Below are 144179 nucleotides of genomic sequence, written 5' to 3'. Positions count from 1 at the left end.
GATTTTCAAAATGGTTTTCAAAAGGTTTTTGGAAATAAGTAAAGGAGGATGCAGAGGGTACGATCAGCCAGAGCCAGTAAGTAGACCCCAAAATACCATACAAGTTATTTGATTATGTGATATGTTAGAACAGCATGCTAGTACTAGGCTAGGGATCTTCAAGATTTGCATGATAGAGTTGCCTGATTATGTGATGTCCACTAGCCTAGGGTTTTCCTTATATGAGATATTCAGCTTTCCTCTAGGAGTGAGGATTGAGCGCTCGCCGTGTGTGTGTTTATAGTTAGAGTGTTGTGATGATACTTGAGACAAATATGGGTATGTGTGGAAGGTAGTATGGGCCCGTACTACTGAAAGCACAGGACCCATACGCGTATCAAGGAAGTCACAACTCTCTAGGGTATCAGTTATGAGATAGTTCCCCGGGCGGGTATGTGATGTGTCTAGGGGTTTTGTTGGTGTGTTGCAGTATGGCGATTACGAGACGTTTCGGGGCAGGATCCGGTTCGGGATCGGGATCAGGAGAGGGTGGTCAGGATGGACCAGTACCACCCAAGGTCATTGGACAGATGAGTACGGATGAGTTGGATGCCAAGATTCGCGAGATCCTGCATGATGAGGTTGCTGCCATGTTCAGGGCTGAGTTGCCAGAGATGTTTGGGTCGATCAAGACCGCCATGGTTGAGTATTTTGATGAGCGCTATGCAGCTCTTGCAGAGACGGCAGCCGCGGCAGCCGCATCGGCAGGGGGGGAGCCAGTCGGGGCTTTCAGTATCGGGACTTCGATAATACGAAGCCCCTACCTTTGATGGAGTTTAGGATCCTATCACTGCTATGAGATGGTTGTCAGACGTGGAGGGTTGTTTCTTCACGTGTTCATGCCCTGCGAATCAGAGGGTGAGGTGTGCTCTGAACCTTTTGAGGCTCGGGGCGAAGGATTGGTGGAGGTTGACTACAGGAACTTATTCTGATGCGCAGCGGGCTGCGGTTACTTGGGATCAGTTTCGGGAGATGTTTTGCACTCGTTATGTTCCACGGGTTGAGAGAGAGAGGTCGGCTCAGGAGTTCCTGGAGCTGAAGCAGGATTCAGAGTTGGTGACGGAGATCACCAGGATGTTCACTGAGAGGGTGATGTATTCTTGGAAGTGTAGAAGAGAAGGAAGGAGAGAAGGTGCAAAGGAGAAGAAGGAGATCCAGAAACTAGCTTCCATTTGCTACTTCATCTGGTAATAAAGCCTCTACCTTGTTTATTTTCCTAGTAGATCTTCATATATGCTTGTTTTGCCACTTTTGGGACATTTCAAGGTCCAAACTCGAGATTGGAGCCCCCTTAGGGTAGTGAACTATAGATCTGGACATCATTGAGCTCCAGGAGCTCAAAGTAGCTACCTTTATGCAAAGCAAGGCATTTTTCCAAACCCTAGGTTCCCATTTCTAGCTTATTTTGGTGTTTTAGCTTCATACCTCTATGCATGTACGTAAAGTTGGCAAATTTACGTGTTATGTCAGTCCTAGAAGCTCAGATCTATGAATTTGATGCACCGGAATCGATTAGAATCAACTGTATAGTGAAGACATGCATAGGACTCGACGAGTCGTTCATTGGACTCGGCGAGTAGGAGTGCAAACTCCCGATTTCTCCGATTTGAGAGTTGCGAGTTGAATCAGTGAGTGGAAGAGGACTCAGTGAGTTAGAACAAGGATCTGAAAGTAGAAGGACTCGACGAGTCTACGCCCCGACTCGGCGAGTCGAGTCGCGAGTTAGAGAATTGTGAGTTAGGGAACTCGGCGAGTCCATAGTAGGACTCGGCGAGTAGAGTCAACCTGGAAGTTGACTCTGACCAGGACTTTGACTTTGACCAGGGGTAAATTGGCCATTTACTCCATGAGGAATCATCAGTTGATTCAGAATGTTATGTGATTGTAGCCGGGGAGTCGCCGGAGCAGCGGACAGGGATTTCTCACTCGGGATATCAGCAGCCAGTTATACGAGGTGAGTTCTCCTTCAGTAGGAACGGGTCTACGGCACCAAGGCCGGCTCGTAGTGTGATATGATAGTAGCTGAGTGTGGGCGGGGCCCGTATCCTATCCTAGCAGAGCGTGGGCGAGGCCCGTATCTCATAGTAGTAGTTAAATATGATGTATGAGCAGTAGATTAGCTTTACATGTTGTCTGTGTGATACTTGTATGTTGGGTTTAGTAGTTGAGTGTGGGCGAGGCCCGTACCTCATCATAGTCGAGTGTGGGCGAGGCCCGTATCTCGAAGTAGCTGAGCATGGGCGAGGCCCGTACCTCAGAGATAGTGGAGTGTCGGCGAGGCTCGTATCTCCTAGACAGTGGAGTATGGGCGAGGCCCGTATCTCCTAGATAGAGGAGTGTGAGCGGGACCCGTGTCTCCCAGTTAGTGGAGTGTGGGCGAGGCCCGTATCTCCACAAGTGTGGGCGAGGCCCGTATCTCCTAGTTGCATGCTATGTGGTAGATTGGGGAGACTCACTAAGCTTTGTGCTTACTGTTTTCAGTTTTGGTTTCAGGTACTTCCACTAGCACTGGGAAGGGCTCGGGATGATCGCATGGCACACACCACAGTCTTCAGCCTGGGAGCTAGACTATGATATTTGGATATGAGATTTGATTTGAGACAGATACTATGATGTTTATGATACATGATTATGATTGTACTTATGATTTTGGATGGTTGATGGCTTTAATAATGTTTTGAAAACGAAATTTTTGGGTTGTATTTTTGGGATGTTACAAATTTACATTGAAAATGAAAATATTACAAGACATTTAGGAGTTCTTCTTGTTTGTCGCTTCTGTTTAGTCGTTTCTTGTCGTCGAAGTATTTCCATGTGCCGACGTTTTAAAACATTTTTTTTGTTGTAATAGTATGTGTTCTTGGGATTTCGCTTCGATTTCCGCCATATGATTCGTTTTCCCGTCACTTTCCTTCGCATGTTTTGCCGTGCGCTTCGTCTTGTCACATCCTATCGGTCGTCGAGAAGGAGAGATCTCTTCAATGTCGTCCGAAATTTCATCCGTATTGTCATTAAGGTCAATGTGATTCATTGGAAACGTTGGCCGAACTCAAATTTCGTGACCTCTTAGATTGCACTTCCGACGACGTTGGATAATGATTCCAATTAAATATTCAAATTATGAATTAATTGATCTAGTGATTTCTTATCAATGATCATGTAAACTAATCTTGCCTATAATGAATATCTAATACTTTCTTACATATTCAAGTTAACAATTATATCATCTAACTCTAGGATTTGGTCAATCACTAGTTCTAACAATTTATTGTCATAAAGTAATTAGGATACAAGTTCATATAGTGAGATTGGTCATCTAAACTACAATAAATTTAGTAGTAGATAATAAAAATTGAAACTTTACTATATAAGGTAAACGATCAATCATACACAATAAATAATCAAACCTTATACATCCATCTAACAAATCAAACCATAGTATTTAGGAATCATGTACATTTAAGCAGAAATAACAGGGTTTTAGCCCATATGCTCTATTGAAAAATAGAAAACAATCATAATAGTACTGCTAAACATGATGTCTAAGACAAACCGAATGATTAAATAACGTTTCTAAGCTTCGATATTCAAAACGATGCTTCAATCGTGTTTTTCAGCCTTCAAATCGACCCACAAGGATTATGGACGACTTTATCTAGCATGCATAATCCTAATTTCAATCTCCATACCCAACACTTAAGTTATACAATGTCTTTATTATATAATAAACAATTAAACATAATATAAAAGAGAGAACTAGAACGAACTCCCCTTAGATATGTGGTGGCGAGATTCAATGATTTTTGTGGGTTGCTTGTCGATATAATGCTTGAATCTTTCGGATAAAATTTTCTGGCAATTGAACATCATTGATAACATTGGACTCTTGGTAGTAGAATTTGGCCTACAATTTCTTAACACACGAAGTGTGAATGGATCTGGAGTATAGTCGGGACGTGAATAAGTGAACGTTGCATCGCACATCTTCAATTTTTGGTAATGTCTATAGCGATGAAAATGATAGCCATGACACATGTTTGCAAGGCCCGCATCCTGAACTTCAGAAAATTATATTTTTGAATCGCTAACCGAAATTGACGTGGAACAATATGGATCCGTCATTTTCCGGTCTCCCGTATACGCTCTCTCCTAGTAAAAAGGTAATTATTCATGACATGCTCCTTGAATTCTCTATGTCGAAAATCCACCTCACACTTAAACTTTTGTCATTCCTCTTGTTCTCTTATTCTAATTGATGTTGCTACTGTGCTCCTGAATATGGCAGCGGTGGTCGATACGATTGAACAATGGGAACTTCTGGAATCTATATAGTGGTTCGCATCGTGTCATCCTTCTCGTCGCGTCATGATTTTTGCATAGCTACATCACTTTTTTTCTGGATTTTTCAACCTCTTCATTGGGTTGATCGGTTTTTGACGGTTCTTTAGAGTCTTCAGGAATCATAGGCTAGAATGTAGCACCGCTTCTGGTGGTTGTTACCTTTACTTGTTCTTGTGGCCTTTCCATGGCATTGCTCGGGAACAACTTCGAAATGTTTTGTAGGAATAATTGAGAGAGATGACCGATTTGTTTTACGGTGTTTATGATCGAAGCTTGTTGAATCCTTAAAGTGACATCGGTGTCATTGTGTCGCTTCTCACTATTGCTTTATTGTATTGTTTTCTTTATTGTATTCTTCACACTTTTGCTTCCTGTCCATATTGTTTTTATCTTTCACAAGTAGCACACTCCAACTCTCTTATTCCCATTCTCATTTAAACCACAATCCTTTGTAAGAATGGGACCACTATAATTTTCGAAACCCTCTTGCATATTGTGGATCGTTGCATTTATCTTTTCACATCTTGACACATATTATCGAGCTTTGCATTAAGAGCCGCTAGATCATTTGAACTATCCTCTATTTCTCAATTTCTAATCTTTTTCGAGTGCCATTGGTGTGAGTGATGAGCAAATTCTTTTATTATTTCTCTTCCTGCCTCGGGGGTCTTCTTCGTAAGAGATCCTTACGAGTCTACAAGTAATTGAGTGCACCCATTTATAATGATAGATGACATTTTATGCATCTTTTAGGGTAATTTTTATTAAAATTTAGCATCATATTTTACACATTTGCAAGTCATTAGTTTAAATAATGTTTAGTTCATGTTTATCGTCAGAATTACCGTACTGCTCATGTTTTTATGCTGTTTACAGGTATTTCGAGTAGGGCGGTACTTTAGGAGCAGCTTTGGATGCATATTTGGAGCTTAAAGGAGCTAAAAAACCTGAGGAAGTTGGGTTGGATTCACTAAGACTGAAGTTTTTGCGTCCGAACTGTGAAATTTTATCACTTCTGCGATTGCATAAACTGGTCGAGGTTTTCTAGGGTCGAAAAATATCAGTCTGAGAAAAAAGTCAAAAAATGTGATTGCATTTTCCTATTTCTGCGATCACATTTGTCTATTGAGGATCCAAAAAGTTCATAAATAGTAGTGTACTTCATTAAACGGTAAATCAGGAAAATTTGGGCAAAAGTGCGATCGCATTTTTGCATATATGTGTGACACCCGGTTTTTCGTAACATGTGTTATTTTATGAAATATAAATATTATGAAAGCGATAGGTGAGATAAACCCTAGAAAGGGTTAATTTTTTAGAAATGTTAATTATTAAAATATTTGTGAAGAATATTGTAGTTCCTGTGATGACGATTCCGTGGATATAAAATTTGCTGAAAACGACGTCCGTATGAGAAAGTTATGGCTATTTGAAGTTGAGATGAAAGTAGGATGATATTATGAGAAATTTAACGGAAGTCAAGTCAAAGGTCAAACTTTGACCACCACGACGTGAATCATGATTGTCACGACGTGAAATTTGACTCTCACGACGTGAGCAAGTGATTCTCAGGACGTGAGATGCGATGAGTCGACGAGACACGTGGCGGGAGAGTGCAACGCGTGGCAGGACCATGTCTGGACACTGCTCACGACATAAGAGCTTGCAGACTATAAAAATGAGTGTTTAAGGTACTTCTAGTTCTAAGGGAAAGGGCCCGACTTGATGGTGCAACATGCACTCTCCAGTATTTTCACACTTATTGTCTTGAATACTCTATTCTTTTGGAAAATGAACTTATGTAATGGAATTTTGGAAAGACAAATATGGTTGAGATTTCTAATTATTAAATGAAAAATTTTATTTGAATTTTTGGGTTGTTACACCGATTCCGGTCCGGTTCCGATTATGGTTTTAAATCTCATCCCAAGTCTTCAAAGGTTGTATTCCTAACATCCTATGATTGTCACAATCTTTCTAGTTAATGTATTTGGATCCTCTTGGTGGTTTTGTTAAAATGGACTAAAAATAAACTCGTTATTTTAAAGTCTTCCGTTTTCTGTTTATAAATTATTTTATAAAAATATCATTTTTAGTTCCCCAAAACCCATCAAAAGTCGCGATGCAAAGCCACAAAGAGCCCAAACCCTTTATCGTGGGCATTGAGCCCTATATACGAACACTAACTTCTAGGATTGGTCATTTCCTACGACCTTCTTAATCAGTGAACCCTAATTCAAAAACGCCAGCCTCCGTTGCCTTGTTCCTTTAAATATTTTTTATTTTGGAGGTTCTTGAAGAAGAAGCAAGCTCCTTGGTGCCTAGTAAAGAAAGATATAGAGCTTTCCTACATTCTAGTTACATCCTCAAGCTCTATAAGTGACCAAGTCTCAAGCTTTATGGTTCTAAGTTGCTAGATTGACCATTTTAAATGTATTTGGTCCCATTTTTTTGATTTCTATGGAGTTTTGAGAACTCTGGGTGCTAAAGGTTACTCTTGAGTGTTCTTTGGACATTATTAAGTGAAATGAGTGTGTGTTTACCTATCCTTTTAAGCCATACATCAATATTTGTCCATTTTTTCCACTTTAGATCTAGGTTTTGTGAAAAGTATGTTTGAGGCATGCAAATGGATAAAGTTGGAAACCTTAGCCATTAAGACTATATTTTGAAGTCTTCTTGAAAAGACGAGCCTTGGTCTTAAGGGGTTAAGTTCTTAATCGAAATGGATTATGCCTTGAAAAGAGTTATACGCCAAAGGAAGTTTCACACCGCTAATATGGAGCTGAGGCCGTAACTATTTTGTCGCCTAGTGACCGCGACGCGACCATGATCTGGGCCGTGGTGTGATTGTCTGTTGACCGTTGACTTTTTGAACAGTTTGACTTTCGGTCAAAATATGGTGGATTTGAGTAGTTGACTGTGGACTGGTCTCGGATTGGTATTAGGTAGTTTGTGCTACCTGTTTTGTTGCATAGACTGCTGTTGAGGTTTGGCTGCTCGACTCATGTGAGTTTTCTCACTATACTATGTGTGACATTATATGTCCTTTGCATGATAGGATATATATATATATATATATACACACACACACACACACACACACATTTTAGTTTATGATTATACAAGTAGACTATATTAGTCTTTTGTATGTATGTTGATTACTTGATTGTATTATACTTGTATGAGTCATGTTTGAGGGGTTGATGGTGGAATGATGTTGGGATGTGAACCTAGATACCTACTATTGATGATGGAATGCACGAGGCTGGAGTCAACTATTGATGAAGGAACAATGCTAGGATATGATTGTTGATGATGGAATAATGTGAGGATGTGACTCAATTGTTAATGATGGAACAACGCTAGGTTATGAGTCAGGTGGAATGAAACGAGGTTTTGAACCATTATTTGTGTGCATTTTATGTGTATTGAAGTACGTGGTATCTTGGGAAACTCACTAAGCTTTACGTTTATGTTATTAAGTTAAATGATTTCCAGAAGTGATAGGGAAGAGCACAACATTAATGTACAATTGCATCCGTGTTGTTATTGCTTTTAAGACTTTCGTTGATGTCACGATCCTATATGATTTAATACTATGTTTTTTGGAAACTATGTTCTATCTTTTAAGAAAAAGGGTTTTATAATACTTTGAAAGAATCGTTTCAAATGTGTAATTATTTTATTTTAAAATAAAATTTTAGTTTGAAATTGGGACGTTACAAGTTGATATCATAGCCTTAATTTGAGGGATTTGGAATGACGTGAGCGTGAGTCTGAACTCAAACTAAGGGCTGAAAGATTTTTATAAAATGATTTTGAAAAGAGAACCTTTCTATAAATAAAATCTTAAAATTAGTTGGATTGGGAACATGAACTCGACCTTATTGCATGCTCTTGTTTAATTCTTGCTTTGAGACTAGGAACATCGTTCTTGATCTAACTTAAGTTTATAAAAAGAGGAAGATAAAAAACGTTCAATCAGTCAGATCTCATAAAGGAAAGTGATTTCCAATATACTCATATTGCATGTATGTTATTTATGTAGTTGATAGAAATGCATGCTAGATTGTAGGCTGAAGGATATGTCTAGGAACTGCACGTTAGAATTTCCTGATTTGTAGGGATGCCTTATTGACTAATGTGTTTCTTTCTATGTGCTTTGTGGAATCTATGTTAATATCATTGCAACGTTAAGTGAATGCTATAAGACTGTACACAATTAGGATTAGATAGCCTTAGAGATTTTTGATTCGGTCTTATTGTCTTTTCATGTTTAATTAGGGACTTAGGGTAGGGGGAGTCTATTTGAATGTCTATCTCCTCCTTGATTATGTACCACTATGCATTCATAAGGCGACACAATGACAATAACAGAAAATTCTTTTGGTATGTGAGTAGAAGAGGAATCCTAGAGAGAGTCTACAGAGATTAGTGTTATATATATATGGTTAGATATGTGCATGTTTGATAAAAGGTCTAGTGGATTGGTAAGGGGTAACTTAGGAACTTTGGGACACTCTTTGTAACAAGTATGGATAGGTGTGTAAAGTAGTGTGGGCCTATACTACCAGAAGCACAAAATACATACTTTGATCGAGGAAGTATCACAAGGGTACTAAGGGGCTTGTAGGTGATACATATATATATATATATATATATATATATATATATATATATATAGTACAAGGTAGCACTATGTATTGTAGTAATCTATTTCATTCTATATCTGCGGTATGGATGCGACTAGGCAGGGTGAGAGCAGTTGAGGTTCGGCTTTGAGTGATACATACCTACACGATTTGGTGGATTCTTTGGTCTCGAGGGTTGTGCTTGGGTTGTTTCCATAGATTCTCTCTAGGATCAAGGAGGAATTGATCGCCAGGGCTAGTCCTGAGGATTCAAATGCCCTAGATGAGTCGGAAAAAGGCCTTTAGGCCATCACGTGTAACATATTAAATTATATAAACTACAAGTTCATTAGTTTCAATCAGAATTTATCTAATTCAAATTTATGATAATAAAAAACAAAACTGCAACATTCAAGTTTCTGATAAACCTAATTTAACAATCTGATAATCTGATTTCTAATAAACATTAAACATAATCTAATAATTTGATAAATTATAATCTGATTTCTGATTCAACATTGATTCATATTTCAACATTTACCTAAAAATCACACTTTGCACGCCGTTGATTTTGATTTCTGAATCGCTAAACGTAAATCAAAAAGGTGGTTGTCGAATTTTCTTGGGAGTCTTCACTCCTTCAGCCTCATTTTGTTTCTAATTTCGGGTTGGGCCAGCCTATGTAAGTGTATAATATAGACAATTTGGGGCCTAAAAAATTAGGCCCTAGTTTGCCCCTACTCAAATTCGGCCCAATTGATCGCCATGTCTTATGATAGATACATAACCATCGGTAGGGTTGAACCACCAAAGGATTAGGCCATGATGTATCGTGACTTTTCAACTTTCCATCCTCTTATGTTTGAGGGAGTGAAGGACCAGATAGTTAGTGTGCATTCAATAACGGAAATGGAGAGTGCCTTCCGGGAGGGTTTTTTCCATGAAGAGGCAAAGGATGTTTTGAACCTTCTATGTGGAGGAGCAAAGGATTGATGGGGTCAGATTATTCATACCATTTCTTCGGTCAAGCAAGAGGCCACATCATAAGATTTCACAAGGCGATTTAGGTAAGAGTATGTATATCGAGTAGAGCTAGAGGCAATGTTAGTGTATGATATACCAGTAGACTAGATTAGTCTTTTATATGTATGTTGATTTGATTGCTTGATTATATGGTACTTATACTTGTCATTTTAGGGATTAATTGTGGAACGATGTTAGGATGTAAACCTAGATACATACTGTTGATGACGGAATAGCATAAGGCTGTGAGTTGTTGTTGATGACAGAACAACGTTGGGATGTGATTTGATTGTTGATGACAAAAGGAAGAGAGGTTGTGACTCAACTGTAGATGAAGGAACAAATCTAGGTTGCGAGTCGGGTGGAACGACACAAGGTCGTGAGCCATTAGTTGTATGTTGTATATGTGTTAAAGTATGTGGTATCTTTGGGAACTCACTAAGATTCAGGCTTGCGTTTTTAAGTTAAATATTTTTCAGGTTGTTCAGATGTGGGATGAAAGGATGCAGCGTGATTGCACAATCGTATTAGTGTTATTATTGTTTAGGAGACTTCCAGTAATATCACGATCATACTCTAATTTAATACTATGTTTTTGGAAACTAAGTTTTATCATTTAAGTAAAAGGGCTTTTAATAATTATTTGGAAGAATGGTTTTGAATGTATAATTACTTTCTTTTAAAAGAAAATTTTAGTTTGAAATTTATAACGTTAACAAACGCATTCGTTATATCCTTGAAATATTTTTATTTAATTTTTAAAATATAAATAATTATAATATTTAATTAATAAAAAATATTAAATTAAATTCAATAATTCGGTTTGATTTTGTCCGAACTTCATTAAATCATAACTCAAAGCATAAATCTTTTTTTTGGTAACGAAAAATATCATTAAAGGTAGACAATTAGAAAGTAACTAAATCGCGATAGAAAAACTGAACATAAAAATCAAACGAAAAAGAAGCAAAAAGAAACAAAAACAGTTACAAAGATAAATGAGACCATCCGTCATACTTTCCACGACAACGGAGAGAAGAGAAAGAAAGAAGAGAGAGAAGAAGAAATGTGTGAGAGAAGAAAAATCATATTCGTCGTTTACCTTCGTCGTCGGCATCATGAAGGAGCACGAGCACTGCCGACCACAAATGGTCCGGATAGTGTGCACACCAGATTTCCGTGGTCACATAGACCACGATGGGCTTCGTCAAATGCATACCAAACGTTTTGAGTAAAAGGTGAGCAAATCCATTTTGTCTAGTCACCACAGCCATTTTTTACTCCTATTTGTATACCATGAGTACGAGCTAGCAATAATCGCACCCATTATCGATTTTAATTTGGTTTGATTTTTGATTTCTTCAGTTCAAAACCAAATAAAGACCACCCATATTTATTGAAGACTTTTTTCGATCAAATAAAGTTGTTAAAAATCAAACAAAAATTATTATGGGAGCTTTTTTGTAATTTTCATTACAAAGCCTTTTATGTCACTTTGTGTGTATATTTTCAAATTCTCTACGTAAAACATCATCATATTTCTTTATATATTTTATATTGTTTATCTTATTAATGGTATATAAATATATAAATAAGTACCGTAAGATCCATAAATAAAGTTTGTGAGAGGCATAATATTATTCAAAAAAAAATTATTTTTGGACTTTTTCTGTTTATACATAAACTTTTTTTTATTTTAAAAAAATTTTCAGAAGTTTTTTACTTTTTTATGTTCCGTTTAGCAGATTTATTTGAAAATTTCCAAATATAATTTTTTTTTTCCAAATAAGTTTAACTTTTTATTGCCATCTTATTAAAGTAAATATTTAGGAAACTAGACGGTTTGAAAAGAAAAATATTTTATAGACATAAAATTAATGGCCGTTTTTTTCTTCATTTAGTGACCTATAACATAGATTGGGTTTTCTAGTATTTCCTTTAAAATAAAATTATTGTAATTAAAATATTTAAGTCAAAGCTATAGATATAAGAATTGTTTTTGAGAGACCATACAAGTTAGCTAAATAAATAAGAATATACATAAAATATTCTTTTTTGTTTTAAACACAATATAATTTATTGATGAAATATAAAATAGTAAATATAAAAGTCGATAATTATCTAAATAAGACCTTTTAATTTGCAAAGCTTTAGAGTATAATAAATTAACAAAATCGATTTTTGTTTTTAATTTTACAACTAAATATGACAACTTAATTTGGTGTACCTGAATTGGATTTTTTTTGACAATTTTACAAATAAATTTCGAACTTGTTAATTTTTTTGCTTCTAAAAAAAGAAAAAGAAAAAAAATAAGAATTTGAATGAAGGAAGGGTACATTGGGAATTTGTGTAGTTTCTCTCTTTCACTCTGACAATGAGTAAATAAATAATATATATCATTAAGACATCATTGCTCTTTCCATGTCGTGGGCCCAATCCAACCCAGCGCTTGATGTTGTCTTTCCTATGAACAAGGGTCCCACCTCTCCTGCGCCAAACTTATATTAACTCCAATCCACAACGTGGCCAATTTACAGCCGCAAGATTAAACCGCCATTCTGGGCCGTTGGATGTTTCATCCATCTTTTCAACTCGGTTTGAGTTATGTCAAAAAGAAAAAAAAAATTATGTTTCAATTGCAAGCATATTTTATGTGGATTTTGTCACTGTTATTTTGTTGTTCTATTATTAAATAATATTATATTTATATTTTGTTGTTCTATTATTAAATAATATTTAATTCGTTTTTATTACATATATGATTTGTTGACATATGTATAAAAATACAGTATTTTATTTTATGGTTTGAATCATTTGAATTTGTATTTTTTTTAAATTTATTTAACTATCATATCTATTATAGTTTAAAAAAGACATTAATTAAAGAATAATATTTTATAAAAAGAAATATTATTATGTACGATTCATTTTTTTAATAAAAAATAATATTGTATAGGAATCATTTCTTTTGATTAAAGAGTAATGTCAAACAAAACATACCATATTATTGTTTAACATGAAGAAAAAAAACATTATTTACTTTGAGCCTATCAAAACTGTGACACAATTTTAATATAAATGTAAATAAAACCTTATTTTAAACACAAAAACTTATATATTACATTTTTTCCTATTTAAACTCACATTTTTTCAATCCATACAATAACTATTGTATTAATATTTTGTCATATTAAAAAAACAGTATATATATATATATATATATATATATATATATATATATATATATATATATATATATATATATATATATATATATATAATAAAAAACGAACACATTTTGACATTTTCATAAAAAAATATTTTAATAGACACAAAATAAATATATAATTTTTTCCGTAATTATACTATGATATTTTGAGCTTTTCTTTTTTAAAACATTTTCCCTTAGTCAAAACATATAAAAGCAAACATTATTGTTTACATGGTTTTTGTACGAAAGTACAAATAGAATTATAACAAATATGATTGTAACTATAAGGCTACTCGTAGTGAGCAACGCCCACTCTCGTTGTTATGCCTAATAACACCTAATAACACCAATGAACACCGCCCCCTCCTATGTTATTCCATGTTAAAGGCATCCCCGTTGCTTCTCGTTACCATCATAACATCTCTTAACGCCATTTCCTTCTTTTTCTCCTAGTAACGTGTGTGGGGCGTTCCCCACACCCACCACTCTAAATAAAGTGGTAATTAAAAAAAGAAATGAAAATCATAAATACAACATCATTTATTGTGATTCCATAAAGTCTATTCTAGAAGTGGGTGATTGTTTTCCATAATATCTATCCATTTTGATATTTTACTAGTTAACCTTCAATTAAAATTTAAAATGTACGTAAAAATAATATATTTTTGGTCATTATTTATTTTAAGAATACGTTTTTATATTATAAAAAATGAACTTCAACTTTAAATAATTATTGTTTATGAAATATTTTATTAAAATAAAAAATGATAATAAATATCTTTTTAAGTTACAATATATTCGAACGAAGTATCAATTTTCTTTTAGAAATCTTACATAAATTAATAGTAGTATTGATTTTAAAAGCGAAATTAATTACTAATTTTATGTTTGTGGTGCTTACACGTGAAGTTGACAGCGAGTGAGATCAGTTTAAGTCTCTTGAAGGGAAAGAGTTGGCATCGACGATTAAATCGTTGTATCTGCTCTCATTATTTGAGCTATCAGACTGGGTGGGCGCAATTCTCGGATCCTTCGCTTGCGCTGACATACCTGAAATTATCGGGTTTCCCCTGGGCCAAACATTCATTCTTTATACTAGGGGTGAACATTTGGACCCGTAGACCAGACCCGACCGGTGTACCTGTTCGGACTAGACCTTTTATTGGACCCTAGGGCCAGTTCTCGGTTCTAGTATTTGATCAAAACCGGTATGGTCCAACCGATTCCAGGTAAGAATGGGTTTTGGACCTGATTTATAAAAAAATGTTTCAAATATATTTTCTAATTATCCATATCATATTGACGGTTTGATCGAATACGGAATACCTATTGCATCATTTATCGGTTTCTCTCATAACATGTATGTACGACGACGACGAATTAAAAAGACATACATTCCGTGAAATTCTTTAAGCAATCATATTCCATTCGTTTTAAGTCGGATTGACATTTGGTTTTATCCAACGTGTAATTTAGAATTTGTAGATGAATTTACACTATAATTTTGCTGTTTTTGTTATCATATTCAATGAGTTACAATCCTTTAAAGTTGGGATATCAAAGCTGAAATATTTAAGTTTTTCAGCAAGAAATTTAAATTTTGTATTTTGTGAAATTCTTTAAATCAGAATATCTCATTATTTTTAAGTCGGATTGACATACGATTTGTTGCAACGTGTAATTTAGAGTTTGTAGATGAATTTAGAGTATAATTTTGATGTTTTTGGTGTTACATTCAATGCGTTACAATCCTTCAAAGTTGGGATATCAAAGCTGAAATATTTCAGCTTTTCAGTTATTAGTTTAGACTATAATTCTGAATTTTATGTATCTTTGACAGATAAATCATATGAAATGGATCTTGGTAGAGTACCAGAAAATTTTAACTTCAAAATTGTAACAGATATGGTGAAGTTCCTTGAAAAAATCAAGACAAAAGCAGAGCTTGTTTCGACTACATGAAAACCTTTGGTAAATCTTTTTATGCGGGAAGTCTTAGATGTGGACATATATCTAAGAAAGTGGTCAACCAAACTAATGTTTCTCAAAATGGTAAAGGACATGAAGACGAAATCAGATAAGTATTGGGGTGCCTACAACAAGATGAACGATTTTATGTACTTTGCTGTTTTGCTTGATCCTACCACTAAATCACTTTTTTGTTACATGCATTTGTAAAAATGATTGGGTACATGGAATCGTCATTGACCCCTATGGGCGTAGACATAAAACCATGTCAAATGGTCCGAGAGGTTGAGAATAGGATACAAACCTATTCATTTTTATGAGTTGTATCATATCAATCAAACCCAAAAACGTATTCATTTTAACTAGTTGTAACGTATCAAACCCAACTACATAATCGTTTTAACAAGTTGTAACGTATCAAACCTAACAACATATTCGTTTAACGAGTTGTATCAAACCCAAAAATGCATTTTAACACTTGTACAGTATGCAAGTAAAGTTGTACCGGTCCAACCGTGTAAAAAAACCGGAAAAACCATACCTGAACTTGGACTCGGTAAGTCTCATCTGGTCTGGTCCATGGTCCACAATATTCTCCAAAATTGGTCTTGTCCAAAAACCAGTTTGGTCCGATCCAAATACTCCCCCATACTTTAGACTCTTTCTTCAACTTGCCAAAAGAATTTAAAAACAAAATCTTGGTCTTATTATGGACTTCAAATGAAAAATATCATAGTTTTTGTTTGTGTTATGTTAAAATATAAAGGTATACACAAAAATGACTATCAAGAAATGAAGCTTTATTATGAATATAACCAAATTTTAAGATTTGTGAAATGATTATTAAATTTGAAATTTAAAAACAATATTTTTGTTTACTAATCAATTTTGTATCAACGGTAAAATCTAGAGACGAGACATAAAGGGATGTGAAACATGATATTTTAGACTAAAACACATTTCGACTAATATTTCGTATACTTTAGACAGTCTTAAATTTTGGAATAATATGCCTGGCTGGTTTTTGATGATCTTTTCTTCATATGAGTTTTTGATGATAATATATATGTGTATCAACCCTCGTATGAAGTATCTGAAACGTTCATTTTAAATAGTTTTTTTTAACAGTAAAACGAAATTCACGATTTAAATCATTTAAGTACAACTTGTGGAAAATGGTCACAAACGACCATTCCTTAACATTCAAAATATATAAAGTGTCAAGGTGTACCATGTTGACCAAGAGATAATGTTAAAATAAATATCCTTAAATACATCTTAATTTCAAATAAAACATCTTTTAAATGTACAAATGTTAGTTCCATCTTTGGTCTTCAAAGAATCTTAATATTAACATTTATAAAAATACGCATGTGAGGCTTGGTAAGCCTAGTGAGCATTATCAACATTGGAAATTTTTTATATTTGCAAATTTTATATACAATTCAAAAACCCTTACAAGGTTTTTCCAAACAAAAAAAACTAAAGTTGTAATAACAATTCAAAAAAAGGAAAATAAGGAAACACTACTAAAACATCATTAAGATTTAATAAGACCAAATCAACAACTTTAAGGCAAATACAATGAACAACTGTTCTAATTTCCAAAATCCAATTCAATTTTAAAGTTCATAATATCTCACAACGATGGGACTGAGCCCTTTTTTGAATAACACATAACACATTAAACACCAAAATGCTCCACACATTAAGAACATGTAACCATCACAAATGAACCAGAAAAAGGGTAGCAAACCCAACATGCAAGTGAAGGCCATCTATAATGCATTCACAAAACCCACTAGCTAAGTATTATACTTTTGTTTTTGGGTATCCAAGTCATAATTTGTCACACAAGACTCAAAACCATCATAAAGTGGACACACATTATCATAATCAAAACTCAATTCAAAATAAGTAGAATTCTCCCCAATTTAAAACTCTATTATGAAACGATTTCATGAAATCATCATGTATTACATATAACATTCCACATAGATATTTGCACATAATAGATCATATAAATCAAAAGGCTCAAAAATACAATTAAGTATTAACAGGATTTGTTTTTATAGGTAATGAACTCACCTTAGTAGTTGTAGATCCTCTGTTTGACTTCCAAGGATGTTTAGATGCTTAATTTTCAGTTAAAGACCAACATTAACTAAAAGACCAACTTTAACTAAGTAATTAATTACTAATTAAGTTCTTAATTACCTAAATTAGTATTATTAAACTTAAATACCTCATTTGATCATTTAGAAAATATCTTTAAGTTTATAAAAAAGTAAAGGAAGCAACTATAACATAACATATTAAAAATGAAAAAAGTTACAAAAATGTAAACATTTCATAAAATCAGATGTTGTGTAAATTTGCACTTGCAAATCACACGACCATGTAATTTAGAATCCATGAAGCAATTCTCTGAGTGTGAGTTTATCCAATACTCAAAATCTCCAATTTTTCTAAGTACTCATGAGTACTGTAACAACCATTGCAATGTCTAATCTGTAGACAATCTATAATCAATTCATGACAATCTTCATTCACTACTTATTTCGTAAAGTATGAGCGACTGTGGAGTTTCGATTAATCAAATAATTCAGGAAGTAAAACATGCAAATTGATACACAAGAATAAATAATTGACAAAGGAAGTAAACAAACTGATAAATAATCTCTATTATTCAATCACCAAAATCAATTATATTTATTCCGTTACAAGTTTCAAACTAATCATCTAACTACAAAACTAATATCATCTCTCAAACCAATGATCCTAGCATGTTGATTGTGTAACACTCTAAATTTTCAAACAAAATTTTTCATTTTTAAAACCTCATAAAACACAATCTCATTTTCTCTAAAACCCAAATGTATAAGTTGTTCAAAACACAAGACAACAAAATGTTTGACAATATCCCAGAATCCTCAAAACATAATCTCAAGCTGGTGTGTACAATCAAGCCGACGCCTTCCCGCGATCCTGAGAGGTACCTGAAACACATTTCACACAATACTGTAAGCACGAAGCTTAGTGAGTTCCCCAAAATACCACACACAAATAATTAGCCTCTCATGGCTATATCTCAATAAGGACCCTTCGGTCATGTGTCTCAGTGAAGACCCTCCGGTCTCACAGCTCGGGTCGGACCCTCCAGTCCGGTATCTCAGTGAAGACCCTCCGGTCTCACAACTCGGTGTGGACCCTCCGATCCTAACTCAATAAGGCACAGAATAATATACAACATTAATCACAAAGACAAAATGCATGATATCAAATAACTCAGAATAAGCACATAAGACCCTCCGGTCAGTAAATCAAATAAGACCCTCCGGTCAATAACTCAAATAAGACCCTCCGGTCACACAGTATTACCACTCAGGTAAGTATAGTGAGAAGACTCACATCGTACGTAGGCAAGTAGGTCTCGTACTCAACGATCGGTATAGACTTCGCCTACATATCATAATCATCTCTAATTAACACTTTATAACAACAACTCTAAAGATGTTAAGCTAACCCCTTTTCTAACTCTCGGAAAGGGTGAAAGACCATTTTACCCCTCCATGGTCTCTATAATCCATAACTTGACCAAACCCTAAAAGTCAACGGAAGTCAACACTCGAGTCAACAATCCATGTTGAACCAACTCGTCGAGTGCATCTATGCGACTCGTCGAGTTCCTTCGTTTCTCTGAAAAATCGGGAAATCCAACTCAACTCGTCGAGTTCATAACGCGTCCAGACTATCGGGGAAAACCCTAACCAACTCGTCGAGTCCCTTCAGTCCATTCTCTCATTCAGATGTTTTTAAGCAGAACTAAGGCCCCATACTCTAGATCTAGCCTCCCAAGGCTGAAATAACATGTAAAGCTGCAAGCTTTACGTTCATGCATGACATCTAGGGCTAAGTTGCCAAACCAAAGCTCAACAAGGTTTTAATGCATGAAACTTGGCCAAAGCTTGATAAAGCTTGAATCTTTAGGCCAAAGGGACCTAATATCGTCTAGATCTGAAGTCTCATCTTCAAGGCATGCCCAAACAACTAAGGGACTCATAGAGAAGATAGAAATGGCCATAAACTCCCTAATAGAGACATCTAACACACAGGTGGTCAAGGTAATAGCTTTTTACCTCCAAATGGCAGCTAACACTGAGAGAATACTGGATCCAAGGGCTCTTTCTCGTTCCAAGCCTTTTGATCCTCAAAATCCTTCCAAGAATGCACTAAAACACAAACTTTTAGCCCCCCCTCTCTCTCTCTCTCTCACACACACACAGAGATGATAATAGCTCGATTAGGGTTTCTCTCAGCGTGTTATGGTGGTGAGGGAGGCGGGGTAAAGGACATAAGGTCGTTTAAATAGGGTGAAAACCCTGAAAATTAGGGTTTTCACACTCAGCTCTTACTCGTCGAGTCGGGTCCCCCCAACTCGTCGAGTAGACTCTAAAAATCACGCAACCATTTCAATCTCTACTCGGTGAGTTGGGGCCTCCAACTCGTCGAGTTTTCCTGAAAAAATGAATATAATTTAATTTAATATTATACCTGAGAGTCGGGATGTTACAATTCTCCCCCACTAGAATCAGACTTCGCCGTCGAAGTCATCCCCTAGAATCAACTCTAGGTACTGCTCATGCATCTCGTACTCCGGCTCCCAAGTCCACTCAGACCCCTTCCGATGATGTCACTGAACCTGAACCAAGGGCACCTCTTTATTCCTCAAGACCTTCACCTTCTTATCCAAAATCACCACCGGCTTCTCAATGTAGTTCAGGCGATCATCAACCTGAATGTCCTCTAAAGGGACCAATGCCGTCTCGTCGGCTACACACTTCCTCAACTGGGACACATGGAAGGTGTTATGAATCTGGCTCAACTCTGCAGACAACTCTAACCAATAAGCTACCTTACTCACTCGATCGATCACTCTGAAAGGACTGATGTATCTAGGGCCTAAATTGCCCCGCTTCCTGAATCAGATCACCCTTTTCCATGGGGATACCTTTAGGAGGACAAAATCTACGACCTGAAACTCTAGCTCTGAACGTTGCCGGTCTGCGTAACTCTTATGACGACTTTGGGCCGTCAGTAACCTCTGTCTGACTTGCTGGATCTACTCTGTCGTCTTAAGCACTATCTCAGTGCTCCCCATCACTCTCTGCCCTACCTCTCCCCAACAGATGGGATTCCGACACCTCCTCCCGTATAAAAGCTCAAAGGGAGGCATACCGATACTGGAGTGATGACTGTTGTTGTATGAAAACTCAGCCAAGGGCAAGTAAGTTTCCCAACTTCCACCTAAGTCCATAACACATGCACGTAGCATGTCCTCGAGCGTCTGAATCGTCCGCTCGCTCTGCCCGTCTGTCTGTGGGTGATAAGCGGTGTTGAAATGCAACCGGGTACCCAACTCCTCATGAAATTTATTCCAGAACCTGGAAGTAAAACGCACATCTCGATCTGACACTATCGATGTTGGCACCCTATGTTGTGCCACCACCTCTCGAACGTAGATCTCGTCCAATTTCTCCACAGAAGAGCTCTAACTTATAGCCAGGAAGTGAGCACTCTTCGTCAACCGATCTACAATCACCCATATCGCATTGAAACCTCGCGCAATCCTCAGTAACTTGGTAATAAAATCCATGGAGATCTGTTCCCACTTCCACAGGGGAATCTGCAAAGGCTGCAACTGGCCATGGGGATGCTGGTGCTCTGCCTTGACCTGACGACATGTCAAGCATCTTTCGACTATCCATGCCACATCTCTCTTCATACAGGGCCACCAATAATCCATTTTCAAGTCCAAATACATCTTGGTGGCCCCCGGATGGATCGAGAATCTCGACCTATGGGCCTCCTCCATCAAAATACGTCGAAATCCACCCGTATATGGCACCCATATCCGCCCACGGAATGTCATAAGCCCCGACTATCAGTCTCAAACTCAGAAATCTGCCCGATCACCCGCTCTCTCTTACGGTTCTCTGGTCTCATGGCCAACACTTGGGCCTCTCGGATGGTATCTAAGACTGGAGTCATCACCATCATCCTCATACACACATCTCAGATCGGAGCACTCGCTGCCCTACGACTCAGGGTATTGACTACCACATTAGCCTTGCCGGGGTGATACAAAATCTCACAATCATAGTCTTCCACTACATCCAACCACCTCCTCTGTTTCATATTCAAGTTGGGCTGATCCATAAGGTACTTCAGGCTCTTATGGTCCGTGTATATGGTACATCGGACACCATAGAGATAGTGGCGCCAAATCTTGAGGGCGAACACCACCACCCCCAACTCCAAATCATGAGTGGGATACCTCGTCTTATGAGGCTTCAGCTACCTCGACGCATATGCTATCATGTGTCCCCTATGCATCAACACGGCACCCATCCCCGATATAGATGCATCACAGTAGACTACGAAGTCCTCCACTCCCTACGGAAAGGCTAACACTAGAGCTTCGCACAATATCTGGCGAAGAGTCTCGAATGAAGCCTACTGCTCGGACCCCCAGACAAAGGTAACACCCTTCCTGGTCAATCTGGTGAGAGGAACGACAATCTTGGAGAAATCTCTTATAAACCTCCGATAGTAACTGTCACACCCTCAAACCGGAACGGCGGAAACGTTCGGGGGCGGAGCACGTCATGTTTAGCATCACAACCAATGAATAATAAGAAACATAGCAACACAACCAATACAGTGGATACATAAAAATGTTTACATCAGTTTGAAATCTTGTTTTAGGTACATAAAAACTATGTAAAGTAATAACGTAAGACTCTTATTGCTCCAGCTTCTCAAATTCCAGCATGTACCTGTCTACTGATTTCCTGAGAATACAAGCAGTTTTGAAAGAATATCAGCATAAAGCTGGTGAGTTCATAAGCATTTAGTTTTTGTGGAAAATGTTTCTTTGATCCTTTTTGAAAAGTGTTCCTCAAGAAAATCCTATATTTTCTTATGAAAAGCAGTGTTGTAAGAGTGTCTATTAGTAGAAGATAAATCATCAGTTTTAGAAATGCCAGTGATATCCTGGGAAAATCCCATATTTTCCCTAAAAACAAGTTATCCGTCCTAGAGGTAGAGATGTAAGTTTAGTAATCCCTGATTACTATCAGTGTATATATGAAGGTAGTTTTATTACTAAAAATAAAACAAATGAAAGGTAGAGTCCGTAAACCAAAGTTAGTTTATACTTATTTGCGAGTCGTATAACCATACTTGATATGACATAGAGACCTTTATAACGTTCTTCAGGCGTTAAGTTAAATGACATTTGTCCACCACAGGCATGCCTGCCTAAATGTAGCTAGCAGTTCTGGTGTGGGATTGTCAGTCTCGAATAGATCTATTCACAAATCTCACACACTCCCTCCAGGAGACTCTGGTTATACTATGATAGGATTTAGTTTCGTACACTAAAGGGTACAGTTTTGAAGTAGAGCCTCACAATTCTGTATAATCTAGTTTACTAGCGAGAAAACAGTATAAAACAGTAATTATTCTTGAATAAATGTACTTTATACTTCTGAGAAAAACATATAACATAAACTAAATCGGCCATAGTTTATATATATTCATCCATGAAATCTGATTTGGTAGAAACTGCCTAGAGGGTTATCCCAAACTATACCCATTATAGTTTACTAGTGTTGTTATGGAAAATGTTTTGTAAAACCTTTCTGGAAGCTATGAAATTAGATTTCCAATAAAAAGTTTCCCTTGTGCTCAACATATTAAAAAAAGATAAAATATCCGAATTTGTTATTAAACGTAGAAATCGTTGAATTGTATTAATAAGTTTAAAACTTAATAAAATACTTTGAGTTTGGCTTGTATTCCCCCTGAAAACATTAAAAACACGGAAAATGTAGGGGTATGAACTCACCTGTAGTGAGTGGTTCTGACGTGTGGTTGGAAGAGGAGTGCAGAGTGTCAGGTGTATCCTTGAGCACACAATGATCCTAATAGACACATATAGACATGTATGTGTATGAATTTAGTGTATAGACGACTAAATAAGAAGGGTAACACCCTTATTGGCTAGGAAACTCTAAGATTTATGGAATACAATCACATATGATTGCGTAACTAGGGTATATGGCCACCCTATAGAGTTTACAGTCAAAGAGGTATGACCATTGGAGTTCACGGTCCAAGCGTTCACGGTCTTGGAGTTCACGGTGCAAGTGTTCACGGTCTTAGTGTTTACGGTCATGGAGTTCACGGTCTAATGACCTTATGGTCATAAGTTTTACGGTCCATGGGTTTACGATTCCATGGGTTTACGGCCCATGAATATACGGTCATTGAAGGGTGTACGATCTAAGGAGATACACTAGACCGTAAACTCATCAATCTTGTACAAATGATGGTTTTCAAGGGTTTCATTCAAAGGCATCGGATTCTAGGGACCATGCTTAGCCTTTGGAAGGGTAAAGGCTATAAGAACACCCTTTATAAGGGTTTACGGTCTATGAAGATTCATAGGACCGTAAACTCTTTTGTTCAAGCAAAGAGTGATGATCTTGAGTCCAAAATGAAGGATTTTAACTCGGTTTTATGAAGGGGAAGATGATACTTACGGTTTTTGAAGGCATAGAAGGTGTTTTCCGTCCAAAACACAACCGTGTTCTTGAAGATCTTGGAGGAACCCGATGAAGGTAGAGAGAGAGAGAGTAGAGAGAGAAAGCCTTTGAAGTGTTTAAAGTGAAAAGAATGGCTGAAATGATCAACCTTTATATATATATGGAGGAGTTTACGGTTACCTTGACCGTAAACTCAAGGTCTCGACCGTAAACTCCTTTTCGAGGAGGTTTACGGTTGCTAGGTAGTTTAGAAATTAAAATGACACTTCCAAATACTAATTCCTTTGATTCACTAGAGTTAGGATACTCAAAACAGGTTGCCAAACAGTGATAACTGGGAGCAAAATGAGTCTAACACTGATAAATTTGAATGTTTACACAGGTTAGAAATTTCGGGTTGTCACATCATCCCCCCGTTAGAGGGAATTTCGTCCCAAAATTCGAACACAGAATACAAGTTATGAATTAGGAAAGAGATGTGGATACTTCTGTTTCATCTGATCTTCGAGCTCCCAAGTGAATTCCAGTCCCCGCTTGGCATTCCAGCGAACCTTCACTATCGGGATGCGACTTTGTTTCGTTCGTTTGATTTCTCTATCCATGATTTCGACCGGTTCTTCCACAAAGTTTAGGTTCTCGTTGATCTCAATCTCATTGAGAGGGACCACAAGGGTTTCGTCGGATAAGCATTTCTTAAGATTCGAAACGTTGAAGACAGGATGAATGTTGTTAAGTTCTCGGGGTAGACGAAGTTTGTAGGCTACGAGACCGATCCTAGCGAGGATCTTGAAGGGTCCTATGTATCTTGGATTTAGCTTTCCACGCTTTCCAAAGCGTATCATGCCCCTCCAGGGTGAGACCTTTAGCAGGACACGGTCTCCAACCTGGAACTCCAAGGGTTTTCGTCGTTTATCGGCGTATCTCTTTTGTCTATCTCGTGAGGCCTTCAGTCGTTCTCGGATTTGTACGATCTTTTCAGTCGTCTCTCGGATGATCTCAGGACCAGTGAGAGTACTGTCAGGGACTTGACCCTTGGCTAGCTGCGTATCACCCACTTCAGCCCAACACAGAGGGGATCTGCACTTACGACCATAGAGGGCTTCAAATGGCGCAACCTTGATGCTGGTATGGTATCTGTTGTTGTAGGAAAATTCAACCAAAGGAAGATGAGTGCCCCATGACGTGCCGAAGTCGATGACGCAGGCTCTCAACATATCTTCCAATGTCTGAATTGTTCTCTCACTCTGTCCATCTGTCTGAGGATGATAAGCCGTGCTCATATCCAACTTAGTTCCAAGAGCCTTCTGTAGCGATTGCCAAAAACTCGAGGTGAACCTGCTATCTCGGTCGGAGATAATGGATACAGGTACCCCATGAAGGCGAACTATTTCTCGAATGTAGATTCGCGTGAGTTTCTCCATCTTGAAATTTTCTTTGATTGGCAGGAAGTGGGCGGATTTAGTCAACCGATCGACAATCACCCATATGGCGTCGTGCCCAGTCGGAGATCTGAGTAACTTGGTGATAAAATCCATGGTGATCATTTCCCACTTCCACTCAGGTATTTCCGGCTGTTGAAGCAAACCTGAGGGTCTTTGATATTCTACTTTTACCTTGGCACAAGTCAGGCACTTGCCCACGAAGGTAGCAATTTCCGCTTTCATGTTCGGCCACCAATAGAGTTGTTTGAGATCCAGATACATTTTATCTGAACCTGGGTGAATGGAGTATCTCGTCTTATGAGCTTCGTTCATGACAACTTCTCTGTAACCACCATACTTCGGGGTCCAGATACGGTCCATGAAATAGTAAACTCCGTCTCCCTTGACCTCTAAGTTCTTTCCCATTCCTCTCAAGGCTTCATTCGAAGTGTTCTCTGGTTTTAAGGCTTCCAGCTGAGCCTCTCGGATTTGTGTGGGTAATCGGGAATGGATGGTCATAGTCAATGCCTTCACTCTACGACCTGAATACTCCTTGCGGCTGAGGGCATCTGCTACCACATTGGCCTTGCCGGGATGGTAGCGAATTTCGCACTCGTAGTCACTGAGTAGCTCTACCCATCGCCGCTGTCTCATGTTTAACTCCTTCTGATCAAGGATATGTTGCAAGCTCTTATGGTCGGTGAAAATGGTGCACTTATTTCCGTAGAGATAGTGTCTCCAGATCTTTAACGCAAAGACCACTGCTCCCAATTCTAGATCGTGAGTTGTGTAATTGACTTCGTGTGTTTTCAACTGCATCGAGGCATAGGCGATGACCTTTCCTCGTTGCATGAGTACACAACCTAGGCCCTGATTGGATGCATCACAGTAGACAACGAAGTCTTCCGTCCCTTGGGGCAGGGACAAGATAGGTGCGCTGCATAAGGCCAGCTTCAATGTTTCAAACGCAGTGTCTTGGTTGACTCCCCAACTAAAGGTTACACCTTTCTGTGTCAGGGTAGTTAAAGGCTTAGCAATTCTGGAGAAGTTCTGGATGAAACTGCGATAATAGCCTACGAGACCCAATAATTTCCGGATTTCTGTGGGTCTCTTTGGTGCCGACCAATTCTCGATCGCTTTGATTTTGGAAGGGTTCACATCTATGCCTTCCTCGCTAACCACGTGATCGAGGAAAGTTACCTTCCTGATCCAGAACTCACACTTTGAGAATTTTGCATATAGTTTCTCCGCCCTCAGTGTTTCGAGTACCTACCTCAAGTGTTGTTTATGATCATCTTCGCTCCGCGAATAAACAAGTATGTCGTCAATGAAGACGATCACGAACTTGTCTAGGAAAGGGCGGCACACTCGATTCATCAGGTCCATGAATACTGCCGGTGCGTTGGTTAGACCAAAGGGCATTACTACAAACTCGTAGTGTCCATAGTGAATTCGGAATGCTGTCTTGGGCACGCTATTCTCGTGAACCCGCAACTGATGATACCCTGATCTTAGGTCTATCTTCGAAAAGTAAATGGCTCCCTGAAGTTGATCGAAGAGGTCGTCGATTATGGGTAGGGGATAACGGTTCTTGATGGTAAGCTTGTTCAGCTCTCGGTAGTCGATGCACATCCGAAATGATCCGTCTTTCTTTTTCACGAATAAGATCGGAGCTCCCCAAGGTGAGGAACTCGGTCTTATGAATCCTTTGCTGATCAGCTCATGGAGCTGGCTGGATAATTCTTGCATTTCTGCAGGCGCTAAACGATAAGGAGATTTAGCTACAGGAGTAGCTCCAGGGATTAGATCGATACGGAACTCAACTTGACGCTCGGGAGGAATTCCTGGGAGATCTTCGGGGAAGACGTTAGGAAAGTTACAGACTTTGGGGATGCTCTCGAGGTCTTTAACTTTTTGCGTCTCGTCGACAACATGAGCTAGGAATGCATGGCACTCCTTCCACAGATACTTCTGGGCCTTGATGCATGAAATGATATGAAGGCTCGAACTGAGTTTGTCACCGAAAATAGTGAGGACTTCGGCAGAGGGAAGATTGAGACGGATAGCCTTCTCGTCGCAAAGGATATCATCACGATTGGGGCTTAACCAATCCATGCCGATAATGACATCGAAACTCTTAATGGATACAGGCATAAGGTTGATGGAAAAGGAATGACCGTCTAGAGTAAGAGTACAGCCTATGAATATATCGTTAGTGTTCTCCTTCTTTCCGTTAGCCATCTCGACGGTAAATGTTTCGGTTAGAGGTTGGGATTTACACTTGATTAGATGTTTGAATGCATGACTAACAAAACTTCTCTCTGCACCAGAATCGAAAAGAATGCATGCATAAGAGTTGTCAAGGAGGAACGTACCCGTAACAACGGTAGGATCAGCGACTGCTTCCTCTTGGCCCATCGCCAACACTCTTCCTGTATTGCCACCCGTTGTCGCTTTGGGGCAGTTTCTTTTGAAGTGCCCAACCTCTCCACAGCCATAGCAGGCATGACCAGCACCCGCCCCAGGAGCCTGGTTGGTTGGTTGAACAGGTGTCTTGCAGTATCGAGCCGTGTGTCCCTTCTTTCCACAGTTGTTGCATTTCAGTTCACGGCAGGGTCCGTGATACTGAAAGTTACACTTGTTGCACAGAGGTAGGTTTCCAGCATAGCCACCGGTAGAAGCTTGGATGGTTGGAACAGCAGTGGGAGCAGCAGTAGGAGTAGTAGCAGCATGGACTGCCACTGTTTGCTGCTTCTTGGAGGGTTCCTGAGGAGACTGGCCCTTGCGTTTGTTCCAAAATTTCTTCTTCTTCTTGCCACTCTCCTTCTATGGCTCGGCGACCGGTGATGCCTCATCCAGATCGATCCCATGATCGATCAGAGTCTGTGCCAGATCCTTGGCGCTTTTAAACGTAGTTGGTCTAGCTGCCAAGACATTTCCTTTGGTTGGTTGTGTCAGTCCCCAAATGTACCTCTCGATTTTCTTGCTTTCCGGGGTGACCATTCCCGGACAGAGGAGAGCCATATCACAAAATCTAGCGGTGTAGGCAGCGATGTCGGAACCCTTTATCTTCAAGTTCCAGAGTTCATGTTCCAACTTCTGCATTTCGCCCCTCGGGCAGTATTCCGTAAGCATGAGCCCCTTCAGTCTTTCCCAACCCATGACATTAGCCACTGGCAGGGTTAGGGTTTTGACTCGACCATTCCACCAGGTCAAGGCTCTGTCGGTGAAGGTGCAGGCGGCGAACTTCACCTTGTTGGCTTCGGAACAGGCGCAAATTTCGAAGATGGATTCAATCTTCTCGAACCATCGAGTTAGAGCGATAACACCTCCATTTCCGTCGAAGGGCTTGGGTTTTGCGGTCATGAAGTCCTTGTAAGAACACTCCTTTTGATGTCCCTGACTTCCGTCTTGCCGTTGGGGGTCGGTTCCACCTCCAGCCCCACCAGCGTTCACTTGTGCCATCGCTGCAGTTACGTCGGCGGTAACTGCTGCCTGGAACATGACGAGGTCGAACTGAGGGGGTGGTGGTGGTGGAGTGTCGTCGTTTCTTCGGATGGGTCTTGGTCGGGGAGGCATCTTGTTCTAGAAACAATCAGGAAGAAGAGGATGGTAAGTCCTCGAGATATATAAAACAAGATATATATCATCCTGATAATGAAATTGTTCTACCAAGCGATAAGCATAGAAAATTTACTAATGCAATTAAATTATCGCTTAAGGAAGAAGAGGTAGTAACACTTGGAATGGATCTATATGCAGAATTTGGCTCTAGTTAAATTACTCCTATAGTATTTTATGATGAATGTTTTTGGTAAGTTTTAGGCCCGCTGTAACACCACAATCACTCCCAAGCACATGTTGGTCATGTATTGACTGAATATAGTTGATCAGGCTATATTCACCCTACACATGATTACATAACTGCTCAGGCTTAACCGCAGCGTCCCAACATCCAAATACTTTTGTTTTGTTCCATCTACGACTCTGGTTCTATTATGTATGCATACTAATATACTTGTTACAAAATACTTTATATTTCGAAAATATATTTTTAGTTTAGAGCACTTAGGCCCCTTAGTGTTTATAGTTGTATACCATGTAAGGTTCGATATACTTAGTTCGCTATAAACAACGGCTCTGATACCAATCTGTCACACCCCCAAACCGGAACGACGGAAACGTTCGGGGGCGGAGGACGTCATGTTTAGCATCACAACCAATGAATAATAGGTAACATAGCAACACAACCAATACAGTGGATACATAAAAATGTTTACATCAGTTTGAAATCTTGTTTTAGGTACATCAAAAGTATGTAAAGTAATAACGTAAGACTCTTATTGCTCCAGCTTCTCAAATTCCAGCAGGTACCTGTCTACTGATTTCCTGAGAATACAAGCAGTTTTGAAAGAATATCAGCATAAAGCTGGTGAGTTCATAAGCATTTAGTTTTTGTGGAAAATGTTTCTTTGATCCTTTTTGAAAAGTGTTCCTCAAGAAAATCCTATATTTTCTTATGAAAAGCAGTGTTGTAAGAGTGTCTATTAGTAGAAGATAAATCATCAGTTTTAGAAATGCCAGTGATATCCTGGGAAAATCCCATATTTTCCCTAAAAACAAGTTATCCGTCCTAGAGGTAGAGATGTAAGTTTAGTAATCCCTGATTACTATCAGTGTATATATGAAGGTAGTTTTATTACTAAAAATAAAACAAATGAAAGGTAGAGTCCGTAAACCAAAGTTAGTTTATACTTATTTGCGAGTCGTATAACCATACTTGATATGACCTAGAGACATTTATAACGTTCTTCAGGCGTTAAGTTAAATGACATTTGTCCACCACAGGCATGCCTGCCTAACTGTAGCTAGCAGTTCTGGTGTGGGATTGTCAGTCCCGAATAGATCTATTCACAAATCTCACACACTCCCTCCAGGAGACTCTGGTTATACTATGATAGGATTTAGTTCCGTACACTAAAGGGTACAGTTTTGAAGTAGAGCCTCACAATTATGTATAATCTAGTTTACTAGCGAGAAAACAGTATAAAACAGTAATTATTCTTGAATAAATGTACTTTATACTTCTGAGAAAAACATATAACATAAACTAAATCGGCCATAGTTTATATATATTCATCCATGAAATCTGATTTGGTAGAAACTGCGTAGAGGTTAATCCCAAACTATACCCATTATAGTTTACTAGTGTTGTTATGGAAAATATTTTGTAAAACCTTTCTGGAAGCTATGAAATTAAATTTCCAATATAAAAGTTTCCCTTGTGCTCAACATATTAAAAAAAGATAAAATATCCGAATATGTTATTAAACATAGAAATCGTTGAATTGTATTAATAAGTTTAAAACTTAATAAAATACTTTGAGTTTGGCTTGTATTACCCCCTAAAAACATTAAAAACACGGAAAATGTAGGGGTATGAACTCACCTGTAGTGAGTAGTTCTGACGTATGGTTGGAAGAGGAGTGCAGAGTGTCAGGTGTATCCTTGAGCACACAATGATCCTAATAGACACATATAGACATGTATGTGTATGAATTTAGTGTATAGACGACTAAATAAGAAGGGTAACACCCTTATTGGCTAGGAAACTCTAAGATTTATGGAATACAATCACATATGATTTCATAACTAGGGTATATGGCCACCCTATAGAGTTTACGGTCAAAGAGGTATGACCATTGGAGTTCACGGTCCAAGCGTTCACGGTCTTGGAGTTCACGGTCCAAGTGTTCACGGTCTTAGTGTTTACGGTTTTAGTGTTTACGGTCCAATGACTTTACGGTCATGGAGTTCACGGTCTAATGACCTTACGGTCATATGTTTTACGGTCCATGGGTTTACGGTTCCATGGGTTTACGGCCCATGAATATACGGTCATTGAAGGGTGTACGGTCTAAGGAGATACACTAGACCGTAAACTCATCAATCTTGCACAAATGATGGTTTTCAAGGGTTTCATCTAAAGGCATCGGATTCTAGGGACCATGCTTAGCCTTTGGAAGGGTAAAGGTTATAAGAACACCCTTTACAAGGGTTTACGGTCTATGAAGATTCATAGGACCGTAAACTCTTTTGTTCAAGCAAAGAGTGATGATCTTGAGTCCAAAATGAAGGATTTTAACTCGGTTTTATGAAGAGGAAGATGATAGTTATGGTTTTTGAAGGAAAAGAAGGTGTTTTCGGTCCAAAACACAACCGTGTTCTTGAAGATCTTGGAGGAACCCGATGAAGGTAGAGAGAGAGTAGAGAGAGAAAGCCTTTGAAGTGTTTAAAGTGAAAAGAATGGATGAAATGATCAACCATTATATATAGGGAGGAGTTTACGGTTACCTTGACCGTAAACTCAAGGTCTCGACCGTAAACTCCTTTCTGAGGAGGTTTACGGTTGCTAGGTAGTTTAGAACTTAAACTGACACTTCAAAATACTAATTCCTTTGATTCACTGGAGTTAGGATACTCAAAACAGGTTCCCAAACAGTGATAACTGGGAGCAAAATGAGTCTAACACTGATAAATTTGAATGTTTACATTGGTTAGAAATTTCGGGTTGTCACAGTAACCCGCCAGATCCAGAAAATGTTGGATTAGGTGTCTAAGCCCATAACTATAATTGATATGTATTTGACCCGATAGTAGCATGGTCCATTTGGGCTGCCTTCACCGGAGCAATTTGATAGGATGGATATTTGAGAAAGAGGTTATTTGTGATTTATTAATATATTATAAGTATAATATATTAATTGAGAAATCATATTATTTAATTGGTATTGATCAAGAATTAATTTGGAATTAATTTGATGATCAAAAGAGACTAATTATATTAACGGGGACAGATTATGTAAATCAGTGATACATATAGTTTGGGCTAATGATCCATGATTGATTAGTAATGGATTAAGCTTATATGAGAGTTCATGAAGTGTTAGTCCAAATGAGTTATTGGATTAAAAGCCTAAGTGAATGAATTAGGGTTTACAATTGACCCTTGGAATTCTACACTATAAATGTAACCCCTAAGCCCTAAAATCGGATACATGTGTATTCTAAGAAGAAGCTAGCCGATTTTTGGTTCCTCCAAGCTCTCTCTCATTGTCCTCCATTGTTCTTGGTGTTTGTGACACATTTGAGGCATCACATTTGAGGTGCTAAGCTCTTGTAAGGCTAAGTTCTATAAGCTACAGCAAAGAGGTAATCATCTTACTTGTTTTTATGTTTCAATTATCAAAGTTGTGTGCTGGTTAGGCTTCATGCTTTGGAAAAATGAAATTTCATGTATAACTAGAGAAAACTTAGATCCAAAGCATCTAGGGTTGTATGTGCACCATAGGAATGTTATAATGCTTATAATAGATCAGTCGTATCAGAGCTTAGGGTGTTTTCTGTTATATTGATGCATTGGTAATTGTTCAAAGCAAGGAAATTGTTTTTTGGGGAATCCGCCTGATGACCACGACATGGTCATAGTTACCACGACGTGGTGCTTGTTCAGTGGGCAAATTTTCAGTTTTTTGGCCAAGTTTTGGATTAGAATCATTACCACAAACTGTTTTGAGTAATAAAAATCGTTTTTTATGATAAGGTAATGATTATCTTCATCCAAATTAAAAGATAATTGTCAAAATTTTAAGATAATTTCTAGTTGATATGATAAGCTAATTATTTGTATTATTTGATTTGAAATTATCTTGCTATATGAGTTGAATTAGGTCATATTGGTAAACGATAAATTATATGATTATTTTATTAGTTTAAAATTTGATCTAAGTGGCTTTGAAGAGTTACAAAACTTGTCATTAAGTTTTGGAATTCAAAAGGTCTTGAAGAGTTACAAAACTTGCCATCAAGTTTTGGAATCCAAAAGGTTTTGAAGAGTTTCAGAAATTGCCCTCAAGTTTTGGAATTTAAAAAGTCTCATTTATGAAACATTAAAATCTAAAATTCAAGAGTTTTTGAAGAGTTTCAAAACTTGCCCTCAAGTTTTGAAATTTGAAAAGGCTCATTTATGAAACATTAAATTCTAAACCCTAGAATTTTAAAAGTTTAAAATTCAACCCTTATACTATTATAATATTAAAAGATTAATACTTATATATATATATATATATATATATATATATATATATATATATATATATGTGTGTGTATAAGACAAGTCAGTGTTACCGTTAGTAGGCCTCATTCACGAAGCTGGTCTATAAGGGGGGTATAAGGAAATTGCCTATAAAATGGCGATTGAATGTGTGTCCACTCTCACCCACCGCTTCCTTGACTGGTGGAGGGTCGTTAGTTGAACGGGTAGGATATGACATTAATTCTCGTTAAAAAGTATAATGATAATTATAAAAGTAACTAAATGTTTTTTTTATAAATTTCGAATCTTAGTTACTTTAGGAAAAATGTGAAATTTGTGCTATTCCATGAAATTACACTTTGCATCTTGCCAAGTCGTTAGTGGAGCGTGTGTGGTTAACCGACACACTAACTTGGACTAGCAAGGGTGGCAAAGGGTAGCTCGATGTTTATCATAGATCAATGGAGCGTGTGTGGTTAACCGACACATTGATTATGTGATAAATGACATCGAGAGTACCAAGCAAATTTGCATGGTTATTCACACATTGTTTGTGATCCTCGGCATCCCAGTCACAAACTTGAAGGGCATAATCGAGATTTAAACATGCCATTGAAAAGTTCAATGAATCTCAAAAGAATCTAGGAATTTCAATTCATTTAAAACATAGTCCTCAATTTCGTTTTTCATGGTGGAAATTAGTAAATCGTCATTTACGTACCTTCAAATATTTTGCAATTGGATTACGACATCCCTCTTCCGAATAGTGAAATATTGTGTTGGGTCCTAGCCTTAATATTTCATTTGGGTGTTATATTAAGGATCTTTATCTAATCTAAACTTTGTCTTTCTTTTCATATGTCTACTTTAAACACTGCTTCAAACTCTTCCGACTCTTTCTCCCTCATGAACTTATGTGGGAGGGTCATTTTTGATGGATCAAATTTCAATGATTAGATTCGAAACATCCGCATGGACATTCGATACGAGGAAAAAGAGTATGTCTTCGACAAAGAGCTTAAGGAGATTGATGAATCTAATGCCACTCCTAAACAGATAGCTGAGTATAGGGCTCATGAGAAGGACGCGGCAATGGTGTCGTGCATCATGATAGCCACTATGACTCATGAGCTTTAGAAGTCATATGAGGACTTCTGGCCTTTCGAGATGCACCAAGACTTGATGGAAAGGTACCATCAAAGTGCTCGACAAGAAAGATATGAAATCATTGCCTCCATGATAACAACAAAAAAGAAGGATGGATAGTCCATCACGACCCACTTGCAGAAGATGCAAAGATATATGGACCGCTTGCTAAAGTTGAATGTTAATTTTGATGAAGAGTTGGCTATCGACATTATCCTACACTCTTTGCCTCCTTGTTATGACCAGTTTAGAATGACTTATCATATGAACAAGGAGGAAGTCACACTAAGCAAGCTTCAAGGCCTTCTGAGAACTGCTGAAAGTAGTTTAAAAGGAAAGTTAGTTGTACCCACTCCTACTACTGCTGCCCCTGTCCTGGAAATTAGACATGGTAAAAGGAAGAAAAGGAAAGCTCCTTCAAAGAATCACAAAGGAAAGTCTCATGATGGATCCTCTTCTAGTGGGTCCAAAGGTGATTCTGCTACTCCCTCTTCCAATCCAAAAGAAGAAGAGTGCTTCTACTGTCATGAAAAAGGGCACTGGAAACGAAGCTGCCCCAAATACTTGCAGGACATCAAGGATGGGAAGATAAAGCCCACCTTCGTAGGTATTTATACTATTTTGTCGAATAACTCATCACATGCTAATTCTTGGGTCCTGGATACAGTATGTGGTTTTCACATTTGTTCTGATTTGCAGGGTCTAAAAACAAGTAGGGATGTGGAGCACGGGAAGATAAACCTGATCATGGGGAATAGGAAAGCGTCGCCTGTCACCAAGATTGAAGTTTATTCTTTATTGCTTAGTAGTGGGTTAGAATTAGATTTGAATAATTGTTGCTACTTGTCGGATATGGCGAGAAACATTATTTCTTTTCATGGTTTGTATAAACAAGGTTTTAGATTTTCATTTAATAATGAAATTGGTTCTATTAATGCTTTTTATAATGGTATATTTTATTTTGAAGCATTGCTTTGTAATGGTATATATGAAATTGTGATAGTTGTAGACAACTTAGGAAATAATGTATTGCATATTGATTCGTCAAATGGTTTGGACAAAGCATGCCTGTGACATTGTTGTCTTGGACATGTCAACAAGAAGCGCATAACCCAACTCCAAAAGGATGGAGTGTTGGAGTCATTTGACATAAAGTCAGATGACACGTGCAAATCTTGTTTACTTGGAAAGATGACCAAGTCACATTTCACTGGTACTTGTGAAAGAGGTGAGGGTTTGTTGGATCTCTTACACACCGATGTATGTGGGCCCTTCAAATCCGCCACAAGGGAAGCTAACCGCTTCTATGTGACTTTTACCGATGATTATAGCAGATATGGATATGTCTACTTAATCAAGCATAATTCAGAAACCTTTGAAAACTTCACGGAGTTTAAACAAGAAGTGGAGAATCAGCTGGGCAGGAAGATAAAGATGCTCCGATCCGATCGAGGTGGTGCGTATCTTAGTATTGAGTTCCACGACTATCTTAAGGAATGTGGAATTGTTTTACAATTGACGACACCTAGGACACCACAACTTAATGGTGTGGATTAGAGGCGCAATCGAACCTTGTTGGACATGGTTCGTTCCATCATGAGTCGAGCTTCGTTACCTATCTCATTTTGGGGGTATGCCTTAGAGACTGTCGCCCATATTCTTAATCTAGTCCCAACTAAGAAGGTTACCAAAACACCTCCCGAAATATAGACATGGAAGGTTCCCTCGTTGGCACATATCAAGGTTTGGGGTTGCAAGGCTTTCGTAAGACGAGAGACTCACGACAAGCTCGAACCTCATTGTGAGCGTTGTATTTTCATCGGCTACCCACAAAAATCCTTTGGATATCTCTTCTATAGACCGAGTGACAATATTGTCTTCGTTGCGAGGAGAGGGGTTTTCCGCAAAAGAGAACTCATATGCCAAGAGGATAATGGGAGGAAAATTGACCTTGAAGAGCTTTAAGAGTTAAGTGATTAAGGAACCTCAAACACTAGCACTCAACCCGAGGAGGAAACTCCTGTTGAACCAGTTGACGAGTTATTACCTCTTCGATGTTCCTCTCGAGTTAGGATGGCACCAGAGTTTTATGGTTTTCATTTTACTATGGAAGGTGATACGTTTATCAGTGATAGTACACTGGTAAATTTGGATGAGCCATCTAACTACAAGGAAGCCATGGCGGGCCCTAAGTCTGCTAAGTGGAAAGAGGCGATGGACAGCGAGATTCAGTCCATGTATGATAATCAAGTTTGGAACTTGGTTGACAATGTACCGGGTCGCAAGACAGTCGGGTGCAAGTGGATCTTCAAGAAGAAGACCTACATGGATGGGAAAGTACACACATATAAGGCGCAATTGGTTGCGAAGGGCTTTACTCAAACTCCTGGAGTTGACTATGAGAGACCTTCTCACCAGTAGCGAAGATCAAATCTATAAGGGTTATGCTAGCCATAGCTACGTTTCATGATTATGAAATATGGAAAGTGGATGTCAAAACCACTTTCCTTAATGGAAAGTTGGCTGAAGATGTTAACATGAGTCAGCCAGAGGGTTTCGTCAATGCAAAGTACCCTAATAGAGTGTGAAAGCTTGAGAAATCCATTTATGGATTGAAACAAGCATCTCGCAGATGGAATCTTTGTTTCGATGAGAAAGTCAAAGAGTTTGGATTTTCGAGAAGCGAGGATGAGTCCTGTGTGTATGTCAAGGATAGTGGGAGTATAGTTAGCTTTCTGGTATTGTATGTGGATGGCATACTACTCATAGGAAACAATGTCCATACCTTACAGGAGGTTAAGTCCTGGCTTGGGAAGTGTTTCGCTATGAAGGACCTCGGGGAAGCTGCTTACATTCTAGAGATAAGGATTTTGAGAAATAGGAGTAAAAGACTAATAAGACTTAGTCAAAGTACCTACTTGGACAAGGTGTCGAAACGTTTCAGCCTGGAGAATTCCAAGAAAGGAGAATTGCCTATCCAGAGCAATACCAAAACGAGTAAGACTCAGAGCCCGAGTACCGATGCGGAAACAACAGAAATGAGTCGAATACCATATGCTTCCGCAGTTGGCTCGATCATGTATGCTATGACATGTACTCGCCCTGATGTGGCCTTTGCTTTGAGCATGGTCAGCAGATATCAGGGGAATCCTAGTAGAGCTCACTGGACTACGGTAAAGAACATTCTTAAGTACCTGCGGACAACTAAGGACTGGGTCCTTACCTTCGGTGGGAGTGGTGACTTGTGAGTGACAAGGTATAGTGATGCCAGTTTTCAGACCGACAAAGATAATTTCCGCTCTCAGTCGGGCTGGGTGTTTACCCTAAATGGAGGAGCAGTAACATGGAAAAGTTCCAAACAGGAGACTGTAGCTGATTCAACGTGCGAATCAGAGTACATAGCAGCAATCGAAGCGTCGAAGGAGGCGATATGGATAAAGAACTTCATCGGAGACCTTAGAGTTGTACCAGCTGTAAAGGAGCCTATGAAGATTTTCTGTGACAACGAGGGTGCGGTTGCCTTAACCAAGGAACCGAGGGATCATGGCAGATCCAGGCACATTGACAGAAAATATCACTTCATAAGACATCGAGTACAAGAAGGACTCTTCGTAGTAAAGAGCGTATCGTCAGAAGAGAACCCAACAGATCCCCTTACGAAGGGACTGAGTAGGGTTAAGCACTTGCAACATGTGAGGAGTATTGGGCTGAACGACGATATTAGTTTTAGTGATTAGATAGCTATTTAGAAACTTGTAATAGATAAAATGTAATTGACATTTGATGATTAAATAAAAGGAGTTTTTTTATGAGTAAAGTTACTATCTTGTGTCAATCGTTTACTATTGTTTCATTTTGCATGTTTTGACTTCCAGAATAATAAGATTATTCAAATTTTTCCACAGTCGATCATACTTTGGAAATAGGTTATGAAGTTAGACTGTCATGAATAGGTTTGTAGATTGTCTAAACTGTTTAGACATATCAAAAGTTTGTTGCAACATTCATGAGTGCTCCTGAAATAAGATTTGAGTATTGGATTAAACCCATGCTCACAGGAATCACTTCATGGAATTTATCACGAGTGATTGTGAGACGATAATATCATATGATCTTCAAACCAAGATATATGAGTTGTTGCTTGCGAGTTGATTGTGCATTGATAGTACGAAAATGCATCAGTAACTTGATGTTATAAAATGTGCTGTTGTGTATAATTTAACGAGTAATTAGTACAAGCATATAAGTCCAAGTTTATATGGTCCTTTTATCCTAAGAGGAATAAAAGCGATATCTTGGGCCCCTCGATAATTTTTGTTTTGACTTATGTGCCGGGCCCGGTCAGGAATCTCCAAAGGCTACAACTGGCCATGGGGACGCTGGTGCTCTGCCTTGACCTGACGACAGGTCAAGCATCTCTCGACTACCCATGCCACATCTCTCTTCATACAGGGCCACCAATAATCCCTTTTCAAGTCCAAATACATTGGTGGCCCCCAGATGGATCGAGAATCTCGACCTATGGGCCTCCTCCATCAAAATACGTCGAGCTCCACCCGTATATGGCACTCATATCTGCCCACGGAATGTCATAAGCCCCCGACTATCAGTCTCAAACTTAGAAATCTGCCCGGTCACTCGCTCTCTCTTACGGTTCTCTGGTCTCATGGCCACCACTTGGGCCTCTCGGATGGTATCTGAGACTGGAGTCATCACTGTCATCCTCAAACACACATATCGGATCGGAGCACTCGGTGTCCTACGACACATGGCATCAACTTTTTTATTTCTTTTTTATTTTCTATTTTTTTCTTCTTTTTTCTTCTTTTCTTTTCTTTTTCTCGCTTTTTTTTTCTTTCTCACTTTTTTTTTCACTCAAAACTAAAAATCCTATAAAAACATATGCTTAAGCAAGGGAACTTAACTTCAACCCTTATTGGTTAGAGGTATTAGTCTAAGGTGCGATGACTACCTAAGCTCTCCTGGATACATTTTTGGTACACGATGCTAAACATATTATAGCCCTCAAACTAAGCAAGGTCGTGTTTTTGTTCAATGATTTCACTAGGATATGGAAGCCACAAGTACACTATAACATATATTGGCTCAAATAAACATTGAAACTCGCATCAGATCGTCCCACACAACACTAGCAACCTATATCTCAATACAAAACTTTTTTAGTTAGGTTCAATTTTAGATTATTATTTCAAATGTTTCTAATAATTTTTTAAAATCCAAGTCATTTTTTTTTCAATTTTTACTTTTTAATAAGAATGTTTGTTTTCTTATATTCAACCCCTACCCCACACTTAAATGATGCAATGTACCAATTGCATGTTTAAACAATTAACGAACATACAAATAAAGAGGGATAAAAAGGAACTGACTCCCCTGAGGGAGTAATGGCGAGATCGAAACGAATGGGGCTGCTAAAAGTTGCTCCAAAAATTGCTGGAAGACTAGAAACTAGAATGCTACTTCTGAATGTGCTAGAAAATAAAACAAAGAACACAAACTTCTAAAATATGGTGCAAGGGATTGCAAATTAATGCAATGTACAATAACCACCACATGGGAAGTGTCGACCACGTTGTGTCGTCAAGTTAGGAAAAATTTGAATCGCGAATAATAGCGTGGCCACGACACGGTAAGTGTCGACCACGTCGTGGTATCTAGAATGACAGCCTCATCTCGAGATGGAAAATCCCCCACGACATAAGAAAGTGTCAACAATGTCGTGGCAGCTGGGATGATACTTCTGAATTGAGTTGAAACAAAACTCCATGGCGTGCGAACAACTCTTCCATGCCATAGGACTCAATAAGGTTAGAAACGCCACTCCTCGAAACATAATCCCTCACAAAATCGACGCGCACCCACACTTATTAAAAGTCGTGGCTCTCGATTGTCAACTTCAAGCTATCACACGAATTTTTCTCTCGTGACAAAATAGCATTCAGACCTAGCGGATAAACTTATTGAAGGTATCCGAAGGGAAACAATTATGCAAAGATCTAAAACATCAAGAGCATCAACGTGGAAAACAAAATAAAACAAAATAAAAATAAAAACTCATTAAAATAACTAAAACATTAGCAAACCAAAATAACTAAAAAAGGTATCATGATCACTCGTCTTGGTCGATATCAAGCTACAATTATTGATTAAATCCCTTGCATGCCAGAAGTGGTTTGTGAAAACAAAAACTTTCGGGACCCGTTAAGCTATTTCCTTTGTTTTCTTTGCACCATTAATTAATAAGTAGAACAAAAATGACCTAACTAGTCAAGAGTAGAAAGAGTTTGGTCTTCCACTTAGCCACATCGATACGCCTTGCTATACTACGCCTCGTGGATTGAGTTGGACAAATTACCAAAGTAGTAGACTAAACAAGTTAAGAATTCCCTAATCACTTGCAATCTTGAAACTCATGCAAAAAGATAAACCAAGCAATGTGTATGATCACAAATTCCTGCACATAAGAACAAAAAACATTCCCAACAAGTGACAGGATATCAACGAAAATAAAATGAAACTAAAAATTAAAAATAAATAAAGAATAATCAAACAAACCAAGTCAACTGAAAACCATTCCCCGCCAACGACGCCAAAAACTTTATGTTTATATTTAAGTTTTTTATTTATAATTCCTAGTCTATCGCATCTAACCGCATCTTACAGGCAGTGAACGTGATCGAATATAGTATAGTTTTGATAAGCAAGGGTGTCGAAATCAACGGAAACGGTAGTGAATTAATATTAGAATTTTTGATTATAGGTTACAAAACACACGAAAGCAATATATAAAAGTTTTATTAAATTAAATCTAAAATAACCAATTAAACTGCAAATCTTGATAAACTGACTGGAGACAAATCTCTTTAGGTACTTTGGTTTAGACAAATTACATATCAAAATAATGGCTAATCACTAGTACAATGGATATTTGTTCATTATTCACCGATTCCAAATATGACTAGCATCATGGTCAAATTACTAATCCTTTGATTTTGACACAACTATTAACTCATTGATCAAGTGAACAAACAATCATGTGAATCAGTATTCAATTTGTATTAAGCAAGATTTGATCTTTCTTAACCTTAATGGTCATAGGAGTTAAATCATGCATAGAATGGTCATCTACTCGTGCACACACATTAAAGTTCATCACTTTATTTCCTAACCCTAGGTTTTTGTCCAACACTAGTCATAATTACCAATAGTCATGGACAACTATGATTCAAATTAACACAATTAGAATGGTCATCTAAACTCTATTAAATTCAACAATAGGGAACAAAATAACAATCTTTGATACATGTGGATCTTGCAATCAAACTTGACAAAATAAATTAAATAAGAATAAACAATCCAAATAGCAATTAAACAATAAACTCAAAGATTCATCAAATCATAAACACAAAGTAAAAGGTTTTAACACCTAAATCAGAAAGTAAACACATAATGGAATCACAGTGGGATGCTAATCATGGTAAGAACAACAAACCACATGATCTCAGGCATGAATCCGCTCTCTAATCCTTCATATCTTCGCTCCTGTCATCTTACCGGTCTTCTGGCCGCCTTCTACACCCTCAAAACGGCAGAAGATGTGTGTCTTATCGTCCAAGGAAGTATAATATTCGTAATCTCCCTTCTGGTCCACCCTAGATCTCAATATATAGGTTTTGGAACCGACTTCTGTACGCTGGGCGTAAGTTGTAAAAAATTGTGTTTTCTGACTTAGCGACCCAGCCGCGAACGTTGGGCGTTCCCCCATTATGCTGGGTGTAATGGGCCTCTTTAGCCACTTCTTCACTTTTTGTATTTCAGCTCCAATTCCAGTCTTTTCACTTCCTTTCCGTTCTAGTAACAAATTATACCTGTAAAATGCAAATTTCATCATTATAAGTACCTTTTAGTTCTAAATAGCATAAAACATAGTATAAAATAATAAGAAAATGCCATGAATATATGTATGAAATAGACGTTATCAACATCGCACACATTAGCCTTACCCTTCTCCCGGGCATCCATCACGTAAGCCAAAAACCCAGAACAACCCTGTTGGAGATAACGTTTGTCCCTTGCAGCTGAATAGAGATCCGATCCACGCTATAAACCCTCACCCTGAATCACCAAATCTCCCCCACTTGGGACCCAAATACATATCAAATGATGCTCGCAATCAATCATTTCTCCATTAGGGCTCAACAATCCATCACCACGATAACCTTGTTCTCACGCAGGGGAATGGGAACCAAATCGATCAGATACCGCTCACTAAACAACTCCAATATGCATCCCCGATGAACCCTCAATACTCGTACAAGATGATCGTTAGCAATCTCGACCTCTAATGGATAATCCAGCTCCCTTGAAGCATCGACAAACCTCTTACTGAGCACAAGAGACACAAAGGATCGGGTAGCCCCAAATCAAATAAAACCAAAGCAGAGATATCGTTCACAAAGAACGACCCTAAAAGCAAACCATAGATATAATCTGGATAATCAAAATAAATAAAGAGATAAGGAGGAAATAGTACATCGGGTGTCGCATGAGCCTCCTTGGCTGTCAGCTGAAATGCCCTGCTCCTCACAACATGTGCCTCTGCCTTTCCATGACGACCATCTATAATCCTCAGGGTCGCCGGAGTGGGTGCTACAACTGGTCCTGCTGCTGCTAGGCTCGGTCAGTTCGCCTTCTTATGCCCCTTCTGACTAAAATGGAAGAAAATCAGATTAGATACCTATATGGTGGTGCTGGTGGCAGTGCAATCCCTACTGATATGTCCCGTCCTACCACACTTGAAGCAGCCATAACCACCCACCCTGCAAGCTCCATCGTGTATCTTGCCACACTTGCCGTAGTGGCCCCGACCCTGCTGGACCTTCGATCTTGAATCAAACACCTTGGGCCACTTGCATGAGTCCTCAGAACTCTAAACCTGGTCCGAATTCCTCTTCTTCTCCATCTCAAGATGAATATCCCTCTCCCTAGTTCTGTCCACCATATTATCCAGTGTCCTGAAAATGGATATGGTCACAAACTGTCTTATATTGCTCCTCAACATATCGTGATATCTCGCCTTCTTCATCTCCTCATCCGCGACATACTGTATAACCAGTAACACGCTCTTACGAAACATATCGGTGATATCTGTCACCGTCTCAGTAGTCTGGTAAAGGTCCTGAAAATCCCTCGTCAACTGATGGACGTCAATCACTGGTGCAAAATCAGCCCGGAACCTTGTCATGAAATCTTCCCAAGTCATCGACTAAACCACCTCGCCACCCAAGGTGTGACCAACCTCCTCTCGGGCTCTGTATTTCAGAAGACAGGATGCAATTCTGACCTTTGACCCCTCGGGACAGCAACTAGTGCAGAAGGCATTCGTGACATCCGCTAACCAACAACTGCTTGCAATCAGATCCTTCTTCCCGAAGAACTCCGGGGCTCTACATGCTTAGAACTCTCAGAAAGTCAAAGTGCGTGCTCCCACCATCGCCACCATCTCAGAACAAAAAGCGCCCAAGCGCTCATCCAGAATCTCCATGATACCCTCTTTGATCGTATCAAAGATCACAGGAGTCTGCTCCAGAATACTGCGGGTGATCTCTAATGAAACAAACTCTTGCATCTGATAATCTATATGTCCAGCCCTAGATCTAGAACCTGAACCCATTCCAAAACCTCCTTCCGTGGCCACCATATTGAAAATAAACCATTCAAACCATCAGAACATGCCCCAAAAGAAATCCCACTTCCTACAAGATTCTTGGAATCATCGTGACCTTCCTTGACTCGATTACGGATCCTCTGCTTCTAGTAGTATGGGTCCATACTACCTTCCACATCTATGTATATTTTTCTCAAGAACCGTCCAGAATCCTCCAAATTACTTCTGTAATACTCAGAGTATCCACTTGCATAACTAAATATTCATTGCACTAAAGCATCTCCTAGGCTACCATCACAACACTCTCCACTATCAGCTGCAGAAGGAACTCCCTCTAATACCATCTAACTACCTCACAAATGGAATTACATGCTACCGACACTAGATAATTCTTCGACTGCAAGGTCTCACACTACAACGTTTGATCAAAAAAGAGCTACACAATAGAGTAACACCTAGCCTTCTAAAACTATCTAGTCTCATTAATATGCAACTTAGCACATTCTCTTAATAGTTAGCTGATATCAATGAAAATTCCCAAAAGCACAAAGCAAGCAGCATTCGAGCATTGAGTCATCCGAATCAAGCGTCACTTAAATAGGCCATTCTATCATTGACTGATCCAATACTAGCATACAAGTCTATAAGCTCATATGGTAGGCATATAAAGGCATCTCTCCTAACATTCTATCATGCAATTGAGCAGATCCTTAGACCTAATCTAGCATGCAATTCTCAAATACACAAATCAAAGTATATCACATAACACATGTATGGGTATTTTGGGAAAACTTACTTGAGCTCGGTTGATTGGATGCACCACACACCTTTCTTTTATTATAAAATCCTTTAGTAAAATATTTCTTCTTATGAAAAAAATTCCACCAAACCCTCAGTTTGAGTTCAGACACACCGGAGAGTATGCCTGAATCCCTCAAACCAAGGCTCTGATACGAACTTGTAACGTCCTAAAATCCAAAACCAAAAATTTTGTTTTTGTATTAAATAAAACATCAATCAAATGTGTTTATCAAAACCATAAGGAAATCTTAGTGTATCGATATTCATCCAAAATACATCAAAGTCAATAAAGCGAAAAGTCTTGGTGTGTGCAATGCGATCATCCCAAGCTCTTCCCTTTTGAACCGGAGGTACCTGAAATACAAATTGAAAAGTGTAAGCATGAAGCTTAGTGAGTTCCCCAAAATACCTCATACCATACATACAATGGGACTTGCCCGACAACCATCGGGCCCTGCTCGGAACAAATCTGTCAGTAACATACGATGGGCCCAACTCAACACACTCGTCAGGCCCCGCCTGGCATCAGGCCCCACCCGGTATACATACAAACACATACAATACCTACAAGAGTAAAAAAGAAAGCTAGCATACTATAACGTAATTCAATGGGCCGGGATTGGTGCCTTCGACTTGCAAGTACTATGAGAAGACTCACCTCAATCTGCTGAAAAATTAGATAAATGCTCAGACTGCTGATCCGGGAAATCTCCACACTACATATGATCAAATAATACCCTAATAAATAATTAGGTTATAAACCATAACCGAGAGTCTAAATCCTTAATCCTGACTCCTAGGGTAAAAGACCATTTTACCCTAACCTTATCGAGCCTAGAAAATGACGGCCCAAAACCCCAAAATAGCCCAAACTAGTCTAAAGGCCCAAAAGCCCAGCTGGTAAGTATGCCCTGGGTACCACCAGAGTACGCCTGACGTACTCTTCGATGACCATATTATGGGACTCAAACCCAGTACGCGCAGCGTACTCAGAAGTACGCCCAACGTATTGGCCAAAAATCCTTTTCTCATTCTCATGTCTTAATCCCTTAAGAACTTGATGTCCAAACCTCAGATCTACTTTTAAATAAGGTCTTAGTCCATAAAGTTGGCAACTATACTAACTTGCATGACCCAAAAGGACCCAATACCAAACCCTAGGTCCAAGACTCCTTAAAAGGCCAACAACTCATGCATGGTTGAATCATAACCACCAAGATTCGATTTTTATACTTCAAGGACCTCAGATCTAATAAGAAATTCCACCCTAAAGCTATGGAGTAGCCCATACTCCTATGAACCAAGGTCATGGGACCAAAAGCTCCTAAATCTACCCATAAATGAGATCTTAACAAAGGAACCATCAAGGTAAGAACTTTTTACCTCCAGAAGCTTGCAATAAAGAAGATAGCTTTAGATATTGAAGTTCCAACTCCAACAATGCACCAACACCAATTTTCTTCTTCTTCAAATGCACAAAAGAACACCAAAAATTTCAACAAAAGCTCACGGACACACCGAAGATGGCTACGGTTTTGTGGGATTAGTTTTTGGGGTAAGGAGGATGATGAGGGACAGCCTCAAGGTCCATAATGATGCTTAAATAGGGTCCAAAACCTAAGAATTAGGGTTTTCCCCTGGCTACGTACGCCCTAAGTACTACACGTACGCCCCCTCCACAAAATTTACATTTCACCCCCTTTGGGACCAAATTTGGAACTAAATTAATATCAATGGTCAAAAAGAGAAATACATTGGAACCGGGTGTTACACACTGGTTAAAATATGTTGTTACAAGGATTCAAGAAAAATTAATGAAAAGAAAATATAAAAAAGCCTAAAAGTGGATTTTTTCCAATGTATGATTCATGTTCGTAATATATTACGTACTAGTTTTTCCAACTATCTAACTAACTATTACGACATAAGGCAGTGGACCTATTCACAAATAATATAACACAAACAGTCGGGTATCGAACTTAGGGAACGGTTTTAATTAACTAATTTATCTACTAAAAATTAATCTAAGAAAAGAAAAAGTTGATTTGGTTTTTATCCGATTTTGCAAGTTCAGACAAACTTATTCAATCAACTATCAAATTCAATTAATGACTAAAAACACTTTTGTTTAGTTTGAATCCACTTCTCCTCAATGGTTAGCTACTAATTATGGATAATTCACGTTGGTTACCAATTATTATATTATTAGTAATTTAAGTCCAAATATACTATTGTTTAACTAATTCATGTAGAACTATGCATGGTCACACATAATTTAACACATGATCAATTATAAATTATGAATGGAGCTATGTAAAAAAAACACAATTATGGTCATAATCTATGTTCTCCAGCACAGCTAAATTTAATTACCTCAACTACTTATCTAAGATTTTGTCGATCCTAGCTCTAGCAATTCAATGGTCACTAAATTACTAGGTGTCAAGTTCATGTAATTTAATTGTCACTAAGCTACACAGAACATGAATTCAAGCAATTTAAGTATCAAATATTAGCATGCTAGGTATTAACAATCAAACACAAGCGTTTAACCAACTAGTAAAATCCATAATTTATAAACTAATCCATGAGTTGAAGCTTCATCTAGCTAAACAAAAGCAGCTAGATTCAGCTACTTATGACTGAAATCAAACACACAAATTCAATGATTAAAAACATAGTTAAATGTATCAACTTAAAGTATAAGTTATGATCTTAAATCACTTCTTCTTCCTTGGATGCTTAACACTTGAATTCTCTGGCTTGTTTTCCTTCAGAATTCGTCTTCTAAACCCTCCAAATCTCCAGAACAACTCCCAAAATCGTAAGTACCAAGGATTTATATAGTTTTCGTAACTTTTTCACTTCACGTCGTGAATTAGGACTTCACGTCATGAATTCAGATGAATCCTTATCGGGCAAGGACTCTAACTTCCCGTGTACTTATCTTCTAGAAACACCCACTTCACTTCGTGTAAGTGAAGTCCACGTCGTGAGTTGACATTTTCGCTGAGGTTTTCTTCTTTTACTTCTTCAAACCTCCAAAGTTTCGCTTCTTGTAGCTTTTGACCCTTATTCTTCAAGATTGCTCCTTTTGGCTGCAAAAATACAATTTAACTTATAAGTACCATTTATCTTTGCAAATAACCAAAATATATATAAAAATGTATTCAAATATTGCCTAAAAATGTGTATAAATATGACAATATCAATGATAAACGAAAAATATAAGCATGCCTTTGATCTTATATATACTATGTTTATAGTTGTTTGCTTTATTTCCTATTACTATGTGTTTTGATTTAGCAAATTAACATAATATCAAATTTTGTATGAAAATTGAAACCAATATCCCAAATTGGGCTATCTTGGAAACTCTTAAACCCAAAAATTGGATGCAATTAAAGTAACCATGTAAAAATCGATGCATTTTCACCATAAAATCACGAAAATGAGATTGAAATTTAAACAACTATCAAAATATAAAACCCAAATTGATTACTCTTCAAAACCCAAAAAAACGAAAAAAACGATTAGACCAGATTAAAGTAATCATTGGAAGAATAACAGAAAGAAAAAAAATGAAAATTCATTAGAACTTACATCCTGACCCCATTCCTATATTTCCTAATATTCAAAATCCAATTAACAAAGTGAGAATCAGTCCATATAAAAAAGATGTGAAACTGAAAAAAAATGTTCATCAGATGATATATAGAATTTCTATTACCTAAAGAGAGAATCGGACTTCTTGTGAACATTTAAGAGGTTCTATGCCATTTCAATAGCTAATGCACTCGCGCTACACCCCATACCACTGATTTTAAAGCTCTTTATGTTTTCTTGCATCGATTACCTATTGATAATGATTGATGATAGCGAAGGAGTGGAACAATGCCCGTTACAGTTGACTATAATAATGTCAATGTTGAGAGGGGAGAGTTGTGTTGTAGACAAAAGGTCTTAAAAAACTGGCAACATAACCATTTGAGCTTCGTTAATGGCATCTTCGTGAGTTGATCTTGGTGGGATATAGTGTAGAGTTAGAGGAATGCATGTCTTTTGACTTTTCCCCGAAGACACCAAAACCCTATACATGAAATCAATACTTTCTTGGTGAAGAGAGCGAACAATACATGAGTGTTCAAGGAAAGACGAAAAGGGTACTCTCCAAAAGTTTGGTGGCTTTAGGGAAGAGTAGTCTACAAGGTAGATTTCTGAAGAACGAAATATGGACTTGAATCTGAAACCTATTTCCCAAATCGATTCATCTTCAAACACCACAACCCAAATAAAGAATCAACACATAGTGAAACCATAAATTAGGGACAAAAATTTACCTTACAACAATCTTCAAAATCCAATCTAAAATGAAAACACGATACTTTGCAAACCCTAGTCACTAAATCTGCTGAAAAGGAAAATTCAGATAGGAAGAGATGTAAAGAGAGTGATGGATATGGAATGGTGTGTGTGTACGCGCGTGTGAAGAGGAATGAGAATAGTGTATGCACATAGAATGAGGAAGGGAAGAAATAAGCTGAAACTTAAGTCGATTTGGGGTTGGGGTGGAGACGATGGTGTCGATTTTCGGAGGGTGGGGATTAGGTAAAAAAATTGGAGATCAAGAGGGAAAATGAAAACGAATTCGGGGTGGCACAAAACTTTTAATTTGGGGGATTAAAGCGGCGAAACTAAAATTGAGTTCATAAAGTGGCATATGAAAATTTGTGCCACTAAAAACCTCTTATAGTGGCACAAGAAAGAAATGACACTAAAAAATTATGCCACTAAATGTAATTTAATTTGTAGTGTATGATGTATCCTGGCATATAGGATATTGCTAATAGTGTTATGTTAGATTGGTATATCTATATTATTACATGTTTGGTGGATATATGTTTATCTGTTGCATATATCGACACAGTGTCGTTGGGTTGAGGCAATATTGCTTTGTGCGGAAGCCAACAAACCTGGGAGAAATCCAAACATAAGTTGTGGGTCGGGAAGGCAAACCAGACTTATGCTATGGGCTCGGGAGCAATCCAGACATGGGTTGTGGGCTGAGAGGGCAATCCAGACTTATGCTATGAGCTCAGGGGTAATCCAGTCTGATGGCTGTGAACCTAATATGCATGTTGTTATATGTTTGGGTGGTGGTATGCTTGGGGAACTTGCTAAGCTTTGGCTTATAGTTTGATTTTATGGTTTCAAGTACATCAAAAGATACCAACAAGGCGAAGGCATGATTGTGCACATCATCATAGATTTTTATTGACTTATGCTTCGAAGTATCCTTACAAATAGGTACACGTTGCTGTACTTGGTTATCACCACTATCGGGATTGCCGATAGCATTACTACTAACATTTGCGTTGTTAGCATTAAGGTGTGCCATGACAGCTGCTACAGCTGCTGTGACTGCAGCTTGAAACGTAGCCGAATCTATTTGAAGAATTGGTGTTTTGCCGGTGGGTTGGTTTTGTTTCTTCGGAGGCATGATTCTGCTACACGAAGAGAAAACAAGCTCGTGAGCAACGATAGTTGTCTCTAGATGTATTCTAACCATTTATATATACATAATAAATTTGTCATTTTGTTATACTGTTCTCAATGATTCGACCTGCATCCCTACGATGCAGTCCTGGTAAGGAGCAGAAATAAGTTTCTAGAATGGTTATGAACTGAGTATCATCCGAACTAAGTTACCTTCGATTGGTGGATATAATTTTCCAACTTTCGAAATGATTTGAAAACAATTCATAATAAAGTCTACATAAAATAGACTTATGAATTTGAGAAGTAATCACTATCAATTGAGATTTCGTGATCCGATTTATTGTTATTAGTCGTGACAGGAAAAGAAGATAAGCTCAAAACCTAATGTGAGTAATGTAAATACTAACTCACTAGGTTGAATTGATTTACTAGTTATTACTTATATGAAAAGGCGCTCAAACACTTCACATGAATCACACGTGGTTTTCCTTTGTTCTCTGTTCTATTTTGGGTGGTAATGATTTGTTCTCTCCTGGTATCTATAGGGTGTCCTTCTCCCCTGTAGGTATATTGAATTGCCGAGCTGTCTTCCGATTCTGATACTGATCCCCATTACTTCGTAATGAAGATTTTGAATCTTGGAAGTTCATGCGAATCTCTCATTGGTGTCCTTAATAGGGTAAGGGCACTAAATGATTTCTATAGTTTCTTTACTTCTCATCTGTTTCTTTCTCGGAATTCTCCTAATGAAATTCTTTTGGATCCTCCTTGACTCTTCTATTGATTGCTGGAGTGACTATATTTATCTAAGGGGTTTATATGAGAATGGGAATGTCTAAAGAATCTATGAGAAAATTTAAATTTTTACAAAGGTGATCCTTTCTCGTCCTTCTATAATCACATGGTGTGTACCGATTATATATAATCCAGATCAAAATAAACCTTCGAATAAGTAATCCTACTCTAAAACCACATCCAAACACGGAAAAGGAAGTAGAGTGAAAATCACATATTCTAAGTCTATAAAATCTCAACTATATATAATCTTAACGTATCCACTTAGTAATTATAGATGTACCAGAGAAGATATTTTTAACATTTCCCAAAAGTTTATTTATGGTATTTAAAATACTTTCTTGGTATTATAAGTTTGATTCTTGGACTTCTAGATATAAGAAGTTGATAAGTTTTCAGTTTTCTTGTTATAGCATCCTAAAATACTCCTATAGTATTTTAACCTTTATGTTTAGTTCTAGAACTATTCTGGTACCTAGGTAAGTTTTAGACTTGTTGCAACACTACAATCACTCCAAACACATGTTGGTCATATCTCAAATGAATATAGTTGATCAGGCTATATTGATCCCAGATATGATTACATCACTGTCTAGGTATAACTGTAATGTCCAACATCCAAATACTTTTGTTTTGTTCTTCTTGTGATACTCATTCTAGTATATATATATTCTACATGTACTTATACTTTTATAAAATATTGTTATATTTTTAAAGTATAACTCTTGGTCAGAGTGTTTTTATCCCAATAGGTTTATAGTTGTATATCTTTTATGACTGATATACCGAGTTCATTATAAACACTGCTCTGATACCAATCTGTTACACCCCCAAACCAGAACGGTGGAAACGTTCGGGGGCGGAGGACTTCATGTAAGTATCACAACACATGAAACATAGTAATCAAAGTACAAACAAACATTGCATTAATAAGTATAAGTTTTACATAAGTGTTTAAACATTGCATATTCAAACATCATGGTAGATACAGTAGAAGACAAGAGTCGCAGTACGGTACTAGGTAGTCTTCTCAAAAGCTTCGGGAGTGTACCTGTCTACTGGATTCCTGAGAATACAAGTTATTTTGAAAGAGTAGATCAGCATTTAAGCTGGTGAGTTCATAAGTATTTTAGTTATATAAAGTATACTCTAAGTTCTTGGAAAAGTTCGCTGGTTCCTCCAGAAAATCCTATATTTCCTGAGGTGATAAAATGATAACCTCAATAGTTCCCTCTGCAATTACTTAGTTTATACTAGTTATATATAACCTAATATCGAATGGACAGTTAAATGGGTGTATCTGCCCTAAGCCCACAACCAAACAAGGAGCAGGAAGTAAGGCGGAAGTCACACATTTCAATGTCAATCGGATATTACTTATGTATAACTCTGATGTAAAAACTAAGGAATTATAGAATTAACCACTAAAGGTCCTTTATGTTATACTAGTTTAAAGAGAGTGAATGACTAAGTTCCATCTGATAAGTAGTTTTAAATCCCCATAAAACCGTTTCTGAATAGTAGTTTTAAATCCCCATAAAACCGTTCCATTTGTAAAAGTAGTTTAATCCCATAAACCGTTTCATTTGTAAAAGTATTCTTAGTTATATCCGTTCTACAGTAAAACATTGGTATTAATTCTGGAAAATATTATATTATCCATGATACTGATTTGTGGTTTTAAACGTTCCAAAACCAAAAGTACAAGTATATTTGCCATACTTGATTTCATGATACGTAGTTTTTAGTATAAGTAAAAACTAACAGAAGGTATATTTGGTCAGTAAAATAGATAGGATGTAATTATATTTTCTTACTGTTTTAAGAGAAGTATATTACTATGTAATTCAATCGTTGTTTTATCCATGTGAGTTCTATTAACCATACTAATATGACTGATGTGCCTGATGCGACGTTCTTCAGGCGTCGGAAACGGTATGACATTTGTCACCCTAGGCCTGCCGGCCAAACTGTAGCGAACAGTTAAGGTGCGAGATTGTCAGTCCCGTATAGATCTATACACAAATTCACGCTCTCCCTCCAGGAGATTCTGGTTAATAAGTCAGGACTTAAGGTCGTACTTAGATAAGTACACCATGAAGAGTCTCACAAATTTATTGTTTCAACGAGATTACGATGTATTATTACCCCGTGATTGCTAACCCTGGTACGTTGTATTTGTACCTTTGTTAATGCAAACCCGATATGATGTATTATTACCCCGTGATTGCTAACCATAGTACGTTGTATTTGTACCTTTGTTAATGCAAAGCCGGTATGATGTATTATTACCCCGTGATTGCTAACCCTCGTACGTTGTATTTGTACCCTTGTTAATGCAAACCCGGTATGATGTATTATTACCCCGTGATTGCTAACCCTGGTACGTTGTATTTGTACCCTTGTTAATGCAAACCCGGTATGATGTATTATTACTTCTTTAATATATTATCCATATACTAAAAGTATTATACGTATCCTTGTATAGATAAATGAATTGTTAGTAATTTCTTTGGAATAAAAAGTATATAATCGTGAATCATACTTGTATATTTAGTTTTGAATCATAAATTATACCTATTATAATTTATATGTTCTATCTGATTAACATGATTTCTCATGGATGAACACCTTTGCTCAGCATGATACAAAGGTAATGATACCAGATGAAGTAACCTTTTATACTCATATATGTATAATCTATATATACAATTAAGAAGGGAACGACCTTCAGACAAATAACACCACCTTAATTCCACATCCAAACAAGGAAAAGGAAATAAGATAATTCATTAGTCCTAAGCCCTACAAATCTTATTTATATATTTATCCATATATAAACATGATTTTGGAAATTATAATTTGAAATAGTTTATAAAACCTTTTTCAAAGAATTTAACAGTAATAAAAGAGTTCACATGACTTTAAAGATTTAACATGGCTTTAAGTCATTTTGGAAGTATTTGGAAATCCTTAAAAGCATAAGGAAATCCTTTGTGTGATTATTATCACATACAATTATTAACACAATTTAAATTGTGTTCAACTTGTATTCCCCCCCCCCCCCCTTATAAAGCATTTAAAACCATGTAAAAAGGTATATTATAGGGGTATGAACTCACTTGATAAGTGGTGATTTGGGCAGCATTTCGTTTCTATAGATGATCTTTCTCGAAGAAACCGCGAGTTTTTGATTAAAAACCTGCTTTACGCGGGCAACACTTCGACTGGATAGAGGTTAGCTTCTCGAGAATTTCGGGGCTTCGGGGCTTGCTTCGAGTGTTAAATATGATATCGGGGCTTTGGGGGGTTGTAAAGAAGTTTAAAGGGGTGAAAAATGTGAAAAAGGGTGAAATTTGGGGTGAAAATGAGTTAAGAAATGGAGAGTATCGCATGCCTTATATAGGCCGAAGCCTCGAATCCGAAGCTGGGAGAAGCTGCCGCTTGTTCGGACAGGTGGCGAGGGGGAAGGGCTCGCTTCGGACAGCTGGCTCGGTTGTGTCGGATCAGGAGTGGACCGAACTTCGGTCCAATCAGGAGGTTCCACGAGCAACTTCGGTCCAATCAGCAGCGAACACGTGGTGACACGGGGAAGCCTCGCATGCGAGGTGACGTGGCCGAAGGGTGACCATGCGAAATTTCCCGGTTTTCAACATTTTTCGATTTTCGTGCCCAAAACTTGCGAAATTCATAACTTTCGCATACGAACACTGTTTTCGACGTTCTTTATATGCACGCGTAGGTAAAATTATACTCTACGACTTTCGTTTAGACTTCGTCGGCTAATTTTGACTTTATTTATAATATTAATTATTTTTAACAGACCGGGACAGGAAAATCCGTTAAAAATTCATAACTTCTTCATCCGACGTCCGTTTTCGTCTGTCTTTTTACCGTTGTACTACTTTTGACGAGACATTCGATTCCCGTTTAAGTTGTGTCGGCTAAATATCTATCGATTTTTATTTCGAATTTTTTAGCTGTCTACTGCTAAACCGAAACTTAGAAAAATCATAACTTCCTCATACGAAGTCAGATTTTTACGTTCTTTTTATGAAAGTTCCCGGTTTAACGTATTCTACAACTTTAATTTAAATTGTTAAGGCTAAAAAGCCTTTTATCGAAAATTCACATTTTACACTGAATAGTGTTTTGCCGGTTTTGTTGCGGATCTTCGATTGGTCATAACTTCTTCGTTATAACTCGGATTTCAGTGTTCTTTATATTTTTGGAAACCTTGTTACAATCTCTACCACTTTGTTCATCCCAATTACGATTGTTGATCAATTTATTTTTGACCTAAATTTGACTGGTGTTACACTATAACAACTAAAAAACTATCTGCAAACAAAAGAAAACGAAAGTAATATTCCCCAAAGTTTTACCAAGTCCATTCCATTTCCATTATGTGTTGGAATTCACAAATCCATTATAATTTGAATGTAGGTTAGTAAATAAAAAGGATAAAAAAACAACCCTTTTTGCATTCTCCATGTCAGATCTTCCATGTTTATACCCATGGAAGTCGAACCTGGTGTAGGCGTGATGAAATGTGATATCAGATCAAGATAAAAAACATCAACATATACCTACATATTTGAAGCCTTAAATTAGCAAAATAGAAAATCAATAAAATCATAAAGGGAGTTCGGTACCTGGATGGTTAATACATGACCACATCAAGAACAACATCAACATATCCCCATAAGAACTCTCTACAAAATAACTCTCTCCAAACTGAAATGGATACCAGTCAAAGGAACTCCAACACCATAACGACTTCTTCATCCTCTCATAGTTCTCTGCTGCCATAATCTTTAAGTAAAAACATCATTTGGATCAAATAAGCAACTACAATACCCTATTACCCCTGTTTATACATCATTACTAGACATTAACCAACTTAGAGTCATCTTTCTCTTCATTAAAAAGACCATCCAATACCAAAAGCCATGCCTACAATACTTACAATGTCAAAATATGATTCAAATTCATAATATGAAGAAAAAAAGAAACGAAAAAAGTATAATGATATATGATATGGTTTATATTGATGAACCGTGAGCTATGGTTGAACCAATGACTCCAATTACCAATCCATAACTGATAAGCTGAGCAGGGGCATGAGGTGTGGTCGGTTAATTGGTGTTGCTGGTGGAGCACGAGTAAGTCATGAGGTGACCTCCCTACAACATATGATTGGGTATTACAAATGTCAAGAACAAGTAACTAACAATATACATACAAAGCAGAACATGCAAGTCAACAAAAACAATACAAACTATGAAATTCATTGGAGCCGATAGACCTAAAATCGATGGGATAACTGAAATTTATATATTGTCTAGTACCTGTTTGTCAGCCTACAAGAAGGTTCGAAGGTCCTCACTGTGTTAAAGTTCATGATGTAAATGATAGGAGAAGTGACATCAGGAACAAAACCCTTCAATCTGTTGCCAAAAATTACCCAAAATCTTTGCTCGATTATCAATAGGGGGATTGGGAATTGATCGTGCCAGACATAGAGAGTAAGAGAGAAGGTCGGCGTTGATGTCGATTGTGTAGCAGGTATAATTTGTTTTGTGGTTGTTTGTAATCGATATCGATTGCTTCTCTACTGTGGTACGACGGTGGCATCGGCGTCGACTGTGATGACCGGCGTCGACTATGTAGCGGTTTCGGTAAGGGTGATGATGGATGTAATTGCGTATGAGAAAAAAGGGGCGTGTTTTTGTGGAGATGACGACAAAGATAAAGAAGGGGGATTAATTCTAACTTTTTTTCTTTTGAAAAAAAGGGAAATAAAAACATTTAATTTTTGGTAAAGAGGAAACAAATATTGAAATTTTAGTAAAGAGAGAAAATTGGAACGACGGAAAAAATTGAATTCCTTCCAAATATTGGTTTCAAATTTCAACACCGCTACCATAAAACACTTATAGTGAAATGTTTTTTTTTTCTTTTATTGTTACTATTGTTGCTTTTAGATACATATAAAAATTAAAACGTAACTATCAAATACTTTTAGTTACATGTTTTTTTTTAAATGTCATAATAAAATATTTACAATCACATGTTATTCTTTTATATTCAAAATCATTAATTTAGACATACATATGAAATTAAACTGTTATCATAGAACACTTATAGTCACATGTTTTTTTTAGATGTCATAGTTAAATACTTACAATCATAATGGCTACCATTACTATTGGCTAATATTTGTCATATTTTTTTTATGTAAAACAATAACAAAATGTGTGAAAAGTATTTGCAATGGTGGTGGTTTTTAACTAATATGTGACTAAAGCATTATTGAAATTTGATTAATGACCTTCAGTAACACAATTAACCAAATTTGTGACTACCCTATTTTCAAATGTGTGGCCATATGTCATTTTTGTACTAGTGTAAGTTGGTGCGTCTTCCACGTGAAGTTCAGGGCGAGTGAGATGGGTTTTGGTATGTTGAAGGGAAGGAGTTGGCGTCGGTGATTAAATCATGACATCTGCTCTCGTTATTCGAGCTATTAAACTGGGCGGACGCGATTCCCGATTCCTCTTCTTGCATTGACACACCCGAAATTACCGAGTTACTCCGAGGCCAAACATTTCTTCTTTAGACTGTTTCCTGAGCTTTCCAAAAGAATTTAACAAAATGTTGGTTTTATTACATCAAAGGTTTTGTTTGTGTTATAATAAATTTGTCTTATATTTATATATTTTTTTATTACACAATTAAAATATAAAGATATACACAAAATGACTATCAAGCTTTATTATGAACATAACAAAATGAGATTATAAGTTTCTTTAATATATCTATCCTACTAATCATTATACTAATCATTAGAAGTTATTGAGGGGGTAGTACAACCTTAAACCCCTACACTAACTCTGCCTCTTGGTAAATCTATTAAGACGATGTTTGATCTATAAGCTGAAAATCTAACTATTAGTTGAAAAGCTAACTATTATAATAACGTTTGGTAAAACTAGCTGATAAGTTATGTGAAAGATATAAAATAACATAAAACAACATTTAAAAGAATATGTTATTTGTAATTAATTAAGGGGTATAGGTGGAATATTTTAAAAAAACTCTTAAAAAGCTAGTATATATAGCTGTATAAAAAGCTAACTTATAAACTAGTTTGTAGTGGTTTACCAAACATAATAACTTAAAAACATTTGAAAATAAACTATCTTGTTAACTAGTTGTAACGCGTTAAACAAAACCTAAAAAAGCTTAAACAAAAAATAAATGAAAATTTTCACGAGTGTTTTTATAATAAAATGAAAATTATCATGGGGTTTTTTTTATGATACAAAATAGATTTTAGCATAAAAAAGAAATAGAAAATAGAAAATATTTTATAAATTCACCCTAAAAAATCACTATCGCTAACTTTTCTCCGAAGAAAATTTAATAGAATAGATCAACTTTATGGAGAGTGGCTATCACGCACGATCAGATGCAAATCGGCAAGAACATGATTTTAAAATAAGTTTTATAAGGGTGCAACTCCAACCCTAACTATCAAGGCTCTCTATATATCGCTTATGTGTGGCCTCAGGGTTTTCAATACTTCCTATCCCACATCAAATTTTTCTCTCTCGCTCTATATATATATACACACATACATGTATACATATTTATATGTATGTGTGTGTATTTATAGAGCTAGCTTCTGTTCGCTAATAATTAGGGTTTATAGAAAGAAAGGAGATGATGAAGGCGATGGAACAACTAGTGGTTTGTGAGGGATGTTGGCTGGCTCGGTGCAATCACTTTTTCTTACGATATCGTGTAAAAAGGTGATGGCATCGGACCAGGCTTCATTCCTTTCAAATCCTTTTGTAATTGTCATTGTTTATGCATTTATTCATACAATTTTCTCGTTGTTTCAAGAACCCAAAAGGGTGTCAGAATCCGTGATTTAGAAGGTAAATTACCATATCAAATGTGACAAAGTAAAACCAAGTGTTTGATGTATACAAGATGGTTGTAACTTATACGCATGTGTACTTCTATTTTTCTCTTTTAATTTTGTGTTGAATATCTTTGGTTTTTATGTTTTTAGGGAAGAGAAAGAAGGAGATGTGTTACTTGGTCATTATTAGTTTGGATCTATTCAGTTATATAGAACTATTACAAGTACTCTCTTCAAATGGTTATAAAGTACAATTGCATGATGCGTTAATTGCTCCAGAGTACAATTGCATGATGCATTCAAACCTAAAATGTTATAGATACCAAAGTAATCATTCTCCAATCAACAAGTTTTTGTTTTTCTTGATTAATAGAGGTTTTCTACATGAAGATTTAAAGGGGATCGAAATCATAATTTTTTCGGGTATGCTTTAATCACATATAGTAACAACTAAAATAATTAAAATGGTATTAATATTAAAGAAATTAATATCATGGTAAGTTAATTTCCTAATCCGATATGATGAACGACAGACAACCAGGTGATAATCTAAATCAAAATGAGCAAAACTAGGTTTTTCCATATTTTGTTGATACTCATAAAACCCTCAAACAAATTACATGGGTGATAACTCATTTTACAATTCGTAAGACTAAGATTTGAGTTCATGATCTCCAAATTCATTAAGAAAATATTAATATGCTCAACTCTCTATATTTTTCAAAACTGTTAACGTAGATCCATTACCGGTGTATAATTTAATGACCATTTGTAAGGAGACACAAGGAACTTATGACAAACACAAGGGTTCTTGAATGAAAGTTGTAAACATATGTTAACAACAAGCTAGATGCCAAATTGACTTTTTGAGTCCAAATTCGTTGTTGACCATAAAAAAGTTATTAATTTCACAGCAAAATTTACCTCTAACTGAATTTGGTCAAATGCCCTAAAAATTTGAGATTGAATATATATATATATATATATATATATATATATATATATATATATATATATATATATATATATATATATATATATATATATTCTTTCAAAACATAGAAATATTTAAAAGAGAAAAAAATGTTCATTCACTATTTAGAAAGAGTCATGATAGGGATTTTGATAGGATTGAAGAGTTCGAGATGCAATATTGGAAGAATGCAAAGTCACAATGGAACATATTGTACTTATTTTCCTAACTTTTCATTTTTAAAGAAGTCACTGTAATCACAGAAAATTCTAAATTATTTATATTTGATAAAAAACACAAATGTTATGCTGATGTTGTTAACTAAATACTTTTTTTTTTTTAATTTTTTGAAACGACAAATTTAACGTACTCTCCTTAAATACACATATGTCCACGACGGAATTTTGACTCTCAACTTTAAGGAGGGATGACAATACCGGATACTGTTGGGCTAGAAACATTTGGTGTTGTTAACTAAATACACATCAATCTTTTATTAAAAAAAAGTTGTTCGATTTTATTTTATAAGACACTATTATTTTTGAAGAATCAATCAGCCGATATCTAATAATAAATGTTTAAAAATATAAACAAAACTGGATATCAATAATATATAATTAATTATTGAAGAAAATAAAACAAAACAAAACAACATACCTACCTGGCCCTAATTATACCTACATTACACATTTCTCCAGTGACTTTTACTGTTAATTTACCCTCATTTCAACTCGCTTGACCACCTTGATTTTTGGAATGCTTTAAAAGTTTGTGTTTTGGACATAAATGCTTCCATTATTTATTATTCAAGTTTCACGTTTCATGATTTTTTTATATTTTAATAAAATTTTTATGTAACATGAAAGAAAATGGAGATTCTAGTTCATTGATATGTAAATATAATACAAAATAAAAAATATATACAAATATGGAGATCACCTGCCTCGTTAAAGAAAATAAAAGAAAATATGGTTGTGACCTACCAAGAAAATATAGACGCGTACACATATTACTCTGTAACGATTTGTTTGAAAGCCTATTTTTTATTATTATTTTTTTGAGCCTTAATTTTCTTTCACTTACAATCATCAACATAATGGGAATTTATTTGGCACGCAGAAATCACATAGAAAAGGTCATCTATAAAAAGGAAAATAACTTTGATTTATTTTTTTTGACATGTTTGACAAGTTATTAAGACCTGTTAATAAATAGTCGACAAAAAACATCGTTTTGCAAATGACAACTTTGAGTGTTACTAAGAAAAATGTAATATTACAATAATAGAGATTATGAGTGACATTGCCACAAATCACAACCATAGTACGAATTAGAGTCCACGATAATTAAAGGAGGAGATTATGAAGCCAAGCGAATTCAACCACAACATTAGCTACCCCATGTAGTCACCGTTAGAGTACAAAAAGCATTGTAGGGCGGTCATGTTGGCACAAGAGAGAATCTCCTTGGCAAAGGTGGTTTAGGATAGAACAAACCCTGAGAGGAGCGACTATTAGCAACACTAAGAAAAAAAAAGGAAAGACGGCCTAAGTTAGTCATTAAGAACTCAAAGGAGAGATATGAAATGACTCGTGTGATCAAAGAAGGACCGGAGGCCGTAAGAACTATGTCATGAACATAGAGAATGAGTAAATGGTTTTCACACCACAATGAAAGGTAAAGAGATAGTTGTTAGATCGACTGCTCTTGAAACCAAAGAGATGTAGACGAAAAACCTTTGGTACAAGGAATGAGGTGTTTGTTTGAGACCGTATAAGGCTTTGCATAGATGAAAAATATACTCCAGGTGTTAGGGTGAACATATATGGGAGGTTGCTTCATGTAGAACTCTTTTGTAAGGTTAACATGCAAGAAGGCATTTTCAACATCGGGTTGATGAATTGGCAAGTTGTAGAAATAACAATGCTAAGAACATTGCGAATCTTAGCAAGTTTAATAACAGGGTTGAACGTGTTATCAAAATCTAGACCAGGTTGTTGAGAAAAACCTTGTGTGACAAGACATATTTATAGCGATCAAGACAACCATATGAATGAAGATCCCACGTGTAATTATTGTTAAGAGCGTACATTTATGTGTTCATGGCAGATTTGTAATTTGGATCACACATAGCTTGCATAGCGGATCGAGGAATTGGAGAGAGATTTCTTATGCTATAGAGAAATTTAGAATCCGACATGGTTTTAAGGAACTAGTTTGGGAGAGGGTAGTCATAGGATGACTAGGAGTGCTAGACAAGAGATCTTGAGATGGGACAAATAAGACCCGTGGTTCGGTGTGAGAGGGAACCAAATGAGTGGGGGAGACATCAATGTTCGTAGGGGAAAGAGGTACAAGAGGTGGAGGTTAGTAATTATCGAGAACAAGAGAGTCACAGTCGGACTAGGAATGAGTAGAATGAAAGTCAGGTTATGGAAAATGTTCTTCATCAAAGACCATATCACAAGAGATAATGACATGTTGAGTAACATGGTAAAGGCACTTGTGTCCCTTATGATCAGGAGAGGGTTCAAGGTACACATAGACGAAGGAGAGAGGGGATAACTTTTGTGTAGCAGAGGAGGAGGTGTTGGGGTAGCAGAGACACCCAAAGACACACAAATAATCATACATGGGATGTGTTTGACCATTCCAATTGGATTGATTGTTATCAAACATCATCTAGGTCATTGAATCCATTCCAATTTAACATATAAACAAGAAAAATCCTCATTTTGGATTTCTAGGGTTCATGGAGCTCTTTACCCAAATCATCAAATCCATCAATAAGATGATTGGATTGAGATTAGAACCATGGAAGCCACTCAAGGGAGGTTAGAAACCAAAACCCTACCCATTCAATCACACAAAACTCGACATTAGGTTTAATCCACTTCATAAATTTGAATTTCTAGGTTAGAAGGAGAATAAATTAAACCTAGAAGCCTTTGATTCCTCTTCCTTTTGCTTGAATTGTAACATCCTATTTCGAGAAGTTTCTTATTTTAGGATTGTGGACAATAAACGGATCAAGCAAAAGCCATAGATATCAAGGGAATGGGTCTTAGACCTTATTGGACGATGAAAATGTTGGATAAGTGATAAAAGCCTTCAGTTTGTGCTTGGGGGAAAAAGGGTAAAATGGGAAAAGTGATGTTTCGGACTTCTTTAATGAATTATGGTTTTTAGTTCGACATTGGTTACGCCAAAATTAACTAGATAGAAGTATGAGGCTCGTCAATATCTTTCTGTGGATATAAATATCGCCGAAAATAGAGTTGAAACGAAGAAGTTATCACTGTTTGAAGTTGGAGTGAAATTGGGTGAGAACTCGTTCTCAGGATGTGAGAAACAATTCTCATGACGTGAGAGTTCTCACGAGGTGAGAATATATTCTCACGACAGGAGAACTATACAACCCAAAGCCCATGAAATTATTAGGATTTTCAAGGTATTTAAAGGTAAGGATTCATGTTTTAGGGTATTTTCTTAGCCTCCATCATATCTAGAACCTCTTGGGAGAAACCCTACTCCCCATTTTCAAGATTTGAGCCTCCTGTAACAACCCAAATTTTGAAAGAAAATTTTTCATTTTTATTAGTCAATTACATTCCCATATTTTAAGAAATCCAATCATAATTGTTTTCAAAACACATGTCAAATACAACTTTTATTCCAAACATCAGAGTGTCCCATAAAATGTCGATGAGAGAGTGTACGCCGCGCCATCAAGCCTTGCCCTTGCCCTTGGGCTCAGATGTACCTGAAACAAATCCAAAAACTGTAAGCTAATGCTTAGTGAGTCCCCCAGAGCATACCCTACACACAATCCACATAACACATATCATATTAGCTATAAAGCTACATATATCATATAAGTTATGCATACAACATATAAGCAATCCCTGGAAACCCTCCAGGGTCTTACACCTAATGCCACGGGAACCCCCTCGTGGTCTTATTACCCACGGGAGCCCCAACGTGGTCTTATCTGCCATGGGAACCCCCACAAGGTCTTCCTACCAAACAAGACGTAATGCAAACTATACAAGCAGATATACTAGGAGGCCATGGAAACCCTCCAAGGTCTTATACCAAATGCCACGGGAACCCCCACATGGTCTTCCATGCAAATGTCATACTTGTTGGGTTTTGTATACTACAACATCCTATGGTGCAAATACAACCCTAAAAGCTTTGGATCTATGTTTTCTCTAATTATACATGCAATATTGTTTCCAAAGCTTTAAGCCTACAACTAGCATACAATATGACAATTTGAACAATTCAACTAGTTAGATGACTTACCTCTTATTAGGACTTGTAGTTCTTGGCCATTGAAAGCTTTAGCACCTCAAGTGTGATGCCTCTAATGTGTCACAAACACCATATGCAAGAGGAGGCTTGAGAGAATAAGTTATCATACACAATTTCATTCCTCACTCTCTAAGAATGGACTAGGCAACGATTTTGGCTCTAAGGGGGTCTTTATATAGTGTTGCAAAGGTTAGGGTTTCATCCATGAAACCCTAAAGCTCCATGACCTTCCATATCCCTTAGGCTCCATGGGTTAAAGCTCCATGGACTATCCATGAACTATTTAGCCCATCCTAATGGATCATTGGCCCACACTACAAGAATGATTGATTTACATAATGAACCCCTTATATTTAATTAGTCTCTTTTGATCACTAAATAAATTCCAAATTAAATCTTGACCAATACTAATTAAATAATATGATTTCTCAATTAATATATTATACTTATAATATATTAATAAATCACCAATAACCTTATTATCAAAAGTCCATCCTATCAAATTGCACCGGTGAAGGCAACCCAAAAGGACTATGCTACTATCGGGTCAAGTACATACCAGTTATAGTTATGGGCTTAGACACCAACTCCAACAATCTCCCACTTGGATAAGTCTAATAACTATAACTGTAAGTACGACTTCAAGAACCGATTAGCAATCATAAGCTTTCAAAAGCCGATGTCGAACTCTGACCTAGTTAGTGACTGTCCTTAGATAAGTGATCATATATCTTCCGTTCTACAAGATATCAACCGGAAAAATAAATGGAACAATGTCATACTTGTTGTCCAACAGTTTGTTTCCCGATTTCCGATTAGTTTGACATAGAACATAATTGAACACATCAATTTAGTTCTGACCGGGCCCGGTACATAGGTCAAAACAAAATCATCGAGGGGCCCAAGATATCGCTTTTAATCCTCTTGGGATAAAAGGAATATATAAACTTCGACATTATATGCTTGTACTAACTACTCGTTAAATCATGCACAACGATACATTTTATAACATCAAGTTACTGATGCGTTTTCGTATCATCAATGCACAACCAATTCGTAGTCAACAACTAATATATCTTGGTTTGAAGACTATATGATATTATCATCTCACAATCACTCGTGATAAATTCCATGAAGTGATTCAGGTAAGTGTGGGTTGATCCAATGCTTAAATCTTATTTCACAAGCACTCATGAATGGTGTAGCAGACTTTTGCTATGTCTAACACCTTAGACATCTACAAGCCAACTGGTGACAGTCTTGCTTCATACCTACTTCCAAAGTATGATCGACTGTGGACAATTTGAACAATCTTATTATTCAGGAAGTCAAAACATGCAAAGTGAAACACAAGTATAATACTTAATCCTACATGACCCCAAAACTTTTGAGTGTAAATAAAACACCTTTTATTTAATCGCCATATTGATTACTCATTTTTCATTGTACAATGTTTCGAATTACCAACTTTATACTTGAATTAAACAATAGTTATCCAATGCTCTAAGCATGCACACTATTTTTATCTATGATCCTTTCTTTGTGAAATAGATCAATTGAAAACATTTCAATGATGCTCATTTCACAATTCCAAATCCCTATAGTAAGTGTAAGAATACCAAATTCTTGCCTTTTACTATAATCTGTTTGATTCTAAACTTAAATGCAATAATCCTTTCGTAATGTCAATGCACAAAGTCACAAAATTATGCCAGTAACTTTACAAAGTATTCCCTTTGGACATTGGTTATTGAAACAATTCCATGGAAGCAAAGTCTCATATTCAAAGTATATTCCTTTGAACATCCTTCTTGCATTAAGGTTTCTAATCTTACACAGATTTTACGATTAACTTCTACTTATGGAACATTTCCATAATTCCATATGACTAGCACTTCTGAACAAGAGTTACCTTTTTTCTCAGAACCTGTCAATATGGACCTTCCAAAACTTATACTTCCAACTGTCCATAAGCAACCAATCTTTGGTAAACCTCAGATTGTCCTCGACAATTACTTAACCATTTTAGTCATATCCAGTTCTGCTCATTTTTCCCTCTTAATGCCTAGGCATCTAGAAAATTCAGAACACATAAATATTATAGCATATGAAATCGATCCTATACCCGAAGCATATGGGATACGATTCATAAAGACATGATCCTTGACCAGTCTTTTGCTATAATGTTTCTATTTGCCATTTTCTCACAATTCGAACTATGAAGAGAGATGCCGTAATCATAATCGAATTTGAGAACACAATTAACATTTCCATATATAGAATTTCCTTATGTTGAACCATTCCAACATAACATTCATATATATTGACTAAATTTGAATAAAATCTCAATCTAAGCTTTTAGAATTGGAATGAAGTATAATTTCCTCTCCTTTAATTATAGCAAAACAACTTTCAAACCCTGCACTTTGCAAATTGAAACTTTTGTTTTCGATAATTAACATTGCTAACTTGCAACACGTACCATAATAATCATGCTCCCACTAACATGATAATTATATCTTTACCACCATAACACTTATGCTCCCACTAGCTTTGACATGTACTAGGAAATCAGATGGACTTCTAGAAATCAATACTTATTGACTTTCTTACCAAAGTTTAGATTTCTGATACTCGGTGCTTTGATAAGTCTATACTAGACTCCTCAAGCCCATACACCTTTTAGATTAAATAGCACAAGTGTGTGTTTGAACTTTTCAGAACTTAACCTAATAAGTCCCGAATGTTCAAACTTTTTGCCATTTCTCACAATTTGAACTATGAAAAGGGATGCCGTAATCATAAACGAATTTGAGATGCAACTATCACAATTGCTAACTCTAATCCTTTAAAATCTACTTAGTGAAAACGTTTCCTCACAATCATTTTCATGAATTGGAGAGAAACCTTATGACACTTAGATTTAATGGTGTATGTGTTCCTATCCATATAAATCTGTCATTTTCAACCATTATCCCAAGATAAGGTTTATGACAAATCCAAACTCATATGGACTGAACTTGTTTAATCCTAGTTTCTTGCCATCCGGTAGCTCAAGGGCCTACCATGTCTTCCAAGTTGTTTAGCATCTCACCCTTATAGATCAATGTACCTTCCATTGATTAAGGTGCTTTGCCTTATGCAAACAAATGAGAACTCATAGAACTCTCCTGCATATTGAACTTTGATTGGAATGGGCACAGAAATAAGAATATGTCAACACGATGGGTTATAAACCTCAAGTCGTGTGCTAGTGTTAACTAACAGTTTTATTATTCATTAGTACTTGAAACTATTCAAAAATCTTAAGACTCCCACTGACCTCTTGACATATAAGATTCATTTTGTCAAGGAACACTACTTGACAAACAAATATTCAAGAGTTGGTGCGGTTTCTTATCAAGACTAACACTTCTAACAATTGGTCTTTGTTGGTCTTTGTTTTATCCAAAAATCACATCTTACCAATTTCAAATGTACAATAGTAAGAAACATTTTACTCTATGTTCGATAAGTGTTATAAACCTTTCGTAAGATTATGTCACTCAAGTTACAATCTTGGAGTACAACTCTAAGATTTGATTTTGGAACGAAGTATGATTCATCTATTTGATTTAACCATTCCAACAATTGACGATTCCTCTTCTTAGCCATACAAATGCACTAAGATGTCCTTAGATGATCAATTGTGATATGGTTTTCCATAATCATTAAGATAATCATAAAACATGATACTAAAGTACTCTCCCATCTTTTCAGATTGAAGAAACTTTTATCTTTCTGCCTAATTTGATTCTTCTTATTCGTCCTGCTATTCATTGAAACCATTCCAATGATTCAGAATTATACTTAAACTTGTAAGTATAACCATATTTACTAAACTTTAGTAAATCATGACGAATCGTCTTATCGATCTTTGTGGTGGACCTAACCAGCACACAACCAAGTGCACCAGCTCTCCCAGTCCTTCACTTGACTCACATCTTCATGTGAACAAGGAATTAGTCTTAATTTTCCAAAGATGAAAATTCTCATTCATCACACAATACAAGTTGCATGACTCCAAGTTTCTATCCAATTGAAACTTGGGTGATGAGAATCTTTCCTTATTTGGTAAATTTGACACTACCACAAACAAAAGAATCAAATCCACTTTCCAATATTGCCATCAATGGAAACACATACGCAACAATTTTTCACAAATTCCATTGTAAGGATACTTTTAAAATAAGATAAAAACAAAATTTGTTTTCTTTATTTATAAAACTGCGGAAAACTTGTCCTTACAATGCAAATACAAGTGAAAACTATGTTGTTATCTATTCCTAAGCAATTTATCATAACTCTTTAAGCAGCAACTCATAAATCTGATCACCGAACCATGCAATCGAAATTCATTTCTTCGCGATTAGACTCAGCATACTCTTCCTTTAAGCTTCCTTTGATTCTACAAAACATCAAAATGCAATTTTTTCACATCATGTATTAATAATCAATCATTAGGAACTTAATAGAGTTAGATAGTGGACTTATTTGAAGTAGAGTCAAACTTTTTTACTTTACCATGTCGTAGATCTCTCAGGTAGTCAGGGCAGCTTCGCTTCTAATGTCCCTTCAAATGGCAATAGAAACAAATGGCTTCGGGAAGTAGATCTTCTAATCAACTTTGCTTTACCAGTGCGCCAAATCATTTCTGATTCAACAACAAGCAAATAGGTAAGATCAATAAGGGTCATGTCATGGTCTGTCATATAGTAGTTCTTTAAAACTCACTATATGACTCAGGGAGTGACTGAAGAACCAGTCGACAACCAACTTCCTCAAGACTTCGACACCCAACTCTCCCAACATATGTCGACTTTCCATCCTTGGATTTGTTTGCCAATAGGGATTGAGTGACCTTGAACTTTTCAAGTCTTTAAACTTGTGGGTTAGGGAGAATAATTGGAGGAGGCGGAGGAAGTGAAGTATGATATTGTGAAATATCATCTTCATGTGGAAAGCCTTTTCCAACAGATTCGGGAAGACCATAGTTGTCTAACCTAGACATCTATAAAGGGAAAAATTCAAGTTAGTTGATTTAAGTCCTTAATATAACACCCAAAATGAATATATTAAGGCTAGGACCCAACACAATATTTTACAATTGCTAAGAAAGATGCCGTAGTCCAATTGTAAAATATTTGAAGGTAGGTAAATGACGATTTACCAATTTCCACCATGAAAAACGAAATAGATTATTAAGTTTTAATTGGATTTGAAATTCCTAGATCCTTTGAGATTCATTGAACTTTTCAATGGCATGTTTAAATCTCGATGTGCCCTCTCAAGTTTGTGACTGGGATGCCGAGGATCATAAACAAGGTGTGAATAACCATGCAAATTAGCTTGGTACGCCCAATGTTACAAATCACCTAATCAATGTGCCGGTTAACCATACACGCTCCATTGTTCTATGATTAACATCAAACTACCCTTAGCCACTCACTGTCAGTCCCATATTAGTGTGTCGGTTAACCACACACGCTCCACTAACGACTTAACAAGGTGCTAAGTGCAATTTCATGGGGTAGCACCATTTTGCACATTTTTCCTAAAGTAACTAAGATTGAGAATTTAATAAAAGTTTAGTTACTTTAATTATCATTATACTTATAATGAGGATTAGTGTCCTGTCCTACCCGTTCGGCTAACGACCCTCCACCTTCAAGGAAGCGGTGGGTGAGAGTGGACGCCCATTAAACTACCATTTTATAGGCAGTAACCTTATACCCCCCTTATAGTCTGGCTTCGTGAATGAGGCCTACTAACGGTAAGACTGACTTATTCTCATACATATATATATATATATATATATATATATATATATATATATATAAGTATTAACTTTTAATACTATAATAGTATAATGGTGTATTTTACACATTTAAAATATTTAGAGGTTTTAATCTATTAATTAAACTATACTCTTAATTTAATTAAACTTAAACCATGTCATTATGGAATTATTAATTCTCCTTTAATTAAACACTTCAATTAATTTAATAAAATTCATAAGGTTTGAATTTTAACTTTTAAAACTCTATGGTTTGGAATTAAAGTGCTCATTAGCGTGTCTTTACAAATTCCAAAACTTGAGGGCAAGTTTTGAAACTTTTCAAGACCTTTCACATTCATAACTTATGAACAATTATGAGTTTTAATACTCATGAATGTGACTTTTCATATAACTTGAGGACAAGTTACAATAACACATAACATGAATAATTAGATCAAATTTTTGGATCAAACACAATTATCATATAATTCTTCCTATTGATCTAAACTAACTCATAACAAGACAATTCATATCAAATACTACAAATAATCACTTTATTATCTAAACATTTGACAATTGCCTTTTAAATGGATGAAAACTATCATTACCAATTCAGAAAATACAATTTTTATGACTACAAAACAGTTTGTGGTAATGATCCTATCCATTTCTGGCCAAAAACTCGAAATTCTGCACTCTGATCAACCAACTCGGCGAGTCCATGAACTGGACTCATCGAGTAGCTTCATTTCTACATGGACTCGTCGAGTTCCCCAGTGGACTCAGCGAGTTCATCAGGCAGAATGTAGAAAACTCGTTTTTTTCAACTTTGAAACTTAGCCATGCATCAAATATAATAGAAAACAACCCATGGCTTTGATACCACTGTTGGGTTTTGTATACTACAACATCCTATGGTGCACATACAACCCTAAAAGCTTTGGATCTATGTTTTCTCTAATTATACCTGCAATATTGTTTCCAAAGCTTTAAGCCTACAACCAGCATACAATATGACAATTTGAACAATTCAACTAGTTAGATGACTTACCTCTTATTAGGACTTGTAGTTCTTGGCCATTGAAAGCTTTAGCACCTCAAGTGTGATGCCTCTAATGTGTCACAAACACCATATGTAAGAGGAGGTTTGAGAGAATAAGTTATCATACACAATTTCGTTCCTCACTCTCTAAGAATGCACTACGCAACGATTTTGGCTCTAAGGGGGGTCTTTATATAGTGTTGCAAAGGTTAGGGTTTCATCCATGAAGCCCTAAAGCTCCATGACCTTCCATATCCCTTAGGCTCCATGGGTTAAAGGCTTAAAGCTCCATGGACTATCCATGAACTATTTAGCCCATCCTCATGGATCATTGACCCACACTACAAGAATGATTGATTTACATAATCAACCCCTTATGTTTATTTAGTCTCTTTTGATCACTAAATTAATTCTTGACCAATACTAATTAAATAATATAATTTCTCAATTAATATATTATACTTATAATATATTAATAAATCACCAATAACCTTATTCTCAAAAGTCCATGCTATCAAATTGCACTGGTGAAGGCAACCCAAATGGACCATGCTACTATTGGGTCAAGTACATACCAGTTATAGTTATGGGCTTAGACACCAAATCCAACAATACTATCGTATCACCTATTCAATCAACAATCTGCATCACAAAAAATGGACCGGCCTTGGTGCCTTAGACCCATTGATATGGTGAGAAGACTCACCACTCGGATGCTGAACTGACAAGCTAGAATTAGATATATCCAACGTGCTACTCCCACTCAGCTTCCTATAATCATTATGTGATTAACTTGTCATAATCCCATAATTGCTCTTAAGGTCAACTCTGGTCAACCCTGGTCAAAGTCAAGGTCACCGGTCAAGGTCAATAGTCCATGTTGACCTCAAATCGTCGTGTGCATCCAGCAACTCGTCGATTTTTTTGAGTAAATCATCTACTCGCCTAGTTACCTGTGTAACTTGCCGAGTCCCTCCTTGTCCACATCTGAAAACTCATGACAACCGGAAATTCATGACAACCGGAAACTCTTTACAACCGAAAACTCTTTACAACCGAAAACGGGTAAACCCTATTCTGCTCGTCGAGTCAGCTAAGGGACTCGACGAGTTCCTTTAGTATTCTTTAAGTTCAGCCCTTTTTAGTGGGATCTACGGTCCCAAACTCCATATCTAAGTTCTCCGAATGCAGATACCACGTAAAGTTGCAAACTTTACGTGCATGCAAGGTCCTTCAAGGCTATAACTTCAAAACTAGGCTTCTTACAAGGTTTTTGTGCATGGGAAGAGACCAAACTGCATAAAGGAAGCAACTTTATGGTATTTGAGACCTAAAGAGGTCCAGATCTGGAACCCTATCCTTGTGATAAGTCCAGATCCAAGTTTGACTCCATTTTGCACCAAGAATGGCCATTTACTTCCAAGAAGAGACATCTAAACAACTAGAGGTCAAGGTCACGACTTTATACCTTAGGATGATGGCCAATATGAAGTAGATGCTGGATCTACTGTTCCTCTCCTGTCTCCTTCTTCTTCAAGCTCCAAATCCTTTCACAATTAGTCCAAGATTGCTCACAAAGGCTATTTCTCTCACTCAAGAGGGGTTTACGGCCGCAAACTCTCTTCTATGGGTGATAAGGTGCTAAGGGAGGACATAAGGGCAGGTTATGTTCTTTATATAGGGTGCAATCCCTTAAAAATTAGGGTTTCTCTTTACAGCTCCTACTCGTTGAGTAGGTCTCGATCCCGCGTCAACCCTTATGTCTCCTACTCGACGAATTGAACTCCCAACTCGCCGAGTCCATGCACAAAACCTTAAACTTAAATAAGTAATTTAAGTAATGCTTGGAACAGGCATTACAAATATCCCCCACTTGAACTAGACTTCTTCCTCGAAGTATGCTGACCCAAACAAGTCCGGGTAGTGGTCACACATCTCGTCCTCTGGCTCCCAAGTCCATTCGGAGCCCCTTCGGTGCTGCCATTGCACCTTTACCAACTTCACTTCCTTGTTACGAAGAACCTTAGTCTTCCTATCTAAGATTGCAACTGGTCTCTCGATGTAGTTTAGGCTCTCATCCACCTGGATGTTGTCCAACGAAACGACTGCGGCCTCGTCAGTGATGCACTTCCGAAGCTGTGACACATGGAAGGTATTGCGAATCTGACTAATCTCGTCCGGTAGCTCCAAGCGATAAGCTACCTTGCCCACCCGGGCCGTAATCCTGAAAGGGCCTATATATCGGGGCCCTAGCTTGACCCTCTTCCTAAACCTAATGACTCCCTTCCACGGAGACACCTTTAGTAACACAAAGTCCGCCACCTGGAACTCAAGATCCGATCTTCGTCGGTTAGCATAACTTTTCTGACGGCTATGCGGGACCCGCAGACAGTCGCGCACCTGCCGAATCAACCCGATAGTCTTGAGCACTACCTCAGTGCTCCCTATAACCCGGTGCCCAACCTCGTCCCAACAAACCGGAGTCCTGCACCTCCGACCAGATAACATCTCGAATAGAGCTCGGTCGATACCGGCATGATAACTGTTATTGTACGAAAACTCTGCCAATGGGAGGTATGTGTCCCAACTCCCTCCAAAATCCAACACGCATGCTTGAAGCATGTCCTCAAGTGTCTGGATCGTCCTCTCACTCTGGCCATTTGTCTGGGGGTGGTACGCAGTATTAAAATGCAGCTGGGTGCCCAGTTCCTCGTTGAACTTCTTCCAGAACCTCGATGTAAACCGCACATCCCTGTCGGAGACTACTGATACTAGCACCCCATGTCTAGCCACCACCTCTCGCACATAAATGTCTGCCAACTTTTCGGCGGAAATATTTTTAGAGATCGGAATAAAATGGGCACTCTTCGTCAGTCTGTCTACGATCACCCATATGGTGTCCACACCCCTTGCCATCCTAAGTAACTTCGTAATGAAGTCCATAGTGATATCTTCACACTTCTACATGGGAATGGGTAGCGGCTAAACCTTACCACGAAGCCGCTGATGCTCGCCCTTGACCTTCCTGCAGGTCAAACACCGCTCCACAAACCAGGCGATCTCCCACTTCATACAGGGGCACCAATAACTCAGTCTCAAGTCTCGATACATTTTCGTAGCCCCTGGATGTATAGAGAACTTGGACTTGTGCGCCTCCTCCAATATTTTATGCCTCACTCCCCCAGTCACTGATACCCATACCCGACCACATTGTGTCAAAAGGCCACGACTATCCTTAACAAACAAAGGATATTGCCCCCGAATCCGTTCTAGTTACCAATTCTGCTTCTTCACCCCCTCGACATGAGCCTCCTTGATCATATCCAACAATGGAGAGATCACAGTCATTCTCAAACACACGTTCCCAATCGGGGAACTTGCCGCCTTGCGGCTCAAATCGTTGGCCACCACATTGGCCTTCCCGGGATGGTATAGGATCTCACAATAGTAGTCCTTCAGTACATCCAACCACCTCCCCTGTCTCATGTTGAGGTTCTGCTGATCCATCAAATAATTCAGACTCTTGTGATCAGTATAGATGGTACACCTCACCCTGTACAAGTAGTGCCTCCAAATTTTGAGGGAAAACACCACTGCCCCCAATTCCAGGTCGTGAGTGGGGTAATTCGCTGTCACACCCCCAAACCAGAATGGCGGAAACATTCGGGGGTGGGTGACTTCACGTAGTATCATAACAGTTGAATATTGTAAAGAAAGTAAACACAACCATCATAAATATAATAAAAACTTACATTGTTGCGTGTAATACATGTTTCAAAAGAATATTACAAATATGATGATTTAAAATGTTTTGATAATAGAAGCCTTAGCGTTCCTTCTCCAAAAGCTGATGGTTACCTGTATTACTGATTCCCTGAGAAATACAAGTAGTTTTGAAAAGGTGTCACAATTAAGTTGGTGAGTTCATAAGCGTTTTTGTACTGAAATTTGTATGTCCTTTAGTAAAAATAAATGAACGTGTTTTCCAGAAAATCCAATATTTTCTACATATAGTTTGAAAAAGTTCCAAAGGCTGGAGTGCAATAGTATCTTTCGTGCTCAAAATGGTGAAAGTGTATTTATACTCAAATAATGTATTTACTGAATGTATTCAAGAGTCTCGTAAATCAAACTTATTTTAATACTTCCGTGTAAGTTTTATAACCATGCTATCGACCCAGACTGCCTGTAACAACGTTCTTCAGGCGTTGTAGTGTTATGATGTTTGTCACCCCAGACCTGCCGGTCTAACTGTAGCTAACAGTTTAGGTGCGGGATTGTCAATCCCGTATAGATCTATACACAAGTATCACGCTCTCCCTCCAAGAGATTATGGTTTATAATACAGAACTTGAAATGTGTACTTGTGAGTACGTTGAAGCTGAATGTCTCACAACACTTAGTATTAATAGATTTACGAAAAGAAAAGTCTATATTTCATGTAGATGAAAGTATTTCATTTTCACAGTGTTTACGTAAAGATGTAATGAATAACCTGTGAACTATACCCATTATAGTTTTTCCGAAAGTGTGTTCCATTTGATGATAAAAACTTGGTGTAATATCAACTTTGCATGTAAAGTGTAACATTGGTATTAATGTTGTTTAACATCCATAAACAAAATCTAGATAAAGTATTTGAAAACATTTCTAACGATGTGTATCTTAAGTGTGAGTTTATCTCGTGTTTCACTTGTATTTCCCCTCCTAAAACATGAAAAAGACGTGAAAATGTAGGGGTATGAACTCACCTGGAAAGTGTGGTGATTTGAAGAAAACGAGTTTTTCTCGGGCAGCACTTCGACCGGGAAGTGGTAAGTTTCTCGGGATTCTCGGCGCTTCGGACCTTCGTCGGGGCTTGGATATGTAACCGGGGTGTCGGGGTCGTCTCGGGGTGCTAAATGTGGAGTAGAACTGAGAGAGAAAAGGGAAATGAGCAATGAGAGTCGGAACCCTCGCATGCTATTTATAGGGTGAATTCTCAGGATTCACGTCGTGAGCATGGGATGGCTCACGTCGTGAGTTTGGCCCGTAGACGCGAAGACTGGTGGTCTAGCTCTGGCACACATCAGTCATAGACTCACGTCGTGAGTCTCTCTTGCTCACGTCGTGAGTTTCGGATAAGGTTGGTGTGCGTGCCTCGAACTTCCGAAATTCATATCTCTCGCATACGAGCTCCGATTTCGACGTTCTTTATATCCACGCGTAGGTGAGAATATACTCTACAACTTTCATTTAGACTCCGTCGGCTAATTTTGACTTTAATTTTTAATATTATATTTTAAGTAGGCCGGGACAGGATAATTCCGTTAAAAATCCATAACTTCTTCATCCGATGTCCGTTTTCGTTTGTCTTTTCACCGTCGTACTACTATTGTCGAGACCTTCAATTCTCGTTTAGGTTGCGTCGGCTAAAAATCGCTCGATCTTTATTTCGAGTTTTTAGCTGTCTACTGCTGTTCTGAAACTTTAGAAAAATCATAACTTCCTCATATGAGGACTCTAAGGGCATAAAGTTTGTACCTTTATGTCCTCACAGCCTCTCAAGGCACTAGATCTGGAAGAGCAACTCATGGGTCAATCCTTACCCACAAGTTTTCAAATCTTGGACCAAAAACCCTCAAAAGAGGTCATAAATAGATCTAAGAAGAGAATGATCAAGTTTGAGGCTTTATTACCAGAAAATGTAGCTAAAGGGATAAAACTTCTGGATCTATAGTCTTTCTCTTGAGTCCTCCAACTTCTTCTTCTTCCACAAGCTTCAAAAGGCACAAATAACACTCAAAAGTGGCTCACACACACACTCAAAAAGCACTCTAGGGTTTCGTAGCTGAAGGTTTGGGACAAGGAGGTCGCAAATGAGGCTAATGGGTGGGGATTAATGTGTTTAAATAGGGTGCAAAACCCTGAAATTAGGGTTTCACTCTGACTGAGCTACTCGCCGAGTAGACAACTTAAACTCCGCACATAATCTTCCTTCTACCCGACGAGTTAGGGCTACCAACTCGTCGAGTCCTTCTCTCAAAATAAATAAATAATTAAATTAAATGCGTACCAGGGAACCAGGCGTTACAATTGAGAAGTTGGAGTTAGAACTGTCTAGGATTAGGGATGATATCATTTATTTGCAACGAGACAATTTAGGGCTTTTGAAATAACGAAACATTTTCTGTTTGATTGCTAAACGGTTTTATTTTAATATTACTCAACTGCATCTCGATTGTGAAATAGGAAAGAATATACACAAAATGATTTTTCCGTTTCTCAAAATGAAAGAGGACGAAATCGATGCACACTGTTTCAAACGCGAATCCATTGTTTCCTCTGACAATGTCTATGATTCTTACAAAATTAGACTAGACAAAATTTAAGCTTACATACAGTCCAAAGAACATAAGGACATGCTGAATTTTTGTTTGAGTTAAAAAGATAAAAAGTAGATTAAATCTGATACTGTACAGAAATTTGACTCATTATGCACCAAATTAAGTTCGGAAAATACTCTTGATGTTGAAAATGTATCTGAATTTTATGATGAAAGTGACATGAGCGAAATTTCTATGGAGGATGAGATTGATTGCTCTGAGTTTTGAAAAAGTGAATCTGATCCAAAGAAGACACTGATTTCTGAAATTCTGTTGAGTATGTTCGTATTTCTGAAAATAGAGGTTTAAAAGTTTTTAAAGAAAAGGCAACAGTTTTTCCGAAAGTTCAAACTGTTCCGAATCGGGTTTTCGCAACTTCTGGACTAAACAAAAATCAGACTTTAGAATTATCGTCCCTTGTAGAAAACGATAATGTAGATGGGTGTGATGAATTCTTTTGGTCTGCTCCCATCGACAATGTTGATGAAACCAAAGGAATCTCGGAGATGACCTCTTGGAAGACGAAAGGGAGATACGTGGCAGAACCACTGAACAAAGTTAACTCCTGTTATGAGAAAGGCAGTCCAAGTGGAATGAAAAATTGTCCAAATGATACGTCATCCGAACAGACTAACACTCTTGTTAGAAAAGCGAAACCTAGGGCTAGTTTTCATAAGCCAACTGATGAATTTGTTGCTAAGAAACGTCAAAGAAATGCGAGATATCAGAAAAACTTAGAAGAAAGAAAGCATTTCTGGAAGTCTAAAAATCCAACTTTGTTAATCAAGAAAGATCTATCAACCAAAATGCGAAAGTCTCTTCAAATTCGAATCTTAAAAGGTTCTCAAAACAACCATCTTTTCCTCCACAGGTTTCAAAACCAAAAGTTTTTCAAAACCATCATTTTCAAAACAAGCAAAACCTATGGAAAAGACGAAACCCAATTTCTCTCCAAAAACTAATGCTTCAAATTTTTCCAACACGTCAAAAGATGTTAGAGGCAAAGGAAAAGTTGTTTTGGAAACTAAAATTCCTTTCAAAAAGTCTGTAACACACTTGAAGAGGGTGGAAAAGAAGTTTGAGAAAAAGGTTTCCAGGGAACAAATTGAAGCTAAACAAAGAAATATCTCTTTAAAGAATCCAAAAGATAACAGAATTGTTGTTTTCACAATCACGAAACAAGAGATTTCAACTTTGGTAAAACGATCTTACTTGTTTGATAAATCTATAATGTTTCATGTTTATAAGAAAGCCTCACATGGACCCAAATAACTTTGGGTTCCTAAATCTCTCTGATTTTTGCAGCTAATTTGTGACGAACAGTTCGACTCCGAATGGTATATTGATAGTGGTTGTTCGCGTCACATGACAGGAATGAGAGAAGAATTAAGGGAGTTCAGATCGTTGAAGGATGGATGTCGAGTCGAATATGGAAATAATTCGCTCGGGGAAATTAAAGGATACGACATGATTATGAATGAGGAATTCTCTATTCGGAAGGTTGCCTATATGGAGGGCCTGCAACACAACCTCATAAGCGTATCTCAACTGGTTGTAGGTACTGGTCTGAAAGTATCGTTTGATGATGAAGGATCGGAGATTATCGAAAAGCAGTCCAAGAAAGTGCTTCTAAAGTTCAAAAGGAAAGGCAAAATGTATCCGTTGAATCTTAATCCTATCAAAAGAAAGCATGCCATATGCCTGCTTACGAAGGCATCTTCGGATGACAGTTGGTTATGGCATCGAAGGATTTCACATATCAACTTCAAGGATCTCAACAAACATGTACTTCGTGAACTTGGCAACATCTCTGTGCTGCCTGCGAACTTGGGAAGCAGAGTAGAAAGTGTCATTCGACAATCATCAACACCAAAGTAGTTGAGCCACTTGAGCTATTTCATATAGAACTTTGTGGACCATCGGCCATCGGGAGTATAGGTGGTAACAAATACATATTAGTTATTTTCGATGATTTTTCCAGATTCACCTGGTTTTATTTTCTTAAACAGAAATCTAAAGCCACCTCTAGGCTTAAGGACTTTATCAAGCAGATTGAGCTTCAACTGCGAAAGCTGGTTCAGAATGTTTGCAATGATAATGGTTCGGAGTTCAAAAACCAAGTGTTTGAAGAATTCCTGACAGAAAATGGAGTTGCACATAACTTCTCAACTCCTTACACTCCTCAACAGAATAGAGTCGTTGAAAGATGAAACCAGTCTCTGTGTGAAGCTGCAAGGACTATGTTATCCTTTGCGAACTTGTCATTGTAGTTCTGGGCTGAGGCGATCGGAACAACTTGTTTCGCTCAAAATCGATCTCTTCTTAATAAACGATTTTCAATAACTCCATATGAGATTCTAAAGAAGCAAAAACCTAATGTCAAGTTCTTTCATGTATTTGGTTCCAGGTGTTTTATCTTCAACTCTAAGGAGCAACGAACCAAATTCGATGTGAAGGCTGACGAAGGAATCTTCATGTGGTACTCCTTGACTTCTAAGGCATACCGAGTTCTTAACAAGAAATCCAAACAGATTGAAGAAGCATACTATGTCACGTTCGACGACAATTATCTAAAGAAGTATCAGACATCCGAACGTCAATCTGAGGAGATCTTTCCCATGACAAATCCAATGACGATTCCTTTATCAAACATCTATGATGAATTCATGAACCTATTTGACGAGTCAGAAAAGGCGATCTCTTCGGAATCAAAAGCAGCATATAACAAGGAAGATGAACTCAAGAAGATTAATGATGATGCTGCGAAGGATCTTGGAAACGAACCACTTAGTCCAAAGGCCTCTGAAAATCCATCTTCACCACAAGCTACGAATGCTCCTGTTCAGGGGGAGGATGCAAATCCTGAAGTCAGTTTAGAACTGTCATTCCAGGGGAGGATTTAACTCCTCCAGTTAACTACAAAAGTCCAATTCAAGGGGAGCATCCTATTCCAAATGATGAACAACATACATCATTCGAGAGGGAGATTGAGAATGACAACAATGATTCGGACGCTCTGTCGGAGTTTGAGAACGTGAATGCAGAATTGGATCCATCCTATGATCCAAACTATCCTCCTCTGACCAAATGGACCAAGGATCATCCTAAAACACAAGTAATCGGAGAAGCATCTTCAGGAGTTCTTACGAGAGCACAACAAAAGGCGAAGCAGACTGCATTATTCTCCAAGATGGAATTTTGCATGTTCAATTCGTTTATCTCCAAGATTGAACCCAAAAATGTCAAGATTGCTCTTGATCATTCCGATTGGGTACAAGCAATGCAGGAGGAGCTCAATGAGTTTGATCGTAACAAGGTTTGTAGATTGATTCCAACTCCGAAGGATGTATCGGTTGTAGGACTAAAATGGGTGTTTGGAAATAAGCTTGACAAAGAAGGTAATGTAATTAGAAACAAAGCTCGATTGGTAGTGAAAGGGAATTGTCAAGAGGAAGGGATAGACTACGAAGAAACTTTTGCATCAATAGCACGGCTGGAGCCTGTTCGTATCAACCTGGCATATGCAGCCCATAAGAACTTTGAAGTCTATCAAATAGACGTCAAGTGTGCTTTGCTGAACGGGGAACTGGAAGAAACAGTCTATGTGGAACAACCACCTGGGTTTATAAATGAGAAATATACAAACCACTGTTATATTCTGGATAACGCTGTGTATGGTCTGAAGCAAGCTCCACGAGCCTGGTATGAAACTCTAACTCCTTTTTTAAAACAATCTATGTTTAAACAAGGCTCGATCGACCCAACCTTCTTTCGCAAGAAAGATGGTGACCAACTGATGATCGTCCAAATTTACGTTGATGATATCATTTTCCGATCTACTAATCCTAGATTAACTGCTGAATTTCAAAGATTGATGGAAACTAAGTTTGAGATGAGCTCAATAGGTCCGATTAACTTTTTCCTTGGATTGAAGATTAGATAGAGTCAAGAGGGAATATTCATCAATCAGGAAGCTTATACGAAGGCATTGCTGGCCAAGTTCGGAATGGTGGGAGATTCGAATGTAAAGTTTCCAATGGCATTCAGAACGAAACTTACACCGTCACTGGACAAACCGACAACTGATATGACTCTCTATCGACAAATGATAGGATCTTTAATGTATCTAACATCAAGTCGTCCAGAATTTATGTTCGCAATTTGCTATTGTGCCAGGTTTCAGGCTAATCCTCGCGAACCCCACATGACTGCAGTTAAGAACATCTTCAGATACCTAAAACGAACATCGTCACTCGGAATTTGGAACCCTTCCAACTCAGGTTCTTTGTGCAATAATTCTCCGACACTGATCTTGGTGGTTGCGGTCTTGATCAGAAAAGTACCACTGGGGGTTGTCAATTTCTTGATGGCAAACTTGTAAGTTGCCAATCAAAGAAACAAACAAGTGTATCCCTATCGACTGCTGAAGCTGAGTATATCGCAGCTGCCTCTTGTACCTCGCAAGTGATTTGGATCCAAAGTCAGATAAGGGATTATGGGATTAATATGAAGAGATTACTTTATATTGTGATTCCGAAAGTGCAATTCGCATTTGCCACAACCCAGTGCAACATTCCAAGACTAAACATATTGCACTGAGGTATCATTTCATAATGGATCATGTGGAGGATGGAAATGTTGAAATTCACTTTGTAAGATCCGCTGATCAACTGGCTGATATCTTTACTAAAGCCTTACCTGAAAAAACTTTCAATCGAATTCATCAAGGGCTAAGTATGATAGAAGCACACTCTGTTCTAAAACCATCTTCGCATTCAGAATGCACTGGTTAAACTGTGAATGGGTCCGAGCCCTCGGAGTCTCTTGGATTATATTGTTCACACTCTGAATAGGTCTGAACGCTCGTATTGGCTCGTAGTCTACTGTTCACACTGTGAATAGGTCTAAATGCTCACAACGGCTCGTAGTCCACTGTTCATCTGAATTCGGAATATCATATATCCTTTGTAAAATATATATTTTTGTTAGCTTGTTTTTTGTTTTTATTTATTTTTCAAAAAAATCTCAAAATACAAAAATATTTTATTTTCTACTTTTGTTTCCTTTTCAGAAAAATTTCAAAATCTAAAATTATTTTTCATTTTTTGTTTTTATTTCCTTTTTCAAGAAAAATCCAAAATACAAAATATTTTCTTTCTTGTTTTTGTTTTATCTTTTCAGAAAATTAAAAACTCTAAAAATACTTTTATTTTATTTGTGTGTTATTTTTAAATTCGTATTATCTTCGATACTAATTTGGCATCTCAATTCAGAAAGATGGGGTAGGTAATAACTTCGATTCTATGTACTAGTAAGTGTCCCTAGAATCATGTTGTTGCATGTTGTCCGAAGCCTCTGAGACTGTATATTTGAAGCCTTAATGAATCGATAATACCAATCGATTCTTCCATATCAGGATAATATTCACATAAGTCATTGAGCTGCCTTACTCTTCTCACATTGAGTTAAGATTTGACTGCTTGGTCATTCTTTCATAGCAGAAGTACATTTTTATCTTTGGAACCATCTTTATTTATTCTCCATATCACTTTCTCTTTCACGCTCGTAACCCTTGAGACTTTGAGAAATTACCACTAAGGTTTACGGTTACACAACTTCTGTGTTAATGATCTTAAATTCTTTGTCACCTCGAATTGAGTGAAACCCAAAATCCAAAACCAATTTTCGAATTGACGGTGAACAATTATCATGTTCTAGATTTTTCACCATGGAATTGACGAGAATCCACCTTCGTGGCTTGTACCTTGAAATCTCGTTATTTTATTGTTGCGATATCTTAATGAAGTGTTCTAGACCTAAGACATTTCTTCCCATTAGATCCAGTGTTTGTTTTTCTTGAGATTTCTAATTTATCCGGTAACTTAAATATTTCCAATGCATACTTGTTATTATGACTACACTGGTCAGACAAGTACTTCTTCCGAACGTTTGGACTTATGTTAAGTTTCGGAGTTTGGTTGAAGATGAAGCCACCCTACAAGCCTAATGAAAAGAAGCCTTTCACTGTGTCTCAACAAACAGATGATCGTAATTCAACGAGATACCACATAGTCACTTCCGAGTCTCTCTTGACTCCGAAAGAAGAGATTGTTCCCCGGGATCCAACTGTTTTCATGTCGATTTATTGATTTCACTAGAATCCCAAATATATTGGTTTTATTTCTTTATCTTTGCCACACTCTTGCACCAAAATCCTCGTGATTTTCCCAAGTCTGGTTTGTAACTATGAATGGTTACTTTCAACTCCGAAAATAGGTTATGGCGAATGTTATTAAATTGTGAATGTTGCTTTACTCCGAATGGGCAGAACTAAAAAGGCGTTCTTTAAGGGATAAGAATCGATTTGGGCGTGTGAATTTTTCAAACCATTCCTGACATCATGTTGTCAGTTCCGCCGCCTGACACACGCCTGTCAGTTACGCTTTTCCAGGCAACTTTATCGGGATTTTGAAACGTCGAACACCGGATTTAACTCATTTATCACTCTCACACTTTCAAAATCTCTAGCAAGTCAATTTCTCTCCCTCTCGAGCACTGTTCATCTTCTCCATCTGCAGCAATGTCGGCTTCTTCTGAAACTTCATCAGTGGCTGAGAAAATGGCTCAATCGACGTTACTAAACATCAAGGCCAACAAAAACCTTATCCTGGATCTCGACTCATCAAAATATGTTGTGTCTCTCTAACCGTTGATCGAATATCTTCATCTCTCTCCATTGGCTCCGGCTCTCACCATGGCAGAAAACGTCCCCTTGGTTCATCTATCCAAGGCCTTATCCACTGCTAGTTATCAAGAAGGTGAGGCTGTTATCACGTTTGAAATTCGTACCCAAAAAATTTCTATCTCCAAGTCAAGATTCATTCGATTGCTAGGGTTTTCTCAAGGTAGGGATCTTGTCGATCCAGAATCCATCTCCTCCTCTGCCATACTTGAGATGTTTTATCAGATGGGTTCTGTGGGCAACCTAATTGTCTTGTCAAAATTCAAGAAGCCCAATCATCCTCCAATGTAGAATGGGTTGTTCACTCTTATTTTCAAATGTTTTTTAGAGAGGGTTACGGGTTCGGACAGTGCAATCAAACTCTTATGCACTATTCTCTACGGTTTATATCACGGAATTAATCTGGATTCTGTCCTTTAGGCTCAACTGGTTTAGAGTAAACTTTCTATGACTCGGCACTCTTAAATATCGTGTGCTCGATTCTGGTCCATCATCGTTAAAAGGGCCATCAATCGCCTCAACATTCCAGTGATAGAAGGTTTTATAATGGCGGCCATCCCCATTTTTGACACTTCAAAATTCATTGTAGTTTATCCTACGAAGTTCACATTTATCGGCTCGCTTGCTGAGGCAATGCTCTACTATGCTCCAGCAGACAACGTCATCATCAACAACTATCGGAAGCAACCTGCATCCGGACCTCATCCTTTAACACCTGAAAAGCAACAGGCTTTGGAGGAAGCGAACAAGTTTAAAGGGGGAGGTAAGTGAAAGACTAAAGCTGGTCCTTCCTAACCACCTCAAGTTCCGAAGAGGAAAGTCAAGAAACCGACTCGCAAGAAAATATCTCCTTCTCCTGTTGCTGCAGAGGATTCAGATTCTCATACTATTTCTGACATTCAGCGAACAAAGCAAGTCCAGCACGAAACTGAAGATACAGCTAAGACTTCGCAACCTATGGTCTCGGAACCATCTGCTGCTCAATCCAGAGGTAACTTTCTCAATGCCCATCTCTGTTCCATTAACAGAAAATTTCTTTCAGGGTTTTACTCCTCCATCTTCTCCGAATCACACCTCTACTCCAACCACCACTCCAATTACCATTTCTCCATGTCCAAACATCTTTGTTGAAGTTTCGCAGCCACAACTCTCAGTTCCTCAACCAACTCCATTTTTCAGTGATTCTACACCAACCACTAACACAACTACTAGTGCACCACCAGTAATTGTCAATGTATCTGATACGGGGGCAGGTGCTTCTGGTGTCACTTTTGGTCCTGATTTATCTACCATCTCACCTCTAAGAACTGATGATCCTGATACAGTCTTTGGTGATGATCAGGATTGTTTCCAAGACTTCCACTACAGCCCATTCAACGTCCAACCGTCTTGTCATGAAGAAGATGCACCCATGACGAAGGGGCAATTTAAAGCCCTCAATGATAAGTTGAATACTCTCCTTGAGTCTTCCAAATAGTCCAAAAATGAATATTCCCATGCGTCTTTCAAAGCTTTGTTTGATACTCTCACCAAGGATCATGCTGAGAATCTTGCTACATCAACAAAGGCCGTTGAGCACTGCGAAAAGATTGTTCGTGAAACGACCAAAAAAGTCGATAAACTACTTTCTGATATTAAACACTTTATGGAAGACTTTCGAAGCTATTTGGAATGAAACACAACTGCTGCGAACAAGGCAATTATGAACCTTGGCACAACACTCCAAACTGAGAAAGCAACTCTTTCCGAGGTTCGCACTGGCATCCAGGGTGATAATGTAGAGCTACAGACGAAGATTACTTCCAAGATTGAAAAGCTACAAGGAGATCTTGCTACTGATAATGCTCTCATAGATAAGCTTTCCATCAAAACTGAAAAAGTGAAAGTTGTTTCAGCCCACCTCTCTCATGCCAACAAAGAGATACAAGAGCTCAAGTCTGAAAAATATGTGGTCAAAAGTGTTGTCACCGATGTTAATCAGTTTTTGCATACTCTCATCGAGACTCGTGATTCTATGCTCACATTCTCTGTTCGGCAACATTTGGCTGACAAACTTCACCTAGTATTCTCTATGCTTGATTGGATAAAAGGTGTTTCGGCATCGGGTACTCTTCCGAAAAAAGGGGGAGAAGAGAAGGAGGCGTCTGGTGAAGCTAATGGCTCTGATGAGCATGAACAAAAGTTGAAATCAAAAGATCCGAAGGGTAACGAAGCTTCAGGATCGAAAGGTAAAGGAAAATTGATTGATGATGATGACGATGAGGAAGAGGATGAAGAAGCAAAACTTAAATGCAAGTCTCGTGACACATAGATTGATGAGAATCTGCGAATTGCCAAGGAAGCCGAAGAAAGAGAAAGGGAAGCCGATGAAGCTCAAGTCACCCTAGAAACTCAAAAGATGTTATTTCCTTCGTGGTCTATGGAGCGTATACTGAATGAAGCTGTTGATAATCCAAAATGTTTACTGGCTTGAGCCCGTGGTATCATTTGATTTGGAGAACTCTCTGGATTCATAGCTTGATCTTCCAATCACTCTGAAGTCTTTTCAGTTTCGTAGCTTTTATAATATTGCGAATGCACATCTTCCGGACCATGATGTTGATGAGGTGCTTTTCTCGTTCTATCTCAAGAACATGAAGCCTCAGTACCAAACTAGGAGTTCAAAGAAAATAACCGTTGTAAAGGTTGTTGGGCCAATTGAAACCAAAGCTTCCTCAATGCTCGTTTTTAAACTGCTCGAGGTGCTGCGAGTTTGGTGTTTGAATTTACACTCGCAGACCTGCCTTGCCTTAAACCTTATGACTAGATATCTCTGTTACATCTCTTGCTAAAGGATGAACATAAATATGAACCTATTGAGGCACATCTCAAAAGGATGTTGGTCTTGTACATTCACGAAGTCAGCAAAATGGATATAAAGATAGCGGCAGTACTCTGAAAGAAATCCGTTGTCAAACCCAAAGAAGCTTCATATGATGTTTAAAAGGTGAAGTTCGGAAGGATTTATAAAGATGATTGGAGTGTGGTTTTTCAACAGAGTGCTAGAGATGGTTCAAATGCTCAGAGGTGTTTCTTCTCTCTTTTAGACAACCATCTTTACTCCACTTCATGCTTGAACTACATTTTGGAGTTAATCGGGCAATATAAAGCGAACGATGTTGCAAGTAAGAAATGCTTTGCAGATATGATCAGATGGTATATTGCATTTTGCAGCACCCTGCTCAGTCTCATGCCAAAGCTCTTCAAGGTCCAGAAGCGGCAACAGAACTTAAGAATCTGCCTTCCTTATTTGACACAAAGGGGGATATGGTTGGGTTATTTATTAGATTGTGTCAAAATTTTTATGTGTGGTTAGCCGTTTTACGGTTTGGGCCTGTCCATCCATCTTTATGATGCTAGGTTTAGGCTTTAAATATTGCATGCATGTATTGTATTAGGGTAAATCCTTTTAGTGATTCCCTACCATGCCTTTACAGAGAAGTTCTTCATCGAGCTCTTCTAAGCCATTGATTATTAATCATTCGACACAACTTTGATCATTGCTTTTGTTGTTTTGATTCATATTCCAGTTCAGAATCTATCGATCTATTCTTTATTTTTCTAACACAAGGAACAATTCTCCCTAGAAATGGGTTAGAGTTTCGAGATAATACTTATAGGGACAATGGAGGTTGGTAATGATAGAGCCTTGGGGCATTAGGTGTTTAAATATGATGTAAACCCTAAATTTTAAGGTTTACCCCTCGCTGACATACACCCAACATACCAAAGGTATGCCCATCGTACCAGGGGGTTAACCCGGTGTTCAAGATCCTTCGAGGTACGCCGAACATTCCTCATTTATGCACATCGTACTTGATATCCATGCAAAATAAATAAACACATAATAAATAAGAAATTTACCTGAAAAACCGAGCGATACAAGATTCATCCTTATCAAATAGCATATTTGTGCTCTAACTTACCACTATCCTAACATACAGAGGATATATAATGGATACATAGAATAGTGAGAAGAGTCTCCTAAATCGTTGAACCGGAGAAACACGGATACCATTTCAACACCACATAGATATCAGACTCGCGAACCAACTATCACCAAATAAATACCAAACCACTAAAGTAGCTAGGTTGAAATCCCTATCAGAGCACCTACACCTCATACCAATAACTCTACTTAGATTATTTCCATAAAATATGCATATTATACTTTATTTATAGTTTTACTTCATAACCTTCTTGTATTATCTTGTTGTATAAACACATCCTCTTATATGATTATATAAGCATTAAACCACATACTTTCGTACATAATTTTACACATATATTAGTGTATTTACGATTCAAACATATTTCTAGGTTCACACACATACATACATACCAAACACACACATCCCTAACTAAGCTTATTCTTCATTTTAAGCACTCACATCCAACCAAACTTATTAAACATGTTTTGGGTTGTGTTATAGTATTAAAACTTTGTTGAAAAATCAGATTTCATACACTAAAAGCACTCAAAAAGTGTAGTTCTTCAATTGGTGAGTTCTATGGACAATTTCGAGTATAAAGATGTTATTCATTGGTTCAAGACTTCATCACAAGACTAAGTAAATTATGTGAGGTAAGTACTAGTCCTAGAAACCTTTAACAAATTATTAAATAGATCCAAGTGCTTGAAAAGAGAACCAAACTCATCAAATACAAGAATCTCGAAATATACGAGTAAGAGAAGTTTTAAAGACATTTGAGGTGGTTTACTTTGTTCAAGCTTCCCAAACTCAATACATGTGTATAAGGATTAGGTAGCATTCAAAATAAATGATTAATATGATCCAAAGCTTGCTTAAAATCTACAACAACAAATGGAAACAGGAAATCCGGCCTCCACGGAGTTAGGGTACTGTCGGAAAACATGCCAGGGAGTGAACTAAAGTCTTACCTGACTTAGAGGTGGATAGAAACGAGTTCTAAAGACGCTTCTTCTTATAAGAAACCCTAGATGATGCCCATTCTTTGTTCATTATTTTTCCTCGATCCAGGGGGTTAAACATAGAGAGGTAGGATTCTAAAGGTTAGGGCTAAACGCATTTAAGGTTGGCGGTCAAAGCTCTTTCTAAAAGGCTCAGTTTTGCTGCTCTAAAGATGGAAAAAGACAAGCAGTGACAACTGTGATGGTGGTAGATGAAGAAGACACCTGTTTCACAGTTTGGCTGAAATGATCCACGAGGTTTGGTTTGTTGGAAACAAATACGCCTGCCATGCATTCCCCTTTACAAACATAGTTTCTAAAAACGTCAATTTAACCTTGGACTTTTAGTTTATATTTTATTATTATTATAATTATTTTCATTATTATTATTATTATTTAAGCCTGTAGCATTTATATCATTCTTTTTATTTAATTAGTTTACTTGACAAACCTACAATGTAAGACCCATCTCCTACAATGGATCGGTGTACGACATAAAGGAGTCACATGAATGGCTTTTGGGGAAAACCATATGTCACAACAAGACAAGAAGGCTGTCATCGCATGACATACCAAGTACGAGAAAATGTATTTGGAAGGATGTCACAACGTGACAACAGTATGGTCACGATGTGACGATAGCTGCATCCCAAGCCCATGATCTTTTAGGATTTCATCCGTATTTAAACCTCTAACCTTAGATTTAGGTCATCTTTTCCAACCTCCATCACCCTTGAGAATCATCAAGCAAACCCTAATACCTTGTTGTCCATATGCGAGCTTCCCCTTAGGGATTTAGTGCATTTAGAATGAAAAAGGAGGCCTTTATGGAATAGAGAACCTTTTGGCAAGCTAGGGGATTTCATTTGATCCATTTCTAGATCATTTTAAGTGTTCAATATCCAAGATTTATGTTGCATGCTTCTAGATGTAGTCTTCTATTCTATTTTGCTTCATGTTGTGGAAGTCTGGATGGAAGGATTCCATAAAGTTGGCAACCTTATGCGACCTCGAGGTTCCTTGAGTGTTATGTATGTTGGATCTAAAGTTTGTCTAAGTTTTGAAGTCATATATGTGATTATGGTTCCATTTTTCTTCATTTTGGACTATCATGAGCTAACAAAATGCATTGGACATGCCTATCAATAATCCCTGATTTTAGAATGTTTTTTGAGTAAGAAGGCCCTCTGCAAAGTTGGATTAGATGGTCTAAAGGATTAAGGGTTAAATGCATTATGTTGCCCCAAATGCAGTAGTTACGATGTGACTATATGGAGGTCACGACATGACTACAAGACTCATGGACGGTTTTGAACGGATTCTGCCACAATGTGGTGGCATGGCCATCATGATGTGATAGTGGTTTTGATCGCAACTGAGTTGTTCGTATAAGGATTTTTGGATCGGGAATGAGTTTCTTAGCTATGACGTGACCATCGGTTGGTCACGACGTGAGTATCAGCTGATGGTGATGTTGACTATTCACTTAGACCTTGATAGTTGGCTTTTGGCATGGGTTGAATTTTGGTTAAATTTCTAGTTTTAGAATGTAGACTAGGTTTTTACCTTGTGTGGTTTATTAGGAGGTGTATAGGACCCATTCGTTGGTTGTGAGAGTTGTTAGATGTTGACATCATCGGCAAGGTGAGTCTTGTTGATTCATTCATGGAATACTAAGGTTTGGCCCTTGGCAATTATACGAAAGAACAGGATGTGGTTTGTGGCAGTTGTATGAAGGACCAATAGCTACTGAAAATCGTATTAAAGATCAGGATATGGCTCCTGGAAATTCTATGCAAGATCAGGGTTTCACCCCCGACAATTATATGTAGGATGGTAGTCGTCTCCATGATGCTTGCATGCAAGAGTGGGATGTGGCTCTTGGCACTTGTGTGTAAGCCCAAGGTTTGGCCCCTGTCGCGGTAAGGAAAGACCATGATTTTGCTCATAGATGATAGTGATAATAAGATTATAGTTCGGCCCATATCATTCCTATGCTATATATGGTGTAGGGTATTTTGGGCAACTCAATAAGCTTTGTGCTTACTTTTTTATGGTTTAAATATTTTCAGGTACTTCTAGTTCCAAAGGGAAGAGCTTGGCTTAACTTCACAACATGCTCTGATAGTTTTTCTACTTTGTTTATTATTTTTTTACCCTAAGGTTTGAAACATAAATTTTACTCTGATTGGGTTTAAAACAAATGGTTGTGAGGATATGATGGTTTAAAAATGACAACTTTATTGGTATTTTTGGGATGTTAAAAGTTGGTATCAGATCCTTGGTTTGAGGGATTTGGGAACACTCTCGGTTGTGTTTGAACTCAAACAAGGGAATTGATAATGTTTTTGAAAGAAAATAATTTTTTTAAAAAGATTTTTCAAATAAAAAAGGTGTGATGCGTGTACTGACCCGAGCTTAAGTAAGTGATTCCACAAATAGCCATACATGATATTTTATATTTGTTATATAATGTTTTAAAATGCTAGAAGTTAGTGAAAGGATATGTTTAGTGTTGCATGATAGAATGCCTATTAGGATAAATGCTTAATAGGAAAGATGCCTTTTGATGCTTTTGTTGCGTATAGATTTTGCTGCTCGAATGCTGCTTCCTTTGTGATTTCTAGTGCTCAAATTTATGTGTGTTAGGTATTAAATGAAACAGTTAAGTTACATGCTTTAAAGGTTAAATAATATTATAATAACTGATTTGACCCTATTGCGTAGCTCCTGTTTGAGCCCAACTTTTTAGGGATGAGACGATGAGTCTTTTAGTTGAAAGATTATTTAAATTTTGTTTCGTGTAATTGAATTGATGAAGTAGTTAGTTAACATTCTAATGAGACTTTTAGTATTTAATGGAAGGGTGCGGTAGGAACACTAAGAAAGCCTAGGAAGTGATTTAGTGTAAATAGTGTGCTGCTTCGCGGACATTAGGAGAATCATGATAAGGAGGTGACTTAGGGGATTTGGGATTATTCTTGACAAAATTACGAATGGGTGTGGAAGGTAGTATTGGGCCCGTACTATTAAAAGCACATAACCTGTACTCAGTTCAAGGATGTCACGAGGATTTTAAGTAGCATGTAGAATGAGGAATTCTTCAGGTATGTTTGGATCATTTGCATGGTGTCCTTTCGGTATGGTGATGAGCACTTAAGAATGAGGTTCTGGCTCAGGTTCAGGTTTAGGATCTAGTGTTGAGTCGATTGATGAGAGGATACACAAGTTCATTACATATGATATCCGTTGTAGTATTTTGTATGAGACTCTTGTGATGTTTGGTACCATCAAGGACGGGATCATGGAGCTCTTGTATGATCGAATTAGGGCTTTTTGTGTATAGATTACAGTTGGTGAGATCGGGTCACAGACTCTCTTCTTTCAGAAGTTCAAGGCTTGCGGAGCCCAGAGTTCTTTGCGAAGAAGCACCCTATTTCTTGTAGACACTGGATTGCTGCCATGGAGCATGATCAGTGGACGAGTTTCTGTCCTGAGGGATCGAAAGTAGGATTTGCATCCAGCCTTCTGAGGGATGGAGCCTGCGACTGGTGGGAGGAGGTTCGTCATGCCTTGGGAGCTAAGGCTATGGCGGCCATGTCTTAGAATGTTTTCGTGATGAAGTTCAGGGCCGCGTTTGCACCTTCCATTGAGGTGCAACAGTTGGCGAGGGAGTTTCAGGACCTTTGCCAAACACTGGAGACTGTGGCAAAGATCACCACCAAGATCAGTAAGAGGGCTATATTGGTTTCGTAATATGTTGTAGATGAGTAGATGTAAAAGACGAGCTAACATTATATGTGTAAGTCCCCAAATCTGGAACCAACTAGTGATCAAACATAAGAACAAGCAATAATCAGTGAGAACAAGAAGGAGTAGAAGCAAGAATGATCCATATTGCACACGTTTCTATTGAGCCGCAAACGTCTGGTACAATGGACACATACACACACAACCACCACACATTCTGACAAGACTGACACATATATATAGGGAACATGAACCGTAAACGAGTTCACGGCCGCAAACAACCTTGCAGCTGCAAACACCAGTTGAACCGAAAACACCTTCTTTTCGGTTCACCCAACCGCAAACCCTATAAACACCTAAACAAAGATTAACAAGACTCATACAAATGAATGCCTAGCCCAACCAAAAAAATATGACCTAACATTCTCCCCCTTGGTTTGAGGCTAGCATAAGTTCAGTCTTTTTCTATGACAAGTACGTCTGACCTTCCCATTTCTCCAAGCCACATCTTCTTTTCAATAATTTCAGCAATCATGCTTGTAAATTCTTTAGCAGCAGCCTCTAGAATCTCATGCTTGCATATGATTTTATGTTGATCCAAAGTTTGAATATCCCGTTCACCAAATTGTAGCAAATCCTTCTTATCAACGATACGAAACACACCATTCGGGAATTTGATGACAGCAGAGGCTGTAGTTTCATAAAAAACCCAATATTCCATATTGTTCAGCGATCCATCACAAAAATGCTTAACAATATAAATCTGTGTCATCTGCTTGGTAGGAGGCCACATCACAATCTTGAAGCTCTTGTTGGTCTTAGGGTCAAGAACATCTTTGGCTCTTTTCACGAAGGATTCGGTTGTCTTCATTCCATCGAATTTCCTCTTTACTTGATTTTCTATGAAGAGGTTGAAATCCGTTCCTCGTGGATCATTAGCTGGGTTTGAAAATGGAGCATCGGCAAGTTCAGTGAGGTCCACCTTCGTCCAAGAAGAAAAGTCATTCTTGTGCCTGTAATACTCCACGTTTCTGCTCTTGCACTTTACCAACCATCAATTTAATTTTTCATGAAAACCTCACATTAGAATTCCTGACTGGTCACCATACTTATCTCTGAACCGCTTCTTTCCAAGCTCAGTCACAGTCAGTTGGGGCTGGTCTCCACGAACATTTTGATCTGAATTTTTCATGAAGAGCCACCTCCCCCCTCTTTTGTGAAGATACCTGTTTCTGAGCTCGTTTGTGAATAACTCTTGGATTGCCTTGAGCCGGTTCACTCTCAAATCGGTCAACAATTCTTGTGGTTCTGACAGGATGATTAACGGGAGGATCTTGTGCAGCTTGGGAATGAGCATAATGAGAAGGTTCTGTTGCATTTGGTTCAGCGACCGGTGTCTTGAATTTGTCGCCAAATTCACTGATTAGCTTGTTTTTTATGTTGAAGTACCCAGCAGTCAAGGCACCAAGGTTTAGCTGCAAGTCGGAGATCTGTTTTGATTTTTGAATATTTTTCTCTTTAAGCTCGGAAACTCTGACGTCAAGATTTCCTATCAAAACATCCTTCTCGATAAGCTTTTGATTTTGAATTTTGATCTCCTCCTTGAGCTCAAAAATTGATGGGTCCACTCCCCCTGAACTTCCTTTACCTATAGATATCCCTTTGCCTCGGGATGAAGGGTCAGAATCTTGTTGAGCCAAGAACCTGGCAAGCCTCTCGGAGGCAGCATCGTGCGCAGGTTGTGGTGGAGAGGAACCCCCAGGAATTGAAGAACTCCCAGCATCATACGAAGATCGAACGTCACTTGGTCCTTCTTCCAAAACATAGGCTTGTTAGGTCGGTGTAGCTGTTGCAAAAGATTGTTGGGCCGGCGAAGCTTGTTCCCTAATCAGCACTCCCGGCCTTGGATCGGCTCTTTTCCTTTTGAGTGGAGGCTGGGAGGCTTGTGTCATGATAACATCACCTTCAGATGGCAAAGTGACTGGAGTAGCAACTGTAAGGGGAGGAATCCTTATAGTTGAATCCAAATTAGCTGAAGTGTCGGCCATCTGATCCGTAGATGGAGGCGTCACCTTGAGAACATTACTAACTCCCTCAGTCTCCATTGTAGGTTATACAACATCGTGGACATCATCAAAGAACGCATTGAGTTCCTCATTACTTTGCCTGAAATCATTACCCTGCTCGAAGTCGAAGAATAAGGTATCACCATCAAATCCGGATAGATCACCACCTTGATCCATATTAGCTGCATCATCATCTTCATCATCATCAAAGTCAAGGACATTATCCCTTAGAGTCATCACATCTTCACCTTCGTCATCATCATTCGCATCATCATCATCATTTACCTCCACATTAGTCATCGGTACGTGTTCCTCGGCAACAATTGCAACGGGAGGAACAGGGTCTTCTTCATGCTCAGAAGTGGTAATAACATCATTTTCATCATCTTCATTGTCTGAGGAGCTTTCTGATTCAGATGCTTCACTGATCTCTGCAAATTGGCCAAACTTCTCAAGTAGGTACTTTCCTTGAAATACAAATTTCGTACCCTTGCGGTTTTGTTTCATGAGACCAAAAGTATTAGCACCCAAAGACTTCAAGTCCAAAGTTTCACCTTTTCTTCTAACTCCGGATATTTACTGTCAAATATCATCTGGAGAAACCTTGGGAACATTAGAAATTTGTCCTTCCTTTTCCTTCTAAATTGCTCATTATCTCATTCAAAACGTATCTTGAAAAGTTGAACTCAAGACCCATGGCAAGAGCAGCAATAGCACCAGTGTTCAATAGGGAAATATCATCAGCACCAGATTTCCTGCCTGAGATGCAGATTAAGGAGTAAGCAAGAAATCGCCAGTAAGGAGGCAACAACTTCTTCACGGTAGGTGGAAACACTCCTTTATAGCCCATTCTTTCGATAATATCTTCAGTTTGTTCCATAGAAATCTCAGTTTAAAACCCGGGCTGGTCATTGATTTGCAGCACTTCACGAATAGTTTGCTCGGACACCACAATCTTCTTTCCTTGAATAACTGATTCCACTGTGTCTTCACCATCTTCTCTTTTATTCACAGAAGCCTTGTTCCAAAACTGCTTCACTAAGTCTTGACAAATGATGGGATTTGACTTGAAGGCATGTGCAAGACAACATCTCTTAAGTCCATGAATCATGGACCTAAATTCTTGGTGTGCTGCTGGAGGATCAAACAAGAAAGCATCAATGTTGTGGTTATCCGTAAATTTCAAGTCCGCCATTTGTTCTGCACCAAACGAGCCAAGTGAGAAAACTAATGATTTAATCAATTACAATTAAGTTTTCTCAATTATCAATTGATTAGGCCTTAATGGAATAAGATTTAAACGAAAAACAATTTTATGCAAAAAACAGGTTCACAGCCGTAAACGGGTTTACGACCGTAAACGTGTTTACGACTGTAAACGGTTTGCGGCCGTAAACGATGTTCGATGCCAAAAATTGTTTTTGCTTCAATAATCCTGCAAAACGCGACCAAATCATATGAAGAATAGTTGTGCGGGGTTCACCTTTGCAGTACGTACAAGATTCAAGGTTCAATTTCTGATGAAAACAACAAATAGATGATGAATCGGATAAATCTATCAAGAACTCTAGAGAGAGAAACTGAGAGTGGTTTGCGGCCGAAAATGAAAAAGTGAGGGTGAAGGGTTTTCAGTTGCGAACCGAACCTTTTGTACCCAATACCATATCCGACCCAAAACCCATGGGCTGCAAACCCAATAGCCTCAAATCTAAACCTAATACATCTAATTTTAATAAAAAATGAAAACATTTTGAATACTTTAAAACTAAAATTAAAAATAAAATAAAATAAAATCTAAAAAATTTAAACTAAATTAATTTTGTTTAATTTTTTTTATAATTTTTAGAGAATAAAAAAAAATAAAAAAAAATAAAAATAAAAATAAAAATAAAAATAAAAATAAAATAAAATAAAACTAATTTCTCTTCACCATTGCTAATATTATTTTTATGATTTTGGGATCAATGTTTTTAGACAGCCTTAATTTGTTTTTCAGTACCTCCACCTTCATGAATAGATCTGGTCAATCGCCGATATTGTGGTCCACTTAAACACGAAAGATTGTGACGAATTTGGACATATTACAAGTGACAAGACTTTTGACCCTGTATACCTAAATAATACTCCTAGAGGGACCATTTAGCTTACGACGACCAAAGATATTGTTGTCCACCTAAATTCAGCAGCGAGATCTATAGACAACCTATTAAATGTTCAATTTTAGATGTACTAGAATGTGTTTCTCGCTTCCTGATATACCCCGGTAATCAAGAACTTCCAAAGTACTCATTACTTTAGATGAGCATACAATTATTAGGGAAGAAGATAGATTTAGAAATGCATATGTCTTATTCCCAGGTAGGATATCTTCCAATCACGCAGAGGGATTAACATATGACTAACTGAATTTAGAGGGATTGAGAAATAGAATGTTGCATATGCTGTGTTCCAAGTCAGATAAGAACTTATCGCGCAAAGGAGACATCATATGACTAACAGACAGAAAGAATTGCTTATAGAAGGAGATGCATAGAGATAGAGTTGCATATGTTGCAGTCCAGGTTGGATCTCTTCCAATCACGGAGAGGAGACAACATTTGACTAATAGAAAGAAAGCAAGAAAATAACCTTCTACAGACCTACTTTATCGGAATTCCCAGTCGCCCTATGAGTACCGGAATTAAGGACATGCGTACATACATCGAGGAAAAGTTACGCCACAGTTCTAGATACAGATTACTTTAGTGTAGCCCGCAGATTCCCATGTATATCTCACTGCTCAATCTACCCGAGCGTCGTATTGTCAGACCAAACGAAACTATCTAAGTCAATACTTGTCAAGTCCTTTTAAATATCAATTTATGCCTAGTCTGGTCCATTTAAATCCTTCGTGCCTACCAGCGCATTGAACATAGAGCCTACACAGTTCAGCGTTGGTACCTTCCACAAATAAAATTTCCTGTTATAACTTGGTTAATATCACTTCCCAACACATCACCTACAGACAAGCTATCATAAGACAATATTTTTGTGATTTTGTTTTTATAATTTTTGTTTTGTTATTATTTCTCCCCCTAAATTTGTGCATAGGAGAGAATGGAAAATAAATGCGCAAATTTAAACTAACCTAAAACAAAAAATTAGTCTTCAAAACGTATCATTTTGAGAAAACCCACAAGCACATCGAATCGAGCTTTGTTGAACGGTTTGGTGAACATATCCGACACATTATTATCAGTGTGAATCTGTTCCAAACGGATGAGCGAACGCTCATAACAATCTCTAATGAAATGAACTTTATTGTCGATGTGCTTGGTTTTGGAGTGTTGGACAGGATTTTTAGCTATTTGGATTGCAGCATTATTATCACAAAAAATTGGGGTTTCTAGAAAATTCAAACCGTAATCCAAAACTTGATGTTGAATAGCCTTTGTCACAGATCTGTGAGACACTCAAGAGACTGTGCTTCAGCTCGGGAGCATAGTTGACATATTCAAAGCTAAGCACTCCGTTTGTGACAGTTCCTTTCTGGGTGATCTTCCCACCTTCTCCTCCCGCGAAGGAAACATAGCCCCCATTAAAATTCTGAATATCATGCAGTTGGGAGATGTCTCCTGTCATGTGCCTAGAACAACCACTGTCGACATACCAGGGTCTGACGACATTCCTCGGTAACTGTTCTTGCATGATGCGCGGGATTAATTAGATTTTGGAACCCAGGTCATTGAAACACTGGGTTTTCACTTGTTAGCAACATAAATTTCTTTTTCACTTTTTGAATTTGATTGATTACCAGACGCACATACAGAAGACTGAGATTATTAGACATTTAAATGTTTGGGCACCCATTTATAGTTAGGTTTAGAAACATTTACAGGTGATTTTGAAACATTTTTCTTTGGTTTTGATCGTTTGGGTTTCCGTCTAAGATTAGCCGAAGACCTAGACGAGGACATTGATGAACCCGATCTTTGCTTAGCCACGTTCAGTTTCGTTAAAGTACATGTCGTATTTTCATGTAAAACCTGTTTATTCTTTTCAAGCTCAGCCCGTTTTCTGTCTTTATTGACATTCCAATCATCATCACGAGAACGAGATCTCGAGAATTTTCTAATGAGAGATCTTCCTTGTGACTCGTTCTCTCTTCTTTGTGCATAAAAAGGAACAAATGCCCGATTAGGACAATTGTGTGCAATATGACCAGCAGTTCCACAGTTAAAGCATGTATGTTTCTTAGCATAAAAACTGGTACCGCTCTTTTCTGGTCTAGTGTTCTTATCGACTCCCTTACTCTTCCCACAAGTGCATGTGCAAGATTCAGATTGTGTGACAGGTGTAGGTGGAGTGTATGTGCTAGTAACAGGAACATCAGATTTATCAAACACATCACCACACTTATCAATAACATCTGAATCATCAGACTTTGACACAGAATCATCAAAAATCAAAACATCAGTTTTAGAGGTAGAAACAAAAGCATCATTGTTTAAAACAGAAACATCAGATTTTGAAACAAGATTATTATTAGAAATACTCTCTTCAGAAGCCTGATTGCCTTGACTTAATGGTGAATCTACATAGGAAGTAGAAATATTAGTATCCTTTTCCCTAACACTGCTATCCGGCACAGGTACAACAGGTTTGCCATACACAAGATCTTCCTCTTTGTCCATCTCTTCCTGGGTCATAGGGATAGCAGTTTATTTGTGATTAAAAGGAGGAGGGACACTCTCATACCCTATACCTACCTGCTTCTTGTCTTTCCATCTCATTTGTTTCTCTATTATGGTTGCAACTCTCTCACTTGACACATCAAACTTGTTGAAATTAAAATCAGCATTTTCAAATCGAATTTTTAATGTGTCAAGCTCGTCAGTCATAGTGGCAAGTTGTTTCTTGATAAAATTGTAGTTCTCACACTTGTTCCTATACTCTTCCTGTAGTTTCCTAAAATCCTTAGTTTTGGCCTCTAATTGTTCTTTTAGTGGTCTTTGGCCCTTCCTAAGGTTATATCCTTCGTACTTTAGGTCCTTGTTTTCTCTACGCAATAATTCGATTTGTTCACGTAAAAATTGAATCACAACTTCACATGATTGAGAGCATGAAACTTCAGTGACCGGAATGTTTGAGGAACTCATTGTTTAACTAAAATGCCCTTTGAATATAAACTGAGAAAGTCAACCATAAAATTCGAGTTTACAGCCAAGAATGAGTTTACGGCCAAAAAGGATTTACGGCCATACACGAGTTTGCAGCCGAAAACAGTTCACGGTCAAAGGAGTTTACTGTCAAAGAGTGGTTTACAGTCGAAAATAGCACGTTTGCAGTCGAAAACAGTTTACAACAGTAAACACAAGGAGTTTACAGTCGAAAACTGATGAACAGTTCACAGCCGAAAACACCCAGAATTTGATGAAAAGGGTTTACGGCCGTACACAAGTTTGCAGCCGAAAACAGTTCACGGTCAAAGCAGTTTATAGTCAAAGAGCGGTTTACAGTCGAAAACGAGGGTTTACAGTCGAAAACAGCATGTTTGCAGACGAAAACAGTTTACAACAGTAAACACAAGAAGTTTACAACCGAAAACTGATGAACAGTTTACAGCCGAAAACACCCATAATTTGATGAAAACAGCTTATTTCGAGCAGATCTTCAATCCCTTTGGCCTTGAAATCACGATCAACAGCAGAAACTCAGTAACCAAGCTTGAACAATCACGAAAATAAAGAATACTCCAACCGAAAACACAACTTGAACAGTTTTGACACTAGTATGGCTCTGATACCAATTGTAAGTCCCCAAATCTGGAACCAACTAGTGATCAAACACAAGAACATGCAATAATCAATGAGAACAAGAAGGAGTAGAAGCAAGAATGATCCAAATTGCACACATTTCTATTGAGCCGCAAACGTCTGGTACAATGGACACACACACACACACAACCACCACACATTCTGACAAGACTGACACATATATATAGGGAACATGAACCGTAAACGAGTTCACGGTCGCAAACAACCTTGCAGCCGCAAACACCATTTGAACCGAAAACACCTTGTTTTCGGTTCACCCAACCGCAAACCCTATAAACACCTAAACAAAGACTAACAAGACCTATACAGATGAGTGCCTAGCCGAAACCAACAAAATATGACCTAATAATATGTTGAAGGATGATATTCGATAGTTTGTAAGCCTATTGTGTTGCAAGACCTTGGAGGATATGATTGCTAGAGTCTAAGAGCAGGAGATTGAGTTAGAGCTTCAGATGAAGCAGAATCTAGTTTCGGTTCTCACAGTAGAGGGTTCATCAAAGAAGCCCAAGACTCTCGATTCATGAGCTATAGGCCATCCGGGTCGGGGCCATTGTGGCTAGTATGGGAAACCGCATGATGGAGTGTGTCGATTAGGAGGGATGGTCAGCTACAAGTGCGGTGATATAGGTCATATCAGCAAGGATTACCCCAAGAGATCAAGTCTGATTTGCTTTCACTATAACTAGACCGACCACAAGAAGGTCGACCGCCCAAGACTGTCAAGTGGAGCAGCGAGGGCACTTACTCCAGTTACATTGAGAATTACTGATGGCCGCGAGGGCATGATGGAGGCTCTGGTGGTGAGGAGCTGAGTGTTTCAACCGAAGGCCTAGGAGGCCCAAGTATCGCCAAATGTTTTCGTTGGTATGTATCACATTCATTTCCTTCCTTATTTTATTGTTTATGTTTATCATTATGTGATTATGTGTGAGAGATGTGTTATTCGAGGTGTTAAGTCTCTACCTAAGGTTTAGGTTTTCTTTATGATTGTCTGTTTATTATCATTCGAGGGATTGTCATATGCCATTTGGCATCCCGAGAGTCATATTTAGAGGGTATTTGGACAAGCAGATTTTAGGCTTCAAGATGGGAGACGTCGGCCAACGATATAGTCAGCCCTAAATGGGGGAGAACTGGGTGTTCTGCTTCGTGGATCAGTAGCCAAATTGATTATTATGGTTTCATTTCAATGCGTCCAAGGAAGATGCAGTGTAAATATATAGGATTCTTGAATTCGGGATTCATAGAGATCCTTCATGGTTACGCAATGTAATGAAGGATTGGTCACACCGTGAGTGTAGGGTTAGTTGTTGTCAGGTTCATCCCTTCAGAGATGTGCGTATAGTCCTCGCATCGGAAGCTGTTAGGCGAAGATCCCATTATGGCTAGTTGTCCTTATCTGGAACACCGAAGATTAGATTAAGAGGAACTTGAGCCGCTCAGGTTGAATGTCACTTGAAGGCTTTGTTAGTTCGTTGTACCGACCGTTGTCATTAGTAGGGGGAAGAGCTATTCTTGATCTATGAACCAACTTTAGGGCTTGGTTGATGCATTTTTGCTTGGGCTTTGTTCAGTAATAAGTAGATCATTAGATGTATTATCTATCCATTTTCGATAGTTGGTGTATTCATTATTTGTCATCAGTTTAGGTTGTTTGAGGATTTTGGAGTATTATCAATAGAAGGTGCCTTGGATATGTCAATCTTTCATCATATTTAGTGAAGTGTATATCCTGGTTTTAGGGGGCATGTATGTAACGTCCCATTTTCTAAACCAAAATTTTTCATTTTTAATTAAGGAAAAAGTGCTCATTTTCATAATATAGGTTAAGAAAAACCATTTGTCCCAGGGCGCATTGTTGAAAATCATAGTATAATTGTAAATGTGAAATCTTCGTTGTTGTTGATGAATGTGTACAGTCACGCCTTCGCCTTTCCACTTTCACTGATGATACCTGAAAACATTAACGGTTGGGTCAGCATGAAGCTTAGTGACTTTCCCCAAAATACCCAACACAACAAATACATATATACAACATGCATACGATGTGTGTTGGCCTACTGCATCGACCCCAACCGCTCTCCGGGTTTCTTGGCATACTGTCTCAATCCAACTGATCATTGGGTTTATTGGAATGCTGCCTGAACCCAACTGCTACAACATGTCCACATATAAACAATAAAAAAATCAAGTAGGCACATAAATATAGGTGACTACCAATCATACAGCTCACTACCGCCTACTAGACCACTCACAACACACTACTCTGCTACCATTAAATCTCCATGAAAAGCATAGCCATATGTAACTAGCATACTGGTACTCTAACTAGCATACTACTACTGCTGCATCCTAACACATAAGGATGTAAATATACCTACCACCTCAATACAGTGCAAAAACATCCTAAATACAAGGATACAAAACCAAATCTAGTGGGACGACATTGGTGCCTTCGACCGACGGCTTTAGTGAGGAAAACTCACCTGAATCGAAGAACCTAGAAATACTGCGACGTGTCCCTTTTTCTGTACTACTTGCTCACACAAACCTTCTAACACCAAAACATGGGAGAATCTTAGTCAGCATCCCAAATCCTTCAGGTTTGACTCAAAGTCAAAGTGGTCAAAAAATCAACGGTCAACCAAAGTCAAGGGTCAACATCCCACTCAACAATATCAAAATTAAGGAGCCATACCGTTATGAAACACACACTCTTCCACATTCCAACTGCCTCAGACACTACGTTAGATGAAACCTGACTGCACACAATCAGGAAAGAAAATAGATGGTCGAACGCCTACTCCATGTTGTAAACACAAAATGACACACTCCCCATGACAAAATACAATGGTCCTCAGTCCAACTATGTTTCTTCTTAAATGTGACCTTACCGCCAATGTGACATACCATCAAATCGAATGAAACGATGAATACCCAACCCCTATTACATACATCCTTCTATTGACCACATTCGAGATCCCATACCTTGACGAACTGAACATATACCATCAATACGCAAAAGATCAATAGGACCTTCAACTTCGGGAAGGATTCCAAATTTCTTTATAAATGATGCCAAAATCCTACTCGAAACAATCCCAATACTAACCCAGCCTATGCGATCTGCCGAAACGAAATCTTGTGCAACCATGATCATTCCTAAAATTTGAACATCGTTGATCCGATATCCGATCTTCCAATAACTAAGAATAGCAGTCATCTCAACTCACATAATCAACAATTTTACAAACAACAAAGTTCAGAGGTCACCCACACCGAGACCAAAACACAAGTTTACTAGGCTTTACTAAGGGTCGACTCATCAGTCACACCCTTAGTTGATTCAGGTTGAATCCTTTGAATAACCTCATCTGCTACTGAGAACCGAACAACCAACAATTGAAAATGGATTAGGAACCAAAGCCGATGACCCTACACATACTGAACAAGATCCCCACAAGAATACTCTTGCTCAGCTCTGAAACTTCTCTACACATTAATGACTAACCATTCTCGGCCAACAATAACCAAAACATACCACGAGCTTACCATGTTTTCTATAATTGATACACAAACATGCGGTTCAATGCCCATCCATCCATATTCGTGGTGCTATGCAAAAAGGTGCTACTTTCCACAACAAGTTCCTTACCCGTCAACTTTCTTCTGTCTGAACAACTCATGCATTATCAAAGATGTACACCTGTCTACAATTTACTCTACACCCATGATCTATCCAAACCTTAAATTATTCGCTTCCATGGAATGTTCTGATAGATCCTCATAATAAGAAACTTCTAAATCACAAGAACTTTGATGGTAACCTACTTTCCCCCCCCCCCATGTGGCCATAAACCCGAACCAAAATGTAGCTTATATGAATTGCAGATTCCTTTTACCCCTCGCGATGAAACCATGAAATTGAATCGACCAATGATCCTCCAAGAAGAATATCCAATTCTGCCGTACTTATGGTTTGAACCATCATCAAGTCATGTCTGCAACACCAAAACCTCATACCGGCTTAAACGCGATCATACTCTAATGACTTTCAGTATGCATAAACAACACAAAATGATCCTTTAAATAAGAAGACTTTGAATCTCAGATGGACACTTCGGAGACCTTTCTCCTAGCATCGTCAACTAAACTTAATGAAAACGATCAGAAGACCATTGGATAGGCTAAGCACCTTTCGAACTGGACTTGCATCCAGAAAACCTTACACTTGAAGAGTTGATCCACAAACTCATCCTCCTCTAGAGACTTCAATAGTTTTCCACACGGATGCTCAAACACAACTACGACAAGTTCAACATATCCGCGAAACACTCCTGTCCTAATATAGGAATAACTCGATGCCTACTCGGGTACACCCGATCTTCTTGAACTTGAAATACATATTCCTCTAACAAAATTGCCTTCATCATGGCCATCGAACCACAATAACCATTGATTCTCAAACATCCCTTCATTGGGACAAAGAGTCGATTTACTGCGAACTAAACTTCACCTTCGTAAAGTAGCACCAAAGAGGAGATCACCATCTCCTATATCAAGCATCAAATGACCCACGTCCGATCTCTCTCCTCCCTCAAGCAAAGGAGACAGAAAAAACACAACCCTGATGCATAAAGTAGACCACTCAGCCTCAGGCTGCAATCCTCAATTCGATCATCATAACGACGTCATTCTTGAGTCCTCTGACTCAAATTAGTACTACTTCAAGTAAGGTCTGCAAGACCTATGAATTAGCTAACTCACACGGATATCCAGTCCCAAACTGCCACATATACTAAGGCATAATCAATTACCGGTCTCATTCTGAAAAATCATGGCTACAGGCCAACATCGGCAGGAACAATTGCAAATAACGTTAGTGCTATACCACAATATTTACCCTCCTTTTCTCCTTAGAAACTTATTTGACCCTTCACCAATCTCCATAAGGATCACGTGCTTTTACTAGTATGGGCCCCTACTACCTTCAACACATATCTGTGTGTGTCTCTAGAATTGCCTCATAGCCCCTAAGTGACTATACCAAACAACTATCAATCTCAGATCTCTGTACAACCCTAGGCACTCACTACCGCTCATCCAAGGCTCTCTCCCTCTAGGTTTATTCTCATGCATGAGCACGCACTAGAATGCTTTTATAGGAACTCTACCACTTCCAGGTGTATCAACACACTCTTACGCTTAGAAAAGCTACCACAACCGCCTAGACTCCCAACTTGGACTTCCTCACACACCATCACTCACACAATTACACTATAGCACTCCTCTGGGGTTACTAGGAACACTCACCCCCACCCTGCTATCAGCTACGAAAGAAACTTTTACTAATGCCAACTAACTATCTTATGAATACAATTACATGCAGCAAAACTTAAAAAATCTTTCGACTAAAATACCCAATCCCATAATGGTTAAACTCAGACGAGAGCTGCACTATATGGATGAATTAATCATTCCATAATTATTAAACCTTTGCAGTATGTAACTTAACATATTCTTTTAATAGCTAGATAATATCAATAAGCAACAAAACATTAAAAGGATCATGAAATTCTAACATGCAATTCCCAAGGATCCTTAGCCCACACACTATCCTGCATCTCTAACAAATCAAATATCACAAACAAAAGGCATATCTCCTAAGAAGGCACTCTAGCTTGCATCCTGAGTAGAACCTTAGCCTAATTATACCATGTACATCATACTATAACATATATAACAACAAGTTCAATACAACATATAAAGTAAGTATGGATATTTTGGGAAATCACTTTTCGAGCTCCGGCTAACTGTACACATCGCATCTTCTCCTTTCTTTTCTTGAAATAAATATTCTTTAAAATTTTTAGCAAAACTCTCAACTCCATAGTTTAAGTTTGGAATCCCACGAGTGTTCATCCAAATCCCTCAAACCATGGCTCTGATACCAACTTGTAATGTTCCATTTTCACAACCAAAATCTTTCATTTTTAATTAAGGTAAAATTGATTATTTTTAGAATACAATTTAAGAAAAACCATTAGTATTATAGTAAATGTGAAATCTTCTTTGCTACTGATGAATGTGTACAATCACGCCTTCGCCTTTCCACGTTCACTGATGATACCTGAAAAAATTAACAGTTGGGTAAGCACGAAGCTTGGTGGGTTTCACCAAAATACCCTACATAGTAAATACACATACACACACACACACACACACATATATATATATATATATATATATATATATATATATATATATATATATATATATATATATATATATATATATATATATATATACAACATGCATACTAGGTGTGTTGGCCAACTGCCTCGACCCCAAACGGTCTCCGAGTTTGTTGGCTTGCTGCCTCAACTCAACTGTTCCCCAGGTTTATTGGCCTGCTGCATCAACCCAAATGCTACAATATGTGGACATATAAACAATCAAAAAATCAATTATGCACATTAATACAAGCAAGTACCAATCATACAGGTCACTACTGCCTACTAGACCCCTCACAGCATACTACTCTCCTACCAGCAAATCTCCATGAAAAGCATAGACATAACTAACTAGCCTACTGGGACTCTAACCAACATACTAATACTGCTACATCCTAACACATAAGGATGTAAATATATCTAATAGCTCACTAGAGTGCATCAACATCCTAAATACAAGGATACATAACCAAATCTAGTGGGTCGACATTGGTGCCTTCAACCTACGGGTAAACTGAGGAAAACTCACATGAATCGAAGAATCTAGAAACAATGTGGCACACCCCCTTTTCTTCACTGATTGCTCCCACGAACCATCTAACACCAAAACATGGTAGAATCTTAGTCAACAACCTGAATCCTTTAAGTTTGACTCAAAGTCAAACTGGTCAAAAAGTCAACGATCATGATGAACAAAAGTCAACGATTAACAGGTCAACTGCCCCTCACAATGTGACAAGCATAGTCTCATTTCATGAGCCACTAAAAGCCAAAATAATCAAGACTTTTTGATCCTAATTACGTGACAGGCATAGACTCACGTTGTGAGATTTGTCTATATGGCATTTTGATGAAGAAACTTCTTAACCCATTAAACCACTAATCCATCTTCTCCAGACGGCTTACTAACATCCCAAAGACCATAAAATCGTTGGTTTAAGGACTTTCATGTCCAATTCAAGATTTGAGCTCAAATAAAGACATTCGTGAAGAAAAAGGAGGTCAAAACTCAAACATCATCCAAACTTCAGATCCACTACATATAGTTACCAACGGACTCTAAGGAACCATAAACTTGCTAAATTTATGGAGTCCCAACACTCTAACTCATCTAAATATGGATAATCATGCATAAAACCTTAGACCTAGCAACAAGAAATCACAAAGCTTGAATCTTGGTTAATCAAAAAGGTCTAGAGATGTTGCTAACATATGCAAATAAAGCTTCCAAGTTGTATCTATGCTCCAAAGGTGATCATTTCTTCTTCAAGCAACCAAAATGCCACCAAAATCTCAAAAATAATAAGGAGATGATAGGGTTAGGGTGGTTCTATGTTTGAGGACGAAAAAGTTTCTAAACGGACCCTAAAATGAATTTTATTAGGTTTAAATACGAATGAAATCATAAAAGATCATCACCTTGGGCTGAGTACATCTCACGTCAAAAGCACTAGTGTCTCATGTTGTGATCTTAGTTGAATCAACATTTTCATTTAATCGCTTTTCACGTCGTCACCTCATCATCCAAACTTTAGATCCACTACATATAATTACCAACAGACTCTAAGGAACCATAACGTTGCTAAATTTATGGAGTCCCAACACTCTAACTCATCTAAACATGGATAATCATGCATAAAACCTTAGATCTAGCAACAAGAAATCACAAAGCTTGAATCTTGGTTAATCACAAAGGTCTAGAGATGTTGCTAGAAGATGCAAATAAAGCTTCAAAGTTGTATCTATGCTCCAAAGGTGATCATTTCTTCTTCAAACCACCAAAACGCCACCAAAAGCTCAAAAATAATAAGGAGAGGATAGGGTTAGGGGGTTTCTATGTTTGAGGATGAAGAAGTTTGTAAACGGATGCTAAAATGAAGTTTATTAGGCTTAAATATGAAGGAAACCATAAAAGATCAAGATCTTGGGCTGCAAAACATCTCACGTCGAGAGCACTAGTGTCTCATGTTGTGCTCTCAGTTAAATCAACATTTTCATTTAATCGCTAGTCACATCATGACCTCTCTATGGTCATCTCATTACACCCGGTGTTACCCAAAAACCACGCCTTTGACTCCTTGAAGCCCTAAACTGATCCGTTCAAGAAACTGGGTGTTATAGTGTGTACTGTGGGTTTCCTGGTCAAAGAATCTTAGTTCTTACAAGCTTAGGTTGGTGGTGGTCTTGAGTAGTGAAGTTGTGGGATGGCTCAGAAATTTGAATGGTTATGAAGTTAGCGAAATGTGGCTAAATCCAAGTAGGGGATAATCATTTGGGATTAATGGGAATATTTCCTAATGAGAGTTAACAAGGAGTTTCATATCCATTGGCAAGAGGATATGCAGTTTTGGTTGTGGTATGAGTCGAATCTTATGCAAGGAATAATGTTCATTGTCCAGTTGTAATCAGGGAAGCAAAATGTTCAGGAGTAAAGTTATCTCCTCCGGAGATATGAAACATCGGTAGCGATACATTTTGGGTTATTGTCTAGGTTCAGGTTGAGGGTTGTTTCAGAACCTCCCTACATTTTCTTCTCTGATTAAGGCTTTAATGTTTGAAGCACGACCAAACACCTGATAGGGTCGAGCCGGCCAAGGTTCATCTTGTGTTGTTTCTGGTCTATAGCATTCACCAGGCTGAGATAGGTTGTTTTGGAAGTGTTGTAAGACTACAGTTTGGCTCATAACATTCACTATGTTTAGATAAGCCGCTATGAGAGTGTTGAAATACTACGATTTGGCCTATAACATTAACTAGGTTAAGTTACGGCGTTTCAGGAGTAGTTGTAAGATTGTGGGAGGGCAACAACATTCATAGAATTAAGATAAGTCATATGTCTATTTGGGACCAAGTGTGATGTAAGACTATAACTTGTCTCGTAGCATTCACCTGGGTGAAACAGACTTGTTATTGTTCATTGTTGATTGATCATTTATCCTCGTTTGGACTAAAGGGTTGTTCGATATGTGTTGAAAACGGGAAAGAATATCCTTTTTCAATTAAACTCTTGGATAAAGTCTTTATGTGTGGTCGTGTGTGTAGTTGTCAACTTCAGCAGCCGGCTAGAAATTCTATACTCCAGTTTATTAGTAGGATAGTATGGAACCAGCAAGATCTCGGATAGTTCAAAATTATGAATTTTTGGTCAGCATAATGTGATGTCTATGTTGGTATAACACCAATGGTTAGGAATCGTGTTGGGAGTCACCTTCGTATTCTAGTGGTCGTAGTTCAGGGCTTGATAAGGCGAAGCTGGAGGTGTATGTGATGATTACAGGTCTTTATTATGACCTAAGTGTTGATAACGTCACTCAGTAATGGGGAGAATTTGGTACAGGAATCTCTCACACCAATGTAACGAATGGTGTATCTTGTGCAAGATACTGGAGTTTAATTCTAAGGGATGTCTATGAAAAAGAGGGGATTTTGGTTCCATAAGAGGATGAAAAAGCGGAGTTATCGATATTGCCAACTCCAAAACTGGTTACTGATGATCTGGTTCTCTTTTCGAGTGTAGCTCGAATTCCTGATGCAACGTTAAGAAGAATTGATCCAGCAAATCTGATATTTGTTCAGTATTTGACATCTGTTAACCCAAATGTTACAGTTGGGGTTCTTTTTCCAAAGGGGGTTGAATGTACATTGAAGGGTGCTAAAGCTTCTAAGAAATCGAAGAAGACTAAACAACCAAAATCTACTCACGAGCATGTGGAGAAGGAGGTTACAAAAGCTGTTCAAGAGAGTCTGGAGAAAGAATTTCCTAAGGAGTTTGTTCCTTCGAAGACATGCATTCTCAAAAGAACAAAAAAGCCTACTCACAGACCTCATCATTCTCCTGAAAGGCCAATAGATCACGAAGGTTCTAAGCATGTCTCTTCAACGAATGGGATAAAGAAGACAAGAAAAACTCAACTTAACAAAAGAAGTGTGCTCATTCGTGAAGTTCCTGCTCCAGTGTCCCCAGCTTCTAAGAAAAGACAAGCTCGTGAAATGGTTAAAAAGATCACGAAGAAGAAGAAGAAGAAGAAGAGACAGAATGTAGATCCACTTGATGAAGTTTTTGAAACTGCTACTGAAAGTGAAAGAGAAAGGTCAAATATTCGTTATGATGATACTGGTTTTGATTCACTTCAAAGGGATTCTCCAGTCAAGTCGAATTTCGAGGAGACTGAAAATCCTGGTGGCAATGTGCACGTGTATAATACAGATACTACCACCAATTTGAGTGATCATCCACATACTTCCATCCCTGAGAAGGTAACAATCACACCACCCTTGGTTTCATTAACTGAGTCCATTATGGAGGAAGTTCGAACCTCAGGCATCCCTGTAAACATATATGATATGGACACAAATTTCATGATGCGTGAAGGGATGATGCATAGCGAAGCCAGTAGTACTTCTTCAATTGAAACTTCTATTGTTCCTATAACACTTATTCTCTTTTCTATCATCGAAACCACATTCATTGATACCTCAACTTCGTTACCACCATTTTCTTCTCCGATACCATCTTCACTTCCTGCTTCTACTATTTCAGCAACATTCTCCAACTTCATGCATGAACCAGTTACAACTCTTTTCTCTTCGTAATCCACAGAAGGAGAAAGGATTGTTCTAGAAGATGAACCTGATGATGATGAATTCATGGTTTGTTTTTTAGATATAAAGTTTGATCCTGAACAAGATAATATTCCTGATAATATGCTCATATCAGGAAAACAGTTTAAGATTCTTAACAACAGCCTTAACTCTTTGTTACAAATTCAAGCTGATACAGGAGGAAGAAACTTTGTTTCTAGGGTTGAAGTGTAGTTTATGCTAAAGTCTCAGCATAATCACCTTAAGCTTGCAATAGAGCAAATTGAGCAACAACATGTTGATCAATTAAAGAATCATGCTCGAAATTTTGAATATGAGGTTACAAAACTTCGTGATCTTGCAAAAGAACGTCATAAATTTTTGTTGAGCAGACCCAGAAGTTTGAGGAATCTGTAAATCTCAAGGTGGCAGAGCTTAAGTCTGAAATGACAAAAGAAGTGGAAAAGTTACAGTAGAATTATTCAACTCTTCATGGGAAAGTAGATGTTCTTGTTGATGCTATAACGGAACTTGTGGAATATAACACTTCGTATTCAACCAAGCTGTATGTGAAAACAAAACAAGATTCCAATGTTTTCAGGTAAACCTGGAGGAATTTTTGAGTAGTTTAAAAGAATCTCTTTCGAAGGTTGATATTTCTCAACAATCTTTAGTTTCTCAGGAGTCTATCTCGAAGATGATCTCTTCTATCAAATCGAACATCAAGGCGAAGCTTGATCCCATCCTTAAGTTGGTGCTTCTATTACCAACTAATGCTCCACCTGCGAAGCATGTGGTGCAAGGGGAAGAAAAAGGATGTGGTGTTGGCCCTTCGAAAGATGTTGATAAGGGTACAGTTGTAGCGCAGGTGATATCTACTCAAATTTCAACATCACTTCAAGTTTCGCTGACAACCACTTCTACAACTACAACATCAAAACCAATAACGAAAGGGATTGTTATTGGAGAAAGTGTTGGAGGCTTAATTTCAAGTTTGAAACCACCTCCTTCAAATGATGACAAGGGAGACAAAGCGAAAGGCATTGAGATTACTCCTACCAAAGAAGAGAAGAAGAAGAATTTGGAGTTGGAAATTGAAAGAAAATGATAGATTAATGGCATTCTGAGGCAACGACATAATGATCCACCAGGTTTAAACATGGGTGATCCTAATAAACATTGGTGCTATGAAACAATTGAATAAGTCGTTTCGTCAGGGTAGAAGCATGATTTTGGAAAAGTTCCAAAGAAGGGTTATGAGATTGAAAACTCTGACTTTAATCATCTGGATTTTCCGATAAATCATATAATGTTTGTTTCTTAACAGTATAAGTTGGTTGATCAGTTCAATGACAAAGAAGAGTATAAGAGACTGAAAATGAGATTTCATGTAGTCGTGGGGATAAAAGAAGAGGAAGTATGATCTTTAGTAAAGATTGCTAAAGTGATGAATATTTCAAGAGAGAATCTGTTCGAAGGTTTACCGTAGAATCTTTTCTATTTAGTTGTCAGAGCGAATAATGTAGTATGTGACTTCTCGATTGCTGACTTCCCTGTGATGAACTTGAATGACCTGATCAATGTGACAAAGATTCTAAGCATTGTTGATGTCTCAAAGCTTCAAGAAAACAACAAGGATGATGTCCTTATAGGGTTTGCTCATATCAAAGTATTCATAGATAACTACTATTATTGGTTGGCAGTTACTGATATCGAGCTAGCAATGGCTGTTAATAGGACTTCGAATGTTCCTTAGTCAATGATGAAAAGGAAGATTAATCTCAATGATTATGTTAATAGGGAGATTGTGCATAAACCTTTGAGATTTTTTTTTCTAGGAAAGAACAAGAATGGGAAGATGACTAAATTTTTGTTCCAAGTATGTGATGTGGAGAGGTACACGAACTCTCAATATACATGTCTTTTGGTTCGTCTCAGCAATTGCAAACAGAATAATGTAGAAGATAAGGCTGAAGTTCGAAAGACAATTGTTTGGTATATAGAGGTTCGCAGGGTACTTCACTAGACCATGAAATTGATGGCATGCGTTCGACACTTCTCACTAAGGGAGAGATTGTAAGGGTCGAAATGTCTAGTGAGGTGTCGAAGTCCAATTTGGTATGTGTAGTGTCGAAGTCAAGCACTTCGCTATATATGTACTATGTAAGGCAATGTTAGATGTCGAAGAGTAAAGTCTAGTCCTTACATATTTTTTGTGAGTCTGTATCACTCTATAAATAGGGTTAGTATAGACGTAGAGAGTAGCTCTTGAGCACTTCATTCATTTTTCTCTCTCGTGTACTTGTATACTCATTCAAACAAATCAACGAACCAAACATAACTTATTTACAATTGTCTTCTAAATACTTTATGTCATTGATTTTGTTCTTAATATTCGCTTCAAACATACTAGAACTACGGTCGTTTCATAAATACAAAGAGCATGTATTTTGTTATTTTCCCTTAATTAATACCAAATACCCTCGATATCAACCATCTCATGATGTCTCCAAAATTTTGAACAACTTAATTAGTTACAAACCATTTATTATGTTAATGTTAATATGTATTTATATTAAATTAAAATATAATTTTCCTATTATGCCCTTATGTAACGATTGATCTATAATCATTCTTGTGTTCTTATGGTAACATCTCCATATATATATATATATATATATATATATATATATATATATATATATATATATATATATATATATATATATATATATATATAGGGCTAGGTTCATGTGTTTCTAACATCTATTGTGTGTTCGTAAGCACAAATCTGGACCAACGGATGGAATAGAATCAACGGTGATGATCTGAGAGTCTATGATATTACATTAGGGTAACAGGTACAATATAATCATACAAACTTCAACATAAGGGTATTTTGGTCAATTAACCTATATTAAAAAATGAAATTTTCAAATTTTAAGGGATAACTAATTACCTTATATTTAAAAATCTGAATTTTTTAAATTAATTCAAATTTAAAAATCCGATTTTATTATGTCAGAATGACAAAATGCCAACTATATACTATTAAAGATATTTTCGATTTTATTCTTGCAGAATATTGTTCCAATTCAGATATTTTTAATAATTAATTTAATTTAAAAATTCTACATGTTCTTGATATACATTCAATTTAGAATGAGGGTCTATAATTTTATCCTTAATATACATCCGAACTTAATTACAAATTGATACATATTCTTATAAACTAATTTCCTTATACATTTCAAAATAATCATACATATTATAACAAAATATCATCTAAAATAAAAAGAATCTTAGAAAATAGCATTCTTATATGTATAATTATTGAACAAAAACACTTGATCTTCTTCAATGGTCCAAATAATTCACTTGATTCCAACTATTCTTACGAAAATGTGATGTATTATCGTAAAAATGTTACTCTTCGCAAATATACTTGTTGTTGAACTCAATTCCAAGTCTTTCTCTTGTATGATCAATATTTGATTCCTTCTTCACGTTATTCTAAAAGAATAACATGCATTACTCGTTAGTATTACTATTTATGCAAATATACTTTTTGTTAACATACTTAAAGACATTCTAACGAAATGCATGTATACATTCTATGCGTTAGAATGTTTATACATAAAATATATTCTACTAGAATACATTATCGTTCGCCATAGAAAGTGTAAAATACCATGTTCATTCAAACTATGTTTTAACCCACAAGTTTTAACTTATATTCTTATAGAATTTATAACATCTTTTTTACAAAATAAAAACACCAAACTAACAAAACTAAACATATTAACTTCAATTCTAAAAGAATATTTCATTTATGTTTCCTGCTTAAACTTCAATTCCATAAGAATTCTAGCATAAGAGTATCTACTTTACTTTTAACATAATATTTCAACACAAGTATAAACATGTTTTTGTAATTCCAACAAAATAGTATGTAGTTTACCTTAACATATTCTGACAGAATCTCTTCAATAAGTTCAACATATCAAACTCACCTTATTTACACCAAAACGTTCTCTTTTTAACATTATATCAGACACTTGGAAGGAATGTTTTTTTATCAATATTCAAAAAACGCAACAGTACAAGCAACATTCAAAAGCATTGATAACAGAAAAAATTAATTTTTTATTCTGATTCACTTCCAATATCACAACTAGTAGATAGATAATTTGAGTGCAATCGATGCTAAAAAGATAAAATACTTCCTGATTCTTATTTGGATTCCAAAATGGATGAGTACATACAAGAATAGAGCTTAATCGGTAAGTCTTATTAACCTTAATCACGAACACAAAACTTTATGATGATTTCAGCAACATCAAAAGAAATCGATGGATTTTTAAAAGCCTTGATATCTCTTCTCTCTCACCTTGTCTACCCTTCTCGTGATTCCTGTCGATTTCAACAAAAAAAATCAATGGATTTTTCATAGGAATCGAGTTTTCAGCAAAAGAAATCCTAACTACAAATCGAGAATTTCATACTAGGAATCGAGTTTTCAGCAAATGAAAGTGATGATGAAGGCAGGAGGGAATCGACACTGGGTGAAGGAATCGGCAACAATGGTGATAATCATGCGTAGGGTTTTTTCTATAGGGTTTGACTTCGATATCCCTTGTTTAAATGGATAATAAATATATTAATTATCTTCCATAATTGAATATACAAGGATTACTATATATATATATATATATATATATATATATATATATATATATATATATATATATATATATATATATATAGAGAGAGAGAGAGAGAGAGAGAGAGAGAAGTTCAAATAAGAGTTTAAAAAAAATTAGATTGATAAAAAAATCGATAATTCAGTGATTATCTTTTTACTTTTCTCTACACGGACAACGTTGTTGAAAGATGTAACTCAACTAAAAATATTTTATTTTCTTACGATTAAAAATTAATGTTTATATATATTCAAAAAAATTATATTAAAGTATTCAAAGTATAATACAATAGAATTTTATAAAATATATTTTTAGTTTAAAAATTTATCAGTGTTGATGTATATTTATTAATATATTTATGTACAACAATTTGTTTGATTATGTTTTACAACAATTTGTTTGATTATGTTTTTGAATTATGAAATATTATAAATTCCGAAAAAAAAATTATTAAACGGTAGGGGTGAGCAAAAACCGAACCGACTAAAGAAAAACCGACAAAACCGCAACCGAAAAACCGAAACCGATACAAAAACCAATGGTGCAGATTTAATTTTTGCAAAAACCGAAGGTCAACGGTGCGGTGCGGTTTCTATCCAAAAAACCGGTCCACCAAAACCGAACCGCACCGCAAGCGTGTATAGTAATAAATCAATCAATGTATATTATATACATGCTATTTAAAATACTTATAAACGATAATATGTTTATTATATGTTTATTTTTGTGTTTGTGTAAGACTATATGGGGTGCAAAAGAAATGTTCTATTGTTAGCCAAACGTACAAATCGATTACATGTAATAAGCATGTAACAAATTAAATCAAAATCAACCAACTTTCAATTATTAATTAGTTTGTGAGAGTAATCACATGTTGTATTTTAAGCGACTTACAATTTTTGATTATGTATTTTTGTTTTGAGCTGAAAATGAATGGTTTAAAAAAACAGCACAATACAAGCTTACATGCACATGGTTTTCAATTCTTACAGTTTTAAAAAGCCACACCTAAAAACATAAAAAACTACACCAAATTCTAAACACGGTTTAAAACCGAAACCGCATTTAAAAACCGAAAAACCGAACCATTTCAAAACCGCACCCAACGGTTTTAAGAATGCAAAAACCGCACCATGCGCTTTGCGGTTCGGTTTGGCCTTAAAACCGCACCAAACCGCACCATGTTCACCCCTATTAAACGGTGAATTATTTGTTTAACCATTTATAATCTTTTTATTTCGTATTTGAACAATTTTATATATTGGTAATAGCATCTTTTATAATAGCTTTTGCATTAAATTGGCAAATATGTGAGTTTGGTTAAACTTGAATCTGCTTACTAATTAAGCAATAACACCAAGTCCGAATTTAAACACGATAGAAATTAAAAATAGACTTACAATTAGGCTGGATAATAGAGCGGGTTTTGATCCTGTTTCGATCCAAACCCTAAAGAATTATATAGGTTTGAATCATAGTTTTTTTGTGTGTTTACCCGTTAACGAATAATATCCGCTAATCTGTTTATTAAGATGGTCGGGTATGAATCATCACCGATCTGTTCTTTTTACAACTTGTCTCGTATAAATGTTAGAATTTTACGTTTATATTTTATACTGTCTAAAATTTAATTTTAATTCCAACCGAAAGTCCAATGAAAAAAGGCGAAAGATTAAACTGATTGTTTGATGAAATATAAAGGACATAACATTATGATTCTTGAATCATGATGGTATGTCATTTATATTTCATCAAGTAATCACCAATATCGTTTACAAATCAGTAAAGTTATTTATCAACCAAAAAAAAGTTTTCAATTGCTATTCTCTATCAACGCAATCGACGGTCAAAAACTAATCAAAAATTACTAAATAATGATTTTAATTTCATTCCAAAGTCATCGAGTACGTAATTATTTATTTAATAAATGTATTTTAAGATTTAAGTATAATATATTTGATTATTCTAAAACATACAGGATACGAGGTGGGTTTGAATATATGTTGATTCCGTGGATAAATGTATGTGTTTGATTATTCAAAACCTTACTCAAAACCTTACGGATTAAGAAACAGGTCTAGATCGAGTTTTTAAAGTTCTTAAAAGAGTTTGGATCAAGATCAATTCTCTATAAATCTGCCCCATTATCCAGTCTACTTACAAGTAATAATAGTTGTCCGTTGAACAAAGTATTTTGTTTTAGAATTCCAAATTCATAAACGACAACAATTAAGAGAAGTTAACAATGAAGAATTATAAACAAATTTGAGTTTTGAATTTAAAATATCTTTAAAACTTTGTTGTTATATTCTTATATTAAATTATATAGCATTTATTGTTTCTATTTATTAATTGTATAACTTTTTAATTTTTTTTTTAAGAAAAGAGACATTGATGTTCAAGATTCCCGTCCATGCAATAGGTGTTGACAACAATAAGACATGAAATATATTAAAAAGTAAACTTTTATAGACATGTAAAAAAGTTAGCTTTTTCTTGTTTTTCGGAAAAGGAATTATATTAATATTGCAACAGCCATCTAACATGTGAAGGTTTTTATCATAATGAAAGAGCTTAATTATATTTATAAGAGTAAATTACGTGAATGGTCCTTATGGGATTGCTTAATTATATTTGTTAGAGTAAATTACGTGAATGGTCCTTATGGTATTGTGCTACTTCTGCGTTTAGTTAGTAAGTTGGGTTTTCCTTCTGTAAAGTCCTTAAATATCAAATTTGTTATACGTTTTGTTTCTATTGTACGTTGTTGTTAGTTTGGTCTTTGCTATATCTAAAAGACTATATTTTCTTTCTTTATTTCCCTTTTAATTTTGTATTGTATATTTCTTATTTATATGTTGTTTATTGTTTATTTATCAAAATAAATAAAATATGAAACCATTTAAAGGAATATTACAACCACCAAACCTTATACATTTATTAGATCATAGCACCGATAGGAGAGTTAGACCATTTCCTTCTTTCCCTTGTCGCTCCTCTTCTCCTTCTTTTTTCTGTCGTTGATAGCCGATGCCACCACTTGACGTTCAGATGTGCAACCTTCCACGTTACCACTTCACGTCCATCTACAACCCTCTCGTCTGAAAAATTGCATAGATGCTAAGGACCGGTTGTCGAGAGCATTGTCTGCATCAAGATGTTGTCTTAGTTCGAACCCACACACTCTACCCTGTAATGTATGCTTTAAAAGGTTTTCTCACTACTACAAAAACGCTATAAAACCCGGTTAAAATGGCTAATAAAATTTGGTTTTGCCACCGGGTTATATGAAGACGAGTCCTATTTGAAAGTTTAAAAGAGCCCGGTTTTGCAACCGGGTCCTATTAGCAAAATAGGGCTTGGTTTTACTAATAGAAATTGGGTCTAATGAATTCAAGAATGGAGCCATTTTCGTTAAGGAAATCAGGTGTGATGAGGCCACTCAATACTTTACACAATGCTACAACCCCATTAACATTAAATCATTAATCCCCAAAATTACAATCTGTTGAGTTCGAATGTAGTTGTGAGGTGTCGAAGTCTGTCTAGGTCATTCTTACTTTCGAAAGCTAGTTTGTATGTTTTGTATAAGGGCAGTGTTTGTATCGAAACTGTAATGTTTTAGTCCCTTATATAATTTTTTTTGTTCGCTTTAGTTATCCCTATAAATATGAGATGGGTACTAGAGTTAAAGAAGTTCTTGGAGTCTTGGAGTCTTCGACTTGTACTCTCTATTTTTCTCTGTATGTTGTTAAACCGTAATCGAGCCATACTAATCATATTTACATCGTGTGTTCATAATTCATTCTAAACTCTGATTTCGTTTCATATACTCGATCTCTAACACCTACATTTGGTATCAGAGCAGGATTCATTCAGCTGTGATCTGATTTTCTCGTGTTTTCAAAAGTTTTTGAGTCTCTTTCTAGATTCAAAATATTCCGCTCTTTTGATTCTGAAAATCATTATAGATCATTTGTTTTGATTTGATTCTGAGTTTTGTTTGTTATATCGAGTATTCGGTGTTTGATTTCTGGAAGTTTTAACCATTAGATCTCAATTTTTGAAGCTCTTCTCAAAATCCTTCCATACATCAATGGCGGATTTTAACTTGAACACCATCACATCATCTTCTCACATTCTAGGTTCATCAACAAAGATTCTTATGTTGATTCCAGAGTTCTATGATCAATGGGCTGATCGAATGGAGGACTATATGAATGGAATCGATGAGGAACTCTGGAATTGCATTATTGATGGAATTCAATCTCCTACTAGGCTACAGAGTGTTGGAACTGCTGTTACCAATCCAGATGTTGCTCAACAAACAGAGAAACTGAAGAAAAACGAGAAACGATACTTGCGTGAACTCCGTGGTGCTCTTCCACCAGTAGTTTACAACTATGTGCGTAGTTGCAAGACATCAAGGGAAATTTGGGATACTTTGAAGGAAAAATATCAAGGTAGTGAGAAAAAAAATATAAGCTTTGTTAAGCAGTGTCTGTTGGATTTAGGAGAATTCGAACAAAAAGAAGGAGAATCCATTGAGCTCTATTACGATCGTCTGAATGAACTAATCTACAAGTGCAACAGATATGGAGTTACAAGGTCAACAATGGAGTTCAACTTGAAATTTATCATGGGGCTTCGCAGGGAATGGCGAAATGTCAGCTTAATGATAAAAACTCAACAAAGCTTCGACTACTTTTCTCTCAATGATCTCTATAATGTGTTGAAGTCACATGAAAGTGAAGTGAATGAGATAACTGAGGAAACAAGAAGTGGTTTAGGAGGTCCTTTGGCACTGATGTCGAAGGTTGCTAGTAAAGAAGCTGAGAAAGAGTCTGCTGAGAATGAGGGTTCGGAAGATGAAGGTTTGATGAAGCTGTGGCTATCTATTCTAACAATCGAGTGCATAAATTCTTCAAAAAGCCATTTAATCCAAATTCAAAAATGGGTGAGACAAAAGGAAGTTTTTCTGGAAAATAATTTGAATGATGAGAAGCGAGTAAAGAAGATGAGGAAGCGAATATAGAGAAGAAGATCAAAGGAGATTCTGGATTCGACTGCCATTGTTGCAATGGAGCAAATCACATGGCGAGTGATTACATGCTGAGGAAGAGAGACGAGAAGAAGAGCAGAGTCAAGGACGAAGCCTACTATGTGGAGAGGCTTGAGGAAGTGAGATCGAAGACTAAAGGAATGTCTCTGGTTGCGAAGGGAATGGATGATGAGGAGGGGACATATTAAATCTGGTCATAAGGATCAGAAGATGAGGATATGCGAAACCCGACTCATGGAGCGATGTTCGCAAGCTTTAAGGAAGAGGATGAAGAGAGTGTTACTGGGAAATGCTTTGTTTCTACCACTGCTTATAAGTCACCCATGACTTCGCATGTACGTTCTCTTATCCAATCCTTCAATATTCCTTCTAGTGCATATGATTCAATTTTATCTGAGTTTGATGAAGCTATTACTTATGTTAATGATTTGCTTATTTCTGCTAGTAGTGATGCCAAAAAGTTCAATTCTCAACTGCTAGAAACTCAGAAGTGTTTGGAGTCCAAGAAATCTAAGATAGATCAGTTAGATTTGCAATTAACTCATGTAATGTGTGATAGAGATTCTCTCAGAACTGATATCAATACTTTACACAAACAACGGAATATATATTGTAATGCAGCTAAGCGTTTGTATGGAAAATTAACTGCCTTGCATCATTCATATGACATTAGCAAAGAACAGCAAAGGAAACTTTTACCCTTTTTAGCTTTCGAAATGGAGAAAATTGATTCTATTTCCTATGACTGTGAAAAGAAAATATTTGAGTTTGACAAGGTCCCAATAGATTCATATGCATATGGTGTTCTTAGAATTGATGAATGTTTAGATGCGAATGATCTTGTTGAAATTGTGAATGAGACCTTAAACAAAAATGAACAAATCACAATTTTGAAAAGAACTGAGAATTCGACATCTAACTCTCAAAACAATTTTGCTAATATCGAAGATGATTCTGATGATATTAGCGAAATTGAGGAGGAGGAAGTTGTTGAATATTCTCAGTTATCTGTCATTAATGTCACTTCTATAGCTAAGGGTAAAGAAAATTTTAATGATTCTTCGGTTAAAGTTGACACCGACCAACCCTCGACTTCGAAAGTTCATGAACCTGACCATGTGACTGTCGAAGATAGTCAAACAGACAGTGATGATGATAATGATGATGTTTCAAATGAAAAAACCATACCCATGGTTGTAGTCGATCAGATTTATGGAGAAACTGAGAAGTTCAACAAAGTCATGAAAGAAAAGGGTCCTCATTATCTTGAATCAAATTCGGTTGTGTATCGAAACTTCAAACGCACTGAAAAGAAAGTTATCTTCCCAAATCAGCTGTTTGTTACCTCAGGAAATGGTGATAAAGTTAAACCTGAAATCAAGAAAATTGTTGAAGAGGATAACAAGGAAGCTTCGAAAGAAGGATTTTTCTCAAACTAAAGCACTGTCGAAAATAATCTCAACAAGAACTCGTTCACTTTTCAAAGACAAAAACCATAAAGAAACTGGGTAGCTAAATCTGAAAGATCAAAAGTTGAACAACAAGCAAATGTTAATGTTACTCAAAAATCAAAGTCTAATGCCCAAATTTTCAAAGAACAAATTGAAAAGATTTCTAAAGAAAATGGGATTTCAATGACAAAAGCGAGAAAGAAGGTTTATTGGCAACATATTGAGTCTCGAAAGAAACAAAATGTTTTTTTAACTAAATCATCTGAAACAACTGAGTCTAAACCAGTTCATACATCTTCTCAAAACAAGTCTTTTATTAACAAAAACACCCACTCAATCTCAAAAAGATTTGTCAAAAAGTCAACCACAACAAGATTTTTCCAAAAGAAAATCTCAAGTTTCGAAGTCTAATTCTAAACCAAATCGTCAAAAATCAAACAATTAGAATTTTTCTCAATTCCCAAGTCAAAGAAGATTATCAAATGATCAACAAAGTTTTCATTAAACAAATGTTGATTATCAAAAACGTTTTCAAAATTGTTTTCAATCACAAGTAAAACCTGGTTTTTCAAAACAACATTTTGAAAAGATAAATGTAAATGTAAAGAAAAATGCGACATTCAAACCAACACAACCTCATTTTCCTAATCCACCTTCGAAGAAGCGAAGTAACGCTTCATTTTCCAAAGGAACAACACCTGTCAAAAACATATGAAACAAACTAAGAAGGTCAAAGGGAAAGTCAAAATTGATTCTAAACCAACGAATGATTTCATTTCAATACATGTGTCTAATGAAGTGGACTTAATTGATAGTTTGAAATCAAAAGTTCATAATTGGGTTTTAGGATCTTCAATTCATCATGCATTTTGTTCTAATAACCAAGGATCCAAACAGCCTTGGGGACCTAAATTCTTTCACTGATTGCAGGTTTTATGTGACGAGCAATATGATGACAAGTGCTATATTGATAGTGGATGTTCTCGTCACATGACTAGAAAGAAGGAAAATCTAAGAGACTTTAGAAGTCTGGAAAATGCTGGTGCTGTAAAGTTTGGTAATAATAACAAATGCAAAGTCAAAGGATATGGCAAAGTTACGAATGGCGAGTTCACTGTTAACAGGGTAGCATATGTCGAAGGTCTTCAACATAACTTGATAAGTGTTTCGCAACTTGTTGTGGGCACTAGCAATCAAGTTTTTTTTAATGAAGAAGGAAGTGTGATTTCGAATATAGAAAAAAAGTAGTCTTGCTCAAATCCAAAAGAAAAGGCGATATGTTTACTCTTGACATCATACCAATAGTTGGTGTTCCCTCGGTTTGTCTTCTTTTGAAAGCATCATCATACATAAGTTGGTTATGGCATTGAAGACTCTGTCACTTGAATTTCAAGAATTTGAACAAATTAGTGGTAAATGATCTTATTCGTGGTTTTCATGTCTTAAAATTTGATAATGATACTTTATGTGCAGCTTGGGAACAAGGGAAACAACATAGAAAAGGGCATCCATTTTTCATAGATTCGAAGATCATTGAACCTTTGGAACTTCTTCACATTGACCTTTGTGGTCCTTCGACTGTTGAAACTCTCAACAAAAAGAGCTCAAACAATTATTGACTTTATAAAGCACATTGAAGTGAGTTTGAAGAAAAAGGTTTGTAAGATCAAGAGTGATAATGGCTCAGAGTTCAAGAACAAGGTTATTGATTCGTACTTAACGGAAAAAGGAATTTTGCATAATTTTTCCTCACCTTACACACCTCAAAAAAATGGTGTTGTTGAAAGCAGGAATCCATCTCTCTGTGAAGAAGCAAGGAAAATGCTTACTTATGCGAATCTTCCATAGTATCTTTGGGCTGAAGAAGATTCGACAACTTGTTTTACTCAAAATCGATCTTCCATTCATCGTCGTTTTAATATAACCCCTTATGAAATCATTAACAACAGGAAACCAAATGTTAAATTTTTCCATGTTTTTAGTTGCAGATGCTTCATTATGAATCTCAAGGATAATCTTTCGAAGTTTCAGTCAAAAGCTGATGAAGGGATATTCCCATAATTTGGTTGCATACAGGGTGTTAAACAAACAAACCAGGTAAATCGAAGAAACTTTTAATCTTACCTTTGATGATTATTATGTTAAAAGAGTCGAAAAATGCTTTGAACAAAAACAATCATTAATGAATCGAATGAATATCAAAGTTTGAATTCATTATATTTTGATTATGATTTAAATTTTGGTGTTCTTGATAGGGCTATCGATGCATAACTTCATGCTGATGATAATCAAATACCTGAAGCGTCGAAACACTTTGGTTATTCGACCATCACACATGATACGGTTGATATCCACTCTTCAACGAATTCTCTAATGAATAACGAAAGTCTGCCAAATTTACCTAATGATCAAGTGGAGGGGGAGCACTTGAGTTCAACTAGTAGTGCTGAGGGGGAGCATACTTTCGAGGGGGAGAAAGGTCAAGTGAATGTTAATGTCAAGGGGGAGCATACTTTCGAGGGGGAGCAAGGTCAAGTGAATGTCAATGTCGAGGGGGAGCATCATACTAATGATCCAATTGTTGAGGGGGAGAAAATTGGATCTCAAACGAATAATTCGACTATACAAAATGAAGTTTTTCATCAAATACCTGATAATATGTCCATTGCAGGTGCATGATCTGAAACTGATGAGACGTTCGGAGATGCATCGTTGGACTTTGATCCAACATTTCCACCAATGGATAGATGGACAAGAAGTCATCCACAAGAACAAATTCTTGGTGATCCTCAAGTTGGAGTTCTAACGAGAGCTCAACTATGTGCGAAGAATGTGGTACAAAATGCTAATCAACAGTTTGGTATGTTCAATGTGTTTATTTTGAAAATTGAACCAAAGTTAGTAAAGAATGTTATGTATGATCCTGATTGGATTGTATCCATGCAATCTGAATTTGATGAGTTTGAGAGAAATAAATTTTGGAGACTTGTTCTGAAACCTAAAGATGTATCAGTAATAGGTTTAAAATGGATTTTCAAAAATAAAACTGATATAGAGGGGAACATTGATAGAAATAAGGCTAGGCTGGTAGTAAAAGTATATTCGCAACAAGAAGGTATTGATTATGAAGAAACCTTTGGCCCTGTCACAAGACTCGAGGCTATTCGAATCTTTTTAGCCTATGCAACACACAAGGATTTCAACGTATATCAAATGGATGTGAAGTGTGCCTTTCTTAATGGAGTGCTAGAAGAAACGGTGTATGTCGAGCAACCACCAGGTTTTATCAATTCACAATATCCTGATCATTGTTATGATCTAGATAAAGTTGTGTATGGACTTAAACAAGCACCACGAGCCTGGTATGCCACTCTTACTAATTTCTTAAAATCATCAAAATTTAAACAAGGATCTGTTGATCCTACTCTCGTTCGTAAGAAAGTTGGGAATCATCATATGCTTGTTCTAATTTATGTTGATGACATTATGTTTGGCTCTACTGATCCTAATTTGTCGAAGGAGTTTGAAAATATGATGAAAAGCCAGTTTGAGATGAGCATGATGGGCAAAATCAACAATTTTCTAGGATTAAATATTCGTCAAAGCAGAGAAGGTATCTTTATCAATCAAGAGAAGTACTCTCGAAATCTGCTTGAGAAGTTTGGGATGACGAATAGCTCCAAGTTGCGAGTTCCGATGGCAGTTGGCACAAGACTTGGTCCTTCGTTAGATAAACCAACTGTTGATCTAACATTATATAGGAGCAGGATTGGTTCGTTACTATATCTCACAGCTAGTCGACCTGATATTATGTTTGATGTGTGTAATTGTGCTAGGTACCAGTCGAATCCCTGGGTACCTCATCTAACAGCTATCACGAACATTTTTCGTTATCTCAAAGGAACGGTTTCGTTAGGCTTGTGGTATCCTTCGAAAACAGGGTTTTTCGTTCAAGCCTTTTTGAGATGCAAACTTGTGTGGTTGTCAACTAGATCGAAAAAGCACAAGTGGCGGATGTCAACTTTTGGATGGGAAGCTTGTGAGCTGGAAATCAAAGAAACAAGCGTGTGTTTTGATTTCCACAGCAGAAGCAGAATATGTTGCTATTGCATCATGCACTTCTCAAATCATTTGGATTCAAAGTCAACTGCGTGATTATGCAATCAACTTGAATAAAATACCGTTGTATTGTGACTCATAAAGTGCTATTCGCATCTGTCATAACCCTGTGCAACATTCGAAAACTAAACACATTGCACTTCGTTATCATTATCAAAGCTCATGTTGAAGATGGCAACATTGAAGTTCACTTTGTAAAGACCACATATCAACTTGCTGATATGTTCACCACACCTTTGGATGAGAAAACTTTTCTAAGAATTTTGTCGGGCTTAGGCATGCTTGATGCGAATGCTGTTCCTTGTCTGAGTTCATTAGAAAACTAAATGGTGTCAACATTTCGTTGATCCATTCAGTGTTTACTGTTCACCATTCAACGTTCGACATGAATGATTCAGTAGACACTTCGCTACTCTAAACTAGGTGTTGTGACGGTATCTTCATTTCTTGTATATGACATTTTTCACTGTGCATGTATGGTATGTTTTTCTTTCTTTTTCTTAACATTTTCAATTCAAAAATCAAAAATATCAAAAAGATTTTCTTATTTTTGTTATTTTCATTCAAAAATCAAAAACAACAAAAAGATTTTCTTCATTTTTGTTATTTCAATTCCAAAATCAAAAATATCAAAAATATTTTCTTATTCTTGTTATTTTCTTTCAAAAATAAAAATCAAAAATATTTTACTTGTTTTTTTTTGTTGTCTTGTTGTGCGTAGCTTGATAGCAAAGAACTCTGGTGGTACATGCTTTGCAGCTTTAGGGAAAGGTATAATTTCAATACTTTGCACTAGTTAGGTGTCCCTAGAAGCATGCTGCAACATGTTGACCCAAGCCTCCACGACTCAATGTGTTTCGAAGCCTTAATGGAATTCTCATCAGGAGGACTCCTTCCCAATCAGACTTTATTCACATTAGTCACTGAGCTACCTTATGCTTCTCAATTGAGTTAAGGGTTTACTGCTTGGTCCACTTATATCAGAGGTACATTTCGATTCTCAAACCCATCTTTTTCACCCTAAAGCTCTTTCACGATCACACACAATGACACATACCCAAGACATCTCTGGTCAAAACCAACCAGGTTATAGGTATGTAAACAATCTTTGTTTAGGATCTGGATTCATGAGACCGTGATGAAGGTGAAACCCATCATTTCGAAACCTATAAAGAATTGACGGTGAACTTTTAGTTCAAGCTTTTAACGAAACACTTATTTTAGTACAATTTTTCGATATTCAAAATCATATTCTTTTGTTCTAAGTGGTCTTGATAAAATGCTCTACACCCAAGAAATTTTTTCACAACGAGATCCAACACTTATTTATTTATTTATTTGAATATGATTTCCGTCTGAATATCAATTTGATCCTTCGTTACATGACACATTTTCCAAAGCATACTTGTCACTAACTATACTAGTCAAACAAGTACTTTTGTTTACAATTTTTCACACTTATGTTGAGTTGTGATTTGTAACAAAATTTTAGCTAACCTACGAAGCCTGATAAAAGAAGCCCTTCAGTACTCCTCTATGAGTATTCGATTGTAATTCACGGGAAACCACACAAGCTGTTCCACATCTCTCTTGATGTGAACGAAGTGATCTTTGCCCGGGATCTAACTGATTTTATGTCGATCTATCATTGAAATCACCGAACCAAATTTTATTTTGCTTGTTTCTTATCTTATTCTTTAGCACACATATGCACTCACGAAAACCTTGTGGTTCTGAGTAAAACCAGCTCAGGATGATGATGTCGAAAGTCTGGCATATGACTTCTTTTTTAAACCCAAAAGCGAAAGAGCACAGCCTCCATGCTGAAGGGTTCTTGATGGTTCTTATCCTATTGGGGCAAACGAACAGACTGATTGATGTGACGTTTTGGTTCTTATGCGGTTTTCAAAGAAAAAGTGATCATCACTTTTCAGACGTGGCTACTTTTACAGCTAGTGGTCCGGTTTTCAAGGCAACACGTGGCATGCATTGAATGCTTAACCGCTTCAAATTCAAATTGGGGTTTACATATAAAAGGGTGTTGGGTCATCTCTTTCCATCTTTACGCGTGTAACATCCTGGTTCCGGGGTATAACATTTCTATTGTAATAATGAGTTTCATGGGCGACTCGACGAGTTAGTGCCTCAACTCGTCGAGTAGAGTCGCGTTGGGTGACGAGGATTAATGAGCTGACTCGACGAGTCTATGTTTCCACTCACCGAGTCAGCGCTGGTGAAGGAAACCCTAAACTTTCGGTCCAGTGACCTATTTAAAGGCACTTATAGCCTCATTTGTGGCTCATCTTCTGATCAACTCTCCTGTGTGAAACCCTAGGCGGCCATGGAAGCTAAGAGAGAGTCCTTGAGCTTGAATCAAGTGTTTTGATGGACCTCTTTGGAAGAAGAGGAGTGAGCTTCAAGCAAGGAGTGGGATGAGGCTGTGGGATCTAGCATTTCTTCTCAAAGAGCTTCTCTGGAAGGTAAAAAGCCCACACCTTTCTCATCCATTTAGTTGGATCTCATATCTATGAAAATTTAGGGCTTTTGTTATTTTGGTTGGATTTTTGAGTAGCATGTGTTATCCAGAAGTCTAGACCTCAGATCCGGACCTTGTGAGGTCCTTAGAGTTTAGATGACCCTGCTTTATTCATCCATATGAGGGTTTTTGGGCTTAATCATTCATGAAAGGCATGTATTAGTATTTTGGAGCAATAACCTCATGTATGAACGTAAAGATCGAAGCTTTCCGTAATTGTTGAGGCCTGAGATGATAGATCTAGTGTTTGGACTGATAGATCTCATTGAAATCGTCTGAATGAACATTTGGTCTGAATGAACTCGTCGAGTCAATGAGCCGACTCGACGAGTTGGTTAGGGTTTGTCCCAAAGAGCTGAATCATGCGATAGCTCGACGAGTTGGGGGTCAACTCGACGAGCTGAGCTGGACTTTCACGAGACTTCTGAGGAAATAAGTGGACTCGACGAGTCACAATGGTGCACTCGGCGAGTCTGGTCAAAATTGGACCGTTGAATGGAGTTGACTTCAGTTGACCTTAGGGTTTGGTCAAACTGATTAAGAGGGGTCAGGGAGGGGTAGAATGGTCTTCTACCCATTCTCTAGAGATGAGGATGTAAAGAGAATATTGATTAGAATTATTATCATTGTGCTAGGCGGAGGCTAGATCGAGGATATCGAGCACGAGAGTTTACTAGACATCTTACGAAGTGAGTCTTCTCACTATACATTACCTAGAGTGGTATTTATGTGCAGACCGAGGGGTCTTATGTGTATGTGTATGAGTGAGATTATGTGTATTGTGTTATGTGTATGCTATGTGTTGTATAGACCGGACCGGAGGGTCCAACGATTTAGAACGGACCAGAGGGTCCAATTATTTAGACCGGACCGAAGGGTCCAACGAGCTAGACCGGACCAGAGGGTCCAACGAGCTACGGGGCTGGAGGGTCCCGCTGAGACACATCGACCGGAGGGTCGTACCGAGTTATAGCCTCGAGTGGCGTATGTGCTGTATGTGGTATTTTGGGGAACTCACTAAGCATCTATGCTTAACGTGTTATGTGATATGTGTTTCAGGTACTACCGAGGATCGCGGGAAGGCGCCGACATAATTTGTACACACTGGCAGAGGATTATGTTTTCGAGATTCTGGGATATGTTTTTATTGTGATGACATTTGATACACATGAGATTTTAAGAATATTATACGATAATTATGTAAATGTAAATGAAAAATTTGTTTTGAAAATTTACGGTGTTACAACGCGATCAGGATTTCCCTAAAATTTTATTGCCCTATACGCTCTGTTTTCTCAAAAACTATCAAACCGTAACAATGGCGGCTACCAATGTTAATGTTGACCCATCTCAAACTACTGATGATGTAACATCACAACCACTCTTGAAGATTCAAAGCACGAGTTACAGGGTTCAAACGAATGTTGATGTTTATCCTAAAGAATTGAATATGCTCATCATTGCTTTGAATCATTCTGTGTTGTCTACTGCATTGAAATCATCGTTTTCCATTCCAATGACATGCTTATCACTCGCTGCTTCTACTGTTGTGTTTAACAAGACGACTCAGGTGGTAACTTTTCAATTAATCAATAAGAAGAAGTACAAATTGACCAAGAAGCAGTTTGCCCAAATCTTGAATACTCCTAATGACGAGCCTTTTCATGAGGTTACGAATGAACAGGTGGTTCATATGTTCAACGAGATGGGTCATCAACCACCTCTTACACGAATGAGTGATATGAAGAAGTCATCATTGCCTTGGATCTGGAGCTTTCTTTTTGGTATTTTTCTTCGTTGCTTGACTGGACGATCTGTTGGGTTGGATAAAGCAAACCTGGTGGGTTATGCTACAGTTGTTGGATTGTACTATGACTTACAGGTGGATTTTGCAACCCAGTTGTGGCAAGAATTTGGAAACAGTATTGCAAACACCAGTATGGCGAATGGAATCTCTTGTGCTTGATATTGGAGTCTTATTTTGAAATTTGTGTATTATAAGGAAGGGATCTTGGTACCTGCTGATGATCCTACAACAGAGTTTGTTGTTCATCAACATCCCAAGACCGTGGAGGATGATTTCGAAGTTTTTCCCAACATTGCAAGGATACCTGATGCCATGCTTCACAAAACATATCCAGAAAATCCAATCCTTATTGGTTACCTTCAAACCATCAATCCTTCGATTGAAACTGGGGTTTTGTTACCAAAGAATGTTGGAGGTCCATCTAAGAAAATAAAAAGTTCAAAGAAAGCTACTCAGGATAGTCCATCGAAGCCTGTTACTGAGTCTACACCAACGAAGGGTAAAACGGCTGGTGTTTCGAAACCTTATCCGGTTCCTGTTCAACAGGAGACTTCTAAACCACTAAATGAGGTTATGCCTTCGAAGTCTAGTGTACTCAAGCTTCTAAAGAAAATGGCTCACAGACCTCGACATTCACCAGAATAGCCTGATTCCAACTCCAAAATGATTTGTAAGCCTCAACTCAATCGTAAGGGTGTTGTATTTCGTGAGATTCCAGCTCCTGTTTCTCCAGCATCTAAAAAGCGAAGAGCTCAGGATATGCTGAAGAAGATTCAAAAGAAGAAGAAGAAGGTACTTGATCCTTTAGATGAGGTAGTTCCTGAGTCTGATTTTGATAAATCTCTATCTCCATGACAAGATGATAATTTGGGCTTTCCATCACCTTCGAGGGGCTCTCCACTCAAGTCGAATTTCGAGGAGACTGGGGGTCCTGGTGGCAATGTGGAAACATATAATGTGGACACAACCATCAATCAAGGAGATCATTTGCAAGTATCCACTCCTGAGCAGACTACAGTCATACCACCTGAAGTTTCAAATACCAAATCAGTTTCTGAGGAGGTTCGAACTTCAGACATCCTTGTGAACATATCTAATAATGAGACAAATGTCAACATGGGTGATGGACTGTTGACCAATGAAGCCCAAGGGACTTCTACTATTATCATTTCAAATTCTTTTGAAACATCTACCATTAATACCACTACTTCACTACCACCATTTCATTTCACCATATTTACTACGTTGCCACAATCTACACATTCCCCAACTTTTGAAAACCTCATAAATTAACTCATTGCTTCTTTATTTCCATCACAATCCACAGAAGCTCACAAATCTGTTCCAGAGGATGATACTACAGAAGATGGTGATTTTATGGGATCTTTTTCCGAAATTCAATTTGATCCAGAGGAGGAAAACATCTCAGACCATATGCTGATCTCTATTAAGCAATTTAAAATTCTCAACAGGAAGCTCAACTCTTTATTACAGCTTCAGGCTGATGTTGGGGGTCGAAATAATGTCTCTGGTATCGAATTCGATGTCATGCTCAAGGCCCAAGAGTTTTGATTGAGAAATGAATTGGAACAACTGGACAGGAACAATGAGCCTCGTGTAAAGGCTCAGTCTTCGTCTTTCAATCATGAGCTTAAGGAGTTGAAAGCAATTGCCAAAGAAAGGCATCTTTTGTTTGTTCAAGATGTTAAAAAGGTCCGTGTCACACCCCCGAACCAGACGGCGGAATCGTCCGGGGGCTTGCGTGACTTCATCTTGTAATATCATCACAATGTATATAATTGAAACAAGACAACACCATCATCATACATATCAAAATACAACCATCATTGTTTACATCAAGTATAGTATCATAGATTACATGCCAGAATATTCAATGTATGATGATAACAAAATACGAAAAATTCCACATGATCTTGTTGACCTTTCCGCTTAACGATTCCCTGAGAATACAAGTTATTTAGAAAATGTCAACATATATAATGTTGGTGAATTCATAAGCATGTTTGAATGAAAAGTTTTTTATTGTTCGTAAAACACCAGAAAATCCGATATTTTCTGTAAAATGGTTTGAAAGTGATGTATCAAAAACAAGTATTAATGCATGTGTGTTTTCTGTTGTTGGAACGTATATAAAAATGTAATCCGGATAAAAATCTTGTATTTCTGTTGTAAGTAGAAGGTATTGTTTAACTGTATGATTCCCCATAAAATCTGATATTTTTTGTTTATAAAAGTGTCGTGGTCTCAAAACCCTAAGACCGAATATCAGTGTATGTATGTTTTCGTATCGACAAGATTTTATATGTATTCCGTAAATTTATGATGGAGAGAATCTCTATGTGAGCAGTTTTAACCATACTTGATTATGACGAATTCGCCTGTCGTGGCATTTTCAGGCGCCAACTTGTTTAAGGTAAGGTTTGTCACCCTAGACTGGCCTAGTCTAACTGTAGCGAACAACTTAGGTGTGGGGTGTCACCCCGTATAGATCTATACACAAACTCTCGCTCTCCCTCCATGAGACTCTGGTTATAACTACAGGCTACGGTTGTACACTCGAGAGGTGTCAACCGATATGTCTCACTAGATCCTTAACTGAGTTTACGTGAATGTTGTATTTTGTTATGTATAATGTTTCCGTGTAAGTTTTATGATTGAAAAGTCCAACGAGTATGTATGTGAATGTACGAGGCCCAACAGACATGTAAAAGGACAACTAGGGCCCATTAAACATGTATGTTATTTCCAGGCCCAATAAGCACGTAAATGGACCACTAAGGCCCAATAAACATGTAATGTATACTCTAGGCCCAATAAGCATGAAAATGGACCACTAAGGCCGAATAAACATGAACTGTAAGTATTAGGCCCAATAAACATGTAATCGATGTATTTAGTTAGTTTGTTATTACATTGTTTGTTTTAGCTCGATTGTTTTCCAAAATGACATAAAAAGCCCACTTTTTGTATTGATGACAATTTTGGCCCATTAAGCCGAAAATTTATAATTTTGGCACCTTTTTGATAAAATTGACACTTTAGGTCCCTTAAGATCAAAAGTTTACATTTATGGGCTTATTTCAATTAAAATGACATTTTTAGCCCACTTTGGTTAAGAATAACATTTTCGGCCCAATATTATGAAAATTAACATCTTCGGCCCAATTATATAAATATTGACATTTTTGGCCCACTTATATAAAAGTTGACATTTTCGGCCCAATTTAATAAAATTTGACATTTTCCGCCCAATTTAATAAAATTGGCAATTTCAGCCCTTTTTAACCGAAAAATAACATTTTTTGCTCAAATTTGTTTAAAATGACAATTTAGTCCATAAAAGTCATAATTTTTCCAAATTTGGCCCATAAAACCGTGAAGGCCCAATTTAAGCCCATTTTGTAAGAAATTTACTCTTTTGGCCCTTTTAAAACTATGAATATCATAAAGACCCATTTTTATATAAAAATAACTCTTTGGTCCTTGAAAAACCATAAGTTTCATAAAAGCTTTCATCTTTTGTTTATTTGTCAAAAATGGTCCCTTTACAAGATTTTGTTTAGTTTTTCAACATCCTTAACATGTTTAACACTTTCATCTTTATGGTAAGTTGCATAAAGTGTTTTAGTTTACAAATATTGTCAAGATTTGATAGAGTTTTCGAGATTTATGAAGTTTCTTCACATAATCGCAACATATAACTTAGAAAAACACACATAAACATGCACAAATACATAGATCTATCACATAAGCAACTTGTATTCTCGCCCAAAACATAGTAAAACCGAAAACAAAGGGGTATGAACTCACTTTGGGGTTTGGATTCGGTTTTGATGAAGATATGAGAGGAGATGATGTTGTTTTCGGCCTAGTCTAGCTCTTGATGAGTTCTTCGAGTTCTAAGAGCTTCATGGTGCATAAATCACGGTTTGAAGAGCTAATGAGTAACAAGTTTAACATAATATGAAGTTAAACTTCTTGAGTGAAAGTAGATTAACAAGATGGATGGATTTTTGATGAAGTTCCTTGAAACACCCAGACAAACTCACGAAAATTTGAGGAGGAAAGGTAAGGATTTTATTGAGAGCTCTAGAGAGAATTATTGGGTGAGTTTGAAAGTAAAAGTGATGGTGGTGAGGTGGGGGTTTCGGCCGAGACTAGAAGAAGAGAGGGGAGAGAGATTAGTGGCTATTACATGGTGGTTAACAACCTTGGACCTAGATACATGGGGGTTAATGTGCATAGATTACCATTATACAATAATGATGTGTCAAGTTATTAATAATCTCATTGGTTTTTATAAAAACCGAGAATGGAAGGAAGGGAAAAAGAAAATGGATCTTGGGCTTGAATTTGGTTTATGACCGAGAATTTGAAGTCCAACAATAAATTTTTAGGCCCATTAGGGACCAATAGGAGCTTACTGTCCAAAAGAGGCCCATGAACATAATTTACGACCTATTAGGGCTTATGAAACCATCTATAGCCCATCATGGACCATTTAGAGATAAAATGAATCATTCTAGGCCTATATGGCTGAAAGGACCCCTTTCTATACTTTCATATTTCTGAAAGACCCAAACTTTCATACTTGACAATATAGTTACTCCAAAACATGCTACATGCATATTTATAAAATAATATTTTTACATTGATAAAGTCATTACAAAAGATTGGATACAAACCGACTATGGTTTAAGATTTTACATAACTACCCAGGATATTGTAAATCTATACAAACCTAAACCAAAATACAAAAATAATATTACAACTATTCTAAGTCTTCCAACTATACTGGGTGATTATTGCCTGCATTATGTTAAAACATTGGGAGGGGTAAGTGATAACGCTTAGTGAGTTCAATAATAGATACAATATAACGTTATGCCATATATATACCAATATGGCAGAAGCAAATAGGAGCAAGGAACAACAAAGACATAATGCGAAAAGCTTTCCATATCAATCAATGAGACATAACAATTTCCATACTTGATATAAAATCAATAAAGTTTCAGCACAAATGGCACAAAAAATGCTCAGGAATATCATTTTTGCTAGAATATTTAGGCTTTCAGCCTTATCTTAGCATACTACCGAAGCCAAAGTGATGCCTATGTCATACACTTCATGGTCAACGGTTCATACCAATGCCCAAGTGATGCTTATGTCATACACTTCAAGTCAGAGGTACAACCTTGCTATAAGAATAGCGGAAACAACAACTCAAGATGATAACATGGAAAAGCACATAGCACATATAACACATAACATACAATTGTTCCTATATATTAAACTCACCGAGAAATAACCGGGGGCCAAAATAGTAAGTCGGGCAGCACTTCGGCTCTAAATATGACTTTCTTCGTTGAAAACCGGGAGTTTTCTTGAAAACAGGGCTCTGCGAAGGTAGAGCTTCGAAACCGAAAAGATAAATTTTTCGGGCTTCTCGGGAACTTTGGGGAGTCTTTCGGGCATTGGAATTAATCCCGGGGCTTCGGGGAATGTCAAAATAATAGAAATATGGAAAAAGGGGGTGAAAATGGCAATTTTCCCATTTTCCCCGGGTAATCTCGCAAGTGATCTATTTATAGGGGAGGAGATCCGGAGCTTCGGATCCGAGGCTAGGAGGGTCAGCAGCTGCGAAGGCCACGCGACAGCAAGAGCTCGGTTCGGAGGCCAGAAGTCGCGCATGCGAGACGGCCAGGTGCGAGGCTCGGAAGGGTGACACGGGGCGAGCTTGCGAGGCACCAGCTCATCAGACGCGTCATCGACTTCGGACAGATGGAAGCCTCTTAGTGGACCGGACTTCGGTCCAATGGGGAAAGGGGTGACGACTTCGGACCAATCAGAGGGTGCCATGCGAGGCTGCGGTCCAATTAGAAGATGCCACGTGGATTAACACTATTCATGCGAAAATTAAATGAAAAATGTGCCCAATCTTGTAAAATCCATAACTTTCTCATACGGGCTCCGTTTTTGACGTTCTTTATATGCACGCGTAGAGAAAATTATGCTCTACAACTTTCGTTTAGACTTCGTCGGAAAATTTTGACTTTATTTTTATATTATTATTTTTAACAGACCGGGACTGGTAAATCCGTTAAAAATTCATAACTTCTTCATCCGACGTCCGTTTTCGTCAGACTTTTTACCGTTGTACTGCTAATGACGAGACCTTCGATTCTCATTTAGGTTGTGTCGGCTAAAAATCACTCGATCTAAAATTCGAGTTTTTAGCTGTCTACCGCTAAGCTGAAACTTAGAAAAATCATAACTTCCTCATACGAAGTCAGATTTTGGCGTTCTTTTTATCAAAATTCTCGGTTTAATGAATACTACGACTTTCATTTAGATCACTAAGGCTAAAAAGTAGTTTATCAAAAACTCACTTTTTACGTCATTCGGCGCCGTGCCGGTTTTATCGTGGATCTTCGATTGGTCATAACTTCTTCGTTATAACTCGGATTTCGACGAGGTTTTCGCCTACATGTTTCTAACGAGATTATCTACAACTTTCAATAATAAAATTTTACATATTTCAAATTTTATATTTTCGCTAAATTTCACTATTTGGCTTTTAATTGGAATCTCATAAGACTTCCAATAATTTATGAGTGATTCTAAACATAGTTTTACCTTATTTCTAGTAAAAACTATCTGTTAGAACTCAACACTCAATTTCACATAATATTTCATAATATTTTTAACTTTTTGGATTACATAACACTATTTCAAAACGTGTATGTTACAAATACCTCCTCCTTTTGAGGAATTCGTCTCCGAAATCACAACGATTTGGACAAATGAGGATATTTCGCTCTTATCTCATTATTCTTTTCCCTAAGTATAAGTTTATTATCCCGTTTCATCTTGGATAATGGAACCGTTTCATCATATATGCTCAAGCATTTACGTAGACATCTTACATGAAATACATCATGAATACCTGCCAAATCTTCAGGCAATTCCAAGCGGTATGCTTGTTAGATAATTTTGAAAAGTCCAATAAATCTAGGACTCAATCTCCTTTTCTTCTCAAATTTCATAATACCTTTCCACGGGGTTACCTTCAGTATCACCCACTTGGAATTCTATGGATCGTCTCCTCCATTTCTACACAGGTCTTTTGTCGATCCTGGGCTACTTTCATTCTTTCTCATATAATTTGAATCTTATCAGTGGTGTCTTGAATCATTTCAGGACCACCAAGGATTTTCTATCCTACATTATGCCAACATAATGGTGTTCACAGTTACTACCGAACTCTAAGACATATGTACGAAGCATATCTTCTACTGTTTGGATTGTCCTCTCCGTCCAACCATCTGTCTGGGGATGATAAGCTATGTTGGGAGCAACTCGAGATCCCAATTCACTTTTCATACTCGCCCAAAAGTGAGAAGTGAAGCGAGTATCACGATCGGAAATAATATTTAGTGGCACACCATGTATCGGGATGATTTCGTCTAAGTAAACTTACGCGTATTTCTCCAATGGAGCCGTTTCACGTGTGGCGAGAATATATGCACTCTTCATCAGCCGGTCGATAATTATCCAAAGACTATCATTCACAGTTTTCTTCTCCTCTTTCAAGGTATTAACTGTATAAGCCGGATAAGTAGAATATCCCTTCGATATAAATTTACGAGTTTTTAAGAAAGAAATTTATTATTTTCACCGTAGACATAAATAGAATCCCTCCTTTCGATAGGGATGCATATCATCTCTTCATAGCACAAGAGATCTGCGTAGTTCTTTGACAATCGATTCATGTCGAGAATAATATCAAAGTTGGGCAAAGAGATAGGAATTAGGTTAGCAGGAAGATTATAACCTTCAATTCCTATGACACTATCTCTATAGACTTTATCAGCAAGTAATGATATATTTCCTATGTTATCTATATGAAATGATTGGACAATTGCGTAACAAACAATTTGAAAAGAATGTGCGAATTTATAAGGCATGAAAGAATCTGAGGCATCACAATCAAATAAGATGTGAGCAGTTCTAAAGTTTACGAGAAAATTACTAGTCACAACATTCGAGTCCTAACTTACTTCCTCCGTGGTAATCTAAAATATACGATATTTAACTTTTGGTTTGCCAAACAATTGTCAAACACTTCAAACTTCTTAATTACTAGTGGTGCTCAAACCTGCACCCGCTCATCATTCTCTATTGGGCCTTCGATCCTAATCTTTGAGTTAAAACTCAATTCTCATTGCAAACTCCTGCTCCTTCTTGGTTTATAGACTAAACCCAAGATAAGGCCTTTACTTTTGTTATAACAACAACTCGAATGGTCTTATTCTAATGACCTTTGATTTTATAACGCACAGGACACATAACGAACCAAACTCTTGTATTAGAATCAGATCGAATAAACCGAGCTGATGGAATAAAGAAAACAAAAGAGTTTGATCAACACGTGGATGCTTTGGAATAGAAAGAATAGTACCACGTATCTCTAATTCGTGCTTTCGGACATACACATCTTTTAGCTTTTGGCACCTCCTCCTTTTTAGTTGGAGTACTCTTTGATTGTTGAACGGAAACTTGACTCCCCATCATTTGACTAGTAAGAGTAGGGCGAAAACATTTCTTGTGGCCAGTAACACCACATATCCAGTCACATCTCTGGCTAATGATTGCTCAATCCTTTAATGAAGATCGTTATATTTCTATCGACTATCTCGACCATTTACTTCTTCAGTATTCCTACTGAAGTTTCGTCACTATATAAGACATGGTTCTCTGAACCAATCAACTCCTTTCGCGGATTTATACTAATCGGACTCGATTCTTTATAACATTAAGATTTGAACGATAATTATCTTCTTAGTCATTACTGAAACGAAGGTAACGACACTCATGAATAAAACAGAATCATTTACTAGCTTCTTGGTAACCTTGTGGCTTTGCCTGATCTAAGTGTGAGTCCTGTGCTTCCAGTAGTATAGGCCTCTACTACTATTCACACCTACTCATACTCGTCCCAAGTATTGTCTCGCAGTTCCCAAGTCACCATTCAAAATTTTCACAAAGTAAATTTTCACACCTAAGTGTGTTCAAACAAGTACATACAACAATTTCTCCTAGACTCAACTAGGGTTTTCGCGTTTCTATCAAACATATATTGGATTACCTATACTCGCCTTCTAAAATTCTTCTCATGCACATGCTCAATTTAATATATCCTCATACTTTTCTATAGGTCGATAGAAAGTTTACTTCCATTTCTTCATATAAATTCTTTCTCGGGTAGTGTCTACTCTACAAGACATACTACACCCAAAATTTCCTCTAGCAGTGTAAAGACAAATAGTTTCCAACTACTTACATCATCTTCTAACTCATGCAAACCATCATGCATATTTGTTGGTTTCATTATCCTTTCATGACATTGTCATTCCTGTATCTGAGTAAGTCTTCTTCTCATGGTTGTATCTTTTAAGTCTACTTCATAGGAGTCTATCCTAAGAAGTCTGCATTATAGCTACATCTCAGCAAGCTCTACTAGCTTCAACTTGGTTCTCTATCATTCCTAATTACAACATTTCTTCTCATATAATAATATGAGTGTATATCTTCTTCAACTAAGTACTCTACCTTACTCTAACAAGTAAGCCACTCAGCCTTTTCACAACCAAATAACCTATTTCACTATCCCAATCTTGTATGTTAAAGTCGGCTTAACATACAATGGAACTTCCATAAGGAGGTGATAGAAGTCAATCATCACTCAGTATTATTAAATACTAAGTCTGAGCATCTTGTATAGGGTTACTACTCGAACTACATACTTCATCACAAAGTCTTGGCCTAATAAGTCTAAAAACTTCATTAGCCTTTCCTTTGATCTTCATTTAAGTCTTCTAAATCATGGACTACATTAATTTCAATACTGTTGAAGTATTTATCACCATCCTCGGTTCTTCCGACTCTATAAACTATCACTACTTTAATCTGGACAGCGGTGGAACAACTTCATCGGTTATGCCAAAACATTTATCTCATCTAAATGTATTTTAAACGCACATCTTTCTTCCAAAGATGTTATTATATTATCTTACATATTTTAAATGTATAATACCACTCTATTGGTATTAATACACTATTTACGATTTCACTTCATATTTATTATTTTACGATTTCCCGCAATCGTTTATTTATAAACTTATCGATGTCAACTATCATAAGTCTCTTTATCACTTCGAAAAGTTTCATGTAAATTCTATTACGGAAATTCTTAGAATTCTGAACATATACTTTTCTCATCTAAACCAAGGTCGGTAACAGACCTTAAACTTTATCAAGTAATAGCAATATAGGTATGAAACCTAAAGCATGCTATATTTATTTATCATTTAGCACATCTTAGAATATAAGGCATATCCCATCTTAATATTCTAGTGCTTGTGCCCATTAGGTATTCAACCTAAAGTATACCAGATATATATTGTATCATCACTTAATAATTCATTTTTAAATCTAGAAATTCTCAAAATTCCTAGTTCACATAAACTAATTCTCTAAAATTTTTGAAGTAACTTAATATCTTAGAATACTAGGCTTTATCACTACCCAATACCCCACTTAAGTGTTTCCTATGGTGTGTATCCATATATTTACAATGATTCCAGTTCATATATTGAACTCCCAATAGTTTAAGTCTAAATACCAATCCATGGGATTTAGTTCACTTAAACCACTGCTCTGATACCATGATTGAAAGGACCCCTTTCTATACTTTCATATTTCTGAAAGACCCAAACTTTCATACTTGACAATATAGTTACTCCAAAACATGCTACATGCATATTTATAAAATAATATTTTTACATTGATAAAGTCATTACAAAAGATTGGATACAAACCGACTATGTTTTAAGATTTTACATAACTACCCAGGATATTGTAAATCTATACAAACCTAAACCAAAATACAAAAATAATATTACAACTATTCTAAGTCTTCCAACTATACTGGGTGATTATTGCCTGCATTATGTTAAAACATTGGGAGGGGTAAGCGATAACGCTTAGTGAGTTCAATAATAGATACAATATAACGTTATGCCATATATATACCAATATGGCAGAAGCAAATAGGAGCAAGGAACAACAAAGGCATAATGCGAAAAGCTTTCCATATCAATCAATGAGACATAACAATTTCCATACTTGATATAAAATCAATAAAGTTTCAGCACAAATGGCACAGAAAATGCTCAGGAATATCATTTTTGCTAGAATATTTAGGCTTTCAGCCTTATCTTAGCATACTACCGAAGCCAAAGTGATGCCTATGTCATACACTTCATGGTCAACGGTTCATACCAATACCCAAGTGATGCTTATGTCATACACTTCAAGTCAGAGGTACAACCTTGCTATAAAAATAGCGGAAACAACAACTCAAGATGATAACATGGAAAAGCACATAGCACATATAACATATAACATACAATTGTTTCTATATATTAAACTCACGGAGAAATAGCCGGGGGTCAAAATAGTAATTCGGGCAGCACTTTGGCTCTAAATATGACTTTCTTCGTTAAAAACCGGGAGTTTTCTTGAAAACCGGGCTCTGCGAAGGTAGAGCTTCGAAACCGAAAAGATAAATTTTTCGGGCTTCTCGGGAACTTCGGGGCGTGTTTCAGGCATTGGAATTAATCCCGGGGCTTCGGGGAATGTCAAAATAATAGAAATATGGAAAAAGGGGGTGAAAATGGCAATTTTCCCATTTTCCCCGGTTAATCTCGCAAGTGATCTATTTATAGGGGAGGAGATCCGGAGCTTCGGATCCGAGGCTAGGAGGGTCAGCAGCTGCGAAGGCCACGCGACAGCAGGAGCTCGGTTCGGAGGCCAGAAGTCGCGCATGCGAGACGGCCAGGTGCGAGGCTCGGAAGGGTGACACGGGGCGAGCTTGCGAGACACCAGCTCATCAGACGCGTCATCGACTTCGGACAGATGGAAGCCTCTTAGTGGAACGGACTTCGGTCCAATGGGGAAAGGGGTGACGACTTCGGACCAATCATAGGGTGCCACGCGTGGCTGCGGTACAATCAGAAGATGCCACGTGGATCAACACTATTCATGCGAAAATTAAATGAAAAATGTGCTCAATCTTGTAAAATCCATAACTTTCTCATACGGGCTCCGTTTTTGACGTTCTTTATATGCACGCGTAGAGAAAATTATGCTCTACAACTTTCGTTTAGACTTCGTCGGAAAATTTTGACTTTATTTTTATATTATTATTTTTAACAGACCGGGACTGGTAATCCGTTAAAAATTCATAACTTTTTCATCCGACGTCCGTTTTCGTCAGACTTTTTACCGTTGTACTGCTAATGACGAGACCTTCGATTCTCATTTAGGTTGTGTCGGCTAAAAATCACTCGATCTAAAATTCGAGTTTTTAGCTGTCTACCGCTAAGCTGAAACTTAGAAAAATCATAACTTCCTCATACGAAGTCAGATTTTGGCGTTCTTTTCATCAAAATTCTCCGTTTAATGAATACTACGACTTTCATTTAAGCTAAAAAGTAGTTTATCAAAAACTCACTTTTTACGTCATT

Source organism: Lactuca virosa, chromosome 9 (genome assembly GCF_052849685.1).
Source record: "Lactuca virosa cultivar CGN04683 chromosome 9, Lactuca_virosa_CGN04683_v6, whole genome shotgun sequence".
In the NCBI taxonomy this organism is placed as follows: Eukaryota; Viridiplantae; Streptophyta; class Magnoliopsida; order Asterales; family Asteraceae; genus Lactuca; species Lactuca virosa.
The sequence above is the reverse complement of the archived record's forward strand: the minus strand, read 5'-3'. Positions refer to the sequence as shown.